General features: G+C 48.0%; 2 protein-coding genes across 2 annotated transcripts; both read right to left on the bottom strand.

Annotated features, from left to right (window-relative positions):
* Positions 1–1,227: 1,227 nt before the first annotated feature.
* On the bottom strand, positions 1,228–37,557 carry CABLES2 (Cdk5 and Abl enzyme substrate 2). The gene is made up of 9 exons (XM_029612027.1): positions 37,100–37,557; positions 12,927–13,019; positions 12,657–12,734; positions 10,024–10,132; positions 9,435–9,597; positions 9,022–9,125; positions 8,559–8,665; positions 7,660–7,864; positions 1,228–7,484 (listed from the first exon to the last, which is right to left on the bottom strand). The coding sequence occupies exons 1-9, from the start codon at positions 37,549–37,551 to the stop codon at positions 7,344–7,346; spliced, it is 1,452 nt and encodes a 483-aa protein (XP_029467887.1). The 5' UTR covers positions 37,552–37,557; the 3' UTR covers positions 1,228–7,343.
* A 21,227-nt stretch (positions 37,558–58,784) lies between these two features.
* Positions 58,785–115,231, bottom strand: RBBP8NL (RBBP8 N-terminal like). Its single transcript, XM_029613262.1, has 14 exons — positions 115,142–115,231; positions 100,061–100,196; positions 99,355–99,397; positions 98,686–98,781; positions 97,376–97,488; positions 90,455–90,527; positions 88,783–88,919; positions 87,139–87,230; positions 74,011–74,135; positions 71,529–72,375; positions 67,783–67,894; positions 66,591–66,652; positions 65,580–65,700; positions 58,785–59,218 (listed from the first exon to the last, which is right to left on the bottom strand). The coding sequence occupies exons 2-14, from the start codon at positions 100,119–100,121 to the stop codon at positions 59,085–59,087; spliced, it is 2,016 nt and encodes a 671-aa protein (XP_029469122.1). The 5' UTR covers positions 100,122–100,196; positions 115,142–115,231; the 3' UTR covers positions 58,785–59,084.
* Between the last annotated feature and the right edge of the window lie 6,665 nt (positions 115,232–121,896).

Here is a 121,896-nt window from a genome sequence, read left to right as displayed (position 1 = left end):
CAGGAATTCCCACTACACATTGTCTCGTGAGCCCCCCCCGTCAATTTGAGAGCTAATTCTACATAGGTAATCAACTCTTCAGGGAGGTGGGCAGGTGTTTAGTATGGCTAATTCATTCTGCTTTCTACAGAAAACACCACTTACGATAAAAGCAAACTTGCTTTTACCATTGATAAGCAAGGTTGAAATAGCCATGACATGTGGGAAGTCCCAAACAGAGGGTTGCAGCGGAGTGTTTACTGAAAAAGCACCCTGGACCCCCACCATGGAAAGTGGACTACCGGGTGTGAACAGGCTATGGAAAACTGCTTGTCTGAATTTACTATCACTCTTTTGAGAGATTGCCCAGACAGTAATGGAACGTAAAGGTATGCACTGACGGCCCTACTGCACTTTTCAGAGGTCTTCAAGTGGTTTGGCTCTTAGATGAGTCACTGGCTCTAACTTGATGAGCCTTGATGGTGGCTTTAATTTGTAGACTTGTTAGCTGATATCAGTGAGCAATAGTCTGCTAATCAGTAGGACAATATATGTTTGGCTACCGCTATGTCCAGTTTGTTAGGATGGTAAGAGACAAATAGTTGCAAAGTCTCATGAGGAGGCTGAGTCCTTATCTTGTAGTAAGTCAAAGCCCATTTACAGTCTAAGGTTTGAAGTGATTTTTTTGCCATCATGTGTGTGGTCACAGGGTGAACGGCAGCATGATGGCTTGATTTATATGGAGAGCTGACACAACCTTTGGTAGAAACTTCATGTGGGTGCAGAGGACTACTCTTATTGTAGTAGAATTACATATAAGGTGGATAACAAACTAGAGCCTGAAGTTCACCGACTCTTCTGGCTGAATTTGCTGCTAGAAGGAATATTGCTTTCCATGTTAGATACTTGAGAGAAGATGTTTCTAAAGGTTTAAAGGGTGCCAGGACCATGTTTAAATTCCATGGAATGGGAAGTTTTACAACTGGTGGTTTAGCATGCCACAAGCTTTTCATGAATTTGGATACTAACAGATGAATGAAGATAAGCTTACTCTCGATTTGAACATGGTAAGTAGCTACGGCACAGAGATGTACTCTTACTGATGAGGTGGCAAGACTGAAATCAGAAAGCAAGAGCAAGAAACTTAGTCAATGTTTTAGTATGCATGCAAATAGATCCAATCCATAGGGAGAACCTTTTCCTTATGCAACTGTAAGCTCTTCTAGTAGACGTTTTTCCAGCAGACACTTATTTCCTCAACTGCTTTGGGTAAGGTCTTCTTTTTTTTTTTTTTTTTTTTAATCGAGAGTTCAACATCCAAGTTGTCAAGTTGAGGAAGGTAAGGTTCAGATGAAATAGATTGCCCTTTTCTTTGGTTAAGAAGGGCATATCCAACCCAAGAGGTTATTGGAGGATGGCTAGAAAGTTGCATTAGATATATGAACCAGACTTGTCTGGGCCCCACTGGAGCTCAGAATCAGATAGGCCCAGTCTTTGAGCATGTTTTGCATTGCTCTGGCTATCAGTGGAATTGATGAAAAAGTGTACGTGAGATCTGCATTCCAATCTAGTAGAAATGTGTCCTGAGCTGATCTGAGTGAGCTAGGAAGAATGGAGTGAAAAAAACTTTCTAATTTTCTGTTTTGCCTCAATGCAAACAGGTCAATTACTGGAAATTCCAAAAGATTGATCAGTGTCAGCTGTTGATTGCTGAAGAGAACATTTCTGTGGTCGAAAAACTCTGCTGTTTTGGAGATATCTGGCAAATAGGTCGCCTGTAGAACAGCTTGATATTTGCATACCAATTCCCATATCCATCACTTCTTGGCACAGAGTCCCTTTGCTTGTTCACACAGAAAACAGCGACTTGATTGTCTGTTTGAATGAGAATGTTCCTTACTCGGAATAAAAGTCAAGACAGAGGACCTGATCACTTTCAATTTGAGGAGATTGATCTAAAAAAGTGTCTCTCGGAATGACCATTTTCCCTCCATTTAAAAAGGGGCTTGTGTGGATATCCCAACCCCTTCTGGAGGCATTTGTTGCCATCACTTGGTGAGGAGGTAGAGACAGTGGTCCTTCTGCAGGGAGGACCCAATTCCTGTGAGGGGTCCCCAAGCACCTGTGGAGTCATCAGGTGCCAACACTTCTTGGTGAGTGTGAAAATGCAAATGGTGCTCTTTCTTGAAGAATGAAGGGGTCCAACTGCCCATACAGATCCTGTTTCAATTCTTTCAAAACTCTAATTTGGTCATTAAGGGATGAGTTAGTCACTTTTGAGGCAATATGAGCATCGGTATATTAAAAGAATTTAAATAAATAAAATAAATATGCAAAGGCGGGTAGAGGAAGCAGAGAAAAATGGAAGCAATATCCCGACTTCTTGATATTGAGAACCTAGTGAACTTTAGTGATTTAGTGCAACTCCTCCAGGTAGCACTGTTTCTCCTTTCTATAGGAGAGGTTCGATACTGGGTATGTAAGGTAGCCAAAAGCTTGGTCCAGGATTGGGCTAGACTGGTTGTATGGCTTTTAGCTGCTTCTATGGAAGTAGTGGCCGAGTTCAGTAATGTTGGAATTGCTGGACGGGGGGGTGTCTGTGGAAGAACAATCTTTTAAAAGCATAAGACATACACTTTCCAGAAGACTGTTACTCCAGTCCTATAAATAGGCACTATACTACCATGTTGCTCCTTTAGTTGAGCAACTGTTACTCTGAATTTCAGACAGGGATGTCAAGCTAACTTGTTGTGGACATCGTTGAACAAGCTATTGATCTTTTACAGCATGCTCTGATGGAGGCTGATAAGGAGTAGGTTATAGTTTCAGAAATGGATGGATACAAAAAAGGTGGCATATACACCTCGCCATATCAGAGTAGGGCTGAGGGCATGTGATATCTTCTAGATTGGGTGGAAGAAAATGATACATGTATTCAGCCTAGAGTTTAGTAATGCCTTTTTACCAAAATTGTCCAGTAACCTTGGATCCTTCCCCAGCAGAATATCTGAGTAGCTCCCCGATTCTTGAATCTTTTAAAAAGCAGATTCCATTATCATGAATTTGTGGGATAGATCACTAATGGTAAACCCTGGGGATATTTGCATTCCGTATTCAAGGTCTAGTTTCCTTGCCACCAGGGAACAAGAAATAGGATCTTCTCATATTTATATCTGTAATTGCTGCAGGATACCACCTATCGGGATAAATGCACGCTTCATTGATATGTCTAGAATTTGGAGTCATCAAAAGACCTTTGTGCAAGAATTTTTGACTGCAGCACGGATAAGGGTCAGGAAAGGGTTTAGTCCATGCATCTGCAAGTCTGAAATATGGATGAAACCCTTCTAACCAAACGTAACGTAATTGGTCTGGGACTCCCACTAGTAGTCAGAAACTTAAACACGGAAGGTTGAAAAGTACCTTCTTCATTGCTAACAATTAACTCAGAGCTACAGGATTTGATACAGTCAGGCTGGGTCTGGGAAGAGTGCCTGCAAAGAGCAGAAGAGTTCTACCGAGTCTGTGTTGATTGTGCTTTGGAGCACAGTTTGTTGGACTTTCTTCACCATTCTGAGGTTGCCATCATACCAATGGTGCTTTGATAGTGCCCGATGCTGCTGAAACACCAGAGTTGCTTCATCTTTCAAATAGGGCTGGGGTGTTCCAGTGGCGCCTGAGCACTTGGCAGGATTAGTGGTGCCCAGAGCACAAAGCTTAAATCAGTGGAGTTGTGAATTTAGACTGGTGGTACCAGGGTCCTGAACTTACATTGGCAGCACAGAGATACTGAGCTTGCATCAGTAGCACCAGGGTACCAAGTTCACAGAGGTGATTTCGGCCTCAGCAGCACCCTGAGCCAAAAACTTACATCATTGGCACCTGGGCACTGAAACTGGTTCCATTGAACTTGCTCTGGCTGTTCCTGGACAGAGTTTGCAGTAGCACTGGGATGCCCAGACATTGAACTTGCATCAATGGCACTGCTTGTTGAATTGCTGGAGCACTGACCTCATGTTGCCTGCACTGGTGTCAGCTGTGTCTTGACAATTCTGGTAGATGTATTGATGACATAATTCATCATCTGTGACAGGCTGGATGAGTCAACAAGTTTGGAAAGTGTGGAGCCAGAGACCACTATTTTTTAGGAGCTCCAGAAATCTGTGCAGGGGAAGAGATTTGGGAATGCCAAGCAGAGCTCTCAGGCTTTGGTGCTTCATAATCCAGCATCATGTTCAACCGCAAACAAATGGGTTCTATCAACGGGGAAGACTAGAGAGAAGTCGATAACTGATGTGGTGCCATTACAAGCTGACAGAGCTTCTTCCTTTCTCATAGTTTCTTGGTAAAAACTTTCTTCAGAGAACATTTTTCTTTTTTTTGAAAGCACTGAAACTGCTGTTTGGTGCCTGCTAATGGAAGGATGGCAACTTGAAGAAACAACAAGAATTTCACAGAAGAAACATCGAAAGAGGTACATGTCTGTGCTGGTGCATGGAAGGAAAAAAAAAAAGCAAAACATTAGAGGGCTCACGAGGCTATGCCTGAGTGGGAATTCCTGCACATGCTCAGTAGAGAAAAAGCTCTACTAGCTGAGAGAGGGGTCCATTTGGTACTGCCAGATGATGTCATCCATATGTAATGGCTAACTCAGCCCTGCTTATTTATGGAAAATAGCCAGTATCCATCCACACAGACCTCAAAACAGGCTGTTTTAAAAGATAATCAAAATGTGCAAATTAACTATTCGTACTATTCCCTGAACTACTGTACTCATGGGCAGGACACAAGGCCCAAGGTGGGCAGGTTCAGGACACTTTGGATTTTCAGTAATGTTTGTGGCTTTCAAACCAAAAACTTCTCTCATGACAATGTGTCTGTTCAACCTGGCAACATCTGCTGTGGGGAACGTATGCTAGGCACTACCAGTTTGGCACCCTGGCACTAAAAGGTTCAAATCTTCACCGAAAGCAGGGAGAGGACTAAGAGAAAGTGTGGCATCTAAACACTGGGATACTAAAATTCCTATTTTACAAACCCTTACACAGCCTTCCCTACAATTATTGCTGGCTTTATGCTAAATTGAAGACTTAGAGGGCAGGCTCACATCTTGCATATATAGCTGCAGTAAAAAAGTTGAGAAAAAAAGGTTTACAACTCTTACTTCAGGTTCCTGCTGACCAAAATGTATGTGCTGCAATTTCTGTATTTAAGAAAAGGTTGCAGTGCCAAAGATACCTCCCTTTCTGGGTCCTCTGAAAGTGCTAAAGAGAGCAGGGAGCAGCTGCCAAGGACAGATGTCAGAATGCTACAGGAACTCCCAGCTGGAGGTTCCACAAACTGCACCTCTCCCTGCCTGCGAGGCCGTGTGCACGCATTGATTAGCTAAATAGAGGATGAAGGATATATAGGAACTGCATGGCAACCTTACTGACTAGGAGCTATCCAAACTAAAAATATATTTTACAAGTTAGACAGACAATCTCCCTTGGGGGTGAAGTTGCTTCCCAATGTCTCCTATGTCACCAAGTGGTATTTTTGCCTCACGATTGTGACCTTGCTGACAGATTAAACCAGTGGTGCTCAAACCAGTCTCTGGGTGCCCCCAGCCAGTTGGGCATCCTGAAAGGCCAACTGGCTAAGGAGGCCCCTGAGGCCCAGCTCGAGAACCCTTGGATTAAACAATGGGGCTCAATAGTTCTTTCACAAACTTCTTAGGCATACGGAAAAGGAGAAAGGTCAACAATAAAGTCATTTCGACGACAGAAAGCATTGTCAATGTACCAGCAACACACCAGTCCTGGACTGGATTTCAACTCAGCACATTGTACCTCCAATGTGAGTCGAGCGGCATGGGCCAGCCTCCTGCCCAGACAGATCACAGAGGAAGTCCACTCCTGGAAGCTCAAGTTTGGCTTTCCACCACACTATTGCTACATATAAAACCACCAGGCTAGTCTTAAATGTCTGAACCGTGGCAAAAGCTATACGGGGGGGGTACATATCGCAACATTTGCATAAACCTTGAATAGGACAGCACTAGCAATGTGCTGGATTATTGAACCTCTAACATAGAGAGCTGCTTTGGGTGTGCAAGAAATGCTATTGCATGTCAACCGTCACAGTGGCAACAAAGCTCAGAAGAACACAAGAGGTCACAAGTCAAAAAAATACTACGGACATCATACGTACAGGAACAACACATCTGTGGAAGAGAGCACAGAGAGGACTATAGAAAACGTGTACACATAACATATTACAAAAATGCCGCCTTTCCGACTAGGGCACAAATCAAGAATAAGCACGGCACCTGAACGCCATCCCTCTGGGTCAGGATAACGTGTGCCGGCCACTTTGCTGCAGGCTGTGGAGAGTCAGGACCCATCTCAAACCAACATAGTTACAATCCTTTTCCATAAAAAGCTTCGAGTTCTCTTGTTTGAAAAAAAAAAAAAATGCCAAATGATAGCAGTTTCTGATTGCTTAGCGGGAGACCCATGGCACAGATGTCTCGGATTGTTAGTGCACGTATCGGGGGAAGGTGCGATTCAATGCCGGACAGGTGGAAAGTTGAAAGAGAAACTATTTAAATTCAGAATTTCTATTTACACAGCATAACTTAACAACTTAAAAATACTGGTACCAGACCAGTCGGTTTTAGGCACATTTTTTTTTTTTTTTTTAACACACAAGTATGCATTTCAATGCATGTCAAAAAGACAACATATTTAGTACTGTTCTCAAGTATTTTGGAATGGAGGTCATTGGAAGTAATCTCTCGTTTCTTCGCAGAAGAAAAAAAAATCAAAGCTAACATTTAAAGGAAAGAAACCTTAATGCTGGTATACTCACTGCAGGGAGGACAGATCACCTCCAAAAACCACTGCGAGAACCTGGTACCACAGCAACTGCATGACGTATCGCTTGTGCTTTACTGTGCACACAGAAAGGAAAGCGAAGAACGAAAGCACTGACTTTATCTAGCTGGCGGCTTGTGCAATACAAGAGCTCCCCGACAGCAATATTCCAAGGAAAGGATTTATTTTTAAACCACAGGAACAAATTCTTGGGAGAGCTTTATGGTGCTTTTATAAGGCTTGTGAGGCTTCTTAGACCTGAACCGTCAGCCATTCTGAAAGCTTAGAATCCAACTCTACCTAACCTAGGCTCCCAGACACAGAAGCATCTCTGCAGCCCCTTCCTGAAGCCTGCCCGTTATTCTTAGGGATCTGCTCTGAAACCTCACTGCATTTGCACTGAATTCTTCATGGCACGAGGAGAGTTAATGACTGGTTCTGAATGGCCTGTTCGGCAGCTGCAGCGGTCTCTGACGTCGCCGTGGAGTTGCTGAAATCTTGCCATGGCTAGGTCTGTTGGGCGAGGCGCCTGTAATGAGGTAAAACTTGGTTTTCGGGAAGATAAAGGGCCAGTTCCAAAGCTACAAGCACTTTAAGTTCAAACCCAATCAGGTCTCGCCGGTTGAATCGGAACCTCTCTTCTAGCTTCTGTGTTTAAAAGAAAGGAAACAGAACCAATTACAACCGTGCCCCAAGGTAGCACTAGCAGGACGAGCAAACAATCTTTTTGACAAAACGAGAAAGGTAAACACAAGGACAGAACACCACACAGTCTTCACGGGGAAGGTCCCGCCCCTTTGGTGCCACGTCCAACGAAACTTACGTCAAGGAGATGCTTGACATCATGTTTCCTGAGGTCGCTGCTGATCTTAGCTGCTAACAGCACACAGGCTCCGGCACACAGCTTTCGGTTCTGCTTGTTGAGCTTGCCTTGAAGCACCAGCTTCTCAAAATACACGTAGGACATGGCCACGGTGACGGGTTCCAGACCACACTCCACTGCTACGTTCCGCATTTCTCTCTTTAAGCTGTTGGAGAGGGTGGAAAGTGAAAGGAAGCAAACAGACTGACACCTAGATAGCCTAAAACATTCAAGAGAATGCTCCTTTTTCTAACTGCAAGATTTTCATCTAAGCAGTTAAGGAAAAGTGAAAATCTCTGCAGTGGGATGTACGAAGTATTTCAAGCGATCTAAAATCTACATCAACATCTCAGTATAGCATCTTCTTAATATGGTTTCCAGTTGTCACGTTAATTTCAGTGGTTGACTGGGAAAGCCAAACCATGAATATGGCCTTGCTTTCCAACCAGTGGACAGGACACCACCTGTAACACTGGCCAATTTCTAACCACCAGATCAGTGTTTCCCACCCCTCTCCTGGAGGCACACCTATCCAGTTGGGCTTTTAGGATATTCATTATGAATATGCATGAGACAGATTTCCATACATTGGAGACCCAGTACATGCAAAGCTCTCACATGCATATTCATTGTGGCAATCCTGAAAACCTGACTAGCTAGGCGTACCTCCAGGAGAGCGGTGGGAAACACTGCCTTAGATTATTTTTTTTCAAAGTTACCTTCCCTGACTGGGAGTCAAATCTAGGCTGCACCTGGCAACAGCCCAGAACCCAAAGCACTAGAGCACTGGGCAAGTTGTGTGACTCGCAGTTCACGCCTCGCCTGCTTTGTAGGAAGCTTCCTGCAAGAAGCCCCTTTACCTTCTGATCTTGCTAAGGGTCAGCTTGATATGTGGGAGCTTCTCTTTAAACGTTTCATTCATGTCCTTCTTCAGATCAGACGGCTTGACATATTCTATCACCGTGGTCTGAGGAAAAAAAAATCGAGAGAGCTTTTACCTTCTATTACTTTTATCAGTTTCAAATGATACAGTGGAAAGTTACTTTGCCCCACAGAAACTTCACTAGGTATCTACCCTAAAGGAAGATAGTCTGGTAGACTCTCCATTGCCATTATAATTATGTGCATGAATAGCAAACGAAATCCTTACAGAAACGTTGCTGAAGCTCTAGGTTTTGGCTGAACGATGCACAATGAAACCACCAATCCGGAGCTTGGACGCTGCTATTTTAATCCCTCCAGACTCACAAAGATTGATGCATCGTCTCCGGATCCCCAGTTAACCGCATTTGCATGTGTTCCCGTGGTCGTTGCAGGTCTTACCATGTACGAGGCAAAGATCAGGACACGTTTGTGCTTGCCACAGGGCCACTGAGGATCATCTAAGAGATTTGGATTATACTCTATGGTCTCTCCGGCTTCACTTCCTGGAGACAAGAAAGAGGTTATAAGAAAGAGCTCTGGTGCTGAAGCAGCCACAAGCCAACCACTGAGGGAAATCTTCTACCACCGATACTGCTGATACAATCCAATTTTAAAAATTATTAAAAATGATTTCTACAATTACTGGTGCCCTGGTTTTTGCATTTGCCCATTGGGGAAAAAAGATGCCAACACAAATCAGGGTGTGAAGGGTTCCCTCCATAACACCAAAGAGCTCATGTGAGAAACGCAGCCACTGCCCGGGCTTTGCTTTGAAAACGCCAGTCTTCCGGAAGAAATGGTTGCTACTTTACCGAGTTCTGCTCCCGATGGCACAGCAGCTATTCTTGTGCCTCTGTGACTCCATTTCGACGAGTCCACACCACTGCATCGACTGTGCTGAGCAGAAACGGGATGATCATTTCTCGGGCACATCAGAGCGTTTGTCGGATATAGGAACCGCGAGTAGGAAACCACCTTGCAAAGAGTGAAAACCCAAAGGAAAAAATAAAGCTTTCACATTTCATTTAGGACTATTAAAACATCAAAAGATGCCAGTGCCATGGCTCAGCGGTACCTCTGCACACTGGGTTTGCTCCCTGGGCCGGCCAAGACTGGGGGGGGGTGCTGTGGAAGCAGCGTTCACCACCCCCTGGAAGATGAGGGCTGGAGTCTCGTCTGTCACTCAGTGGCGACACCATTAACTGAATCCGCAGCCCCTGGTCGAGGGACTATCACTGCGAAGGCCGATACGGAGGCTCACGGCACCGTAGCCCAACAGAAGCTTAGCTCGGACCATGTGGAAGCCCAGAGGAGCAGGAGGAAATGCCCATCCAGGGGTTCCCTCTACTTCTGCCTCAGTCTGGCAGTACCCAGTACGCAGCGCCCAGCCGTGCCACTTACTTCTCCATCAGCTCCAGGCTCCGCTCCCTCCAGCCCAAGCACCATCTCTGCCAGAGTGGGAACACCACCCGAAGGGTGACGCTGCTTCTGTCCCTCCACCTTGGAGTCACTGTGAATGCAATCGGGAGTGCACTTAATTACTGCAACTCAATCTCAAACCCATTCAACTATTTTCTGGAGAGAGATTTCCTGAAAAGTTAGACAATGGTGTAAGTTTAAAAAGTTTCCAGTGCTAAAGGATAAGGTTTTTTGTTTTTTTTAATTCCCAGTTTTCTTGCTGCGCCTCTGAATCAAGATACTGATCGTGCTTGGATGCCCACTAGATCCTCTGTAAGGCTTGTTTTTCTTGGTTTGCTTGTTTCAATAAAGAACAAAATTTTTTGGAATAAATCCAGGACTCCCCCCCTGCTGCTAGGAACAGATACGAGTGACTGCTGCCCCATCGAGGGTTCTAGAAATAGGAGGGCTATATATAAGCATGGGAGATTTAAAAAAAAAAAACAAACCACAAACAGAAAGCCAAAGCATCAGACTTCAAATCAGCACTGAAAAAGGAGCCCTTAAAATCAGAACGCACTGCCTCTTCGTGATCTGTCAGTGTACGCTCAAGCACGCTTCTTCTACCACTGTAGGGTCTGCAGCTCAAGCTCCACCCCCCCCCCCCCCCACTCACCTTAACCTGAAGAGCTACTTAGAAGTCCTTCAATCACTGTAAGCAGTAAATGAAGGGATGCACTACCAGTTCATGCGAGCATTCGCAGCCAGCTCTCCCGTGCCTTTGCTCCTTTCCCACAGTCTGAGAACGGGATGGCTGTCGTGCCTTTTTTTTTTTTTTTTATTATAAAAGCATGTTTGCATACAGTACGGTTTTTCCACCACTAAGCATCCTGCTCCTGCCTATTCCCTCGTGAATTATACTCTGAACACAACTGCCACTTTTACAGAAGTGGATTAAAAATAAATATTCCTGATCAGAACTATTATTTCAAGACCATGAGAAACTTTGATCCTGGGTCAGACGATGTTTGCTTGCTGCCTTACCCTGTGTTTTTTCTGCATGCACAGGGATCTCAAAAGCATGAACTACCAGCTTTTAACAAAGGAACGGCAGAAAATAAGATTAAGTTTTAAAATGACATATTCTGGCACTTTCAGCACAGTTTCGTGAATACCTACAAACAGAATAAAAGCATTTTTGGGGAATCCTGCCTGATTGGGCATCTGTGGCCTGCCTTGTTTGGAGGTGTGGGAGGGAGCACGGAGAATCAGCTGCGAGCTGGCGCTGTCATCTTAATCGCGCCGAAGGATCGTAGCAGCAGTGCCCTTCTATCCCCTCTCTTTCTGGGAAGGAAAAGGGGAAGGTTGTGATTGTGTGTGCGTGTGTGTGTGTGCGTGCGATTGTGTGTGTGTGTCCCCGGCGATGACATCAGCTCTGGTGAATGGGCCGATGGGACTCCCATATAATTCCTCTTGTAACGCCTCTGGTGAGTCTATCCCCCACCTAAACTGTCCCTATGACCATTGTTTGGAATCCCCGGGAAATGAGCTAGGGCCCTCAGGAGCTGAGGCACATGGCGACTCTGAGGAGAACATTGACCCTTCTGGAGGTTTCATGGAGCAGAGGGTCACTGTTCCACAACCTGTTCGATTGGCACAGACTCATTTTTCATTTGCCGCCTCAGAAGTTACACCAGACCCTACAGAAATCTCCTTACGGGATATTTGGAGACAGATATCATGCATGGAACAGTCTCGTGTCCAGCCTATTACACAGCTTTGTCAATTTCCATCTGCATCACCTCTGAAATGTATAGAACCGGACCAGAGCCTTCTACTGTTGCCCATGAAACTGCTATTCCTACCCTGCAGGCTAGAGCAGCTGCGGCAATCACAGATAATATGATGCAGAATAAATCAAGATCTAAAAACCTGTGCTTTACCAACCTTCCTAAAACTAGGATGCTATCTGGCTTAGAACTATTTCAGAGATATGCCATGGAAGTACTGCAGATGTGCCAGATCTGCAGAAGGATCCTCGGATTTATTTGCCCCGACAGATAGCTCTGAGATATCTCCGTTTCTGCCCAACCCTCAAGGTGTGATTTCATTTATTGTCTGACAAAGAATCCATTTTAAATTAAAAAATAATCTTGTGTGTGTGTGTAGAGGAGTCAGGTTTCCCCCATTTGCAGGGAAACTCAGGAAAGGAGGCGGCTTTTTCCTCCAAACAAGGGCCTTCTCCTTCCTGAAGTTTCTCTGCAAGCGGGGTGCGGTTTTTACAGAAAGAACAAATTCATTCTGGTTGACCCCACTCCTTTGGGAATCTTTCTATCAGGCTAGGACTCTCAGATCTACTCTTTTCCTAATTATTCCCCATCTTTCCTTGTTGTAAATGGGGACTTTTCTGAGCTTTACATGGGATTTGTTTTTTTGACTATTTAAATTGCCTTTTGTGCTCCACTGCCTGAATTATTTGATTGCCCTTCTATGTGATAAAATTCATAAATAAATGTTGCCAGTTGCACTGCGTGATGTGCATGCAAGGAAGTCAGAATTTTTACCTTTTTTTTTTAATTAAAAAAAAGTTTTGTGAATGCACTGATTCCAATATTCTTTACAAAAGTCATACTCACTTGATCTGCAGACTATCCCCATACGGCAGGATGGAAAAAGCTGCACATAACGATCTCTTAGCACATATTAGCACAATCCTAGAAGCAAGGAGAGAGAGAGAGAGAGAGGTTATGCCTTACACATGCCACTGCCAAGCAGACGTTCACCACAGTCCTTGGCTGCCCTAAGGATAAATTTTGGTTCAAGATTCTCGACTACAATTCAAACCACGATTAGCATTTATGGCTGAACCCCGACAGGGGTTTCCCTCTCACAGCTCGGACTGTTACCTGCTGTTCCTTGTGTCGTACTGCCGCATATTCTTAATGAAATGAATTTTCTTCAAACTTCTGTGTCTTGGAGAGCCAGAGAGATGTTTTGTTCTGAAATGAAAAATGTTTTACATATCATACAAACACCTTTACATAAATAACGAGTAACTGGAATTCCAGGAAACACGGCATTGTGTATATTAAAAGCAGCAACTGCGCCATGGAAATCGGAGCTGTGGCACTAGAAAAGGGGAGAACACATTTAAGTCACGGTGCACGAGCTACATGAAAAGGGCCACACAGGGATTACAGTTCTGCCAGAAAAGCAAACATATGTATGCAGTATAAAATCAAAACCTATTTAGTTTGCTAATTTTGCTGGTGAAAGCTGCATGGGCCCATATTTTATGGTGCACAGCTGTGAACTGTTGTGATCTGTTGTGCGCTGTGATCTGAGATTGGAATACAAGAATGTAGAAGCCCATGGGCTCAACTAATGGCATTCATCACCAAAAAGCTAACGGCTCCGCCGAGCGACTAACAACAGCGTCTGGATTAAACCAGAACTTTCTGCAGTAGCATCAGACCCAAGTGGGCCACTAGTGAAAACAGGAGGCTGGGCTCACCGGACCATTGTTCTGACCCAACATGTTCAAGTTCTTAACAAGAGAAATATCACTTAGGTAAGAAAGTCTGTCCATTGGATGCTCGCTTATTTTGACTTGTGAGGGCCTCTGTCACTCACGAGTAGTGGTGGAGATCCTTGGGGATCTGTACTTGGACTGGTGCTTTTTAATATATTTATAAATGATCTGGAAAGGAATACAACGAGTGAGGTGATCAAATTTGCAGATGACACAAAATTATTCAGAGTAGTTAAATCACAAGCAGATTGTGATAAATTGCAGGAAGACCTTGTGAGACTGGAAGATTGGGCATCCAAATGGCAGATGAAATTTAATGTGGATAAGTGCAAGGTGATGCATATAGGGAAAAATAACCCATGCTATAATTACACAATGTTGGGTTCCATATTAGGTGCTACAACCCAAGAAAGAGATCTAGGCGTCATAGTGGATAACACATTGAAATCATCAGCTCAGTGTGCTGTGGTGATCAATAAAGCAACCAATGTTAGGAATTATTAGGAAGGGAATGGTGAATAAAACGGAAAATGTCATAATGCCTCTGTATCGCTCCATGGTGAGACCCCACCTTGAGTAATGTACACAGTTCTGGTCACCGCATCTCAAAAAAAGATATAATTGTGATGGAGAAGGTACAGAGAAGAGCAACCAAAATGATAAAGGGGATGGAACAGCTTCCCTATGAGGAAAGACTAAAAAGGTTAGGGCTGTTCAGCTTGGAGAAGAGACGACTGAGGGGGGATATGATAGAGGTCTACAAAATCATGAAAGGACTTGAACAGGTTAATGTAAATCAATTAGAGGGGCACTCGATGAAGTTAGCAAGTAGCTCACTTAAAACAAATCAGAGAAAATTCTTTTCCACTCAGTGCATAGTTAAGCTCTGGAATTCATTGCTAGAGGATGTGATTACAGAAGTTAGTTTAACTGGGTTTTAAAAAAGGTTTGGATAAGTTCTAGAGGAAAAAAAATCCATAAACTGCTATTAATAAGCAACTGTAGCTTGTGATCTAACTAATGTTTGGGTACTTGCTAGGTACTTGCAACTTCAATTTGTCACTGTTGGAAACAGGATGCTGGGCTTGATGGACTCTTGGTCTGACCCAGTATGGCATATCTTATGTTCTTATAAACAAAATATGTCCGATATTGGACAATCAGAAGAGAAACTCCACACTGAACAACCCTGCTCTTCCCCAAAATAAAACTATAAAGTATGCTAACAGACGTCTGATGTGGCATAACTAGCAGACAAGATCTGGGTTGTCTGGGTTTATTGAGGCGAGAACACCATTCTCGCCTCAATAAACCAGCTCCTCACTGACATGCACCTAGCCCTCAATCCGCAAAAAACTGAGCTCCTCCTCGTCTCCTCTAGACATGCAGCCACACCCACTCTCTCCACCCTACATTCCCCCAACCTTCTCTCTGACACAAGAAACCTGGGTGTTATACTTGATAACCAACTAACCTTCAAACCATATATCAAATCTATCCTTAGCAGCTGCTATTTCAAACTACAAACCCTCAAAAAACTCAAACCCCTTCTCTACTTTTCCGATTTCCGTACAGTACTCCAATCCATAATTTTTTCAAAGATTGACTACTGTAATGCTCTCCTACTTGGACTCCCTTCTACCCACATCAAACCTCTACAACTCCTCCAAAACGCTACTGCTCGCATCCTCACCAATGTCAATAAGAGAGACCACATCACTCCCACCCTCATTGATCTCCACTGGCTTCCCATTCACTCACGAATTATTTACAAGACCCTCACCCTCATCCACAAAAGTATTACTAACGAACACTACAACTGGCTAAACCCACCATTCCTCCCTCGTACCTCCACAAGACCCACCCGTGCTTCCCTCCGTGGAACCCTTATCCCTCCCTCCATAAAATCCACTAGACTCATCTCCACCACCAATAGAGCCCTTTCCCTTGCAGGCCCCTCCCTCTGGAACTCTATGCCTCTTGACCTACGTACCGAAACCTCCACACCTACTTTCAAAAAGAAACTCAAAACCTGGCTTTTCCTCCAAGCATACCCCCTTTTCCTCATCAGCTCCACCAACTAACATGCTAGCCCAACCCTCATCTCTCTCCAACATCCCCCGTTCAGGTCCTACACCCAATACCCTCCCCTTCTAATGATTCATACAATTTTGTATATAACAAGTGTACATATTTCTCCCTCGAATCCCAATTCATATCTTATCCCCCTGTGTCTGTTTGCACCCTCCCCCTGCCCCCCCATTTGTCTCGACTACCCCCCTCCATCCCTCCCTTTAGTTATTTAGTTATTTATTCTGTTACTGCGTTTATGTTATACACCGTTCTCTGTAAAGGCTACGCCTATATATCTTTTGTTGTAAGTTACTTGTAAACCGGCACGATGTGCAAACGGTTGCCGGTATATAAAATTAAATAAATAAATAAATAAATAAATAAATATCTTTGATATCGTGCTTTGTTTACTGCTGTACACCGTTCTGGTAAGTCTTGTACTGGGTGAACAGCATTTAAGATAGAAACATAGAAACATAGAAATGACGGCAGAAGAAGACCGAATGGCCCATCCAGTCTGCCCAGCAAGCCTCACACATTTTTTCTCTCATTCTTATCTGTTACTCTTAGCTCCTTGTTCTATTCCCCTTCCACCCCCACCATTAATGTAGAGAGCAGTGATGGAGCTGCATGCAAGTGAAATATCTAGCTTGATTAGTTAGGGGTAGTAGGGGCAGTAACCGCCGCGATAAGCAAGCTACACCCATGCTTATTTGTTTTACCTAGACTATGTTGTACAGCTCTTGTTGGTTTTTTTTTTCTTCTCCCCTGCTGTAGAAGCAGAGAGCCATGCTGGATATGCCTTGAAAGTGAAGTATCAGGCACATTTGGTTGGGGTAGTAACCGCCGTAACAAGCCAGCTAATCCTCGCTTTGTGATTGCGAATCCTTTTTTTTCTTCACCCCTGTCGTTGAAGCTATGCAGGATATGCGTGAAGCATCAGTTTTTTGTTTTTGTTTCTTTTTTTTTTTTTCCCCTCTGCCGTTGAAGCAGAGAGCTATGCTGGAAATGCGTGATGTATCAGTCTTTCTCCCATGCCGATGCAGCAGAGAACCATGCTGGATATGCATGGAAAGTGAAGTATCAGGCACATTTGGTTTGGGGTAGTAACTGCCGTAACAAGCCAGCTACTCCCCGCGTTTTGAGTGCGAACCCTTTTTCTTCTCCTTTGCCGTTGTAGCAGAGAGCTCTGCTGGATGTGTGAAGTATCAGTTATTCTTCTCCCCTGTCATTGAAGCAGAGAGCTATGCTGTATATGCATTGAAAGTGAAGTATCAGGCATATTTGGTTTGGGGTAGTAACCGCCGTAACAAGCCAGCTACTCCCCTCTTTATGAGTGCAAATCCTTTTTTCCATTACCTCTTGCTGTTGAAGCTTAGAGCGATGTAGGAGTCACAGTAAGCATGTGTATGTTTATTTAATAAGGGTATTGTGTCAATAGCCATCATTCTGGCGAGTCACCCACTCTTCATTGGTGGCCTCTTGACTTTATGGATCCGCAGTGTTTATCCCACGCCCCTTTGAAGTCTTTCACAGTTCTGGTCTTCACCACTTCCTCCGGAAGGGCATTCCAGGCATCCACCACCCTCTCCGTGAAGAAATACTTCCTGACATTGGTTCTGAATCTTCCTCCCTGGAGCCTCAAATCGTGACCCCTGGTTCTGCTGATTATTTTCCTAAGGAAGAGGTTTGTCGTTGTTTTTGGATCATTAAAACCTTTCAAGTATCTGAAAGTCTGTATCATATCACCTCTGCTCCTCCTCTCCTCCAGGGTGTACATATTTAGATTCTTCAATCTCTCCTCGTACGTCATCCTATGAAGATCCTCCACCTTCCTGGTCGCCCTTCTCTGTACCGCTTCCATCTTGTCTTTGTCTTTTTGTAGATACGGTCTCCAGAACTGAACACAGTACTCCAGGTGAGGTCTCACCAAGGACCTGTACAAGGGAATAATCACTTCCCTTTTCTTACTTGATATTCCTCTCTCTATGCAGCCCAGCATTCTTCTGGCTTTTGCTATCGCCTTGTCGCATTGTTTCGCTGTCTTCACATCATTAGACACTATCACCCCAAGGTCCCTCTCCTGCTCCGTGCACATCAGCCTTTCCCCCCCCATCGAGTACAGTTCATTCGGATTTCCACTCCCCATATGCATGACTTTGCACTTCTTGGCAGATCTGGAAATACATACAAATTAAACAGCATAGAGGAATTAAGATCAGAGATCCTTTACCAGCAGCATCAGACTAGCACAATGTAGGGCACAGCGCTATAAGAGTGGCCCCCAACATGGAGAAGGAAGACCATCAAAGGCAGCCAGACACCTCCAAAGAGCACCAACTGCCTTCCAGATTACTTTCAAACCAAAGAAATGTCTTTAAAGCACAGAGAACCTCTTCCTTCCCTGACACACTGGTTTGTGCTAGAGTTTTGTATGTGCTCTCCATCGGAGCTCTGACACCCCTCAACACACTCACAGAAAAAGTTTGCTCCATTCACCACGGCTGATACCTAAGAGTCAAGGGTACAAACTGAACATTGTATTCAGTTTTTCATTTAACATTGCAATTAAGATACCAGTTTCACAATGGGCTGCAAACAAAACGATCTTTTATCCTAGGTTAACCTTAAAAGACAAAAGAAAGCTTCGGTCACCACCATGACCTAACACTTAGGAAAAGCTGCATGTCACAGCCGACTGTTTATTGCTGTTCCTTCACCTTGAGAAGTACGACCAGTGACTGTTCAGCTACTTTACAAGGCCTCATCAGCAGAGGACGCACAGGTCACGTACTCCCATGTTTCTGAGTCTGTCACAGATCTATGAGACTGTCTGCAATGTCCACACACAGCCTTGAGAAGTACGACCAGTGACTGTTCAGCTACTTTACAAGGCCTCATCAGCAGAGGACGCGCAGGTCACGTAATCCCACGTTTCTGGGGCTGTCACAGATCTATGAGACTGTCTGCAATGTCCGCACACAGCCTTGAGAAGTACGACCGGTGACTGTTCAGCTACTTTACAAGGCCTCATCAGCAGAGGACGCACAGGTCACGTACTCCCATGTTTCTGAATCTGTCACAGATCTATGAGACTGTCTGCAATGTCCACACACAGCCTTGAGAAGTACGACCGGTGACTGTTCAGCTACTTTACAAGGCCTCATCAGCAGAGGTGACGTGCAGGTCACGTACTCCCATGTTTCTGAGTCTGTCACAGATCTATGAGACTGTCTGCAATGTCCACACACAGCCTTGAGAAGTACGACCGGTGACTGTTCAGCTACTTTACAAGGCCTCATCAGCAGAGGTGACGTGCAGGTCACGTACTCCCATGTTTCTGGGTCTGTCACAGATCTATGAGACTGTCTGCAGTCCCCGCACACAGCCTTGAGAAGTACGACCAGTGACTGTTCAGCTACTTTACAAGGCCTCATCAGCAGAGGTGACGTGCAGGTCACGTACTCCCATGTTTCTGAGTCTGTCACAGATCTATGAGACTGTCTGCAATGTCCGCAGACAGCCTTGAGAAGTACGACCAGTGACTGTTCAGCTACTTTACAAGGCCTCATCAGCAGAGGACGCACAGGTCACGTACTCCCATGTTTCTGAGTCTGTCACAGATCTATGAGACTGTCTGCAATGTCCACACACAGCCTTGAGAAGTACGACCGGTGACTGTTCAGCTACTTTACAAGGCCTCATCAGCAGAGGTGACGTGCAGGTCACGTACTCCCACGTTCCTGGGGCTGTCACAGTCCCGCACACAGCCTTCAATGGAAGGGCCAGGCCTAGAGCATGAGCTTTACCTCTCTGGACCAGGAAGGCAGGCAGGCTCTGCTACCTACTCATCAGTTAAACAGGCCCCATCATGTGCTCTCTGCAGTCTGTAACCACTGAAGAGCATGGCAATAGGTCTAAGCAAATTATAGGTTTTATTCATTTTACGCTTTCCCACTCTGTGCTCAGAGTGTGTGACAGCATATTAAGCGTACACAGAACTCAATTTCAAAATAAAAAGTATGAAAAAGAGGATAAAACAAAAAAGCCAATCAGGCCCTAGTGTGAGGCTGAGGAGGATGAAGGGCAGAAACACTTTGTGTACACAAAGATGGACTTCATCACCTTCTCTTGCTTTCCCTGGTGGGCAGCACAGTGTTTTCTGATCCTAAGATATCTGCCTGCCTACCTGCCACCCCCAGCACCTAATTATTATTAGAGACAGAATGGGAAAATCGCCTTAGTAAATCCCGCCCTCAGGGATCCTCGTGCAATCACATCCCAAGGTTTTTCTCTCTTTCTTACTACTTAAGATCTGTGGTGCCTCAGCGACAGGGCGCTAGGGCTTCTATCCTGCCCTACAGGCAGATTGCACCACCACAGGGCAGGGCACAGTCTGGAAAACATATTCATGAATACAGACTCCGCTTTATCAAAGCTTTCTTCTCGAGCTGGAAGGCATCGATATTTCAGACCCTATTCTACCTCTTCCCTGTGACTGGTTTCTCACCAAGTACCTGAATGTGTAAGGCAAGTGGCAAAGCTTGCTGAAACGATCATTTAAGGAATCAGGGACTGCAGAGTGCAGAAATATTTAGTGTTCATAAAATAAAAAATCGGATGCTGATAGGTGCTTTCTAACAATCCTGCCATTCGTTAAACCCATGGGCAGCTTCTAGGCCTATTTAAGATGACTGCCAGTCAGAGTCGACTCTAAAAATAGTTTTAACAAAGGCCGAAAGACTTTTTTTTTTTTTTTTAAATAAGTTAGGACTGACTTAACTAGAGATATTTCATGACAAGAGACATGAGGTCCTCTGTTACTGTTACCCAGCAGGGTGAAGGCGTGGCACGTCACTACAGGACCTCTCTCATCACGGCTGCAACATCTACAAAAGTCAAGCCGCCAGGCCACCTTGCAGATAGATCCTGGGCTGCAGGGACTCCGGCTGGATTATCACATTTGGCCACCAGTTTTGCAAAGATAACTTCCTCATGCACTTTTCGGTGGACAGACTGGTACAAAGCACATGAAAAAGTGCCCTTTAGGCTCCATTCTCAGTCCTGCAGCCACTGCTCAAAGATGCTTTGCACAGCCGTGCAAACACTGTCAGCAAACAGTAGCTTCAGTCACTGCGGCGAAGCGAGTCACTAAAATGTAAGCGGCTCAGTATTAGGTAAGTTGTCTGGCTACTGTTAGCCGGATATTCAGAGAGATAAACGTCCCACCGAATCTCTCTTCAAGTGATGGTTGACCCTCTTGAGATTCAAGATGGGACGAAAGGAGCCCTCCTTCTTGGGCACAACAAAATAAATGGAATATTGCCCCATAAGTTCTTGAGATGTGGGTACCGGAACCACAGCCCTCAGTCTGAGGAGTCTTTGAAGCATGAACTCCACTACTTGCTTCTTCTGCAGCAATTGGCAAGGAAACACAATGAACACATCTCCAGGAATACTGTGAAATTCCAGTGCATACCCTTCGCATATCACCTCCAGGACCCACTAGATCGATGTGATCTCGACCCACCTCCGATAAAAAAAAAAAAAAGAGATAGATTTTCCCCTATTTCCTGTTCCGGAAGGTGGGTCGGCAAACCTTCATTGGGAAGCTCAGGAAGGTCTACCATCCGAGCCCGCTCCTCTCTTGGGCTGCCGGGAACAAAAAACTGAAACCTACCAAAAAGCCAAGCCCGCTTAAAGGTCGTCCCACTGTGGGGATGAAAACACCTGGAACCCTAGAAACGACCCCTCATACCAAACTGTTTTTTAACCTCCAGCAACCGAGGCACCGGAGACTCACCCCACTTACTCGCCAGTTTTTCCAACTTGCTCCCAAACAAGAGCGAGCCTTTAAAGGGCATCTTCGTAAGACTGGTTTTGGAAGCTGTGTCAGCTGACCAATTTCACAACCAGAGTTAACGCCTAACCGCTGTCACCGAAGCCACTCCTCTGGACGAGGTCCAGACCAAATCACAGCCTGAATCTGCTAAAAAGGCGGCAGCAGGTTCCATAACCGCTCTGGAATTTCCTCTAGACAACAACCTCCTGAGAGAGAAGCAGACAAGAACTCGTCACTAGGGTGCAACAGGAGACAATCTGTATATTCATTGCCACTGCCTCAAAGCCTTAAGAATAGCCTCAATCCTTCTATCATGTACATCCTTCAAGGCCGCTCCTCCCTCTACAGGGATAGTCATCTGCTTAGACACGGCACATACCAGTACATCCACTTTGGGAAAATGTAAACGCTCTCTCACAGCTGGATCCAGGGGAGTTTGATCTTGGCAGAACCCTAGTGAGTAATAAAATACTTTTTGTTGCTAAAATAAAAATGTAAAAAAAAATTTTTTTTGGACATCCATTTAATACATTTCCGTACCGGTTTTCATATATTTTAAGATCACTCAGATTCTCAAAAATATTTTTTCGAATAAAATACATTAATTAAAGCTAGTTTTACTTTTTCTGTGCAGGTCTCGTTATAATGTATCCCGATTATATTTCATTATATTAATCTTTTATGTTTGTTTTTTGTTGCTTTTTATATAAAGATTGTCTCCTTTTATTTAATGGCTTTAAATTAACTAATCTTACCATTTTTATATATTTTCTTGTTGGTCTAGTAATTTTTAAAAAGATCAGAAATCGCATCTAGCAAATTGATTCATACCGATATCTTAAAAAAAAAAAAAAAGTACAACATTTTGCCTCTCCATATTTTCGGTTTTCTCTGTTTTGTTTCATAAATACATATATATTTTCTTTTCTTTCTTTTTTGTTCTATACATTTTTAATGTGCATATTTATGTTTTTATATGGATATTCATGTATTTAAACGCATGAATATTTTATTTATCTATTTATTTTTGCAGTATTATTTATGTGATATCCTGTGGTCAATGTCTGTTTTCAATTTGGTATTATGTTATTTTAATTATATTTTTATGTTTGGTTATTTTTTAGCCCCTGACACAGCCGCTGTGCGAAACTCAGCCAGAGTTGGGCTCTGTTTAAATATAGGTGCAAATAAATATCTTCAAGCTAAGGCGACTGATCTGTCTTGCTTCTGTTTTATCCCCTTTAAAATTTGCCACTGATGCCTCCCATTCCAGATCAATCAATTCCTGGATGGCATCCATCATCGTGAAAAAAACAAAAGGCTTTACATAGGGAAACCAAAATAGGATTGTTCCTCGGCTCGGACATAGCATCCAGAACCAGGAACACCCGACTCAGGCCGAGTTTCGCAGCTCAACAGTCGCTGCGAGTAGAGACTGAATACATGATGGCGTTTTAGAAGTTATCTTTCAGCGTGGGTTCACAGTGACCTTTCCTTGATGATTTCACATCAGTTTAATTCACCTGAGATTCTTGATTGTTCAAGTCCCTGAGGCAGCGGCTGTTGAGCTGCGAAACTCGGCCTGAGTTGGGCATTTTTAATGAATTCATCTCTACTTTAATAAATATTTGGAAACGATCAAGGCATCTATTCTTTTTTGTTTACTTGATGGCCAATATAGATCGCCTACCTCTGTTTTCTGGGGCATTTCTCATCTTCCAGGGAATCAGAATCAACCTCATCATCAGTGCCATCCGGATTCCTGTCGGGAACACCCACAGGGGAGCTGAGGTGAGCCCCGGCGCTTAAGCATAAGGACTGGAAGAGGGAGGAACCACCGGCTGAGGGTCCGACCAGACAGAAATGGGGGAAGTGGAGGATGCGCCTGAAGAAAAGGTTGTAAGCCTTGAAAAAGTTCCACCCAAGAAAAAGCAACCAGGTCCAAACCAAGCCCAGAAGGAACTGGAGCTGGTCCCACAGAACTGCCCTTGCCAGCAGAGGAGCCAGTCAAGGGAGAACCAAGATCTGGCATCCCCCCAGTCAAGGCCGTGACCAACTCATCATCAGAATGGGAAGAGCCAGGCTTAGCAAAATCCGAGGAAGAGAACTCTCCCTGAGCATCTGAGCAGCGCCGACACAGGTTAGAAGCCCTAATATGACAGGCAATACAAATAGGAAGACCCTTAGGCTTCTTGCTTACCAGCATCATCGCTGCGATAAATGTGCATCAGAATAGCTCGTGCTCAAAATGAAATGCGCCCAAAAAATAAGACGCTTAGAACAAACATGGCAAGGTGCACGCCCAACCTGTGCACCAAGTTAAGCGCGTAAAAACGTTTGTGCACGTAAAAAACACACCCAAAAAACAAGCGCACAACGGCGCACAGAGCCAACACTATCGGCCTATAGAGGGCAGCAGAACACACACAAGAGCGTGCGAAAATGGCTGCTGCAGCCTGCCACACGGCGTGCAAGAAAAAAGCCTAAGAGAGGGGCCTAGCCCACGCCCACTGGGGGCTGCTCAACCTGCCAGGCTGCCCAGTTCCACAACCCCCCCAACGCGAGCGAGAATGAACATCCACACGGTGCACTGAGAATGGAGACCAGAGGAAATCCTGAAACCCCTCTGTCTCTGATTCAGGTAAACTTTTTTTTTAAACCTTACCTGAGCTCAGTGCTTACTGACTGAGTACAGAGACGGTGTCCGGCTGTGAGGGGAGAGAGCATCTGTCATCACCACCACGCTCGGCCTCCTGCACCAGCTGCCTTTCAGCTGAACTAGCAGCTAAGTCCTCGCGGGGAAACCCAGCTACTGGACCAAGGCAAACCTCTGAGGGACTACGGAAATCACCTTAGGAATTCTCAAGTGGGGGAGGGACCTTTAGGTATCACCACAGGAGAGCGGGGCTTCCTTTTCCTGAAATTAGAATTTCAAAATTCTCCTTTCAAAAAGCTCAAAGCAATCCCCACAGGGAGATGCACGTCCATCATCTGCTGGAGACGGAGAATACTGGCAAGCTGGGGTGTATATATACTGTGACGTTGGCTTGCTCCGTCTCCATCTGCTGGCAGGGGAGCATAACCACTGCTCCTGAGTCCATCTGTCTACACGCTAGGAAACTGGCTATATTCTATTGAATATATTTTCCCAGATTACTTTAGTCCAGCTCTTGGGTGCATCTAGGGTTAGGATCTCCTAATATTGGAGTTAGTTGGATAAGTTATTCTAACTCTGCCATACTCCAGAACGCACCCAACATGCTCCTTTCTTATGCTGCTGAATCTCTGCTGTAGAAAGACTTGTCCAACTAACTTGTAGCCAGATAAGTCCGTATGACAAGCTATCTGTCTAAATGGTTTTGAATAGTGACCTCAGAGGGCCCAGCCAAATGCACACTGCCGTCAAGACAGCGAACAATGAATTCCAGACAGAAGGCTCAGGCTGCTCAGATGACGATTCCTGCATGGCCTTGGATTAGTCTCGGAGCTTTAACTGTGTCCAGCTGTAAAGGGAAATGTGATAGATGGTCTCACATTAACATCGCCACTTGATTTAGCAACAACTGTAATGGTATTAGGACCGTACATGTAGATATGTCAGAATAATTAAAAACTGGGCTGAGAACATAAAGGCCAAGCTAAGCCTCAATAATTAACTTTTTTACATCTTTTTGGGCACAGAGCTGTCACATCCTGCAGTTTAATTAGGGGTTGAATCTCTGCCATGCAATTAACACAACCCTGTTCCTGCTGACTGGTTTATTTGACTGTTAAGTAGCTTATTTTTAAACCTCTTAACAGTCTAACTCCAGCTCCATATATTGCTGCTTCCTGTTAAACGTTTCTAGGCTGGGGGCGCTACAGTGTATTCACGAAGATGGATGCGTTTTGGTGGAGCTCTGAGAACCCTGGGGCCGTTTGCTTAATATCCTCCGCTAATACTGTAGCTGGTTGTGAGCACGAAGGGCCCAGGAGCTTTGGAAAAACAGGCAGGATTTACCGCAAAGCCTGGCAGAGGCGGCTCGATAGATCTGATCAAGATAATTATGTTGGAATATTGGTCAAACACAGCCCCCTCAAGAAGCGTTGGGTTGCTGTTTTGCCAAAATATTTTTCAAGGGATTACACTCACAGATCAGTGCCGTTCTTAGAATCTCTTTTACATGCACAGAGAAAGAAACGCTATAAAACGTTTAGCGAGGCCTACGATTAAAGTTTCTTGAGGAGGTCAAGGAGAGTTTGTAACCCCTTTTCAGGGAGAAATCACACGCTCAGTCTGTTTAGGATGATCTTTCCTTAAAGCGTTGTGGTTCAGAGGACTAAAACCCGTACAGCATGCCTGCTTGCATGTGTATGTGCCGCCAATTCAAACCGATGTGCCCGGGTACGTGAGAAGTAAGGATCAATCGCCCCGACGAATACAGCCATTAAAAAGAAATACATCAAGCAGAAACCTGTCAGTCCTCCAGAATGGGCCCGGGGACAGACAGATTGCGACACCGACCGGGTCCGTCGAGCAGCCAAAAAGGAAAAAAAAAAAAATGCTGCTGATACAACTCTCTCTCTGCTATCAGCAGGTAATCTGGGCAAACCAGGGGCGGAGCCAGAAACGAATTTTTGGGGGGGCCCAAGGTTAACATGGGTGGGCAGTAGACATACAGGTCTAGGCCCTACTAGTTGTACTCTTATCGATAAAGAATGCCTTAGATTGCACCTGACCATGGATTTCTAAGTAGTTTCATCATGAGTGATGCTTTTTAATTCTATTATTTCAAGCACTTACCAGCATTAATAATACCTTATTAATCTGTATTAATTTATTTTATACTTATAGAGGTTTATAAATACACTTCATGTAAAAAGTAACAATTTTAACAGAAACATCAGATCCAATTACATAATAAAACAAATTACAAATGTATTCTTTTATGAATCCCCTTTCCAAAAATGCAGAGAATATCATAACTACAATAAAACACCAATAATCATAATAATCATAAGAACTTAAGATATGCAACAGGTGCAGAACAGAACTAGGACATGCAAAAAAAATATATTCAATGCTGGCGCCACCTCCCTGACAGCAAAACAAACTCCCTCCTATGCCAAACACTTCGTGAAGTAAGACAAATCCCTACAAAAAGAACACCAACAGGCATCGTGAGATCAGCAAAGAGCCCATGACAGCTGCAAGCAGTTCAGGGCCGGCACACGAGGAGGAGCAGGCGAACGGGCTCTCTCCAGTCGGGTTTCTCTGTGGGATGGGAGACACCAGTGGCCTTCCCCTCTTTGGCCACTGCTTTGCTGGGTGTGCACAGCTGGTAGCGCTGGGCTTGCTGCGGGGGCCCTGCGATAGGGGTCTCTCTTCTCAGGCTGCTGGGCCAACGCTAAGTAGGTAGGCCTGAGCTCAAAGTGGGTGGGCCATGGCTCACTCACCCACTGCTACCCCACTGGAGCAAACACTATTACAGAAATAAAAGGGCCTTGCATGCAAGGCCAGGAAGCATTGACTTGGTCTGGGCACCACGGGACCAAAAATCTGTGTGTACAGACAGAGTCAGAAAAAGGCTGGCTAATAAATATGGCACTTGGCTTATTGCCAAGCTGTGCACACCGCAGTAATTACTGCAGAAAAAAAAAGACCTTATGGTAATAACTGCTGCTCTATGCAGGTTACCCCCATGTTTCTGTTTAGGGCAGTCGTTTCCCCGACCTGGGGTCAATAAGCTTTTGTTCTAACCGAATGGCTTTGATGCTAATCTACTATGCTACTGTTCAAACAGCAATGGTCCGGACGTCTTCTGCTGACAGCGTTACCGATGCACGCTCTTGCTGGGAGAAATATGAAGCTCCGTCAATATAAAAGTCTACATTTGGGAAGAGAATGTTCTTATTCTTAAGCAGTAAATACTCTCCATTGCCCGTCAGCAATCCCCGCGCTTGGGACCTAATTTATAGCACCAAGTAGATAAATCCATCCGTGTACACTTTTGCAGCGTTAAATGCTGCTTTTATTTACACATCATGAGAATAGATATTTAGACATTTCCAACTCACATAAAAGCCAGGTCAACTAACATGTCGATTCAAATATTTAAAATCTCTGCCTTATAGTTAATCATAGGTCACTAATTCGTGCTGTAACCCATAAGGGTCTGATACGAACCTCATTAAACTTGTAATCGCCGGTGCATCGCCACTGGATTATTTCTTCCTTTCTTTCAATCTAATTTATAATCCTCACGACGCCCACCGGGCCCAGCACTGGTCCGTGTTTCGGACTAATAAATCCTTCATCAGGGTTTACTGATCACAGAAATGTTTTCTCAGGACTTATTAGTCCAAATCACAGACCCGTGTCAGGCCCAGTGGGCGTCGTGAGGATTATAAATTAGAGTGAAAGAAAGGAAGAAGGAATCCAGTGACGATGCACCGGCGATTACAACTTTAATGAGGGTAGAAATAGACACTTATGGGTTTCGGCATGAATTAGGACATTTTATTTGCAGACATTTCTTTAAAAAAAAAAAAAAGATTGAAGAGACCTATGATTAAGTATAAGGCAGAGATTTTTATATGTGAAAAAATTTTTCGATGGCACCTAGTAAGATGGTGATAATCATTTTTATGACGCATATGGAACTGGGGATCCCTGGAATCCCTCCACTTTTTATAAAATCACAGGAAGTTCAGTGGTATTTTTATTCCAATATTTATACATGAATTACTGTTACAAATAAGCCATTTAGTTTTTCAGCATGGACAAGGCACAATTTTGAAATGAAAAAAAATTCCTTTATTGTAAGAAATGGTTTTTCTTTTCCAGGAATTAATGATGAAAACACACCACCACAAATGTAGGCTAATGTAACCCCAATATTTGGAAAGGGCTCCAGGGGGGATCCGGGAAACTACAGACCGGTTAGCCTGACTTCAGTGCCAGGAAAAATAGTGGAAAGTGTTCTAAACATAAAAATCACAGAACATATAGAAAGACATGGTTTAATGGAACAAAGTCAGCATGGCTTTACCCAGGGCAAGTCTTGCCTCACAAATCTGCTTCACTTTTTTGAAGGGGTTAATAAACATGTGGATAAAGGTGAACCGGTAGATGTAGTGTATTTGGATTTTCAGAAGGCGTTTGACAAAGTTCCTCATGAGAGGCTTGTTAGTGGTTAGTTGATCCACATCACTAACAAGCCGCAGCTAAGGACGGACATGCCATCAAATGTTTTTCAGCTTTAAGACTCTAACCAACAGCCCGATACTGTAAAACCGCAGGAGAGCGGACGAACGCCCGCTCTCCCGGCGCATGCACCGGCCCTTGGCCGGTGCGAGCGATCCAGTATGCAAATTAGGCGACACGGTGCAAATGAGGAAAAGGAGGGGCTAGGGACACTAGCGCGTCCCTAGCCCCTCCTTTTGGCTCGGAGCGGCGGCTGTCAGCGGGTTTGACAGCCGACGCTCAATTTTGCCGGCGTTGGTTCTCGAGCCCGCTGACAGCCACGGGCTCGGAAACTGGACGCCGGCAAAATTGAGCGTCCGGTTTTCGGCCCGACAGCCGCGGGCCGAATTCAAATTTTTATTTTTTTTACTTTTCGGGACCTCCGACTTAATATCGCTATGATATTAAGTTGGAGGGTGCACAGAAAAGCAGTTTTTACTGCTTTTCTGTGCACTTTCCTGGCGCCGGAAGAAATTAGCGCCAACCTTTGGGTCGGCGCTAATTTCTTAGAGTAAAATGTGCGGCTTGGCTGCACATTTTACTTACTGGATCCCGCGCGCATACCTAATAGGGCCATCAACATGCATTTGCATGTTGAGGGCGCTATTAGGTGCCGCGGGTGGGCCGCGTGTTTTCCTCCCCTTACTGAATAAGGGGTAAGGGAAAACACGCGTCCAGAGCAGGCTGACAGTGCGCTCCGACGGAGCACACTGTACTGTATCGACCTGCAAGTTATCTACCCGTTATCCCCATTTGTTGGTTCCAAGTTTTGATATCCCTGATCAATGTAATGCATCCTTGTGCAAATGGTTATTGTTAGAATGTAAACAGAGGTGATTTGTAACTTGTTTACAAGAATATCGGTATATAAAAGTGCCAAATAAATAAATAATAAATGAGAGGCTTCTAGGAAAAGTAAAAGTCATGGTATAGGTGGCGATGACCTTTCATGGATTACAAACTGTTTAAAAGACAGGAAACAGAGAGTAGGATTAAATGGGCAATTTTCTCAGTGGAAGGGAGTGGGCAGTGGAGTGCCTCAGGGATCTGTATTGGGACCTTTACTTTTCAATATATTTATAAATGATATGGAAAGAAATATGACGAGTGAGATAATCAAATTTGCAGATGACACAAAATTGTTCAGAGTAGTTAAATCACAAGCAGATTGTGATAAATTGCAGGAAGACCTTGTGAGACTGGAAAATTGGGCATCCAAATGGCAGATGAAATTTAAATGTGGATAAGTGCAAGGTGATGCATATAGGGAAAAATAACCCATGCTATAATTACACAATGTTGGGTTCCATATTAGGTGCTACAACCCAAGAAAGAGATCTAGGTGTCATAGTGGATAACACATTGAAATCGTCGGTGCAGTGTGCTGCTGCAGTTAAAAAAGCAAACAGAATGTTGGGAATTATTAGAAAGGGAATGGTGAATAAAACGGAAAATGTCATAATGCCTCTGTATCGCTCCATGGTGAGACCGCACCTTGAATACTGTGTACAATTCTGGTCGCCGCATCTCAAAAAAGATATAATTGCGATGGAGAAGGTACAGAGAAGGGCTACCAAAATGATAAAGGGGATGGAACAGCTCCCCTAGGAGGAAAGACTAAAGAGGTTAGGACTTTTCAGCTTGGAGAAGAGACGGCTGAGGGGGGATATGATAGAGGTCTTTAAGATCATGAGAGGTCTAGAACGGGTAAATGTGAATCTGTTATTTACTCTTTTGGATAATAGAAGGACTAGGGGGCACGCCATGAAGTCAGCATGTGGCACATTTAAAACAAATTCTTCTTCACTCAACGCACAATAAAGCTCTGGGATTTGTTGCCAGAGGATGTGGTTAGTGCAGTTAGTATAGCAGTGTTTAAAAAAGGTTTGGATAATTTCTTGGAGGAGAAGTCCATTACGGCTATTAATCAAGTTGACTTAGAAAATAGCCACTGCTATTAATTGCATCAGTAGCCTGGGATCTATCTAATGTTTGGGTACTTGCCAGGTACTTGTAGCCTGGATTGGCCTCTGTTGGAAACAGGATGCTGGGCTTGATGGACCCTTGGTCTGACCCATTATGGCATTTTCTTATGTTGTTAGATGTGAATGTGTGTACAAATCTTAAAATGGAAACACTATGACTCAGCAGTGCCTGAGCATGCTTTCTGAGAATAATGAAGAGCGTACGTTTTGCAGGACTCCTCCAAACTTATCATCACAATAGTAGGGAGCTAGCGGAGACCATCACAAGCTGAGTAGGTCATCCCCTTTGCTATTTTCTGCAGCCCATTCTGTCCCTGCAGACTGACCTTCCCTGGCACAGAGAACCGCTCTGTGCCCAGCACCAACAGCTCCCAAACTTATCATTCAGAAGCCATGCAAAAGCTTTGACAAAGCTATTACTCCAGTCCTAGCTCTGCTTCAGAAGGAAGAGCAAATATGTTTAATTTATTGTCCCCCTGGACTACTTGATCTTAATTGAACTGCTGACCATATCACTGAAACCAGATAAGTTATCCATTATTCTAGGTGACTTTAATATTCATATAGATGAGAAGCCGACTACCACAACATGTTTTACTTTTATAGAATCCCTATCTAGTCTAGGATACGATCATCTGATTTATGGACCCACTCATACATTGGACTTAATTCTGACAAACCTCAATAAATTAGAATCCCACGAAACCTCTATACTGCCAGTACCCTGGTCCGTTCACTTTTTGATAAATTGTAAGCTGCAAGGTAAAATAACCAACAATACAATGAACCATTCACAACAATCTATCACATACCGTCCTAAATATAACACCGAAAATCTCATGCTTGAACTTCAAAAGCATATTGTAAATATAGACCTGACTGCCATAAAGCTACTACTCTGCTGCTTAATATGTCCGAGTCAATTGCAGAACAAATGAATCCCTTGAAAACAAAAATATTAAAAAAACAATAGAAAGTCCCAGCCATGGTATAATGGTAACATTAAAAAAGCAAAGACACAATTAAGAAAACTCAAGAAAAAATAAAAATACACAAACGCTAGGTATATATAGATTGCAGCTCAATAAATATAAAAATCTCATTAACGAAACAAAAAAGGATTATTTTAAACAAAATCCATAGCTTTAATCACAACCCCAGAACTCTATTCACTTTAGTCAAGAGCTTAACAAAACCCCAATACAGAAATGAATCCTTTGAACGAGTCCAAATGTAATGAAATAGCTCAATTTTTTAAAGATAAAGTGGACAACCTTGTTAACTTGACCCCTAATATTCAAACTCAGGAAATTAAAATGATAACAAAAAGAAATACCTGAATGGTCCTTGGAAACTGAAGCCACAATCAAAAAATTAAATCCCGCCAACCACCCCTTAGACCCCATCACTACATCTGCGCTGAAACCGACTGCTCAATTAATCGCCCCAATAATAACACAACTTATCACTAAACAAAGGCTATGTTCCTGATACATTAAAAACTGCTATTATCAAGCCTATTCTAAAAAAAACAGTTTAGACCCAGATTTATTGAACTATAGACCAATATCAAACCTCCCGTTTTTATCAAAAATAACTGAAAAAGTAGTTCAGAAACAATTGGTCGAACATCTTGAACTCAATAACATACGTTATCCAAATCAATTTGGTTTTCGACAGCAGCTTAGCACAGAAACCTTGCTGATTTCACTCACCGATACCGTTCTGAAAGGTTTTGATACTGGTCAAAGATACATACTCTTACTACTTGACTTGTCCGCAGTGTTTAATACAGTGAACCATGACATCTTATTAATGAGACTGAAAGAAGTCGGTTTTACACATAACACAATCAATTGGTTTACTTCATTTCTTCAACACAGGTCATTCCAGCTTAAGATAGGCAATACGCTCTCTGATAAAATTGAGCCAAATACCGGTGCACCCCAAGGTTCCTCCTTGTCAGCAACTTTGTTCAACGTATACTTATTGCCAGTTTGTCATCTTCTGGCTGGCCTTAGTCTGAACTTTTACATTTACGCCGACAATATACAGATACTCGTCCCTATCACCAACACATTAGAACAAACTCTCAAACTAATCACTATATATTTGTCCACAATTAAACAACTTCTCGGCCATATGAAACTTGCATTAAATATGGAAAAAACTTAGATCATACTTTTGGATAGAAAACCAAAAAACAAACAATACATTAAATATGTCAAATAACATCAAACTAGAACTTGCAGAAACAGTCAGAGATCTAGGAATAACTATTGACTGTGAACTGAATTTTAAAAAGCATATTTCTTCAAAATTAAGAGAAGGTTATTACAAACTGCTAGTGCTCAGACGAGTAAAACCACTACTAGAATATAATGACTTCCGCTCAGTGCTACAGCTCTCATATTTTCCTCACTGGACTACTGCAATACTCTGCTATTAGGCCTCCCACAATCCACTTTAGGTCCACTCCAGGTGCTGCAGAACTCCGCAGCCAGAGTCCTAACCAATTGTAAGAAACGAGAGCATATTATACCAATATTGATAAAATGACACTGGCTCCCTATCACACAGAGAAAATGGTACAAAGCCTGTTGTATCCTTCACAAGGCAATCCACGGACAGAAAACGGAGTGGTTGAATTTCTCAATCCGCTTACATACTCCGCACAGATCACTGAGATCTGCTAACAAAGGCTTACTCCATGTCCCTTCAGTTAATACGGCACATCTGGCCCTGGTTCCAGAAAGAGTTATTTCTACTGCAGGACCGCGTCTCTGGAACACTATGCCCGTAGAGCTAAGACTAGAAACAGAGATAAAAACATTTTTTAAAGACCTAAAGACTTGGCTCTTTGAGCGAGCCTATTCGGACGATCTTAAGAAAGGTCATTAACAGAGAGTCCAGAAAATGTGTCCCCTCTTCCTTTTAAGCTACTGTAGCTTGTATTTTTAGACTAATAACGTATATACTTCACCATGTATTTTCCTGATTTATATCTTTGATGTAATTTATTCTTTGTAAACCGTTGTGATGTAAATTCGAATAACGGTATATAAAATCTTTTAAATAAAACACTCTTTACACATGATTTATGTACTACAACCCCAAAAGGCATAAATTAGCATGCATTTACAGAGATGGGCCCTTATTCTCAGAAAAGTACCCTCCACCCACCTCACTACATTCAAAAGAAGGGCCATCCTGGGTCAGACCAGGGTCCATGGAGCCCAGCATCCTGTCTCCGGCCATGGCCAGTCCAAGTCACAAGCACCCATCAGATCACAACTACAGGTACATGATGCTGGGGTCCCCGCTAGGAGTAACCACCCAGGAAAGAGACTTCTGAATGCTTGTGGACAATACCTTGAACTCTTCAGCTCAGTGGGTGGCAGTGGTCAAAAAGGCAAACAGAAAATTAGGAATTATTTGGAAAGGAACAGAGAACAAAACTGAGAAAATAATAATGCCCTTGTACAGATCTAGGGTGCGAACGCACTGACGATTGTAGGGAGTTCTGGTCACATCTCAAACAGGAGACTGCAGACAGAAAAGTGTAGAGAAGGGCGACAAAAATGATAAACGGGATGGAAAAGTTCCCTTACGGAGAACAGATCAGGGCTCTTTAACTTGCTAAAGAGACGACAGAGGATATGACTATAATTTATAAATCATGAGTGGGATGGAAGAGGGGAATAGAGAATGGTCATTTACCCTTTTGATTTAAAACAAATCGCAGGAAGTATTTTTTTCACTCAGCACAGAATCAAGCTATAGAACCTGCTACCAGAGGATGTGGTTAATTCATCCAACAGACAGGCCAATGCAATATCGGTGCGCGTTAAACGGGCCGCTCCCTTAACGCACTTCGATCCACCTCTCTGGGGCACTCGATTTAATATTTAAATCGGGTGCCGGGGTAAAAAAAGGAGGTGCTAGGGGAAATTGCCCACACCTAGCGCCTCCTCTGCAGCGGACGCCTGGGAGAGGTGGCTGTCAGCCTGTTAGGAAAACGGACGCTTAATTTTAGAGCGTCCCTTTTCCTAACCTGTGCACAGCCACAGGTTAGGAAAAGGGATGCTCGTTCAATGTCCCTTTTCTTAACCAGACTGCCAGGACTTTTTTTTTTTCAATTTTTCCCCAGACATTCTAATTTGTTTTAGTTTCTCCGACTTAATATCGCTAGGATATTAAATTGGAGGAAGTACAGAAAAGCAGTATCTTCCGCTTTTCTGTAGACTTTTTTGGCTCCGCCAAAATTAATGCTCGGGGCAGTCAATTTTGAGTAAAAATGAGCTCTTTGGGCACACTTTTTTTTTTGCATGGAGGGGAACAGATAATAGCCTCATCAACATGCATTTGCATGAGTGCTATTACCTACATGCGCAACTGGATGCACGTTTGGATGTGCTAACCCCGTTTTGCATAGGGGGTTAGGGGCGCGCTTCCAAAACATCCAATCACGGGTTGAGCCTTGCACTGCAGCCAGCGCATGGTACTGCATCAGCCTGATAATAGGGTTCAAAAGAGGATGGGACAAGACCCTGAAGGAAAAATCCATAGACAGTTATTATCCAGGTAGACTTGGTAAAGCCAGCGCTTATCCCTGGGAGTGAGATAAGAGAAAAAGATTAACTACTGTACTGGGCACTTGTAACCTGGATTGGCACTGTCAGAGACAGGATGATGGGCTCGTTGGGACCTTGGTCTGACCCAGTATGGCACTTAAGTCCATGAATAAATAAAAATAGATCTATAGAACATTTTGTGTCTCTAGTAGCACTTTAAAATTGATGCATACTAGTAGTAATGTTTAGCCTGCTGGTTCTGGTTAGAAAATTCTTTGCTCTTGAGTTCTATAGCTCCAACTTTTAACTCATATATTTGTATTATTTTAAGTGGCCATCTAGCTTTCATATTCTCCTTGGTAAGTATGTTGCAATGGAGGGTAAAGTGACTTGCCTAAGGTCACAAGGAGTGGCGGTGGGATTTGTACCCTGGCTTTCCCTGTTCATAGCCCTCTTGGCAGTGCTTTTCAGTGGATCTGTATTGCACTGCATACATCTGGCAGCATTACAGAATTGAGCAACAGTGGTAGTAGTGGTGGTGGTAATGTTTTACTGGAGCCGACAGTGGCTCCCCTCTTACCCTCAAGTAACAATGCGAAGGAAATGCACATGCTTTCCGTGAAGGCTGCTTCACTTCTCCTGGGGCTTAGAACCACGCACACTTTAGATGACAATCCCCAGATATGGCAAAAACCAGCCCGAGATGAGACAAGGGCACGGAGCACGTCAGGAGAGCACAACCCACAGACTTCCACAATGAGTGCAAGCAAATGTAACTCACGTTCAACCTCAGATAATGCAAAACCCAACAAGGCCTTAAGGTAGGCCCGCCCAGCCACCCAGCTCTGAAGAGGGATGGAAGAGGTGCCGGCGAGGAGGGGGGGGTGCCAGAGGGAGGAAAGGCCCCAGCAGAGCACACAGTTTGCCAACCATCAAATTTTCAAACACCTGGAAATGCTGTTTAATAGCTTTACTGATGGGGTTTTCACCATAAGAAAAACAAAAAAATCGGAGAACATAACAGCAGAAAGAGGCCCATCCAATCTGCAGAGATTGCTTCCTGCCACAGAGACCAGCTGATCCCTGGCTTTCCACTCAGTTCACCCTGCACTTGATCTGTTATTGTTCTTCATAAAATAAGGTAAAATAAGATCTGCCATACTGGGTCAGACTAAGGGTCCATCGAGCCCAGAATTCTGTTTCCAACAGTGGGCAATCCAAGTCACAAGTACCCGGCAAGTACCCAGACATTAAATAGATCCCATGCTACTAATGCCGGCAACAAGCAGCGGCTATTCCCTATTGATAGTTTATGGACTTCTCCGTCAGGAACTTATCCAAACTTTTTTTTTTTTTATCCTGCTATACTGCCTTAACCGGATCCTCTGACGAATTCCAGAGCTTAACTGTGCATTGAGTGAAAAAGTTTCTCTCCAATATATTTTAAATGAGCTACTTGCTAACTCCACGGAGTGCCCCTTGATCCTTGCATTATCCGAAAGGGTAAACAACCAATTCATATTTACCCGTTCAAGTCCCTTCGTGTTTTTGTAGACCTCTATCATATCCTGTCCTGGGAGGTTGTTGCACGCAGCCTCCACCTTCTTGCGAAGATGCTGCTCCTGGGTCTTCCCCCCTTGCAGCCTCCTAGCCTGCCCCCCAGTCCTCAAACTTCTTTACCCCCCCCCAAAAGATTACTTTTAGCAGCCCAGGGGCTACTGATTAAATCCTGGACTGAAGCCTCTGCAAGTGCCACCCAAAGCTGGAGCAGCCAGCAAAGCCCGGGCGCAGGGGCGGGAGCGGAGCTGCAGCTTTCCCCCAGTGTAAGGGGCGAGCCCCCCCACTCACCTCTGCTTGGGGAGCTCCAGGGTGAAGCTGCTGCTGCTGCACTGCGGCAGGAGGAAGCCCGGGCTGGGCGCCACCAAGGGCGGAGGCGGGGGCGTCTGGTACAGGCCGTTCAGCCAGGCCGCTTCTAGGCCCACTTCGTTCCTGAGCGCGCAGGCCCCGCCGGGCTCCTTGGCGAGCAGCAGCAGGGCCGGGGGCCCGTTGGGGGGGCCGGGAGAAAGGGGCCCTTTGTTATCCACCAGGGGAGGCCTCGGGGTCCCGCCCAGGGGCCGCCCGTCCAGGGAGATGTTGCTGAGGAAGGAGAGTGCGGCCTGCCTGCGCCGGGAGTCCCCGCGCCTCCGCTGCTGCTGCTGCTGCCCCCGGCCGCCATTGCTCGCCGATGCCCGCGGCCCGCAAGCAGCGGCGGCCATTCTCCGACTGAACGCCCAGCGTCGCGCACCGCCCAGCCCGCGCATCCATTGGTCCGAACTGCCGCGGACCGCCCAGCCCGCGCATCCATTGGTCCATACCGCGGAGCACCGCCCAATCCGCGCAGCCATTGGTCCATACCGCCGAGCACCGCCCAGCCCACGCAGCCATTGGTCCGAACCGCCGCGCACCGCCCAGCCCGCACAACCATTGGTCCGAACCGCCGCGCACCGCCCAGCCCGCGCATCCATTGGTCCATACCGCCGCGCACCGCCCCATTTCGCGCACTCATTGGTCCACAATGCCGCGCTCCGCCTAGTCTGCGTACTCATTGGCCCCTACTGCTGCGGCCCTCTCAGCCTATGCACTCATTGGTCCACACTGCAAGGCCACGCCCGCTTCACGCATACATTGGTTCACACTGCCATGGCTCGCCCAGCCCACGCACTGATTGGTCCACGCTGCTTTGGCAAGGTCTGATTGGACATAGGCTCGTCGGTCCTTTGTCCATGCTCTTGGTGTGCTTCCGGGTTTAGTGAAACTCGTGCTGGTGAAACTCCGCGTCCTTGCAGTGAGGCTTGCCCGGAGTTCGGTGCTAGCGTTCTCTGTTATCCTGTAGCGGGATCTGGGCTCAAGTCACAGCTCAGGTCTTCTGCTGCCTGTCCTATTCCTAGCGGCTGCAGTCGGGAGCCCTGATTGCAGGGTTCCAGGAGGGGCCCCGGGCTTTGGCCCTTGGCAGGACTGTAACTGCGATGACTGAACTAAAGCAAGTTGGGAGGGGAAGAATCCCCAGGTAGTTGCAAAGTCAGGGTGCCCACAGGAGCAGAAATAATCCGCTGTGTCAAACAAGAGCCCCCCCTCCCCCCGCTGCCCAAGAATGCCCAGGACTGGTCTGCTTTCGGTAAGGAGGCCACGGCTCTTCTGCTGGCCTGATGGAGCTTTTCCCCACAGCCCCGAATCAGGCTGCCCCCAAAGGTCTATAAAATAATGAGTGGAATGGGGAAGGGGTAAACATTACATCAGAGACATTAAGGTTAAAACACCGTCCTTAAGTTTTAACTTGTACACTCTATGGTAATATTATTTTACCGGCCTATCTTCCTTCCAGCTTGTTGCAAGCTTCCAAGTTCTCTCCCCTTGTTGATTGTAACTTTTTGACTTATTCCTACTTATTATCTTTCGTTTACGTGAATTTGTTACTCTTGTTTTTCCCTTTGTTAAATTGTAAACCGATCTGATATGGTAAATTTACTATGAAGGTTGGTATAAAAAACTGTTAAATAAATAAATACATCAATTATATTCTCTTTCGAAAAGTACAAAGACCAGGGGACCCACATTGAAGTTACGGGGAAATACATTATAAGAGAACATATCTTTTCACTCAAGGCATATCAGCTCTGGAATTCGTTGCCAGAGGATGTGGAGAAAGTATTATTATAGCTGCATTTAAAAAAAGGTATGGCCATGTTGGGGGACTTTAAAACTTTATTGCTGATGCAGTAATAATACCAGCACAAAACTGATAAAGATGATACTTTGAACTGGATTGTTGGAATCTTTGTGACTGCACCTGTATCTTTATAAAAAAAAAACAACACACTGGATTTAAATTATCTCCTTGCAGCTTTCTATTTACATTTACATTTGGGCATAGGGTTGCCATGACTGGACACTTAAGGACCGAAGGCACTGTTTATTCCCTCCCCCTCTTTTGCATAAATTTATGTATATTTCATATCATATAACTTGGAGTACATGTGCTATTAGGCCTATTGTAATATGCATTGGGTGTGGATTTGGCCCTCAGAAATTCATGAGTAAACTGAATTACTATTTCAATATAGTAAACTCGCATACCAAAACAGGACTAACTGCCATCATTCAAACAGTAACAACCCTACCTATGAAAAAGCAATACTGCAACTAGGCCCTATGGCAGAAATACACCTCCTATATGGAAAACAGACAAAGCCAGGCAACTACAGCCCTACACCAGAAAAGCAATTTAAAAAGTAAATAAACTAAACTAGAAGAATTGATCACACATGAACAACACAGACAGATCCTCACCAGATACAAAGAGACCATGAAGTATAAATAGAAATTTCCTAGCGTGTAGCAAATGGACTCAGGACCAATGGGTATAGTGTACTCCCAGACTGAAATCTGACAGAGTCAGATTTCAGTCTGACGTCAGCATTACATTTACCCCTGCAGGAAGCTCTGCTCTTCAGTATTTCTCCGACTCTACACATGCTTGCACAGCATTAGAAAATCCAAACTAAAGAAGAAAGAAAATTCCATCTTAACATCAGCAGACTTCTAGTCCGATACCTGGAAAAATCGGAATCCATACGAAAGACGGACCACCTATTCGTCCTTCACAGCAGGAAGAAACAAGGGGAAGCAGCCTCGCAGGCAACCATAGCCCGCTGGATCAAAGAAGTAATCAAGGCGGCCTATGTGAAGGCAGGCAAGCCTCCACCTCTACAAGTCAAGGCCCATTCCACAAGGGCCCAGGCAGTGTCCTGGGCGGAAACCAAGATGCTGTCACCCGCCAAGATCTGTCGGGTGGCGACGTAGTCCTCCATTCACACCTTCTTGAGGTTCTACCGCCTGGGTGTTCAGGCCCGGGAGGACACAGCATTCGCAAGGGCAGGACTAAGTGGGCCACGGGCAGCCTCCCACCCGGGTCAGGAGTAGCTTTTGTACATCCCATTGGTCCTGAGTCCATCTGCTACACGCTAGGAAATGGAGACATTACTTACCCGATAATTTCGTTTTCCTTAGTGTAGACAAATGGACTCAGCATCCCGCCCACGGCTGCCCCGAAATACGGAAACCTCGGGTGACAATCCCTGAGAGCAAGACAAGCACGGGTAGGCCAGACTTTACCCCTAGTTGCTGGGTGTCGGCGTTTCTCGGTTGAGTGCACTGGTGGTTTCCAGCTGAAAATCACGTCAACCGGTTCAAAATTAATCACGTTAAGTTAATCAAGGTATCCAAACACACATATATCCACAATTGCTTTTCGATTAGAATACTGACGAGCAGAGCTTCCTGCACAGGTATATGTAGTGCTGACGTCAGCACTCCGTCTCCAACTGCTATCAGGAGTACACTATACCCACTGGTCCTGAGTCCATCTGTCTACACTAAGGAAAACAAAATTATCAGGTAAGTAATTTTTCCATTGTACTGCAAAAACTGAAATGGAAACCAGAACAAGCCGAACTCTATGCGGTGTAACAATGAAAAAATAGAAACATCACCATTCCTCATAAAACATCAATCCATAAAATCAAGAAAAATAAATCAATCATAATAGTAAAATCATACTAACACAAAAAGAGTATTTCAAAACAACTGAAAAATAAAAATTCCAATAATGAAAAGTATATTTGTTAAAAAATCCTAAACACCAATAACATACTTCAAAATAGCAGGCATATCAATGGACACCAATAATTACAAATAATAATAATTAAAAATAATCCCCCATTCTCCATGCTTGGGAACTTTTTTTCAGTCATCCTGAGAATGTAATTGACCCTTGGTCTGACCCCAGTATGGCATGTTCTTAATGCTCACACCACTGAGCCTCACACTCATTCACATACATACTGACATATGCTCACTAACTCACATGCTGTCTCATACGCATGCATGCTGACACACACAAAATTTCATGCTGCTGACATATTCGGGCGGGGGAACCAGAGGGATGCTGGGCAGAGAGGGGTGAACAGAGGGGTGAACAGAGGGGAGCCAGAGCTGTTGGAAGGGGAAGACAGCTGTCCAGAGTGCACAGGTTCTGGAGGAGGGACAGTACCGATGTGCCTGTCCATGGGCTTGGCTCCAGGACCCCTGAAATCCTATGCGGCCACAGACTCTGGCCCGCTTATGTCACCCAAAGCTTTGCCCTAGCCAAACCCCCCAGACTCCTCAGGGCACCATCCCAAAACCTGAAATGGGGCGATTCTGGGGAGGCGAGAGAAGCATGGGATGCCGCAGGTCTAGGGTTGCCAACTGACTGATCTAGTTCTGGTTTTGTCCCATTGCATGCAAGACTTTCTAGTTATGATTGTGTCATTGATTTCCCTAATGGGGCAAAACCAAGACTGAATCAGCCTATTGGCAACACTAAGTCTGCAGACCCTGTAAAAATGTTACACCCCCCTCCCTCAAAAAAGAAAAAAAACCCAGCAACCACACAGCCTGCAGGGCAACATTTTATCCGCTAGGAAGAGGATGGAGCTGGAGAGGATGATGGTGGCAGGCTGAGGCAAGGGAAGGTGGAGCGGCAGGCAGCGCAGCGACAACCACCGCCAGAGACCGCCGGGGATAGTCTCTTACTCCTGGAAGGCCCGGGGGACTCTGGCCGCCAGTGGCAGCACGCGACCCTTCAGTCAGCAGGTGGACAGTGACAATCGTGGGCTGCAAGCAGCCCTGCCTGAGCCTCAGCGAGGGAAGAGCCAGGAGCGGAAGGACTGGACTGGGAGGGAGAGGGCCACCGCAGGAGCTCAGGGCAGAGATAACTGCAGCAGCAGCACTGGGCACGAGAAGCACGCGGTCAGGGCACGAGAAGCACGCGGTCAGGGCACGAGAAGCACGCTTCTTTATTTGCAGTTCTGCAGCTGTGTCGCCAGGCCCTGTTTAAACCAGCTGACTGGCGCTGCGCCTCCCCTCAATAGCACAAGGCTAGCTTGACTGGGCTTTAAAGCCGGTTTGTCCGGTTCAAAACCGGTCAGTTGGCCACCCTATACGGGCAAATTCCTGGAGGAAAAGTCCATAAACCATTAGTAAGGTGGAGTTGCAGAAATCCACTGCTTATTCTTGGAATCTCTCTACCTCTTGGGATCCTGCCAGGTACTTGTGACCTGGATTGGCCTCTGTTGGAAACAGGATACTGGGCCTGATGGACCCTCGGTCTGACCCAGCTTGGCATGTTCCTATGTAAAGCGACAAAACCAAAGGTCACTTCTTCAGGAGCATTTTACTGAAGACTGATGGGATGGGACCATGGTTTGCTTAGAGAAGGGGTGGGGGAAGAGATTGTTTGTGTTTTGATAGATGCTATTTATTTTTTGTTATTATATTTTGATCATTATTGCTGATTTGTTGTAAGCCGTCTCGGGTCGTTGGAAGAGGGCAATGTAAAAATATGAAACCCTAAGGAGCCAATTCTGCCTTTTCCTATCACAAAATACAAACACAGTGAATGTCAGAGAAAGACCATTTGGTCTTGCCCACCCATTCTGCCCAGTGGCCCCCTCACTACAGTGCTGTGGCTCCCGAAGCCAGGAGGAAGAAACAGGGATTAGCCAGGCTAATAATGGGAGATTTCAGCCTAGTATTGACTGGATATAGGTCACAGCAGGACCTGGGGAGGTTACGCTCCTAGACGCCATTGATGACTGCTTCATGCCACCCAGGAGGGGGGGAATATTTTAGATCTGGTACAAGGGGTAAAGGAGAGCGATCTGCTTGGCAGTACTGATCATAATGCAATCAAATTTGGCAGAACCACTAAAAGGAGGATCTCGGTAAAACTACTGCAGTAGCCTTTAACTTTACAAAGGGGAAACTATGATAAAATGAGGAAATTAAGAGAAAAGGGCAAGGAGGAGTGGTGAGGGTGAAAGTTTGTGCCAGGCGTGGAGATGGTTTAAAAATGACAGCTTGAAGGCCCGGGTGAGCTTTATTCCACGGATCTGCTGGGTACTGGTGAGCCAGCTTGGATGCTGGGTACATCTTCTTCTTCTCATGGCCTGCCTTTTACTCGTTCCTGCCCTTCCCACTGCCTCCTTCCAGCACGGCGGGAGGTTTCTCCCTCCTCGGCCGCCTGCAGCTTGCTCCTTATCCTTTTTGCTGTTAATTGCAGAACATACTCGAGCAGCCCTGCCCTCGTTTCTCTCTCAGACCAGAGAAGGGATTTAAGTGGCAGAAGGCGACTATTTTATGGTGGGGACACCGGCATGCTGGCGATGTTTGACCGCTCGGCTGCTTAGTGCTTCGCTTGAGGAAATATTTCCAGATAAACTGTGGTTATTGTGCCCTCCTAGGAATGATAGTCATTAATTCCCAAAATATTCCCACAGTCAGTTCCCACGCAAATAACTGCTGTGAAATCAGTGGTAGCTGCTTACTCAGGTTATTAGTAAAAACATTAAACCTGCCAAAGAAATCCAAGATTGCAGATTCCAAACCACTGTGAGGGGATTTTACCTTTCATAAGCAGTTGTTTGAGAGCTAGGTTATATGGCCTGGGTGTATTTATCTCTGATATAACTGGTAATGGGGGGCGTGTAACTCTCTGGGATCCAGGATTTCCTTCAGTAATGGGAATCCCCTGATAGCTCTGAATAGTCTGCAAGCACATTTCCCACGGACTGAGCTAAAGAGCTGTATGGCCACTGTAACCTCCATTTGTTTTTCCTGTTTTCTTAGGTTTTGTTGCTGATTATATTGCAAAATTATACTTTATTATATTTAGGTAATTTGTATCGTATTAGGATTATTTTCTTGATGTATATTGCTTTAGTGCTGTTCTTTTCGCTTTTTGTTTATTGCATTGACATTTTGTAATCTGCCTTGAGCTAGGGTATTCTGGGTAAAAGCGGAATGTAAATGCCCAGGGACATTAGATTAGATACTAACCTTAGAAAACAATGAAGGCGTTCCAATCGTCTTACGAAGTGGGATACCCCTGAGCAAACGTCGGTATTCCTGCGCCCAACAGCGGGTCCCAGGCGGGCTTTCTAGTGGGTTACGTGATGAGGTCCTGCTGGGGAAACTCAGCCAGAAAACGCAGGAGTAATGCAGCGGCCTGCAAAGGATTATGGGCATCATCCACACGTATTAAAGAGGCGCGGGAACACATTTTGATTTTGAAGTTGGTGCATTTTTTTGGCGAGTCCCGTGATTTCCTTCCGGTGCATGGAAATGATTGGTAAGCGTTGCCCACACGCATTCCGCAAGGCCAGCAGAAGCTTGTGACTTGGGATTCGCTGGCAGTGCGTGAATCTTCAATAGTTCATTAGAGTATCGTTTTTATTGCTCTCAATTGGTCTCCTCTGGTGGGAATTTCACGTTTGTGAAACGTCCTCTCCTGCTCATTCTGTTTCGTCCAGACCCGCTCCATAACCCAGAAAGCAGTTCTGTTTGATTTATTCATTTCCTTGGATTGTGGTTGCATCTTCCAGGAATATAGGAGGTGGTTTACAGTATAAATGACAGCATTCACTGGAAAGAAGCAACTCGACACATGCAGTTTAAGCACACCAATAAGGCAGGATAAATGCACAGCCCATATACATTAAAGAATGGGGCCAATATTAAATGGGGAGAGTCCTCGCTTTCTCCCTCCCTGCTAATAAAACAAGGAGAGCTACAAAAGTACAGATGCCCCCAACTCTCTGGGCGCAGTTGGCAGCGCTGGCTTTTCCAGCGAGATCATTTCTGTCTGCCAGCTTACTCCTGCACTGGGGATTTCCGGCCCAACTGGCTAGGGTGCTGCGATAAGAAAATCTCCCTTTCGGCTGCACACAGGCCATAGTTAATCTTTGCTAAGGGTTTTAGAGGTCAATAGACTAAACTGCATTAGCAGTGTTTATTGCGCTTCTTAATGGCCAGTGTTAATGAGATACAGATGTTAACACTTTTAACTACAGCTCCCCGTTTTAATAGCAGGGATGGTAACGTTCAAAGGGGTGCACATTGTCACAGCGCCCGCCCAGGGACGCGGCTGTTTTATAACACACCACGCACACACGCTCCTACGTTATAAAATAGCCTGGAGGCGCGTACGGGACGGGCACAGCCGCGCTCATCCTGGTCTGAGCTGTGTCAGTGGGGGGAATTTTTTTTTTTTTTTTTAATTTCATTTTTGTTGAAGTTTCAATTTCAAATACATTGAAAACATTGTTAAGAGAAAATAAGTGAAAATGCAAATAACTCAAATATATAAATCTGGAAATATGGTTAATTACATATTATAAGAATAGTAGGGGAACCGAATAACAAGTGGATTCACAAGAAAATATTGATAATAATAACAAGCTGTATCACCATGTCATGTAGCAGATATTTTCATAAACCAACACCTCACGGAGCAATTTAAGAGTGTGAGTCCAAGTATACGCGTAGCTGTTGTGAATCTGAAAAGATGTATTTATCATTCTGATATATCAGGATACATCGACAGGGAAATCTCAAATAGAATTTGGCGCCCCCTAGAGGGCAGCTCATTCTTCATTGATAGAGAAGATTTCCTTTTCTCCTGCCTCTTTTCTGTAATGTCAGGAAAGACTCTGATTTGATATCCATAAAAAAAAGCTGTTGTTGTTTCCTGTTGTTATCTCTGTCCAGAACCTGCATAAAAGTCACGAGCAAAGTTGCCCTTGCTTCAATCTTGGCTTCGTAAGATTTTTCCAGAAAGTCTGTGAGATTATCCAAAGCAATATTATCCTGTTCCTCTTGTTGCAGATTTATTTCCTTACCAGGGAGGTAATACATTTTGGAAATCTCAGGCAAATTATTTTCTGAAAAACCCCAAATATTGTTTAAATAACTTTTAAGGAGATCTTTTGGATTCGCCCATTTTGTTTTAGGAAATCTTAGATTATTTCTCCTTATCTCATTTTCCAGGAAATCCATCCTCGTCGTTGCCAAATTCTCGGATTTTATTAAATGAGATTGAACTTCTCTTATATCCTTAATTTCCATTTCAGCTTTATTTAAAGACTTTTCAACCATCTGTAACTCATTTTCCAGGTTATGTGTTGCCTCCATGTTGCGTTTTACAATGTTAGTTGAGTCATTGATCGCGGGATTCATCTTGGTAAGAACTTTCCAAATTTCAGCCAGGCTTATTTTGTCCGGCATTTCCAACGCTGTATTTAATACTACTTGTATCTCAGTCTCCTTACCTCTCGTCTCCATGAGGCCCTCCTTGCCCAAATCCACTCGCCGTGCTTCATCCTTGTTCTCCCTGGAGCCCAAGTCTAACGGGCTCTCTGAAGACGAGGGAAAATCCCCATCTCTTCTCTGGAAGTCACCAAGGCTTTCAGATGGTTGCGACCGCAGCGGTATTCTTTAATGTTCCATCCCCCCTTCGATCCGGGGCCTGTAGGACAAGAAGGGAACTGTTGGTGCGCCGGGGCTGAGGGACACTTCCTCGGCCTGGGCGTCCGACGGCCGCTCCCCGTCAGCAACGCCAGCGGCCTCGCCCTCCGGTGTCTGCTGCATGGTCCCGAAAAAACCTCCTCTCTCCGCGTTTGTCGCACGGAGGCATCAGGAGTCGAGGTAAGGATCTCGCGAATCCTTGCCTTTCTTTTCGCGAGGCATCAGAAAAATCGAGGTAACATACAACAAGGCAAGGATATCGGCAAAAGGAGCCGGGGAGCAGAGAGGATTCCGTGCTCCCGGTGCGGCAGCCATCTTGGTTCAGCCCCAGCGGGGGGATTTTATAACCGGTGCACGTCCAAGTCCTGACCAGTTTCGCCAGTTCGCCCAGTGTAGCACTGGGTCCTCCAAACCTCCCTGGTTTATTAGCTTGCAGTCCTCCCACCAGGCTCGGATCCTTTAAACCAGGGGTGGGCAAACCTTTCGGTGCTGGGGCCACATCCACAAGTTATCGACCCGCAACGAGGGCCGAGTGGGTGGTGCCCCTCAGAACTCGTCGTCGACACAACCGAACCCCCAGCCCTTGCTGCAGGCAGTTCAGTATCCGGCAGGCTTACGCCCAATCATTTGTAGCAGGCATCATTGTGGATCCTATCATCAAGACGTATTCCCGGCCAGCGGAACCCCTCACCTCGGTCACAAATGCAGAACTCAGCCAGACCCTCACCAAATAAGATGAAAGAGGCTCTAAAGTATAAACAGAAAAGTGCAGACAGAAGAATACATTGGAAATCACCGCAAGCCAGGCTCGTATGCAGCGCAATACTGCAGAAACAGAAACATCACAGTTCCTCATAAAACAAAGTCAAGAAATATAAATCACCGTTAACAGTGAGTAAGCCACACTGATAAAAAGAATATTTCCAAATACTTGAACATATACTGTAATAATTAAGAATAAGGATTAAAAAAAAAACCAAATGTTTCCCAGAAATGAAATATTTTAAAACAGCAGTCATGTCAAACCCCCAATAATTATAACTAATAAGGATAACAATTTCCCTCTCTCCATAAATATGAACTTTTGATTTCCAGTGACCTGAGATTAGATTACACCTACACTCACCCACCCTTCTACCTTCTCTTCTCATTCCCCTTTTCCACTTCCTCCTGCCCTTTCCCTCTCACTCACCTTTCAATTATTCACTCCTCCCTCCCCTCCCTCCCCTCTCAGTCCCTCACCATTCCACTTAATCCCCTCACTCCCATGCACCCTCTTCCTTCTGTCATTCACCCCTCGTTCCCTTTCCTCAGTCACTCTCCTTCCCCCTCACTCCCTTCCCTCTGTCACTCGCCCTCTCTCCCACTCGCTCCCCTCTCAGTCATGCGCGCTCCTTCCCACTCCTTTCCCTCTCACTCACTCCCCACTCTGTCACTTTCCCTCCTTTAAACTCCCTTCCCTCTCCCTCTCCCTCTCCATTCATTCCCCTGTCATGCTCCCTCCTTCCCACTCTCTCCCTGTTAGGAATTTGGGCTCTAGCAAGGTGACGTGAGGCGAACACCACCTCCAGGAGTGGCACGGGTCAGAAGGACTGGAGCAAGTGCGGGTGCTCCGGTGAGGCTGGGCCGAGTCTCAGGAGTGGACTGAGGTGCATAGAGGTAAGGGCGAACTTCGGGATCCCTGGAGTAAGAGTGGAGCCAGAGCACTGGAACCGGGTGTAGGTATGGGAGGAACCAGAACACGGGAACAGGTGGTACTGGAATAAAGATCAGGGGCAAGGAAGACAGACCAGGACAAGGACTACACTGAACGCAGAATGCCCGAAGGCAGCGAGGCAAGAGAAGCCCCATTCAGAAAGGCAGGGGCTAGAGCTGAGAAGAGGCCTAGCCTCATGGGAGAGACCTGGAAGTCTCAGGCTGGGCAAGGGATCTAGAAGGCCTGGTGAGGGCCGCTAGGCGAGGAGGGAACCAGAAGGCCCGCAGGGCACAGAGCAAGGCAAGAAACGGTTGCCTAGGGCTAGGCAGGGTTAAATACTGGAGTCTGGACCAGCCAGGGGAGAGCGCTCGTGGAGGACCTCTGGTGGTAAGGAGGCTGCACAGCAGCCAGAATCGTAACACTCTCTTCCCAGCTCAGTCACACACCCTCTCCCTCGCCTCATTCAGTCTCTTCCCTTCTCTCCCATGCTCACCCTCACCCCCTTCCCATCCCAACCCACCATGTGAGTCGCCCTTCCTGCCGGGTTTCTCTTCTTCCTGCTAGCTGGGTGCTGGAAGCTTCGGGCCCACCATGCTGCAGGGCCTCCTCTTGCTGGTGGGCAGTGGAAACCTCGCCAGCACATCACACCACGGTGCCATAGGGTCTGTTCTTGCTGGCGAGGGGTGGGAACCCCGCCAGGGCCCGACGTTCCGCGGGCTGCATGTAATGCTAATTTTGAATAGGTCAGTGGGCCGGAAGAAAGCTGATAATGAGTCGGATCTGGCCCGCGGGCTGGAGTTTGCCCACGCCTGCTTTAAACCCCTCAGAAATAGCTGGGCGGGTTTTTTTTATTTTGTTACACCTCCCTGGGCACCCCAGGACGCTCACACTGCACCCCTTTTTGAACTGGATTGAGATACTCGTATCGGGAGATGCACGCGCATGTAGGTGGCTTTTAACATCTTCCGGACTTGGCGTGCGCCCAGCTTTTAATATTTACCTTTTACTTTTTTAGTGTGCTTGCTAATACTTGATGAGCTGTCTTGCATAACATTTGCATCTCTCGATCTCATTAGCAGAGATTATGCGTTAACACTACGGCAAGCCATCAGTAAGGCAGACGTGTGATGGGGTTAACACGCCTTTGTAGGCTGGCCTCCTACGCACTGCTCGCTCTGGCACACAGCCAGGTCTCCCCTTAGATGCGCTAGACGAAGACTTAGAGCTGGCGGCAGGGGCTTCCGTGCAGGAGCATTCAGGGCTCTGCTTGATGACTGCTGGGCAGTGCAGGAATCTCAGGCCCCAGGCTGGGGGGTGGGGAGAGAGCCTGGAGAACACAGGGAAGATGAAGGGAGAGGCTCCCCCCTCCTGTTTTCCTTCTCTTTCTGTCATGCAGAGAAGCGGATGGGAGGGTGAGAGGTGAGAGCCTCTCTTCTCCGGTGGGGATTTTATTCTCTGGATTGGCCAACGGATTAATGTGGCCGAAGAATCTTTCAGCAAATGACATCCTGGTACAGAGACAACATTTAAATTTACTGTAGACCCCACCTTGGGGCCGATGCAATACAGTGCGGTCAGCCGAGCGCACTGTATAACCCGCAGTCAGACGCGGGTTAAATAGGCGCTAATCCACTCCCTAATGCAATAGGGGGATTAGCGCCTATTTAATGTGCGTCCAACGCGGAGTGAATGAGTTAGCGCTCATCACATGCAAATGCACGTTAATGAGCCTATTACTCATTCACTCCAAATGCAAAAAAATAAATGTGCGTCTCAGAGGCACGTTTATCGCTCGGGTATTACCACCTGCCTGGAGCAGGCGTTAATACCCGAGCGCACTGAAAAAAAAAGAGTACAGAAAAGCAGAAATAATGGTATAAACCTCTCTGTAATTTACAGGACCAATTCTTTACACTATATTGATTTATGGTTTGATGGAGACTGTATTTTTATTTCTTTTGCCTATTGGAAAAATGTTTATTTTTATAAACCGGTGTTCGATTTTACATAATCACATGGGTTTACATTCCAACCAAAAGAGCGCAGGAAACCGAGCGTTTTCCTTTGTCAATACATTGAAACAATAATAAAACATGGAAACTGTTAACAAGGGAAATAAAGTTGAATTTGAAAACTAGTTCTCCATGTATTACTATTTTGCAAAATTTAGTTTTTGTAAATTGAAAAAATGATAAAGAATTAAAAAAAAACAAGCAACCCTCTGCCGGCGGCTTTGAAGACCGACGCCGATAAACTCGCAAGCGACGCCAGCGCCTCCTTGCTAGCGCCACCCCCCTAATTTGTTTATTGCATGGCGCCGCCCCCCCCTTGCGGGCGCCATGCACGCGTTAAGAAAGCGGGCGCTGAAACGTCAGCGCCCGCTTTCCGCGTTTAATATTGCATCGGCCCCCTCGTGAGCAGCTGAAGTTTGTCTCTTGTGCCGGGATGTCGTTTGCAACGTCTGCCGGCTCGGACCCGGAGACCCCCACCCCCCCACCCACCTCACTGCAGCAAACACCGAGGCCCTAGGTCAGGACAGATGTGCAAGGCCGAACATTTCTAGCGCAGTGGAGCTGCAGCCCACAAAGATTTACCCTGCGCCCCGCTCTGTACTCCCAGCACTGCTGCCAGCTCCCCTGAAAGAGCTTTATCCTTGGCACTCAGCTGCCAGAACGATCTCAGAAATATGTTAATAAACTGCTTGGACTTTCAGAAATAAAAAGCAACCGTCAAACAGTCAGACAAAAGGCTCCTTCTCTGCTGTTGTTTTCCCGAGATGATTAATCTCTTCCTGGTACTGAACACGAGCCTTTGGCAGTGGAAACGCTTTGCATTAAACGAGGGCAGCCCACGTGGTCCTGTTCTTTGTAAATTCACTCTGATGAAAGTTCTCTGCAACAGAAATGTATTTTGTTTTTGTTTTTTTTAAATGTTCATTATGATTATTTAAAAATGAATTGAAAAGGGCTAAACTTTTAGGCTGGGATGCCATCGGAGCCTGTCTGCTGCCCCTCATCAGGAACCCATCTCGTATCCAGAAACAGGACAAGGGCCTGACCTTGAAGGTGTGACCTCTACAGCAGTGCCGCCTGGTGTCCTGCCGGCTGCCTTCCATACCCTTTATAAATCCTCACATCTGGCGTGCTAACGGAGAACTTTTTTTTTTTTTTTGGTAATGACTTTTTATTTGAGATTCGTAATAATACAGTAAAATACAAATGATAATAACGTCTCCCGTTTCCCCGCCATTGCTTACATCCATCTAGATGAGGAAAACTCGCAAACCAACATTTATTTATTTAGGTGTTTTATATGCCGTCGTTCCAGAGTAAGATCACAACGGTTTACAAAATCAGCATTCATTTTCTTGGTTGGCAATCGCATCCTGTGCCAGCATTCGTAATTGAGGTCGACAGAACAGCAGTTATATGTTCTTGTTCATAATCGTACATATTCTTGGTTAATCTGACAGTGGATTTATAGTCTTCATATTCATATAGTTTCAAAGTCGGGATTACAACAAAAGCAGATTCCAGTTCCTCTACCTATACACCTTTCATCAGTCATTACTTATTGCTCACCTCACTACCATTGTCTCTTGTGTTGACAATGAGGTTTTCAGTACATTGGTATTTTATGTTAAATCGTAAGCTTCTCTAAAGAGCTACGTTTTCCGTTCTCGCTTGAAACTCTATCTGTAACCTGACGTAAAGGCTCGGAAGAGAGTTCCACAGCTTGGGGCCTGCTCCGGGAAACATTTGATCCCTTATTTACGTTAGGTGTGTGTTCTGAGTTGTGGGCATCTTTAGAAGTCCTTTGTTTTGTGATCTTAGGCTTCTCTGTGGTGTGTAGTGTTGAAGTGTCACTCCTAGTAAGCATGGGTCTGTATTGTTGATGATATTGAAAATTAGGGTCAATACTTTATAATGAATCCTGGATTGTACAGGAAGCCAGTGAGGGAGTGATGTGGTCAGATTTCCTTGTCCCTGGTCATAGTCCGGCAGAGCTGTTTTGGAGTGATTGTAGTGGTTTTAGCAAGCTTGATGGCAAGCCTAGTAGTAGGGAGTTGCATAATCTAAGTTTGAGAATATTAGTGTTTGTAGAACAGTGCAGAATTAGAGGTTTCAGTCAGAGTAATGTTCTCAGCTTTGAGGATCCTGTTTTTATTAATTTGTGTAAACGCTTTTTCATAGCGAAGTTCTCATTGATCTGTATTCCTAGGTCCCGTACTTGATCTGAGGGAGCGATATTAATAATTCCTAGGTCTAGACTTGGTGCTTTGATTATCATTGCAGCTCTTCTTAACCACACAATTTCTGTTATTTTGGGTTTAGTTAGTTTCAGTTGCAATAGTTTTTGTTGAGCGGTTTTTCCTGAATCCGAATTGGTTTGGGTATAGTATATTGTTGTCTTCTAGGTGGTTCTCTAACTGAGATAACACTGCTTTTTCTATGACTTTAGCGATGAAAGGTAGGTTGGATATTGGTCGGTGATTGTCCCAATCGTCTGTTCTGCCAGTTTTATGTTTTAGTGTTGGTTTGGTTACAGCTTGTTTTGCTTTATCGGGAACCAATCCTTCTGCTAGCAAGTGATTTATTATAGCTGTGAATATCGGCGTTATTACGCTGTTTACTGTTTTCAGGGCACTTGCAGGGATAGGGTCCAGTGGGTGGGTGGCAGGCTTCATTTTAGTGATTTGGTTTATTTCAAATTTCGATACAAGGTCAAATGAGTTCCATTTCACTCGATGGTATTTTCTTCAGGCGCTATTGTTGATGAGTTGGGGGAGAATTGTGGTTTTAGATTGTTAATTTTGTTTGGCAGCGATTTGGCATATTTATTGCATGAGTTCTTTGAAAACTCATAGTTATTGGAGGCGGAGGAAGATGGGTCCTTGATTCGAAGTGTAGTTTGGATTTAAACATTACCCCATGAATTTGTTTTGCCTAGTACTCTTTTTTTTGCTTTATTGATTTGTTCATGATACTTTGTTAATAGGGATTTGTATTTTTCTAGTGAAACCGTAGATTAGCATTTCCATCATTGCTTTTCAGCTTTTCTCAGGTTCTTAGCTCCTTGTTGTACCGAGGTTTCTTTTGTTTAGTTGTGTTGCCTTCATTTTGGAACGTTTTTTTTCTGGCTTGGGCATAGGGTGTTGCTATTTCACTGATGATTTTATCGCAGGAATCAAAGGATCAGGAGTCATCATTGCGTTCAAATTCATTTCTTTTCTTTTTAATTGTTTCTTCAAGTATTTCCAGTTCTATCTTTTTTCTGTAGGTGAAGGATTGACTGTTATTTGCCTTTGTTTGTTGTGTGGTGAGGAGAATTAACTTCTGCTTTTATTAGCTTGTGATCAGTCCAGGGCAATATTTTGTGAGATTTATTTTATTTATTTATTTCGGATTTTATATACCGGCATTCGAGACCGCAGTCACATCATGCTGGTTCACATAAAACAGGGGTGCATAGTAAAACATTAACTAGAACAATGGTGCGGAAAAGGCAGTTACATGTAACAGGGTGACTAGAACTTGGCGAAGAAGGAAGAGAAAGGACAGGTTATTAATTCAAAAAAGGCTAACGATAGTAGATGGAGATGAGGGATGACGTTGAGGTGTTAACGTTGAGGGACGTTGAGGGATGACGTTGAGGTGTTGAGATAGGTCCACGCTGTATAATGTATTTTCCTTATAATCAAAGTAGGAAAACGAGAACCTTCATCTGATGTCTGATAGAAGTGTCTTTAAGACGGGTTCCCAGAGTTTTTTTTTTTATATAGTTCTTTAGATTTCCGTGTTCTCAGATCCTCTGAAACCATTGTCAACACATGAGCACGCCACATCTCAACATCCGTCACGCTTTCACGACATCGCACCTCTTAGCTATAAGACTAGCTTTGGTTGGTAGCGTTTTATGCGCTCTTCTCAAGAAGAGACCATCTGAAGCGTCCCAAGAGAGCAAATGCACAATTTCTAGGTTTTGTTCTATTGGTCGTATTTGCCAAGTCCCGAATTTCATCTCCCCAGAATCTCAGTAGCACCAAGCAATCCCACAAACAATGAACCAAAGTTGCTTGGGAAGACCTGCAGTTTTTATCTTTTATTATACCCATCCACTGAGCTCCTACTGGAGAGATAATTACTCTGTGTAACTCTAAATTGTAATTCCCTCAATAGCGCATTATCCGTCATTTTATGTATTAAAATATTTCACTCTCTCATTCATTTATCATCTGCTGAACTGCTGCTAAATGATTGAAAATTGTATTCAAATTATGAAGGAATTTGTAGAATTGTGATAGCGAATTTCTCTGTTTCTGGCACAACTTAATGAAGACTTTAAAATCAGAAGAAAGAGGACAGCACTGCCTTGTCCCTTGATATAAGTAAACATTTTCTGATAAGCAGCCATTTACATTAAGGCGAGTGCTGGGATTAGTGTTATAGAAGATTAATATAGACAAATACTTTGCCTTGTAAACCAAACTTGGGCCTAGATTCATCATTCCGCTATAAATAATGTCCAAAACATTATCGCCCGCAGCAGTGCCGCCACCTCATTAGCCTTAACCCCGCCCCAACTCCTCCCTAACTCCACCCCTTCCCCTCATTTACATTTTACCACTGTGATAACCCTGATGGTGTCACCCTTAAACCACTTCCTCTTTCATTTCTGAACTTCCTGCTCAGTTAAGTGCGTTTCCTGTAACAGTGCCTTGCTGCATCCAGGCCTCTTTAGTTAACAATATTTTCTCCCTTTTTATAGGCCTCACTCCTCGTAGCCGTTTTGTTGTTTAGAAAGCACCTTCTGCAGGAGCCGCTCCTGCCAGTCTGAGCTGCAGCTCTTCCATTTGTCGTAGTCTTTGTGTTTCTGCTGCTCCCCAGCCTATCTCCCTCTTTTCTTATGGTTCGTATGGATGCAGCCATTCCCTCCCTCCCCCCCCCAATGAGTTGGAGAGCCCAGTTGATGCGTTTGGGTGCCACCCCTCCAGAAGTATAATAATATTTTCTTTTCTCATAGACAAAAAAATGTTTTCTGCCTGTAAGCATTCATGTAAGAGTTTACCATTCATATCTGATGCCTGAGCTTCATATTTTATCAGCCATGTCAACAGTGTAAATCACAGATATCTCATATTTACCTTTACCATTGTGCTTATAGTGCAGGAAGAAAAGCGTTTCCCCTTCCATGTCCCAGTTACAATTAATGTTTAGTGAACCTTTAACAAATCTAAAACTTATGCACTTGTCTGTATCACTCGGACAGCATTCCCCTTCATTTCCAAATAAAAGACGGAGGAGTCTTAAAGTTTTAATTTCCACCAAGGATCGCATGGAAGTCCCATGGAAACGAGGGCATTGAGAATTACTTCCCGATGCAGAGAGACTGCATCAGGCTAGCGCAACCTTCTCTAGCCCTGGAAACTTAACACCTGGGTCAAGGATGGACTTAGATTTCCAGTGCTATACAAAAAATAAATTTAAAAGGGAAAAAAATGTCCTGGCAGGTGAGTGGCAATCCCGAATCTGTTATAAAGTATTAACGTTAATTTTCAAAATCATCCACTCACGTAACACCGGCCTGATAGGCGCGACTCTACAACCATACACACCCCAGCGAGCACTGAGATCTCAAAGCGATCGCCTACTGACTGTGCCTATAATAAGGAGTATGCATCTGCCACAAGTAAGAGATCGTGGGGTTTCCGTAGCGGGCCCAAAGCTTTGGAACTCCCTACCCGAAACGTTACGTTTGATACCTGAAATAAAGAGATTTCAATGTGAGCTGAAAACATGGCTATTCAAAAATGCACAGAACCTAACCTAAAACATCAGCATGCACAGAGCTACAATAACAGGAACGACAAACGATAATTATTTAAGAATGAGTAATAAACTAAGAGAAGGCAAGTAGCATAAGACAACTACTGACCTCGATGTTAAATTATAATTCCTGAACTAATAGCCTTACGCCTTAGAACATCTCAGTAGATTCATATTAATCCTGCTCCGTTGATGTTTAGTATGAATGTTACTTTTGTAAACCGTTGTGATCTTATTTGGAACAACGGTATATAAAATGTATAAGTCAATAAATAAATACTGACGTATCTGTCTATCTGGCAGCAGAAAGCAGCTGCCAGATAGCTGGATAAGAACTAAGTAGCAGTGACCCGCACCAGATAGATGGATAAGTCGGTATTTATCTGACTCTGTGGCGGGTGGCAGCTCCCCCCTCCCTATGTTAAAATGTGCGTTAGGCCTGTACCAAATGCACATGTTACAGTTTTTAATGCATTTATAACTCCCGATGCATTGGCACATCATTAGCTTATTGCATTAGGAGCAAAAATAAATTAACCAGAGCATTAAAAACGAGCGCTGGAAACCAACACACGGTTTTGTAACACTCAGGATTATTGCATCGGCCCCTCCGCGTCTGCACTCACTCACCGCATCACGTGATCTATCAACGGGGAATATTTAAACTCTCTTTGCATGCTAATGCCAGTTCCATTTTCTGGGCGTGTGTGTGTGTGTGTAAGGAATGCCTACTGAATATGATGATTGCCAAAGCTACAAGATAGGGCAAGAAGTCACCATGGATCCTAGACGAGGTTCATAAACCTCATGATACAAATATTTCATTAGGGATATCCTGAAAACCCAAGTGGATTGCTGTCTGCAAGGGCTGAATGAAACTGTGGTAATACAATTAGAGAGAGGTTTGACTGGATTACAGTCTTCGGGGCTTGTTTACTTGAAAACAGGTGATTCACAGTAAGCTGTACAGTGAGTGAGCTGACTGATTAGGGAATGCACGCTTTTCAGATTGCAGACTCCATGCATTTTTGTATCTGCTCTGCCCTCCCAGACTGATCTCGGATCCCCCTCCTTCCTGGTCCAGTCACCAACTGAATCTCAGGCTCTGAATCTGCAGCCTCTCGGATTCCAGCCATGGATTTCTACTGTTGCTGAGCGGAGGGAATTATTCTGATATCAAATCACTTCTGCTGACCTGCTGAGGCAGTATTCAGTGAGATTTTAGTAACTTTCAATAGCGATCATGGGGAAACTCTGCTGTTCGGCACTGAGGCCGGTGGAGGCATGTGACTTGAGTGAGAGATTGGCTCTCTGCCGACCAGGATCTCATGACTGTCCTAAACGAATGAGCACAATCTGTCAAAAATCTGCTACCACTGGTCTAGCATTCACCCTCTTCCCCAAGATACAAGCTTCTGAATAACATTAACTTCTTATTATTTTAATCTAATAGTAAACAACGCATTCTTCCTTTTCCGAGAAAAATACATTTGAACTTGAAAATCTGCTACCAGTTCTTATGAGATTAAAACCATTTCATCAGCATATCCTCTACAGAAATGGCACTGGGCCCAAGTGAACCTCACTTGGGTTTATTTAAGACAGCAGGAAACCATCATAAAACATTTATTCTGTAGGCCTACTTTTTCTCCACAAGGTGGCAGAAACAACCTAAACTAAAAAAACCCCAGGCCCTAGGCTCGCTTGACATCTTACACACTGATCATCCAATCCAAGAATGAATCATGATTTTTTATTGTTAAATGACAAGTGCACTTTTATTTAAAAATGCAACTGCTTGTACCAAAAAAAAAAAAAAAGAAGAAGCTGGCAGTGCTGGCATTGTGTTTTAAGCTTTCACAATCTCCAGAATCCTCATTCCTTACCCCGCATCGTATGAGCCTCTCCCAGGCTGAAATGCAAAGACATAAAGGTGGCTTTGGTTTTTATTGTAAAAAGAAAAAAAGTCCCTTAGCCACTCGGTGTCCTCTGGAAATGTCGCCTCAGACGTGACCCCTTTATCAGCACCTCATTGGCATATTGCTGGGGCTCCCGGGAGTCTGCCCAACGTGCATGAACTCAAAATCCTCCTGCAGGAATGAACTGGTTTGCATTAGGGATACGGACAGAAAGAAAACAGTGTTTTGTTTTCTCATTTCGTTTAGTTGAAACAAAACGAACATAAAACGGAAAGAAAAAGAAATAGGAAAAAAACCCCCCTAAAAACCAAAATAAACGGTTTCTGTCAATTTCCGCCACAATTAAAAAACCACCAACAACCACCCAGGCCTCCCCCATCCCCCGTGCATGGAGTCCCGGCGGCCCTGCTCCGCCAGGTCTCGGTTTCAGGACGGTGCCGGCCAGCTCCCTGGTGCGACTGGGCCCTGGCGGGGCGGAAGCCACCGCAGATTGCGCCTGCCCCGCGGGAAGGGGGTGAAGTTAAAAAAAAAAAATCATGGCTGCTCTTACGTTTTCTGCCACTGACTTTCCAAAATGAAAGTCAATGAAAAAAAAAAAATGTGCCAGTGTTTCTTTTCTTCTCAGTTTTTTGTTTTCAAATTAAATGAAAGACACGTTTTTGGTCATGTTTTTCATTTTGTTTGAAAATGAATGCACATCCCTTGTTCAATAAACTAAGTAAGCTCTGTATTTCAAATGAAGGATCATGACTATATATACACACACACGTACATGTACAGGTAGACAGTGAATAGGTTGATTCACACTACACATGTTGGAACATCTGCTCGTTCTGGAGGTTGATAGGCTCCGTTCACGCTGCTCAGATTCCTCCTTGTCTCGGGGCTTCCCAGGGGCTGGAACCGTAGCTCTGGATCTGCTCCTGCTCTGGGGATCGTATTAGTTCAGGCTAGAGGCGCGGCCAGACTGCAGGTGTGGACAGTGGGGAGTGGGCTCTCCCTGCTTCCTTTTATGTCTCGCCCTGCACGTCCTCACTGGAGGAGCTGCTGTAACTGCTTTCTTTCTCACCTCCTAGGGCCTCTTCCATCTGGGACTGAACACCTTTAGCTTTCTTGCTTCCTTTTACATTGGGCTTTGTGTGTCCTGTGAACAGGAAACAGGTTGTAAGAATCGATATATTGGGTGCACCTGAAACAACTTGATGATCTTCGTGCAAGGAGTCGGCATTGATTCGTGCACCCGAGACGGGTCATGGTACTTGGTAGTACTGCTTTGGCGGTGACACCTAGTGGTCAGTTATGGAACCACGCTGAGAAAAGCTCTGTAGGAGCCCTGGTCCGCTCGTCCATCTACAGAAGGTGTGCTGTGATGCTCAGATTTCTTTTATTTTGGGATGAACCAGAAGAAAAGAGGGAAATATACGTAAGTTTAATCTCAGGTGAGAACTGGATGGGAAGGCAAAAAACAGTAAAGTCCCTCTACGCCACAGGGCTCTGCTAAAAATGGCTTTATGATTGGTTGCTGGGGGGTCTTACACATCCAGAACTCACCCGGGACAACATGTTATTTCTGTTTGAATCGAGCCTGGGACAAAATAAAAAAGAACTTTGACTGAACTGGGCCTTATATGATCAATGACCTTCAATTTGAAATCTCCACTTCAGCTACAGCTGAGACAATTTACCTAGGGTGCATGTGTGTGTGTGTGTGTGTGTGTGTGTGTGTGTGTGTGTGTGTGTGTGTGTTTTTCCTTCAGAAAAAAACTAATTTATTACATCAGGTGTCAAACTTTATTTTAAGCTTCAGCAAATACAAATGGAGCAAATGGGAACAACTACTACCTGTGAAATCATTCACCTCTTCAAGGACCCGAATGACAACTTTAACCTGTTACAATCAGTCACCCAGGTTCTTCAGGGAGCTTTTTTATCTGAGCAAATGCAAAATTAGGGCAAACAGATCCTTTATTAAAGGGGGCCAGAGCTTAGCTCACTGCTTGGGTCCTGCCAGGCCTTATCAAGAAAAAGTTTCAGCTTATTCACCTGTAGGAAATCCTTATACAACCCTGCCCATTGTTACTCCATGGACAAACAAGACGTCTAGCTGAGAGCACTGCTCTAATCTCACAAGGCCCTCCCGCCAATCGCCACCTATTAGCACTGCCTAAGCAAACAGCAGGGCACCTGCATTTATCAGCTTAGCTGTTACAAATTTCTCTTTAAGAGCACTTGGTTGCCAAGTTAACCATTAGCCAAGCGCTAGGCCCTTCTGCTGATATGTACAGTGCAGCGTGACTTATCGCAGGCAACCAAGACTCAAGTGTATCACCTTCAACAAATATTTGTGGAATGGGACATTCCTTTGCTGGCTGTGAACACCCCGCGTCTGGGTAGGGGGGGCAGTTCCTTTCTGGTTTTAACATCACTCTTTTTCAGACTGAAGAGGGCTCTTGGTGACCGTCCCATCAAGAGAGATGTTTGGTAAGGAGGGGGAAAGTTAACTGCGGGCCCACCCCGAGGAGACACGTTCGTACGGTTCGGCTTCTAAACCCCATCCTAAAGGCATTCTGCAATTCCTAGCTGTTTGTTCAGGGGATGGCAAAAGCAGCAGGACAGCAGGCAGCTTGGTGATGATTGCTCTGGTGGCGGAGGTTCCTCTCTGCGTTCCCGGGTGAGAATTTCATAAAGGCATCAGGAGGGATGGAAGGGATTCGGAGAACGGCTACCAAAATAATTCCAGGTTTGCAACACAGAGCGCCCAAGGAGAGAAAGGAGGAAGTGCGCATGCTCGGGAAACGTTCAGATCCTGGACAGGGCTTCAAGAAAGTACAGGAAGGTGGAGCTTTCCACACAGAAGGGGAATTCAAGGACTTGTGCTCCTGAGCTGAAGTTGTAGGGCTCAGAGGAAACCTGAAAAAAAAATCCCTTCTTTGCTACCTGGAAGAGCTGGGGCCAGATGTTGCATGCAGTGCTACGGGCGGGGGTGTGGCGTGCATGGGGGGGGGGCGTACCTGGCAGCTCTCCGGATTTCATCCCGAGGATCCGGGAATTTCCTCAGGGGGAACACTAGGAGGGAGAGTCTGGCGCTGGGACTCGCTCAGCTGAAGGTGCACAAGTCAGGCAGCGGTGACTTATGGGGGGGGGGGGGGGGGGGAGGGGGGGGCTGGAGCAAAGAGCGCTAGGGACAGGGCCCAGGTGGAGGGGAGGAAAGGAGAAAGTGGGGATTAGAGGTGCGATGGTGACAAAGAGAAAGCCGATGCCCATTTCTCGCTCCGCCCTGCCCTGCTGATCAACAGCGACCTCAGGATGAGCGCAACTCAAAGCATCTCAGGAAGGGGGGATGTCAGACCGTGAGCAAGCTTGGGGGCAGATGTTCAGGCCGGTCCAGCAAAGCGCGCTCAGCCGAGTGCACTGTTTAACCCGCAGTCCACAGCCCCTTATTCTATAAGGGGATACGCGCGGAGAAACTAATAGCACTCATCACGTGCAAATGCGTATTCATGAGGCTATTAGCTATTCTCCTTCAATCCAAAATAAAACCTGTGCACCCGACCCACACATTCTTTACCCTCGGACATTAACGCCTGCCTAGAGCAAACGTGAATTTCCCAGCATCCCAAAAAAGTGTACAGAAAAGCAGAAAAGAAAAATTGCTTTTCTATACATCCTCTGAGTGAATAACGAGGGCGATATTAGGTTGGAGGATAAAAAAGACCCCCCAAAGTGTGCCGGCAGTCAGGTTAGGGAAAGGGGGATGCCGGTAAAACCTGAGCGTGCGTTTCCCTGACCCGCTGGCAGCCCCCTTGCCGAGGAGGCGCTGGGCGTGCACACTCGTTCCCAGCGCCTCCGTGGCAGCGCGACCCCCTCATTTAAACATTCGAGGCGCCGGGCGCGTGTTGGGAAAGCGGGCGCCCGGCGCCGAGTGACCGTTTTCCCGACAGCGCTTTATTGGATCGGGCCGACTCTGTGCGGTATCACGGGCAGGGGGGTGCGTGAGTGTGTGGAGGGAAGGGTATGGGGGGGGGGGTAGCAGAATGTAAACATGCTGGGACAGACATTGCTTGCAGTGGTAAGGAGGGGGCTGTGGGTGCGCATATGTGCGTGAATGTGGAGGGGGTAACAGGTGGTTTTTTGGGGGGTACCAGCAGTTTCCTGATGCCCATTTGTGCTGTCGGCTCAGTCAGACCCGGCCTTTATTGTGCTCCGGTGGCGTGAGCCTTCATTCCCACGCAGGGAGTTTCCCCCCTGTTTCACAGCCCACCTAAGTCCAGCCGTCGCAGCAGCAGTCCGTGGCCCAGGGGCAACAAAGCCTGGCTCCCTTCCCAGCCTGACTGATGTGGACCTAACATTAGGTGTTACCGGCCACAATGGCGGAGTCTTGAAAGCAGAGGTAATGGCTTAACAGGGAAGAATCAACATCGATTTAGCAAAGGGAAGGCTGGACTTGGATTTTTTTGAGGCGTAAATAAAGCTGTAGACGACGCTGAGCCCGTTGACAGAGGGTATTTGGATTTTCTGAAGGCATCTGAGGGACTTCTCAGGAGATTAGTAAGACATGGGAAAGGAGGCAGAGTCCTGCTGTGGATTGGACAAGGCTATTGGTGGAGTTCCCCAGGGACCGGGACTGGGACCTGTGCGATTTAGCAGATTCTGAAAAAGGGAACAATGAGTGAGGTGACCGATGTTTCAAATGACACAAAATTATTCAAGGCAAGGGAATGCAGAAGGCGCTTGTGCGAGAGTAAGGGACTGGACAACGGAATGGCAGACGAAAGTTAATAGGGAAAAGAGCAAAGTGATGCACGAAGGGAACAAGAACCCCAGCTACAGGTACATAATGCAAGGATCTGTAGTGGGAGTCACCGCCCGGGACGAGGGCCTTGGACTCCTTGTGGACAACAAGTTGAGGTTCTCGGTTCAGCGGGTGATGGTCCTCAAAGAAAGCAAACAATCTTAGGAATGGAGAATAAAACAGAAAATATCATCTTGCCTTGCAGTGAGCCCTGGTGCGACTGCACCTTGAGTACCGGGTGCAGTCTCAGGAAGGACATAGCGGCACTGCAGAAGAGGGACGACAAAAAGGATCTCCTATGAGGAGAGGCTACGCAGGCTGGGGATCTTCAGCTTGGAAAAGAGACGGCTGAGAGGGGACAGGATAGAGGTTTATACAATCCTGAGTGGGGAGGAACGGGTAAATAAAGGGGGGTTACTTACCCTTTCAAATAAAACTAAAACAAGGGGACAGTCCACAACCAGCAGATTTAAAACAAATCGTAAAAAAATATTTTATATTCAGCGCACGATCAAGCTGTGGGATCTGTTGCCAGAGGACGTGGTCGAGGCGACGAGCACAGCGGGGTTTAAAAGAGCTTTGGACAAGTTCCTGGAGGACAAGTCCAGAACACATTCTTAGTCACATTCTTAGTCTAAAGGAAGCCACTGCTATTACAGAAATAGATTGACTTTTTGGGATCTATCGGGTATTTCTGACCTGGATTGGCCACTGTTGGAGACAGGATGCTGGACTCGATGGACCTTGGTCTGGCCCAACATGGCATGTTCTTATGTTCTCCTCCCCCCAGAGGCTGTGAACACTGCTCCCACACATCTCCATCCTCGGCTATCCCAATGAGCATATTAGGTGCTACCACCCAAGAAAGAGATCTAGGTGTCATAGTGGATAACACATTGAAATCGTCGGCTCAGTGTGCTGCGGCAGTCAAAAAAGCAAACAGAATGTTAGGAATTATTAGGAAGGGAATGGTGAATAAAACGGAAAATGTCATAATGCCTCTGTATCACTCCATGGTGAGACTGCACCTTGAATACTGTGTGCAATTCTGGTCGCCGCATCTCAAAAAAGATATAATTGCGATGGAGAAGGTACAGAGAAGGGCAACCAAAATGATAAGGGGAATGGAACAACTCCCCTATGAGGAAAGACTAAAGAGGTTAGGACTTTTCAGCTTGGAGAAGAGACGGCTGAGAGGGGATATGATAGAGGTGTTTAAAATCATGAGAGGTCTTGAACGGGTAAATGTGAATCGGTTATTTACTCTTTCAGATAATAGAAAGACTAGGGGGCACTCCATGAAGTTAGCATGTGGCACATTTAAAACTAATCGGAGAAAATAATTTTTAACTGAATGCACAATTAAATTCTGGAATTTGTTGCCAGAGGATGTGGTTAGTGCAGTTAGTGTAGCTGGGTTTAAAAAGGTTTAGATAAGTTCTTGGAGGAGAAGTCCATTACCTGCTATTAATTAAGATGACTTAGAGAATAGCCACTGCCATTAGCAATGGTAACATGGAATAGACTTAGTTTTTGGGTACTTGCCAGGTTCTTATGGCCTGGATTGACCACTGTTGGAAACAGGATGCTGGGCTTGATGGACCCTTGGTCTGACCCAGTATGGCATGTTCTTATGGTCTTTTGTTCAATCAAATCTAGGTCCCTGCACTGGGCTGGCAGAGGGGAGCAACATGTAAAAGAAATAAGGTAGGAAGCTTGAGTCATAGGGAACTTTAAATGCCAAAGAGGGGAGAATCCAAGCTGATGTGCAAAGATTGGCAGTACAGCTGCGTTACCCTTCCACGAATGCTGGGATAATCTGCATGGAGTGACCAAGGTTACAGTCCTAGCATCAGCGGTACAGCTGCCCCAGGCTTCCCAGAAGACTGGAGTGACTGTCCTGCATACGGAAGCCATGGGTGTAACCCGAGCATGTGGTGAGTGGACGTTCTGGATAATAATCTCATTGGCATTAGTGTCCACTTGCATTATTACAAAACTTAGTGGTAGGATACAGGCAAGGGCCTGGGTGTTAGATTAAGTCTGGGACTATTCAGAACCATAGAGGAACATGACAAGGCCTGCACTGTCACAGAATGTAAACGTGCTTGGGACACTAATATAAAGAAGCAGTGAGAAGAAGGTTGAGAGGGTGGGTAAAATACATTTTGGAGGATAGCTGGTGTTCATTTTATACACTCATTTCTACCTAAAGTGAGAGGATAGCATCAGGGCTGATTGAATGGACCAATCGGTCCCCATCTGCTGTCATCTACCACATTACTATGTGAAACAGTTCTAAGAATATTTAACCCCATCTCTAAGCATTCTGGGAAGTGTAGTCCAGTTTGTTGGTGGAACAATCAGGATGTGTCATGGCATACTTTACGGCCCAAAGCAATATAATCTTTTGCAGGTCCTCATCCTGTGTCCAGACCCTCCCCCCCCCCTGGAAGCAGCTGCCCTGCACTCTCCTCTGCCAGAGCCCTGGGATCTTCCAGTGACCCGTCCAGATGTGCAGCGCCTGCAGCTTCTCAGCCACACCTTTGATTTGGCATTTGCGATATTGCCTAGGACGGCGGTTCCCCCAACCCGTCGGGTTTTCAGAGGACTCACCATGGATCTGCGTAAGACAAATTAGCACAGTAGTGGGGTCTCCAGTGTAACGCAAGCATCTCATGCGTATATTCATTTGGGAAGCCCTGCTCCATACCTTTTGCCCAGTGCTCGGCTCCCCTTTTCCTTCTCTTACGGCGAGCTTTGTCCTTAATGCAGAAATACTCCCTTTCTTGCACCTGACTCTGCTGCGTCCTCTCTGTTTCGGGGCCAGTCGCCTGCATGGAAGGAAAGCAGCGGTTAGCAGCGATGGGTGATGCTTCACCCCACCCCCCGTGCACGCAGGGTCGTGTCAGCCTTTCTCCTTCCTCTCGCCCATACAGGGAGGTAGCCACGGTGAATGTAAGGGTTTGTATCCGGGATAAAGCCACAATGGACCGTGGAGCCACGAGCAAACCCGCTGTGAACCCATCAGTCCGGCAGGCTGAGCTGCAAACTAGGCTACGATGGTCCCAGAAGGAGAAACCGGAGAAGGGTTTGTGCACGGCCAGGAAGGGCGTGCGGGCAATTACAGCCAAGCAAAGGCTGCTTTCACTTTTCTACAGTATTAGGCAATACTTTCCCAATTATATTTACCACTGTTAATCGTCAAAGGCACTTTCATAATGAATTAAACTTTCCTAAAAAAAAAAAAAATCTGACAAAATGAGATAATCATTGTAAAACGTTTGAAACACTTCGACGTGTAGTTTTGGTAACTGCTCTTAAGGATTTAGGGGGGAAAGTTAGCAGTGCCTATGCTGGTAGTTAACACGATATGGAAAGATTTCAAGGCAATGTCACTGCTGAAAACTGGCTGGAGACGCACAGGGTCACTTCCTCAGCCTCCGGATTATCCCCAGCCCATGGGCCTCTGCTCCTCTATCCAACTAACCAAGCCATGTGACCGACGTTCCCTTATCCTCTGAGAATCTAATTAATAGCAATTGAATTCTTTTGCAAAGTGGTGCCAGACGACTTCGCCTGACGAACTGCGGCTGGCTTCCTGTGGCTGTAATTTGCATATCTCTGCTGCTGCTGCTGCAGCCGCAGGACGGCACGGCCATCCTGACAATATCCTTTCAAGGTCACAGCCTACTGCAAGAATAAACAACAGAGGAAAGCAAACCTCACTATCAGATGCATCCGGCTCATCCGAGTCCCTTTTCGTGGATTTATCTTCATCCTCGTCTAATGAAAAAAAGAGGTTCACAGATGCTTAAGCATTTCTTCCCGGGTAACCGCTAGCAGCCAACGAGCACAAACAATATTAATTCCCATGACAGAGGGGCGAGCTAGAGATATAATTATAGCCTCAAAGACAGTAACATTGATTTGGGCCAACTCTTTGCTCCAGTACCTGAATGCTCTGAAGTGCCTGACCAGTCACAAAACATTAAACATGAAATTGCTGTCCTTTCTTTCTGTTTGGCCGTTTGCAAGCCCTGCCCTGCACGGACCCACGTTTGCATCTACAGATGGACTTTGAGGAAAGGTAGGGCCGGGCAGAAAAGCTGCGAGGCGCTGCATCTGGCTGTGGCCGCGTGCAAGGTTCTGGTGCCATGCACCACCTTCCTCGCCTCCCCTGGGGATGGCCGCCGCACGGGCCCGGAGACCTGGACGTGGACGGTGAGCTGGGCCTTGCGGAGCCCTGAATCTGCCCTAACCGTGCATCTTCAGCTGAGACGTCCAGCGTGGAGGAGCCGGCAACAGCTCAAGAAAACCTTGGATTAGAGAGCAGGCCGCCCTGCCGATGAAACCCACCAAACCAGTGTGGAGCCCCCATCTGATTCAGTTCTCCCAGAGGAAATGCAATTGCCATGCCAATAAAGCAGCAGGTAGAGCGGGGAAGGAAGGCCCGAGCAGTGCCTCTGACTGAAGGCGCCTGTTGCCTGCAGGCCTTTGCAGCCAGCTGGATGGTAGAAGGGCAGGGTACGTTCACTTCTAGGAGGAAGCAGTGGCATGCCAGCTCTGCTAACATCTGCACGCTCGTGTTAAGGCAGCGGAGACCTTGCCTCTCCTACAAACTGGCATGATAAGGGACGTACAGTATATCTGGCCCCCCCTTTCTCTGTCTATGGGGAAATCTTTAGTAAGTCAGGTTCATAGGAGGAATTCTGCATGCCACAGAGCACAAGACAGGAGCAATGAATGTGGCCCAAACTCGCCATGGGGAAAAATTTGCAGGAGAGCCCCCTCTGGTACCTCAGTGCTCTAGCACTAAGCCCCTCGCGTCTGCACCCCCTGTTTGAAGCCAGCCTGCAGGCTCAGCTCCCCTGAAGCCCCAGATCCATCCACGTTACCCGTTCTCATTACTTTACCGGGATCTTTCATGTCTTGCTTCTGTCTGTGGCTGGAATACAAGAGTTGGCTTCCCGGTTCAACGTCGGGGCTAGACTCAGAGCTGTCTCCTTGGGGTGAGAGCCTCGCTTCCTAGCAGGAAAACAATGATTGTTTTAGAAAGAATGAATGCCCACGACGTACTGGACTAAGTTAGAGCTCTTTCTGCTCTGTGTGCGGAAGAAATGGATTTACAGTGGAAAGATTGTCTTGCTGCTCCTCCAGCAACAAATTCCAGCTTTTTCTGGGTACAAATGCTTTTTATCTTCCTGCCAAGGCTCTTGGTAAGAGCTGGGTTAGTCAACACTCACTATTCGGTTTTAATTTGGCAATAGGCCTGCTGACAAACTCCATGTCATAAGGAGCAGGCAAGCCAGTTCTGGTTTTTCCCCATTGCATGGTGGATTTGTGGTTTCAATTTTTCTAAGAAAGTCAAGACTTTGAGTCCATAGATTCATGCACTGCATGGACTACAAACCCACAGACACAAATACTGCACTGCAGAATGATGAGCCCATAGATACGTACACACTACATGCATGGATGACGAGGCCATAGACTTCCACACTGCATGCAAGACTATGAGCCCATAGACACACCTACTGCATGCAGGACTATGAGCCCATAAACATATGCATTGCATGGACTACAAGCCCATACACCCATGTATGGGCTTGCAGGATGACAAACCCACAGACACAAATACTGCACTGCAGAATGATAAGCCCATAGTATTGTCGAAAAATACCCTGACTACTTATGCCTACTTCTTAATCAATCTTTGGACTCTGGTAAGTTCCCTGACTCATTAAAACAAACTTCAATATTGCCTATTTTAAAGAACAAAAAACTTCCATTTATGGATTTTTCTAACTTGAGACCTATCGCCACCTTATGCTCATTAGCAAAAATTTTGGAATCGGTAGTCTTATACCAGCTAAAAGATTATTTATCCGAGCATGACATACTCCATCCGAGTCAGCATGGGTTCAGGAAGGGGCATTCCACTGAGACCTTACTACTATCCTCTTTTGACACCTTCCTGAGAGGTTTCGATTCTTATACGGATTATGTAGTCATTTTATTAGATATCTCAGCAGCATTTGATACGCTGGACCATAAATTATTATTATCTGCTCTACAACTTATAGGTATCAAATCGACAGTTTTGAGCTGGTTCAGAAGCTTTCTCTCAAACCGCATCTGCCAAATTAATTTAGGCACCTTTTCTTCCCAAAAATATGCCCAATCAACCGGTGTTCCTCAGGGTTCCTCGTTGTCTCCAATATTGTTCAATATTTATCTTTTACCTTTGTGCCAAATTCTATCTGCACTGAATGTTCAGTTCAAACTTTATGCTGACGATATTCAGCTATTTGTTCCGTATAAGTCATCCTGGGCAGATACTTTTTCTCTGATCCAACTTTATATCAGTACAATTGCGCAATGGATGGCTCATAACCGTCTAAAGCTCAATAAAAAGAAAACAGAGCTTCTGTGTTTAAGCTTTATATCCAACCCTACCAACGCCCCACCAACTTGCTTAACCATAGGTACTGAAACCATACAGGTTACTAAATTAGCACGTAACCTCGGTGTATGGGTAGATACTAACTTATCACTAAAGCAACACATTTCAAAAGTGGTTAAAACTTCATTTTTCAAATTGCATGTTCTGAAAAGATTGCGGCCCCTTTTATTTTCTCATGATTATCGCTCAGTGCTTCAAGCACTGATTCTGTCTGGTCTAGACTATTGTAACGGCTTATATTTGGGATTGCCTGATTCTACTATTAAGCCTTTACAATTGATACTGAACTCGGCAGCTAGACTTCTTACCGGTACTCCATTAAAACATCACATCTCACCTATTCTGCACAAATTACACTGGCTTCCAGTTAAATATAGAATTCGTTATAAAATCATCATGTTAATCCATTCTCTGTTGAACAATAGTGACTCCACTTGGATGTGTTTCACTTTACATATCTATAAACCACAGAGAGAACTAAGATCTACAGGAAAAAATTTATTGGAAATTCCCTCAGTGAAGAATGCGGCATTGAGTATAACAAGAAATAGAGCTTTCTCGGTTGCTGGCCCCATTCTGTGGAATGCATTGCCTGACTCGCTTAGGCTAATAAGCAGCCGGAAGGAATTTAAGAAGGCTTTAAAAACCTATTTCTTTCAAGAGGCTTTTAAAGATTTAGAAACATCTTAGCTAAGTAAATAAGACTAAATAAGTTTGTATTATATTATATTACTTTACTTATTCTTACTTTAAAATTTTTAATGTAATTGGCCATTCTCTGTTTAGTCATCATTATTTTTATTGATTACCTAAAATGTTGTATTTTTATTCATACCTATTTTACTGTTTTAAGTTTTATTTAGTATTAATTTTTAACCTTTTAACTGTTAAGGTTATTTACTGCTGTAAACCGTTTTGGTCAGTAAGCCTTACTGGAAAACGGTATATAAATTTGTTTAAATAAATAAATAAATAAATACTGCATGCATGGATGACGAGGTCATAGACTTCCACACTGCATGCAGGACTATGAGCTCATAAACACATGCATTGCATGGACTACAAGCCCATACACCCATGCACTGTATGCAGGATGACAAACCCATAGACACACACAGAGAATGGACTACAAGTCCATAGACACACACACACTGCAAGCATGGACTATGAGTCCATAGACACACACACACTGCATGCATGGACTATGAGTCCATGCATGCACACACACTGCATGCATGGACTATGAGCCTATAGACTCATGAATTGCAGCAGGACCATAAACTAATAGACACACACAGTGAATGGACTACGAGTCCATAGATTCACACACACTGCATGCATGGACTATGAGTCCATAGACACATTCACTGCTTGTATGAACTACGAGCCTATAGACTCATAAATTGTATGCAGGACAAACCAATAGACACACACAGTGAATGGACTACGAGTTCATAGACACATGCACAGCATGTAGGATGATGTGCCTATAGACACACACACTGCATGCATGGACTTTCTGGTTCTTATGCTCCTAAGACTAGATGTTCCTGCATGCAATAGGATAAAACCTGTCCTGCAAAAACTGAGCTAGTGGATACTCCTTAGATCTGGTGACTTTTTCAGTAACTTTGTTCCTGTACTAAATATTTGGGCGGGAGTTCTTGAGGCCGGCCTTTATTCATTGGCAGAAGGTGATTAGCCGATGCAGCCTGCTCCTGTGAATGTCTTCATATAAGCTCACAGGTCAGCCCTCCAGTGGGCTTAAAGGTGAAAGTGGAATGCTGCAGGTGCATTTGCTTTCAGCTCAAACCTTCTTATTAAGTTTCCTTCCTCTAAGAGATACGACACTCTCCTCTCACACATGACAACACCTGAAAACTCTTAAAGAGGCAGAAACTGAGGCTGAACAAGGGAGAAGCCATTGTTGTCCCCTGGTATGCACTGGAGATATGGGGCTGGTGCTGGAGAGCAAGCAGGGCATCTGCTGGAGGCCCTGGTGGAGCTGAGCTCTAGGGCACCACTTAGCACCGACAGTTTCTGACCTGGGCTCCAGTGGGTCTTACGCCAGGCTCTGCTTCTAGGAGGGGAAGTGGACAAGGGGTGGACATACATGGCTAAGTGAGATTTCCTTCCTAACAAGGGAACGAGTCGGTGACCTGGCCTTGCTGATCCCAATATAAATTCCGTACTCACCAGAGATGGAGCGAAGTCCTCTCCATCCGGCGCTGCTGCGAGCTGGTGCGTCTCACCGTCCCCGTCGAAGGGGCTGCCAGCGTGCACCTGGCTGAGCCCAAGAAGGCATTTTTCAGGCCCTCCTCTCTGCAGTGCGTTGGCTCCTGTGCCGTCCTGTGGCGAGGCCGAGCCTTCTCTGGCAGGCGGACCCGGGCTGAAGGGTTTGTGCTGCCTTGCGGAACAGAGAGCCTCTCTCATCCTTCCGGAGTCAGACAGGTCCAAGGGCTTATCCGGCAGGTGGCTGCTGCTAGCCCCTTGCTTCTCACCCGGCGCAGGTAATTTGGCGCTGGTGAAAACTGAGCATCTTTCTTCCCGGTCTTCTGACCACCTTCTCTCCCTTCTGTTCTCACTGGCCCACGAGGCCTGTGGCAGGGTCCGGCCCGCCTCTTCCTGGCACGCCTGGTGCGCAGTTTGATTCGGAAGGGCCTCGGCTCTGGCCCTCTGCCTTTCCTGGTGCTGCTGCTGCTGCCTTGCCAGGAAGTACTGGAGCTTCTCTCGCTGCTCAGCCACTGCGCACCTCCGCCAGTAGCTCTGCTCGTTGGGGTGCGTCACAGCTCGCTGCCGCTCCAGCACTGCCGCGGGCTCTTCCCGCTCACTCTGGGACCTTCTCCTCACCGCCTCCAGCTCTCTGGCCTTTGGCACGTGCCCCAGGAGCCCATCTGCAGGGACGCCGGGACTCTGCAGGCCCAACATGCCATGGGAAAAGCGCTGGGTCCACAGGCAGAGCTGTTCCTCCCTGCTCCCCTGCTTTAGAGTCTCAAGGCCAGATGCTTGCTCGCAGAAATGTGGGCTGTTGCCTCTTAACGGTCTGGAAGAAAGGGAGACAGGAGTTAGATCGTTCGAGGCTTCCATGATAGTGAACTACAGCACATCACGGCTTTTCAGCCAAGGAGAGACTGTGTCAGTGGTGAAGGTGACTGAATAAAGAGGGATAGGCCAATTGCCAACAACTGCCTAGGAACTGGCAGGCCACTGCAGTAAAGTGCGCTCAGCCGAGCACATATTTTTACCTGCTCTGGAACGTTCAGTTTCTGTGCGCAAAGAACTTATTGCAAGGAATTTTGTACACGGAACATGTGCGTTCCTAAACGGGAGCACCGCCTAGCGCCCCTGCATGGAAATCCCATGCAAATGAGGACATTAACTAGCACTGCCGACGCAGAGAGAGCGGTGCGCTGCAATAACCCTGGTTTCCCTAATGCCGGAAACTTAACTTCGGGCCGATACAGCAAAAACGCACAGGAGAGCGGGCAAATGCCCGCTCTCCTGTGCGCGTGATACAGTGTCTTAATTTATTGAAATTAGGCCCGGCGGTAAAAAGAGGCACTAGGGACACGAGCGCGTCCCTAGAGCCTCTTTTTTGACAGAAGCGGCGGCTGTCAGCGGGTTTGACAGCCGCCGCTCAATTTTGCCGGTGTCGGTTCTCAAACCCGCTGACAGCCGCGGGCCCATTTAAAATATTTTTTAAAAATTTTTTACTTTTTTAAACTTTCGGGACCTTCGACTTAATATCGCCATGATATTAAGTCGGAGGGTGCACAGGAAAGCAGTTTTTACTGCTTTTCTGTGCACTTTCCCAGTGCCCGGAGAAATTAGCGCCTACCTTTGGGTAGGCGCTAATTTCTGAAAGCAAAATGTGTGGCTTGGCTGCCCATTTTACTTACTGAATAGCGCGGGAATACCTCATAGGGCCATCGACATGCATTTGCATGTTGAGGGAGCTATTAGGTTTGGGGGGGGGTTGGACGCGCATTTTGGACGCGCTATTACCCCTTACTGAATAAGGGGTAAAGCCTAGCGCGTCCAAAACACGCATCCAAATGCTGGCTATGTACTGTATCCACTACAAATGTACTGTATCGGCCCGAGTGATCAGAGATGGAGTTAAATTTCCAGTGCTGCTGCACTGGCACTTACAACCCTTAAAACCACTTTTAAACAACGAGAAAAGAAAAACTGGGGATTTATCAGTTTAACCACTGCCACTAAGCCAGATAAATAGTCTTTCCTCCCGGCTCCATATCAGACCCTTCTCTGTTTCAGTGATACCAACCCCCTCCTTTCCCTGTTAGAAGGTGCGTTCAGTCTGGCCAAACGCACATTTTACAGTTAATGTGATTTTTTAAACTCCCAATACATTTGCATAGCATATAAAAGAAAATTCATTTATGCGTTAGAAATGTGCCATGACATGCAGGACACAGGGGTCCATATTCAACCACTGAGTGGCTCGTTAAGGTAGCCGGATACACTTCTCTGGCTAACTTAACCGGGATATTCAGTATATCTGGCTAACTTTAGATCTACCCCTACAGCGCAGCTAACCTAACTGGCTAACTCTAAATGGCTTTTGGATATCGTCCCCTGTTGTTTCTTAACGCTCAGATTATTGCATCAGCCTGCGACAAAGCAAGAGAGCTCGGATCTGGGCTGCAGAACGCACCTAGCGTGGTTGGACTGAGCGTGCATTGCCGACGGTGCAGAGATCCTCTCGGACAGGCAGGATTTGGAGCCGGGTCTCACCACTGCGATGGTCCCGTGGAGCTGGTTGGCGATCCTCTGTGGGTTCTAAACACAGACAGAAAATTGTGGCTGCTTTTCTTATTATGACAAAATCTGCCCCCGCCTTCCTGGAAGATCTTTCTGACCTCCGCTCTTCCTCCTTTGTACTTATAGCCTCTAACGAATGCAGAAATCAAGAAATGCTTGCAAGGAAGGGAAAGTAAAGCTGGAGATCCTGAGGGAGTCTGCAGTGCTGCAAGAGGAAACAAACAGGGCCTTATCCACCCTACCTTCATCCAGATTCCGCCTCAGCATTCCTTCTGCTTATATTTTACTTTTACAGTAATTCAAAGAAAACCAAAAAGAAAGCATGACAATCTATAAGGAGGATACACCGTAAGGAAAGATGAAGGAAAGCAGAATTGCAAGAAACACATCCACAGTCAGTACCAGAACCACTGAAGCCCGTAAAGAGGGAAGCAAGCCCCGAGTATAATCTGTTTATTTAAAAGGTATTTAACATTTCTTTCTTTTCTTTTCAATTACTTTTGTGTCTTGATCTATACGGACAACGGGCCAACCACCTCGGAATTAGTGAAGCAGCCCCTGAAGAAGCCTCGTTCGTGAAACCGCGGCTGCTGTTGGGCTTTCCATTAACTTGAATTGAGTCTCTTGATCTTTATTTAGTTTTATTTGCTTGAAAAACACTTAAAAAACTGATGATTGCTTGAACAGCTTGATTCTTCTGAGCCTTTGGTGAACGAATGATGAGACAGGGCGGTCCCTACACAATACGACACACAGACCGGTTTGCTGACACCTTGGGCTCTCTGCTTTTTCCATTGTTTTTTGTAGTCATTTTCTCCAAGGTTATCTGCAGAACCTTGGATTTTGATTCTGGTCGCACCTTCCCAATTTGTTTGTGTGATTTTTTTTCTCTGGGACTTTAAGGGCTCTTTTGTTTGTTGTGATCTTAGAAATGTTTAACATAGCTTTATCCTTATCAGTAAATAATAGGAGGTCCATATTCAGACACCTTCCGGCTAACTTTGGAGGCAGCCACACTATTGAACATAGCCAGCTAACGTTAGGCCAGCCCTTTGACCCAACCAAACTTAGCCGACTAACCCAACTCCTCCCAGTTATGACCCCAGAACACTCCTGACACATCCAGCTGAATCCTAGCTGCCTAACTTAGTAACCAGATATATGCCCAAATATTCATTTGCTTTTGAATATGGGCCTCTAAGTGTTCAGTGAAGGATACGGGTTCTGGGATCTCTGTAATTCCTTTCAGGTAACTTTTAAATTAATTTAGCCCTGAAATATTTGCCTCAAGGGAGAAATTTGTAAAATATAATCTCCATTTGTGGAGGGTAGCGGGTATGTGAGCCCTTCCTGCCGTGGCATAGTTGATGCAGCTTCCAGGGCGAATCCCTAAGGCCAATGCCAGCAGCTGGCAAACGCGCCCTGCGGCGGGACAGTCTGGAGCTTCACCTGTGCCAGCTGCTTCCCCCCACAAGTTGAGCGTGGGTAGCTAGACAGACGTGGAGGTGCTCCACAGAGGAGGCCAGCGCCTCTAAGAAGCGCTGCTGTTCCTGGATCTTCAGAGCCAGGCCTGGAATGACCTGGAGGGCGGGTGGCTCCGCCGAGTCCGTGGCCTTGGCAACCTGTTGTGCTGGTGGTGGACCCTTGGCTCGAGGTGGGGGTTGACGCTACCCTTAGGGCAAGCCTCACGGGTCCCCACCGTCGGGAGGTGGAGCAGAGCAGGAGACGGAGGCCGACTGGAGTTTCGCCAATACCAGCCCTCGTTCCCCACAGGTTGAGCCCTTGGGTGCCAGGACTTGCTGGTCTTAGGCGGGGCCTCCGTCAGACGATTCCCGGTGGATGTTGTAGCAGGTAGCCAGGGACCAGCAGAGGTATCGAAGGGATCGAGGCAGGTCCGGACAAGGCAGGGATCCACAGACCCAGGCGCCAAGGATGGGCCAGAAGCAAGAATAGGTGACGCCCGGGAAGCAGAAGGCCGAAGCCTGACAAAGCCAAGTCCAAGGAGATACCAGAGGCAAGGTCAGGAACAGGCTGGAGTCGGGGCAGGCAGCAGAGCTAGATGAGGTACAGCGAGGAAGAGTCAAGGACGGGAATCAGTCCTGAACGTAGTCCAACAAAGCAAGGGTCAAAGCCAGTATACAGTCCTGAGCATAGGTCAAACGAAGCAGGGGTCAAAGCCGGTAATCAGTCCTGAGCGTAGTTCCACCGAAGCGAGGGTCAAAGCCGGTAATCAGTCCTGAGCGTAGTTCCAACGAAGCGAGGGTCAAAGCCGGTAATCAGTCCTGAGCGTAGTTCCAACGAAGCGAGGGTCAAAGCCGGTAATCAGTCCTGAGCGTAGTTCCAACGAAGCGAGGGTCAAAGCCGGTAATCAGTCCTGAGCGTAGTTCCAACGAAGTGAGGGTCAAAGCCGGTAATCAGTCCTGAGCGTAGTTCCAACGAAGCGAGGGTCAAAGCTGGTAATCAGTCCTGAGCGTAGTTCCAACGAAGCAAGGGTCAAAGCCAGTAATCAGACCAAGGCAAGGCTAGGTAGGAACCAGGAATGGAGTCAGGAGCTGGGACCAGGAACAAAGTCAGGAACAGGAACCAGGAATGGTCAGGAACAAGGAGGAGCAACGAGCACATGACAAGCGTGGAGACCTGTTGCCAAGGCAAGCAATGAGTGGCGGGCCCTGCCTTAAGTAGCAGGGCCCAGTGATGTCATCATCCGGGGCCGCAGGTAAGATTCCTGCCACGGCCCATTTAAAAGTAGAAGAGGCGCGTGCACGCGCCTAGGAGGAATCAAGCCGCTGGATGACAGCATCTCCCTGCGGCACACATGGGGAGACCTGCTGGGAACTGGAGGAGCCCGCAGAGGAACAGGGAGAGACTGAGGAGGCAGCGGGGGTGCGGGAGTGCAGGCAGCTGGCCACCACTGCCAGAGAGGACGGGCCAGGTCGGGAGCCGGGCGCTGAAGGTGAGTAGGCTCGGTCGCGGGCCGGCCACGACTGGGACACGCAACATCGTAGGAACGATGAGGCGGCAGAACCTCCGCTTGCTGTTTGCTAAAAGCATCTACGAATTCAGAATATTGGGATGGCAAACCTGGAAGCTCCAAACCACAAGCAGCACAAGAGAAACTTTGGCAAGGCATTGCTCATGATAATTCGGACCCCATCTGGTGATCTGCAATGTGGTCCAATCGATGTGGGGCTGATGTAGCATGAACCACGGCAGATTCAAGATAACTGCATTGACCGCCTTGGATGACACTGATCTGCCTCCCCTTGCAGGATCCCTGTTTGCATGGAGAAGGTACAGAGAAGGGCGACCAAAATGATAAGGGGAATGGAACAACTCCCCTATGAGGAAAGACTAAAGAGGTTAGGACTTTTCAGCTTGGAGAAGAGACGACTGAGGGGGGATATGATAGAGGTGTTTAAAATCATGAGAGGTCTAGAACGGGTAGATGTGAATCGGTTATTTACTCTTTCGGATAGTAGAAAGATTAGGGGGCACTCCATGAAGTTAGCATGGGGCACATTTAAAACTAATCAGAGAAAGTTCTTTTTTACTCAGCGCACAATTAAACTCTGGAATTTGTTGCCAGCGAATGTGGTTAGTGCAGTTAGTATAGCTGTGTTCAAAAAAGGATTGGATAAGTTCTTGGAGGAGAAGTCCATTACCTGCTATTAAGTTCATTTAGAGAATAGCCACTGCCATTAGCAATGGTTACATGGAATAGACTTAGTTTTTGGGTACTTGCCAGGTTCCTATGGCCTGGATTGGCCACTGTTGGAAACAGGATGCTGGGCTTGATGGACCCTTGGTCTGACCCAGTATGGCATTTTCTTATGTTCTTATGTCAGTGGTACTGTGGCTCTAGTGACATGGCCAGGTAAAGGTTCTCCATAAATGGAGGAGATCGCGAGGAGGCTATCTAAGGAAACCGTCGGTATGCAGTAGTGTTAGACTGGACCTCGTGGATGAAGCTGCCCCCAGCACCGATATTCAGAAAAACTAAAGCATCGGCATCAATGTCCCCAAGGGAAAAACAAACTGGTATTAACAGTTGTGGAGAGGTGTAAGGATGACCCAGGGTGACCTCTCCCACCAGGCCTAGGTCCCTGAGTTTTCTTGGCTTGTCCGAGTAGTGCCTTGTGAAATGCCCAGATGCAGAACAGAATAAACACACGCTCAGGTTACAGCATCTCTGCTTCTCTCCACCTGCACGGCTTCCACAGATGCAGGTCCCAGATCTGAAGGACAGCGAGGTGTTACAGGACACTGGAAATTCGGGGCAAGGCAAAGAGGGTGGTGAGCCGAGCTCCTGAAACCTCAGGTCTAGGTGTACGGCGAGGGTAATCAGGGCCTTCCAAGGGATCCGGCAGGTCCCGGGCAGGCAGCTCGTCTTTAATATGCTCCAAGAGTCCTTGTTAGAAAATCGCAACCAAGCTGTCACTGCCCCACCAAAATTCAGAGGCCAGAGTGCAGAAGTGCACTGCGGTACTCTCCCACAGACCTGAAGCTTTGCCTAATCTGTAGGAGTTCAGAGCCCTGGAAGCTGTGCGACCAAGCTCATCGAATTGTTGCCTTAATTCTTGCAGAAAGTGCATCAGATCCATCCCTTTCCCAAAGGGGTGAGGTCCAAGCCAGCACGGTGCTACCCAGCAAAGAGAGAATATAGGCCACATTGACCTATATTCTGTCTTGAATTGCAGGCACCCAGATACAAAGGTGCCTGCAATTCAAATAGCATCCGGCATTGATTGAGAAAGCCTCTATATAAGAAAATTATTACTTACCTGCTAATTTTCGTTCCTGTAGTACCATGGATCAGTCCAGACAGTGGGTTATGTCCCCAATCCAGCAGATGGAGTCAGCACAAGCTTTGAGGGGGCGTTACCATATATACTACTACCCCCTCTGCAGGAGTTCATTATCGAATATATCAAAGCCCGAGTAGAAACCCCCGAAGGATCAAGTTTGTGGAAACAGATAATTAAAACAATTGTAACCACAACAAATAACTGCAAACATCCTATCAACTTGTAGGGAGTTGTGAAAAACAGCAAAAAGGAAACGACTGTGAAGACACAGAGCACTGTGAACAGGAAATAGCGCAGAGCTGAGCAGGACCAAGAACCCAAAACGTGGTGGGCGTCTGGACTGATCCATGGTACTACAGGAACGAAAATTAGCAGGTAAGTAATAATTTTCTTTTCCCTGTACGTACCTGGATCAGTCCAGACAGTGGGATGTACCCAAGCTTCCCTAAATCGGGTGGGGTCCTGCGAGGCCTGCTCGGAGAACCTGCTCGCCAAAGTGTCCAGAGACCGAAGAGGCGAGGTGCAGACGATAGTGCCTCGAGAATGTGTGTAACGATTTCCAGGTGGCTGCTCGACAAATTTCTTGCGAGGATACCGAGCGAGACTCCGCCCAGGAAGCCGCCTGAGAACGTGTAGAATGCGCTACGATTCCGGGTGGGGGAGTCCAACCCGCCCCAATGTAGGAAGCAGCAATGCCGGCCTTCAGCCATCTGGCAATGGTAGCCTTCGAGGCCTGAGTCCCCTTCTTAGGTCCGGACCAGAGTACGAAGAGATGGTCAGAGATCCGGAACTCATTTGTAGCCTCCAGATAGAGGCGCAGAGTGCGCTTGACATCCAAGAGACGGAGCGTCTTCGGCTCTGAGGAAGAGAAGGACGGCAACTCCACCGTCTGGTTCACATGGAATGCAGAAACCACCTTCGGAAGGAAGGAGGGAACGGTGCGAAGCGAAACTCCAGAGTCGGAAAAACGGAGATAAGGCTCTCTACACGACAGAGCCTGCAGCTCCGAGATGCGTCGAGCAGAACAGATGGCCACAAGAAATACAGTCTTGAGAGTGAGATCCTTTATCGTTGCGCTGCGCAGCGGCTCGAACGGTGGTCCCGACAGGGAGCGAAGCACAAGGTTAAGACTCCAGGAGGGACAAGGGTCCCGCAATGGAGGACGCATATGCTTGACACCCTTGAGAAAACGAGCAATGTCAGGGTGCTGTAGAAGAGAGCCCCCATCGCTCAACAGCGAACCAAGGGCGGCCACCTGAACCCATAGTGAATTATAGGCGAGCCCTTTTTCCACTCCTGCCTGTAGAAACTGAAGGATCTGAGGTACAGAATCCTTAGCGGGTCTCGTGGCCTGGCTGGTACACCACAGCTCGAACACCTTCCAGACCCGAACATAGGCCGCCGACGTCGATGTTTTTCGTGCCCGCAATAGCGTGGATACTACCGCCTCCGGGTAGCCCCGATGCCGGAGGCGGCGCCTCTCAAAAGCCAGGCCGCAAGACAGAAGAGTTCTGCCTGCTCGAAAAATACCGGGCCCTGATGTAGGAGCTGGGGGAGGTGCCCCAGCCTGATTGGCCCGTCGATCACCAGCTGTAGAAGGTCTGCAAACCAGGGTCGCCTGGGCCATTCCGGAGCGACGAAGACCACGGTCCCCTGATGGCTTTCTATTCTGCGGAGCATCCTGCCCACCAGAGGCCACGGTGGAAAGCGTAGAGCAGAAGATGTGGGGGCCACGGAAGGACCAGGGCATCCACTCCCTCCGCGCCGCGCTCTCTCCGGCGACTGAAGAAGCGTGGAGCCTTGGTGTTGAGAGCAGACGCCATCAGATCCAGGTGGGGGGGCCCCCACCGATGGACGATAAGTTGCATCGCTTTGTCGGAGAGAGACCACTCTCCTGGATCCAGCAGTTGACGACTGAGGAAGTCCGCCTGGACGTTGTCCACCCCGGCGATGTGCGAGGCCGCTAGCCGGACGAGATGACGCTCCGCCCATTGCATCAGTAGCGCCGCCTTGAGCGCTACCTGCGGGCTGCGCGTAAGGAACATGCCTCCTTGTCGGTTGATGTAGGCCACGGTGGTAGCGTTGTCCGATAGAATTCTGACTTCCCGGTTCCGAAGAAGCAGGAGGAAATGTCGCAGAGCTAGCCGGACCGCCCTGGTTTCCAGACGGTTGATTGACCACTTCGCCTCCACCGCGGACCATGTCCCCTGCGTGGCGCTTCGATCGCATACTGCACCCCAGCCTGCTAGACTGGCATCGGTAGTCACCACCACCCAATTTGGCAGATCGAGGGACATGCCCCGGGCCAGGTTCGGCGGATCCAACCACCAGTCCAGACTGTCCCTGGCATTCTGCGGGAGCGGGAGAATCATCTGGTAGTCCTGTGATACTGGTTTCCACCGGGAGAGGAGCGCCCACTGTAAGGTCCTGAGGTGCGCGAAAGCCCAAGGTACAAGGTCGATGGTGGACCCCATCACTCCCAGGAGTTGTAGGTAGTCCCAGGAGGTGGGCTCTGGTAATGCAGAGAACCGTCGTGTGTGATCCCGCAAGGATTGAGCCTTGTCGTGGCGCAGAAAAACTTTACCCAGTAGGGTGTCGAAGGTCGCCCCCAAGAAATCCAAGCGTTGCAAGGGAGTGAGGGAGCTCTTGGAGAAGTTCACTACCCATCCCAGGGAATGTAGAAACCGTACTACTCGAGTCACCGCTGAGCGTCCATGATCGAATGACTTCGCCCGGATGAGCCAATCGTCCAGATAAGGATGAACCAGGATGCCTTCCTTCCGGAGGGCTGCAGCCACGACTATCATGATCTTGGTGAAGGTGCGCGGCGCCGTCGCCAATCCGAACGGGAGAGCCGTGAACTGAAAATGCTGGTCCAGGATTTTGAAACGAAGGAAACGGTGGTGGTCCGGGCAGATGGGAATGTGCAGGTAGGCCTCCGTTAAGTCCAGGGAGGCGAGAAACTCCCCCCGATGTACCGCCGCAATCACTGATCGGAGCGTTTCCATGCGGAACCAAACGACTCGAAGGGATTTGTTGACTTCCTTGAGGTCCAGTATAGGCCGGAAGGAACCGTCCTTCTTTGGCACGACGAAATAGATGGAATAGTGGCCCGAGCCCACCTCTCCGAAGGGCACGGGCGCAATAGCGCCTATCTCCCGGAGTCTGTCCAGAGTCAGCTGCACCGCCCTTCTTTTGAGGTCCGAGCCACAGGGAGAAAAGATGAACCTTCCCTGCGGAGGGCGGACAAATTCCAATGTGTAGCCGTGTTTTATGGTATCCAGGACCCACTGGTCCGAGGTGATCCGTGCCCACTCCGCGTAGAAAAACGTTAGCCGGCCCCCAATCCTGAGGACAGAGGAGTGGGCGAGACTGGCATCATTGTGAAGACTTGTTAGAGGGGTTCCCGGGTCCGGGAGTAGTGCGTGTGGGCCGACTCCCGCGAAAGGAGCGCGACCAGGGCTGAGACCTGGGGGCGGATGGCCGGGCGGCCGCCTGTCTGTATCCCCTGTAGCGCCGCTGCGCTCTGGCTCTGGTCCGAGAAGAAGAAAACGCTCTGGATGGACGAAACCTATCCTCCGGCAGCCGATGAACAGCGTTCTCCCCCAGGGACTTGATGATCTGATCCAAATCCTCTCCGAAGAGGAACTTGCCCCTGAAGGGGAGAGAGCCCAGACTGGACTTCGAGGACGTATCTGCCGCCCAGTTGCGTAGCCATAGTAGTCGGCGTGCCGCCACTACTGATACCATGGATCTTGCGAGGACCCGAAAAAGATCGTACGAGGCGTCCGCCCCATACGCCACCGCGGCCTCCAGCCGATCCGCCTGGGCAGCCTCATCGGCCGGCAGATTCTGAGACGTGAGGAGTTGTTGTACCCAAAGGAGACTAGCCCGCTGGGCAAGCGAACTGCACATCACCGCCCGCATGCCAAGCGCGGAGACCTCGAAGACCCGCTTAAGGAAAACCTCCAACTTACGATCCTGTGTGTCTCGCAATGCCGCACCTCCCGTTACTGGGATAGTCGTCCTCTTCGTGACCGCCGACACTGCGGAGTCCACCTTTGGGACCTTGATGAGGTCCAGAAAATCTTCAGGGAGCGGGTACAGCTTTTCCATCGCCCGGCTGCTCCTCAGGGAGGCCTCCGGGGTGTCCCATTCCCTGGTGAGAAGTTGTAAAAACGAGTCATGGATAGGAAAAGCTCGGGCCCTCGGCCGAAGCGCCGCCAGGACTGGATCTCCCTTCTTTGAGGAGGTGACGACAGCGGGAGCCACTGGAGCAGGCTGGTCCGGTGGAGGGTCCATATCTAATTCCTGAATGATCTGCGGGATGAGGTCGTCCAGTTCTTCCCTCTGGAAGAGGCGTAGGGTACGCGGATCATCCCCTTCTTGCGTGCCGTCCCCTTGGCCCCCGTCCGGGAGGTCAGGTCCCTGTCCCGCTGGGTCGGGCACCGCCCCCACTGCTGCTGGCGCCGAACGGACCCGAGTAGGAGGACGGGAGGCCCCCGCTCCCGAAGGGTCGGGGGGGGCCGGCGCCGAGGGCGACATCCGTGGGATCTTAGGGGGGGGGGGTCCCACAGGTGTGTCCAGCCCCTGTAGATAAGCGGTATGCACGAGCAGGATAAACTCCGGAGAGAATCCCGGCCTGCCCGGGTGCGTTTCGAGGGGCGGCGTGGTTCCTGCTCCCTGGCTCTGGGTGCTTGGCTCCTGCACCAGAATCGGGGGGGCGCCCCCGCTTGTAGGGTCTTCCCGAGAGACGTTCTCCCTCGTGTCCTGCGCCTCCGGGCGCTCAGAATGTAAGCTGGCCCCCGTTCCCGCCAAAAATCGCGGAGTGGCCGGCCCGCGCCGCCCGGGCAAAAAAGAAAATTCAGTAAGGGACTGTGAGGTAATTTCCCCCCCGGGAAGGCATAGTGCACAGATGCCCTCCCGGGAAATCCGGGACCCCGGGTTGCCGCAGGCCGCACAGCGCGACGGCCGCGGCATCGGGATCGCCGGGGGAGAGATGAAAAACGGCGGCAAAAAAGAGCAAAAGCCTCGGGGGGGGGGGGGGGGGGGGGGGGGCCACGCGCACGAAAGCACCGCTGCGGGGGGGCCCGGGCAGCCCGCACTGCCCGCTGTCCGCAATTTCAGGAGGGTGCCGCGGGGGGGGCCTTCCCGGCCACACAACCCGCCCCAGAAGTCTTTCCCAAGCGCGGCAGCAGCCCACGAGGAGCTGCAAAATGGCCGCGGGTGAGTGAAGAAAAACGAAGAGGCCGGCACCAGCGGCTTTCGCGGGCACCAGGAGCTGTGCTGTGAAGAAAAACTACAGAGGAAGAAAAACTTACTTACCCCTGCTGCAACGACAAAGAAAACAGCAAGGCCGCAGAGAAGAGACAGGAGAGACAAGCCACTCCCCAAAAGGTGAAAGGACCCTGCTTTACTTTTTTTTTTTTTAAAACTTTATACAAGACTTGATACAAACTTGATCCATGAGAAAAAGGCAGCAAAATAATCAAGCAAAAGAAGTGAGAAAGAAGGAAAAGGAGGAGAAGCCTGATTCCCCTACTCGCATCTGCTGGAGTCAGAAGATACTGAACTCCTGCAGAGGGGGTAGTGGTATATAGGGTGACGCCCCCTCGAAGTTTGTGCTGACTCCATCTGCTGGATTGGGGACATAACCCACTGTCTGGACTGGTCCAGGTACGTACAGGGAATTAAGTAGATAGAGCATGGGAGTAGCAGGCGGCAAGACGGGGGTTGGACCCGGAGCCAGGGCAGGCCGGACGGCAATGCCATGAAGATGTCCGGCCGCAGCATTAATCTAACCCTGCTGCTGCTGCTGCTGGAGCTGGTGATGGCGGAAGCAAGAGGTGAGTGCGCCGAGCTCATGGCCTCAGCGATCTGTGGAAGGGAGCGGGTATGTGAGCCCTTGCTGCTGCGGCGTGGTTTACACGGACTCGAGGGCAAACCCCTCCCCCCCCCCCAAGGCCCACGCCAGCAGCTGGCAAAATGCACCTATAGTTGGACGGTCTGGAGCTTCACCTTTACCAGCCGCCTCCCCCGCAGGTTGAGCCCTCAGGCACTGGCGGCCGGCAGGACTTGGGCGGATCTCTAGGGTGGTGAAGGTAATGGAATTGCAAGAGCTCACCGGGCCCGAGGCAGGCAGCAGACCAGCGGCGTCAGAGATGGGCCAAGGTCGGGGGCAGGCAGCTGGCAAGAGTGGTCAGGCCCAGGCAAGGGGGGGGTCAAGATCTGAAGAGTCAGGCCAAGGGTGGACAAAGACACACCGAAGGCGCCGGACAAGACAAACAGGAGGAGGCGAGGCTGGAAGGCAAGGCTGGGACCAGGAGCGCGGGGGGAACAGGAGGGCCAGGCAACACGCACCGCGAGACAGAAGGCCCCACTGCTGAGGCAAAGCGCTACTGCGGGGCCCTTGCTTAAATAGGCTGACGCCGTTGGTGGGCGCCGCTCAGTGTTTCTCCGCCTTGGGGCCTTTATTGTATGTGCACACGTTTTGCACGTGCACCTAAGGGAAGGCCCGCAGCCCGGCTGCCTCAGCGGCGTGCGACGCCGGCGGCGTTTCGCTGCGACAGGAGCCAGCGTGGCTCGGCGATGGAGGTGAACGCGGCGGCTCACGGGGGCCCTCCTGTGAACCCACAAACGCTAACACCATTTTGCACCCAACGCGCGTTTCCCCGTTTCTTCTCGCCCTTCCACCTGAGCTCTGGAAGAGGGGGACCTGCGCGAGTGACCCCCACCGCTCGTTCGCCGCAAGGGATCACAATCTGCAAGCGCTCCAGTTCCCACCAGCACCAACGTGGAAGTGAGCCCACAACACTGCACAGTGTAAGGACTTAGAACAACAGGGCAAACTGCAAGAAATGTCCTTTTTTGTTGCTAAAAAAGAAGAAAAACGAATGCAATTTCATTGTTTTTTTTCTTTTCTTTTTGTTTCAGGAAGTCACCAGCCTAGGGCTCCTTCCTCCCATTGAGGAAAATCTCTCCAGCGCTGCAAAAATTGAAATCCCCTCCTCCCTCCCTCCCTCCACACATACACTTTTGGGATGTTCCTTCCCCTTCCCTCTCTCGGAGCCCCTGTACCCCGTCTGCGGATCTGTAGATATCCAAATGGGGAAGCAGCAGCTCTCAGCCCTCCTGCCCTGCTGAGTCTGTTCTTAAAATTGGCACCAGTGACCCTGAGGCTGGCACCATGTTCTTGTCATAATATAGAAACATAGAAATGATGGCAGAAAAAGACCAATCGGCCCATCCAGTCTGCCCAGCAAGCTCCCACCCTTATTTTCCCATACTTATCTGTTTCACCGACCACCAAGTTCAGGGCCCTTGTTGGTAACTGTTTGATTCGAATTTCCTGCCACCCCCTGCCGTTGATGCAGAGAGTAATGTTGGAGCTGCACCAAAGGTGAAGCATAAGACTTAATGGTTAAGGGTTGTAACCGCCGCATCAAGCAAGTTACCCCGATGCTTATTTACCCAGACTGCACAGATCAATGCCTTGTTGGATGTTGTCTGAATATAAATCCTCTTTTCCACATTTCCCCCTACTATTGAAGCAGGGATAAATGTATACATGGCACTCAAACCAATACCGGCAGGGTCCTCTTGGACTCTCTGCTGTCCTGAAAATTTGGTGTAGATAGGATATCAAAACACCGAAATTAAAGGTCTCAGTGAGATGCACGCTCACACACACACACACACACACAGGCTCTCACTCACTCTCATACACACACACACATACACAGGCTCTCACTCACTCTTATACACACACACACATACACAGGCTTTCACTCACTCTCACACACAACACAGAGGCTCTCACTTGTGTACACACACACACACAGAGGCTCTCACTCACTCACTCTCACACACACACAGGCTCTCACTCACACTCACACACACACATACACAGGCTCTCACTCACACACACACAGGCTCTCACTCACTCACACACACAAACACAGGCTCTCACTCACTCTCACACACACACAAACACACACACTGATTTCATAAACCTCCTTCCCTTTGGGAATTAGGCTAACATTGCTCCATGTAATATTTCATTAATAATATATAGGAGAGAGGGCACTTATTGCAGGCCCTAGAGGCTCTAATAGTAGGCACATACCTAAGTCAGATGGAATAATTGCAGTTCTAATCTGTATCTAGCTCTTGGTGCTAGTGAGTAAGACGAACGGACAAATGAAACCAGCTCTTACCGTGGGAACAAATTCAAACATGCACATGTCCTGCATGGTTCTGACTGGAGAGTTTACAGCAGCTGCAGAACTTTCTGGGCCAAATGACTTTTCTGAAAGGCAAAAACCAACAGTGCCTGGTCATTCCCTACAGCGAGCGCCCTGCGTCCGGCCGATGCAATATTGGCGCCCGGAAAAATGACGCTCACGACTGTGCGCCCGATCTCCTAATGCACGGGAAGCCCTATGCAATAGGCAAACGCACTGCGGCAGGAAAAAGGAGGCGTTAAGGGAAATGGTGCACCCCTAGCGCCTCCTCGGCAGCGGACGCCCAGGAGAGGTGGCGGTCAGCGGGTTAGGAAAACGCGCGCTCAGTTTCTCGAGCGTCCGGTAATTGAGGTTTTCCTAACCTGACCGCCGGCGCACTTTCTATTTATTTATTAATTTATTCCTAACTCCTCCGATTTAAAAATCGCCACAATATTAAGTCGGAGGAGCCACAGAAAAGCTTTTCTGTCAACTTTAGGGGCTCCTCAGAACTTAACGCCTGCTCCGGGGCAGGCGTTAAGTTCTGAGGGTAAAAACTTATTTTTTTTTTTTTGTCAATCGGGAGGTAATAGGTAATGGCCACGTCGACATTAATTTACACGTCCTGAGCGCCGTTAGCTTTGGGGGTTTGGAGATGCGTTTTGGATGTGCTGATCCCCGTATTGGATCGGGGGGGGGTTACGTGTCCAATCCCGTGTTAAGCTACGCGCAGCGGCTAGCGCCCGGTACTGCATCGGTCCCTGTGTGTGTGTGTGTGTGTGTGTGTGTGTGTACCGTATCGCACGGCCTGTGTGCCCTTCCTCTGCTGGCGCACTGCCAGCCGCTGCCTGCATTTACGCCGGCGCCTTGAGCAGAATCTGCAGCCGATGCCAGCAGGAGCCCAGGCTCTCGGGATATATGGGCCCACGCAGGACTCCGGTTGGAAAGCTCACATTTTACCTAATTTTGGGGAGCCTCGTTAAAATCTCTCTCACGGTAAATTCTGCGCGGCCTCGGTGACCTTTGTGTGTGAAGAGGCAGATCCAGCAGGATGGGGGACTACGGAGCAGCTCGTCAGGAGCAGGTATGGGATGGCAGGCGGAGAGGGCAGCTGGGGTGCAGCACAGCTCTTCAATCGCCGTTTCGGTCAGGAGTCGATGGCCGCCGGGTTTTTTTTTTTTCTCGTCAGTCCTTGAGGTTCTGAGTTCCCGCCTCTTTAAGTGAAAAGCGTCTCTTTCTAATGTTTGCGCCGAGAGCTGAACAACGCGGGCCTGAGCGTCCTTGAGGAGCGCGGTCTCAGGAGAGAGGGAGGGGGGGACCGGCAGGGACAGTCTGCAGAGGCTCGGGTCGTGATGTCACAGTTACAGACGTCAACCACACGCACCCCCCCCCCCCCGCAGCCATGGCCTTCCCCCCCTGGGTTCACTTGAGTTTTCCCAACGAAAGACGCCCTCCTACCACCTGAGAAAGAAAAAGGCCACGGATCTACTGCCTTATTCCCTCAACATCCAGGCGGACGCTGCTCCTCTCCTCCCCCTCAGAGAGGTCAGAAATCCCCCCCCCTCCCCCCCCGAAATCTCCCGGAGCCAGGCAGGCCGCAGAGACGTAAATGCGGGGTGGTGCTCGCCTCCTCCTTACCTTCTCCCGCCGGTGGGAAGGGGGCGACCTCGCTCTCTTTCCCAGGCGGCCTCTCCAGGCTCTTTCTCCCGCCGAGCGGGCCGGGAAGATCCGGGCTGAAGCCCCGGCCGGGCGACAGGACTCCTGGATGCTGCGTTCTGGCACAGCGGGAAAAGAGAGAGAGCTCAGTCAACACCTGAAGGCGTCAGCGGGGGGGGGGGGGGGGGGGGACGGGACGGGGACGGCGGAAGCGCTAGCGCCGTGCCGGCTACCGAGGGCCTGGACTTTGCGTGGTATTTTACAGACTGAACTCTGACCCTACAGCTGCGCCCGGCGGGTTCCTACAGAAAGATGAAATTCATGCGGGCCGATAGGGTACAGCCGTGGCGGAGGGGGGGGGGGGGGGGAACCAACGCTCGGTGCTGCGAGCCCACCTGTGCTGGGCGCGCAATGCAATATTTAAATGCGGCGTCGCGCTGAAAGGAGGCGCTAGGGAGAACTGTGCGCGGCCCCAGCGCAGGAGGCTGGGCACGATATTATTAAGTACCGCAATGTTAAGTCGCAGGAACTGTAAATATGTTTCATATGCTAAGTTCTTAAGTGCACATGCCTCCTTAGCATTGTTTATAAGTTCTCTTGCATATCTAATCCTATCTAGAATGCAAAATTGTTGTAACTCTGCTCGTTGACTTTTCTTTTGTACTCTTGTATATTATCCAGTTAGCCCTTTTTCCTCGTTCATTGTAATTTCCTTTCTTAGTTACTTGTAAACCGACATGATGTGTCCTACGAATGCCGGTACGAAAAAAAAAGTGTTAAATAAAAATAAATAAATAGGAACCAAAAATGTTTAAAAAAAAAAAAAGGGGGTAATATTTCTTTGATTCCTCCGGCTTCGTAGCTCCACGATATTAAGTCAGAGGATACACAGAAAAGCAGCATTTTCTGCTTTTCTGTGCACGTTCTTGGGCCGCTCAGAAATGAATGCCTGCTCTCTGGGCTGGCGTTAATTCCTGAGCGTACAAATGTGCAGGTCGGGCACGCATTTTTTTTTTTTTTTTATTTGGGGCTAATAGCCTCATCAACATACATGTGCACGTGATGAGCGCTATTAGTTTCGGATGGGGGGGGGGGGGGGTTTGATGCGCGTTTTGGACGTGCCAAACCCCTTAAGTTATGAGGGAGCGTGGACGCGTGTCCGACCGCGTGTTGAACAGTGCGCTCAGCTGAGCACGCTTTACTGGATCGGCCTGTTGGAGAGTTAGAAAGGGACTTTCCAGGTCAGCCCCACCTCCCGTTCTCTTGCCTTCCTAAAGTGTCTTTCTACAACTCAAAAGGCACTTTGGGGCTGGTTCGGTCTCCTGCTAGGGCTGGGGGGAGGGAGGAGGTGTAGGGAACTCCTTGGTCGGAGCCGTGCTGCTGCTTATGTGTCAGAACGAGAAGATCTGGCAAGGGAAACTGAGCGCACGCTTACGGAGAAACCGGAGCGAAAAAAATATCGCGCTGTGGGGCTCAGAGGTTATTTAACGCATCCCTAGCAGCTGGCGGCCCCGGGAAGGAACCTCGGGTGCAGCCGAACCCGTGTGGCAGGGCCAGGGAGCAGTGTGGGTGGATGGGCGCCCGCAGCGCCTGCCCGGCCCAGTGACAAGGAGCGGGACGCTCTCTGCACCGCCCGGCAGGTGCGGATACTCACTCCAGGTTCCTTAGCTTCCTCAGCTCTTCTCTAAGGGACGCATTTTCCTCTTTCAGGGCCTTTAGCTCATTAGCTGAAAAAAAAAAATTTAAAAATTTAAAAAAACACCACTAAGAAACGAGCTCTCGGTGCGAACATAAGCAGCGGCGCCGCATGCAGCGTGGAAGAGCAGCCGGCTACAAAGGAGGGTTCGGACCCCACTGCCACTCCTTCTGACCCTGGGCAGCTCACTTCACCCTCCATTGCCTCAGGTACAGACCTGGATTGTGAGCCCCCTGGGGAGAGAGGAACATCTAACAGTACCTGAATGTAAGCCGCTTTGAAACGCCAAAAAGTGGAATATAAAATCTGTTTGGCCGATGGTTAGCAGCGTCCTGGGGGGATACGTTAAGACATTCACCCAAACACTGAACTGGGGTGGTTTAGTTCACTGAAAATCTACAAATCAGTCATTAAAACGCGCTTTCAGGTGGAATTTCAGAGGAGAAAGATAATTTTATAAAATAAAATCTTTTCTGATTAAACCCAACTGAGTGCATCCATTGGACAGCCCTGCATGTACCTAATACCTACTTTCTAAATGCCATCAACATAACCGACAGTACTTGCTGTAGCCTGTATTTTGTATGAACAGTGAGACCTCATATATTGTGGCGGGTTCACTGTGTGAACGCCCCGAGCGCCACTTTCAAGGTCGTGCGGTGATAATTTTTCTGAATACACCGTAAACAAAGTTCAAATCATCGGTCTCTCTGTTAAGGTTTGCATTAAGGTAATGACAGCTTGTGTCAGTTTACTACAATATAAGGCAGTGAAAAACTCATCATAGCGTGTCACTTATCGTAGCGTATTGTAGCGGAGTATGCAGTAGGGATATGGAACACTGACACTGGCCCGACACGGCTCGTGTTTCTGTCAAAAGCTTCCTCAGGGGCCGCACTATGCCACTACTGAAAAATAAAAAACAGGGTAATCAATTCCTTGCAAAACAGCATTTCAAATCAAATCGCTAACTGCTTAATACCTACGATTCCCAGACACTGCCGCTTGGCTCTGCTACTAGGCTGCAGCTTTTCTCGGGCAGCCGGATCCGCCATTTTACTCATTGGATTTATACCTACCGCAATGGGCGGAAACAATTAATTGTGACGTCACAGTGATTAACTTGAAGCGGATAGAATAACTAGAAGAGCGATGTCCATTCCACAGACATTAACTTATCCCTATCAATTAAAAAGCAGAATAAAAATACAAACAAAAAACAAACTTTGAAATGTTTGTATGCTAATGCCAGAAGTCTAAGAAGTAAGATGGGAGAATTAGAAGGTATAGCAGTGAATGATGACCTAGACTTAATTGGCATCTCAGAGACATGGTGGAAAGAGGATAACCAATGGGACAGTGCTATACCGGGGTACAAATTATATCGCAATGACAGAGAGGAGCAGTCGGGAGGAGGTGTGGCGCTTTATGTCCAGGATGGCATAGAGTCCAACAGGATAAACATCCTGCATGAGACTAAATACAAAATTGAATCTTTATGGGTAGAAATCCCTTGTGTATCAGGGAAGACTACAGTGATAGGGGTATACTACCGTCCACCTGGTCAAGATGGTGAGATGGACAGTGAAATGCTAAGAGAAATTAGGGAAGCTAACCAAATTGGTAGTGCAGTAATAATGGGAGACTTCAATTACCCCAATATAGACTGGGTAAATGTATCATCGGGTCACGCTAGAGAGATAACGTTCCTGGATGGAATAAATGATAGCTTTATGGAGCAATTGGTTCAGGAACCGACGAGAGAGGGAGCATTTTAGATCTAATTCTCAGTGGAGCACAGGACTTGGTGAGAGAGGTAACGGTGGTGGGGCCGCTTGGCAATAGTGATCATAATATGATCAAATTTGATTTAATGACTGGAAAAGGAACAGTGTGCAAATCCAAGGCTCTCGTGCTAAACTTTCAAAAGGGAAACTTTGATAAAATGAGAAAAATTGTTAGAAAAAATCTGAAAGGAGCAGCTACAAAAGTAAAAAACTGTCCAAGAGGCGTGGTCATTGTTAAAAAATACCATTCTAGAAGCACAGTCCAGATGTATTCCACAAATTAAGAAAGGTGGAAAAAAGGCAAAACGATTACCGGCATGGTTAAAAGGGGAGGTGAAAGAAGCTATTTTAGCCAAAAGATCTTCATTCAAAAATTGGAAGAAGGATCCAACAGAAGAAAATAGGATAAAGCATAAACATTGGCAAGTTAAATGTAAGACATTGATAAGACAGGCTAAGAGAGAATTTGAAAAGAAGTTGGCTGTAGAGGCAAAAACTCACAGTAAAAACTTTTTTAAATATATCCGAAGCAGAAAGCCTGTGAGGGAGTCAGTTGGACCGTTAGATGATCGAGGGGTTTAAAGGGGCACTTAGAGAAGATAAGGCCATCGCGGAAAGATTAAATGATTTCTTTGCTTCGGTGTTTACTGAAGAGGATGTTGGGGAGGTACCCGTAATGGAGAAGGTTTTCATGGGTAATGATTCAGATGGACTGAATCAAATCACGGTGAACCTAGAAGATGTGGTAGGCCTGATTGACAAACTGAAGAGTAGTAAATCACCTTGTCCCGGATGGTATACACCCCAGAGTTCTGAAGGAACTAAAAAATGAAATTTCAGACCTATTAGTAAAAATTTGTAACTTATCATTAAAATCATCCATTGTACCTGAAGACTGGAGGATAGCAAATGTAACCCCAATATTTAAAAAGGGCTCCAGGGGCGATCTGGGAAACTACAGACCGGTTAGCCTGACTTCAGTGCCAGGAAAAATAGTGGAAAGTGTTCTAAACATCAAAATCACAGAACATATAGAAAGACATGGTTTAATGGAACAAAGTCAGCATGGCTTTACCCAGGGCAAGTCTTGCCTCACAAATCTGCTTCACTTTTTTGAAGGAGTTAATAAACATGTGGATAAAGGTGAACCGGTAGATATAGTATACTTGGATTTTCAGAAGGCGTTTGACAAAGTTCCTCATGAGATGCTTCTAGGAAAGTAAAAAGTCATGGGATAGGTGGCGAGGTCCTTTCGTGGATTGCAAACTGGCTAAAAGGCAGGAAACAGAGAGTAGGATTAAATGGGCAATTTTCTCAGTGGAAGGGAGTGGACAGTGGAGTGCCTCAGGGATCTGTATTGGGACCCTTACTGTTCAATATATTTATAAATGATCTGGAAAGAAATACGACGAGTGAGATAATCAAATTTGCAGATGACACAAAATTGTTCAGAGTAGTTAAATCACAAGCAGATTGTGATAAATTCCAGGAAGACCTTGTGAGACTGGAAAATTGGGCATCCAAATGGCAGATGAAATTTAATGTGGATAAGTGCAAGGTGATGCATATAGGGAAAAATAACCCATGCTATAATTACACGATGTTGGGTTCCATATTAGGTGCTACAACCCAAGAAAGAGATCTAGGTGTCATAGTGGATAACACATTGAAATCGTCGGTTCAGTGTGCTGCGGCAGTCAAAATAGCAAACAGAATGTTGGGAATTATTAGAAAAGGAATGATGAATAAAACGGAAAATGTCATAATGCCTCTGTATCGCTCCATGGTGAGACCGCACCTTGAATACTGTGTACAATTCTGGTCGCCGCATCTCAAAAAAGATATAATTGCGATGGAGAAGGTACAGAGAAGGGCTACCAAAATGATAAGGGGAATGGAACAACTCCCCTATGAGGAAAGACTAAAGAGGTTAGGACTTTTCAGCTTGGAGAAGAGACGACTGAGGGGGGATATGATAGAGGTGTTTAAAATCATGAGAGGTCTAGAACGGGTAGATGTGAATCGGTTATTTACTCTTTCGGATAGTAGAAAGACTAGGGGACACTCCATGAAGTTAGCATGGGGCACATTTAAAACTAATCGGAGAAAGTTCTTTTTTACTCAATGCACAATTAAACTCTGGAATTTGTTGCCAGAGAATGTGGTTCATGCAGTTAGTATAGCTGTGTTTAAAAAAGGATTGGATAAGTTCTTGGAGGAGAAGTCCATTACCTGCTATTAAGTTCACTTAGAGAATAGCCACTGCCATTAGCAATGGTTACATGGAATAGACTTAGTTTTTGGGTACTTGCCAGGTTCTTATGGCCTGGATTGGCCACCGTTGGAAACAGGATGCTGGGCTTGATGGACCCTTGGTCTGACCCAGTATGGCATTTTCTTATGTTCTTATGTAAGGCCATTGGGGGATGTAGATGCTAAAGTAAAAATCCACCATTGCTCACGTACATTCAAAATTTGATTCATGTCGCCTCCACGAATATTGGGTACAAGGATAGTCCATCGAAGTTGGTCAAACGTATGTCCAGATGAAGTGCAGTGAGTCACCATGGGTGCCTCCATGAATCAAATTTTGAATGTACGTGAACAATGGTGTATTTTTACTTTAGCATCTACATCCCCCAATGGCCTTAACGATTCTGTGGAATGGACATCGCTCTTCTAGTTATTCTATCCGCTTCAAGTTAATCACTGTGACGTCACAATTAATTGTTTCCGCCCATTGCGGTAGGTATAAATCCAATGAGTAAAATGGCGGATCCGGCTGCTCGAGAAAAGCTGCAGCCTAGTAGCAGAGCCAAGCGGCAGTGTCTGGGAATCGTAGGTATTAAGCAGTTAGCGATTTGATTTGAAATGCTGTTTTGCAAGGAATTGATTACCCTGTTTTTTATTTTTCAGTAGTGGCATAGTGCGGCCCCTGAGGAAGCTTTTGACAGAAACACGAGCCATGTCGGGCTAGTGCCAGTGTTCCATATCCCTACTGCATACTCCGCTACAATACGTTATGATAAGAGTTTTTCACTGCCTTATATTGTAGTAAACTGACACAAGCTGTCATTACCTTAATGCAAACCTTAACAGAGAGACCGATGATTTGAACTTTGTTTACGGTGTATTCAGAAAAATTATCATCGCACAACCTTGAAAGTGGTGCTCAGGGCGTTCACACGGTGAACCCGCCACAATATATGAGGTCTCACTGTTCATACAAAATACAGGCTACAGCAAGTACTGTCGGTTATGTTGATGGCATTTAGAAAGTTGATATTATAAGATTCCATCACTTGTTTTGTACAGTTTTGATTTTTTACGTGTACCTAATACCTAACATTACCCACTGCTAAGACATTCAGACCTTCTAAGGCTGTGCGGCTTCTCAGCCTCTTTGGGTCTGGAGGGCTCTGGAGAAAGTGGAATTTAGATGGAATCTCATGTACCTGTTTATAAATCATTAATTTAACCAAAGCAGTGTACAAAATAGATAGCCCTATCATCAACCCAGCATAAAAAAACTCCATTGATACCAAACACTACAGCCAAGCACACAGCACCATAAAAGCACCAACACAACCAAGACACCAAGCACCCAAGACACCAAGACACCAAGACACCAAGCACCAAGCACCCAAGACACCAAGACACCAAGCACCAAGACACCAAGACACCAAGACACCAAGCACCAAGACACCAAGCACCAAGACACCAAGACACCAAGCACCAAGACACCAAGACACCAAGCACCAAGACACCAAGCACCAAGACACCAAGACACCAAGCACCAAGACACCAAGCACCCAAGACACCAAGACACCAAGCACCAAGACACCAAGCACCCAAGACACCAAGCACCAAGACACCAAGACACCAAGCACCCAAGACACCAAGACACCAAGCACCCAAGACACCAAGCACCAAGACACCAAGCACCAAGACACCAAGACACCAAGACACCAAGCACCAAGACACCAAGCACCCAAGACACCAAGCACCCAAGACACCAAGACACCAAGCACCCAAGACACCAAGCACCCAAGACACATTCATCCATACACTGAATGAATGGGGAGAAATCCTGCTGCTGCTGCTTGCCTTTGCTATCTCACTAGGGATTTCTTCCTGTTTTATAACAGCCCATGAGCCAGAATGAGCAGCAAACAAAATATATTGCCCTGTCTGAAAGGTGAGAAATAGCAAAAATGGCACAATCGGAGCACAAGTGAACAAGCAAATGCAATATCCCTTTACTGCCTAATCACCGTTTCCCGAAGCTTCGTCAAAGACAGAGGAGAAGCAGCAGAGCAAAAGCTAAGCAACTTACCCCGGGAGACAAATGCCTCTGCGTACCAAAGCAATGCTTGGAGGTCAGGAACAAACAGCATCCAGACGAGCAGAAAGAGAGGACGAAATATGAAAAAAAAAAAAACCCCCGCAAACATCAAAGCAGCAGCAGCTCGGCCTCTCCTAATTCTCGTCCTGTCAGATCACAACCAAGGATTCAACCAAGCAGAGGCCTCACCCAGCTTCCAGGGGGGGTCCTGTGCAGGGTGGAGGGATGGGAGTGAGGGGCCCAGGCCGGCAGGATCAGCACTGGCAGAGTTTGCTGGGGGGGGGGGGGGGGGGGTGGTTAAGCAATTGCCCGTGCACAGGGCTGTACTGCACCCTCTCAGTGGAGGCGCGAGGCCTCTTATTAACCTGTTCCCCTCCCCACCCCCCCATACCAGAAGTGCCGCTCAGATTCCTGGGTCTCACATCCAAGGAAGGTTGCAAGGGGCGTCGGTCGTCATTAGACCCAAATCTGCACCCGCAGACTCTCTGTGAGCGGCAGCCCCAGAAACAGAGAGCAGGGCACAAATGAAATGGGGAGCAGAGAGCTTTTCTACCCTCACCCCCGTGCTTCAGGGGACGGCGTAAGTCGGGAGAGCAGGCATTTAAAGCGTCTGGTTAGTTGGACCCAACTGAATGAAGCTGAAGGGACGCAGCCGGCATGGGGGGGCTGACGGCCACGCGGCAGCAGGAAATCCCCGCCTTGCACTGCCAGAGCCCTGAGACAGACCTGAAGGCGCAGGACACCTACTGAGGGAGGAGAGAAGCTGCAGGCTCTGGAGGTGGGAGCCCTCGAACTCCTTCTGCTTTTTCTTGGCCAGATCCTGGGTGACGGTGCACCTGTCGCAGAGACCCGCCCGCAGCCTGCACAAAGAGACACAAAAAAACCAAAACAACAAACCCAGCCTTGAACAGAAAGCAGCAGCACCGGAGAACTCACACCCTCCCCAGCTGAGGAGGGAATCCTGCATCCTCCAAAGTCAGAGAGCCGGAGCTGGGCCACCTGCAAACCTGTAACGCTGGCAGCACAGAGATGGGAGGTGAAAGGGCCCGGCCTGACTGGACCACTGGCCACCTCTGCTTCCCTGAAACTTGTAGTTTGAGGGCTGAACATGCAAGCAGCGGTTACATTCATTTCCCGCACTAGTCTGAGAGGCTTGTTAGCCAAGCTCCATTTATGAGTAGGAAACCAGCCCTCGGCAGGCACTTCCTTGTGGGTTTCCACTCCTGTTAACCTTTTGCGTGCATTGTTTGAGTGCCTCTCGATTCAAGAGCTCACTGACTGCCTAATCAGGACATCTTCCGAGAAGAGAGGTCACTATTTCTATCGCAGACGCTAAGGAAAAAGCAATTGGAAATCCATCAGCACGAGCTCATGACATTCCCTGGAGCAGCTCCTGGACGCTCCTCTCCTGAATGCTTCCACAAGGAGCTTCTGGTGCAAGGATAACGGGGAGCTAGAAGCCTGGGGAGAAATCTGCTCTAGAACCATGCTCTACCCACCCTCGTGTGCATGTCAGCCTCTTTTATTTGTCATGTCTTTCGTAAATCTGCTCTCAGGGTTCGGTACTTTTCGTACCCCAGGGCTTCCCCCAGACCTGTCCTGGTGACCCTACAGCCCTTTGGGTTTTCAGGATATCCAGATGCAGCTCATGCATATTCGTTGTGGATATCCTGAAAACCCCGAAGGGCTGTAGGGTCCCCATGCAGCTTCATAAGTAAAGAAATAAAGAAACAAAAAACAGAGATTGTAATAGCATTAAACACTGTGGAAATGGGAAGGGAGCGGAAGATAGTGCATGGGCATTAGAGGTAACGTCCCTCTACTCCAGCACCATGAGAACACTGGGTCTAGCAATGAGCCCGTCATGCCCCGATTCCTGTTTCCAACAATGGCTAAAGCACCATCGCAAGTACCTGGCAGGACCCTAAATTGTAGCTCGATCCCACGCTGCTAATGCCCAGGAATAAGCAGCGGCTTTCCCCAAATCCACCTGGTTAGGAATGGTCTATGCCCTTCTCCTCCAGGAGCTACGCTGAGGGACGGAAAGCTGCGGTTACCTGTTCTCCAAGGCCTTGATGTTTTCATTCAGGGCTTTCTGCTGTTCCCGCAGCAGGTGGTTTTTGGCAAACAGCTCCTCGATCCTGCGCGTGTCTCTGGGGTTTGGGGAAAGAGCAGAGAGCGGCATCATTAAGTCCCCTTGCTGCCTTCCCCGGGGCATGAGCTGGATTGATCTTTCCAGAGTGCCCAGTCGGATTGCATCTGATAGGAAAGGGCAGAGCGAAAAAAAAAGCCAGATCTTTTCCTGCCCAGTTAAAGAAGCTGTGCCGGTAACTTCTAATAATCAGGGGTAAAAGCAGAGGAAGCGGATGTAGAGGGAATGGATTGGTTCCACAGGGAATATATAAACCAAGGGACGTTCATGTAATTCAAGGCCATCCCAAATAAATGGCCTGGTCACGCTGCTCTTTCAGGTTCGTTTCCTTATCCCACTCGCACATTCACCCCAGGGAGCACATTTTCCCTAAGGAAGGTCAAACACAAGCTGTGGGGGAACTCTTAACTGCATGCAAGACGAGGACGTGATCTGCAGCAGCAGAAAAGGGAGCAAAAAAAGAAAGCTGCACCAGCTGTGCCCACGTGCGATCATCGGGGCAATGTTCCCCCTCCCTCCGCCCATCCACGCCGGAATAAGCAGCGCCGGAAGGCCACGGTGCAGGTGGACTCACCGACACTTCTCCATCGTCAATTCCGTCAACTTTGTTTGCAATCCTGTAATAAATAAGAACGGCTCAGGACTTCGGGTTGATGGGCAGAGGGCCTGGCACAGGTTTATTTCTTATTAAAGGAGCACGTGACCTGGTTTCCCACTTCTCAGGACCCAGTGCTAAGCACAAAAACCGGCTCCTCGCCCACAACACAGAACCGTTTTCCTCCCGTGGACACAGAACGGGGGGAGAGCCTTAAGTGAATAAGGCCCCAGGTGGGGGGGGGGGGGGGGAAAATCCTTTGGTATCTCAGACCCTTGGCCTGCTTGGACCCTGCTCCAGCCTCCACTGCCCCCCTGCCCCAGACATGCCCTGATTCCTGGTCTGTGGTGCAATACTCGGGGGATACTCCAGCGCACAGGTTGAGGATACGAGTAATCCCACAAAATGAGGAAGGAGAAACACTTTGCCAGGGTAGGAGACCACCCCCCTTTTTGTTCTTCTCAGTGCGTCTGGGGCAATGCAAGGAGCAGCAGCTTCCCGACAGGGCACGTCCCAGCTCCTCTCTTCCCTTTTGGCCCAGGGAACCTCTCGGCAGCGCTCCTGCTCCATGCAAACTCCTCGTGGATTTGCTGCTGCCAGTTGTGTTACCTGCAAAACTGGGGTCGGGATGAGAGAAGGAACCTGCTGGGCCGTTGCATTGCCCGTCGAACGACGCATTCCTTACCCAGCACCTCTTTCTCGTGGATCTCTTTCACTTTGCTCAAGACGTCACTGAAATTTTCCATCTCGCCGTTGCTGAGAAGTAGAAGGTGTACGAGAGCTCCTCCTGCGGCTCTGGGTCCTGTTCATTGGCTTCCTACCTAGGCCGGAAAGTACAAGAAGAATTGGAAGGGACATGCACTTGGAGTTTGCAGTTAGGTTCTTCCCAAGCTGACGCTGAGATAAGGCCAGAAATAATCCAGATTGTTCCATCTCAGTGACTGTAAAGGAGCGAGGGGAATAAACCGGCATCTCCGGGGGGCACTGCTGGATTTTACATCCTCCTGGGATTCATGGCTCCAAGAAGCTTTGGATGGGATCTAGAAGGAACTTTCTAGATAAAACAGGAGAAATGCAGATGGATGGCAGGCGGTAGAAGCGTCACTGTAAGCGAATCTTATCACCTGTAATTAGGGCGTGCATGGGAAAAACATTTTTGGTTTTCATTTTATTTTTAATTTGTTCTTTGTTTTGTTTGATGCTTATTTTGTTTTTGTTTTTTTTCGTTTTAGAAACAAAATAAACACCAAAGCGAAAAGAAAAGAAAAATAAAAAACGAAAGGAAAGGAAAGGAAGAGCCCTTCCCCTACAGTAAGCCCCCTCCTAATTCTGACCTTTAAAAATGACCCCTCCCCCCCGGGCGTTCCCCACATTCCCTTCTGCCACCCTGGATGCCTTTTGTGGGTTCTCTGAAGTTGAACTGGGACGGCAGCGATCCCCAGTCACTGCCTCCCAGCTGCAAGGCAGACTCAAAGGCCCTGCCTGTGTGTTTCACTTTTTAAATGCCCTGGGGATTTCGTTTCTGAAATGAAAGGAAATTTAAAAAAAAAAAAAAACCTCCCCAGATTATGGTGTTTTTTTGTTTGTTTCTTTGTTTGTTTCAACTTCTAAGACCATGAAAGAAAATTAGATGTTTTTCATTTGGTTAGAAAGGGAAAGCACATCCCTGCCCAGAATCTCACAGGAGATTTGGAGGGAGGCAGCAACAGGGAAAGGAAGATGAGAATAAAGCGAAACGAATGGGGGTCAGGAAACGGAGAGCGCAGCAACCCCCGAAGGTTCAGGGACGCAGCCGAGCCCGAGGAGCCATGAGGAGGAGGCCAGCAGAGGGCATCCGGCGAGTCAGGTCCCCCAGGGCCGTGTGCAGCCAGGAGCAAATGCAAACCTTAACAAGGCACCTGCTCACCTGAAATGCACGGAAAACCGCGTGCCGACTGATAGAAATGAATCCGAGTTTGGAGGGAGATGCAGGAATGCTGCTGGCACCACAGAGCTGTTTGCTTTTGTAGATAACTCGGGAGATAACGCTCTTTATATAATAAGATCTTCCCCTTTCTGGCCAGCAGTTCCCTCCTGCTCCTTGCTGCTTTCAGCCCAGTTAGATGCAGGGTAGGATTCTGTGCTTTGAGCCTTCATTCACCCCTACCCCGGGGGAAGGGGCGGGGGGGCTCTATTTTTATAACCCTCTCCCAACTGGACACCGTCACTGTGGTGAGGGTCTTCGGCCAGGGGCCAGAAACCGTGGCTCCTTCTGGAACCCGGCTAATGCAGACCCAAAATCTGGCCTCTAGGGGTCACTGTTGCCTGATAACTGAGACTCCAGCTTTCCACCCCCACCCCCTCCCAGGGGCTGTGAATGCCCTGCCCTGGGTGGCCCCCTGGGGCAGAGTCCTGGTCCGGGAATCAAATCCAAGTCTCCCGCATGGGAGTGCCGGGGAGGCGTGCCACTGAGTCCCCTGGCCAGCTCCGGCCAGAAATGGCTCATGTCCCAGTGCACACGACTGTCCTGCAGCTCCTGCTGAAGTCTCTGGCACTCCCGGGCATGTTCCTGTCAGCACGCGTCTGCCCAGCCACGGAGCGGGACCCGTGGGGGTAACTTTCTGCTTTCTCTTATTTGCAGAAACTTTTTTTTTTTTTAAAAACAAGTCTGCAGCCGGGGGCTTGCGCCATGTCAGGGGCCCGGGACTCGCCACGTCACGCACTGAACTGCAGAAAGGGGAAGCAGGAGAGCTTTCTGCTCCAGTTCTCCTTTTGCACGTTTCACAGCTGAGCCTCCCCCCCCATCAGATCACTTTTCCTGCTGGTATCACAGCTGCACCATGAATCCAGCTTTCTCCTCTGCACCGCAGAAAGGGAAGGTCTTGGCCACGCTCCCGTAAGAGGGGGCGACTGATCGACACCACGGGACAACGTCTTCCACAGATTAAAAGGAATAACTTCAAACGTAGCCCTTTGCAGTGTCACGTCAGGTTCCCCGAGGCGGTGAGCGCTGCGGAAGGGTGGGGATGTCTGCAGGGAGAGGCCGGCATGATGTCAGACCGGGCCACCCCACTCCCGTCCCGCCAAGCCAGTCCTGGGAACTTGTTACGTATTCCTGAAAGTGCTCAGGAGCTCCAGCCCTCCTGCACCTGCTCTGCGACCTCCCTGGCAAGTGCAGGGCAATGGAATAAGCGTCCCGGAGCTTTCATTCCCCTAGGACAAGCAGGATGTTAGCCCTCACACATGCATGACATCGTCTGATGGAGCCCGGCACGGAAAACCTTTGTCAAAGTTTCCAGCTTTGACCAGCGCACTGAGCATGCCCAGAATGCCACTAGCGGCGCGCCCACGCAAGGTCCCCCTTCAGTCTCTTCTTTTCCGCGGTGCAGTTGCCTCGCGGTCGTGGAACTCGCCACTTTTTTTTTTGTTTTCTCGAATAAGTTTCGGGTTCCTGCCGTTTTTCCTTTTCAGGTCCCCCTTCGCAGTCGGTGCCTTCTCGGTTGGGTAGGTTTTTCTGTTACCTTTTTCCCAGTTTTGCGGAGGATTCCCGACTTTCGCCTCGCGGTGACTACCGGTCATCAACCTCACACCAAGCATGTTTATGGCATCGACCGGCTTTCATCGGTGCCCCCAGTGCCCGCGGACCATGTCCATCACGGATCCGCATGAGGTTTGAATCCTCTGCCTGGGGGTCTCGCATGACGTCCGTGGATGCCATCTGTGTGATCAGAAGACCCCTATAGGGCATCATGCACACTTCAATAAGATGGAGAAACGTTTCGGGGCCCCAAAGTCTGCACCTTCTACCCCTGCGTCTGTCCTATCAATGCCGAGAGGTCACGGGGAGCCTTTGGACATGCTTCCCCTGGCTGTGCCTCTCGCTAGAACCTCCAAGGATTGAGGGGACAGCTATAGATCCTCGATGGTCTCACTGCTCTCCCGGACACCGGGATTTACCGCTTCTTCAGCACCAGAGAAAGACCGGACTGATTACCGAATCCCGCAAGCATCACCACCGGTCGCCATCGACACAAGGCACCAGTTCTGAGGTGGCATTGAAGTGACGCCGGCCATCGGAGGCTCCATTCTCCAATGCCCCTGGTAGATATTGGCGTTCCCCACCAACTCCGGTGCTGGGCACCGTGCCACTCAGAGACCCGAGTAAGAGCCGGTGATGCCTTGTCCCCTTCCATCAGTCCTGTTCACTCTGGACTTTCAGGAGGAGTTGGACCGCAGGGTGCAGTTCGCGGTGCTTAAGGCACTCCAGAGCATTGAGCTGCTGGTGCCACCAGCCCCTATACCAGTGCCCGAGCCTCCGCCCTTGGTGCTGGCACCCCTGCTGATGCATCTGGACATCCTCCTGGGCGCCCTTCTGATGCAGCCGGTGCCCAAGGGACCCTCGGTTCCCCAATGGCCACCAATGCCCCCCCACCGGAGCGATCCCAATTCTCGGGTCCTCCGAGGAGGAAGATACCGGTTTTCCCAGACCACGGTTCCCCGAGACCTTACTGGGTCCCTCCAGCCTAACACGGCCTCCGGTCCCCCCAATGCCAGGGGAACTGGCAATGCCCTCAAGGCCTCCAAAACCATCAGAGTCCAGGGTTGATACCCCTCACGGACCTCGCCCAAGGCATGCTGGTCCCAGTGAGGAGGAAGGGCCTTACGACCCTTGGGGTGATGACTCCACGGACTCGTCCTCGGAGTATTTGGATGACCCCCTCTTGGAGCCCTCTTCGCCGGAGGAATGACGTCGGTCTCCCCCCGAAGGTTTGTCAGAGCCATGGCTAAAGCCATTCCCTTTCAACTGCTGACGGATGAGGATGCGCGACATAAGAAGCTGGAAGTGCTCCAGTTTGTCGATGCTCCTAAGGAGATCATGGCAGTTCCTATGCACGATATTTTTAAGGACCTCCTCCTCCGCATTTGGGAGCACCCCAACTCTATCTCCCCCGTCAACAGGAAGGCTGATGCCACCTACTTGGTGTAGCAGGCCGTGGGGATTGAAAAGCGACATCCCCTCCCACCAGTCGGTGGTCGTGGTGTCCCCTTTGAAAAAGGCCCGGCAGACCCAATGCCCCATGCCTCCGCCATGTAGCCCAGCAGGATAATAGGTGAAAGGGCTTCCTGCTGCTGTTGAAGGTGGAACGCACCTCATGTTTTCCCGGGTGTGAACATAGGGAGCTCAATGCCCTGGGCAGAAAAGTCTTCCAGGGAGTCGTGCTGGTGGCCCACATTGCCGCCTACCAGCTTTATATAACCGCAATCTCTGGAAACGGGTCCAGGACTTTGCCGAGGGCCCTACTTCAACAGCAGCAGGAAGCCCTTTCGCCCATTATCCTGCTGGGTCTTGAAGCGGGAAAACATGAGGTGTGTTCCACCTACAATGCTTTCGAGACAGCGGCCCGCATAGCGGCAGTGGGCATCGGCGCCAGGAGAATGACTTGGCTCAGAGCGCTTCTGTCCTCTGGCCGAAGGTCCAGGACAGGATAACCGATCTCCCCTGCACAGGTGAAAACCTCTTTGGGTCAAGGTCCAGGATGCGGTAGCGCAATTGAAGGACCATCATGATACTCTTCAACAGCTATCAGCTAGCGCCTCTAAAGGCCCAGCCTTGGCCAGGAAATCCTCCAGGCCAGGATCCCGGAAGCCCTTTTACCGACAGAGGAAATACTAACCTCTGACCTCCCGGGCTTGTACTCCACGCACTGGTTCCAGGGGCCATCCTCACCAGCAGTGAGCACCTAGGCCACAGCCAGTGCCCCAGCAAGCCCCGGCCACGGGCTTTTGACTGGCGGTGAGGGAGCGAAAGTCAGTTGACCGTACCCCTGACATTGGATCCCCCAGTCGGAGGCAGGCTCATGAGCTTCGCCCATCGCTGGGAAGAGATGATGTCAGACCATTGGGTCCTTTCTATCATCTGTCAGGGGTACCGTCTAAATTTCAGCTGGCTCCAGAGGCCTCTCCCTCATATCCATCGTGGGATTCGTCTGCCCAATTGGTCATTCTTCAGACAGAACTCTCCACCCACCTTGCATCAGGCGCAGTGGAACTGGTCCCTCGCCATCAGTCTCATCTCTGCCCGTCTCCTCAGCTGGACTTCATAGGTGCCAGGTTGGACATGGTGCAGGCAAAAACTTTTTTGCCTCGAGACCGGGCGATCACACTTGCCTCACTGGCTACCATTGTCCGGAACAGCCGGAGGGTGCCAGGTTGCCTGCTGGGCTACATGGCGGCCTCCATCCATGTGAACCCTCTAGCTTGCCTCTGCATGAGGAGAGCTCAAAGGATTTTATGGTCCCAGTGGCAGCAGGCTTCCCAGGACCTTGAGGCGCTCGCTGCAGTCATGGACCCTCTAAGAGTGTCCCTATCCTGGTGGGAAGATCTTTCCAACCTGGAACAAGGGCTTCCCTTCCAACTCTCTCCGCCTCAGGTGATTCTCACCACGATGCTTCCCCTCAAGGCTGGGGAGCCCATGTGAACGTTATCCACACGCAGGGTCTTTGGACTGCCTGCAAAGCTCGCTTCCAGATAAACTTCCTGGAGCTTCGAGCTATTCAGTACGCTCTATGGGTGTTCAGAGACCTGTTGTCGTCCAAGGCATCCTGATTCGGATGGATAACCAAGTTGCAATGTGGTATATCATCAAGCAGGGCGGCACGGGTTCGTTCCTCCTCTGCCACAAGGTGGTCCAGGAGTGGACCTGGGCTCTTTCACAGGGAATGTCTCTGCGAGCGACCTACCAGCTGGGCCATCTCAATATGCTAGCGGATTGTTTGAGCCGCTCCTTCCAGCCACACGAATGGTTCCTCAACCCTAAGGTGACGGCCGAGCTGTTTCGCCAATGGGGTACACCAGATGTGGATCTCTTCGCCTCTCCACACAACCACAAGGTGAGCAGGTATTGCTCCCTAATATTGGGGGACAGCCATCCGGCCTGCGATGCCTTCTCCCTCCACTGAGGGATGGGCCTGTTGTACGTGTACCCCCCTCTACTGTTCCTCCTGAGGACTCTGCTGAAGCTTGAGCAGGACAGAGAGACCATGATACTCATGGCACCTTCTTGTCCCTGACAGGACTGGTTCCCGCTTCTGCAGGTGCTGTCGGTGTGGGCGCCCATCCGGCTGGGGATGACGCCCGATCTCCTCTCGCAGAATCAGGGCACCCTACACCATCTGAACCTCCGGGCAGTAGAACTTCATGGCTTGGATGTTGAGCACGTAGTCCTCCAGCCGTTGGAACTCTCGGACTGTGTCTCCCAGGTCTTGGTGGCATCTTGAAAGCCCTCCACCAGGAAGCCCTACAGCTTGAAGTGGAAAAGGTTTTCTATCTGGTGTGAGCGCCATGATTTAGACTCTTTCTCATGCCCCCTCCACCGGCTGTTGAACTACCTGTGGCATCTGTCCGAGTCTGGGCTCCAGACTAACTCAATCAGAGTGCACCTCAGCTTCATCAGCGTGTACCATCGAGGTGTTGCTGGCATGCCTATTTCCTTCCAACCTTTAGTGGGCCGTTTCATGCGGGACCTCCTCCAGCTGAAGCCCCCTCTTCGGCCTCCGGTTGTGGCGCGGGACCTCAATGTTGTTCTGAGCCGCTGCAGTCCTGCGACCTGAAGTTCCTCACCTGGAACTGTGCGGGCTGTGGCGATGTCGCTGGCGCACTTGTGTGCAGTCCCCATCGTTGAGGTCTGCCGGGCTGCAACCTGCGGTTCGCTTCACACGTTTGCGCCTTGTGATTGTTTGGATAAAGACGGGCGTCAGGACAGTGCCTTTGGTCAATCCGTCCTGCGCAGCCTGCTCCAGGCGTGAACCCATCTCTTAGTGCCTTGTGGTAACCAGACAGACTCCTGCTGATCCACAGCGCTTCGGTTGTTGTTGTGCCAGTTGGCACCTTGTTCGGTAGCTGTTGGCCTCTCCTGTTAGCAGGGGCGTTCTGGAGCTTGGTATTCACCCACATGTGAGGACTACCTCCCTGCTTGTCCTAGGAGAAAGCGCAGTTGCTTACCTGTAACAGGTGTTCTCCTAGGACAGCAGGAGTCCCTCCCACCTCCCCACGGAGTTGGGTTCTCCCTCCGGTTTGTTGTTTTATTTTTCGCTCGTACTTTTTCTCTGTGTTACGAGATTGAAGGGGGATCTCGCGTGGACGCGCAGATAGTGGCAGGCTGGGAATGCTCAGTGTGCCGGTCAAAGCTTCTAGAAAGTTTTGACAAATGTTTTCCGTACCGGGCTCCATCAGAGGATTTTGTAACTCTCTCCCTATTGAATTGCGGCAATCCACATCCTTAAAAGATTTTAGAGTTCTTCTAAAAACATTCTTGTTTAGGATTGGGTACTTTTAATTTTAATTTTTAGTTTGAAGTGTATTTTTTGTATTTTATTATCATTTATATTATTACTTCATATTTTATTGTGTTTTTATACGTGATTTTTTTATGCGTGTTACTGTTGTAAATCGCCTGGACCACTGGTACGTTCGGCAATTCATAAATCTAATAAATGTAAATATCACCCACATGTGAGGACCAATATCCTGCTGTCCTAGGAGAGCACCTGTTACAGGTAAGCAACAGCGCCTTCCAGTGTCTCTGAAGGCTCCAGCTCTGTGTGTTAATCCAGCACCTGAAAGTTGCAGTCCTGCAGTTCAGGGCATGTGATGGGCAGCTGAACTAACTGCTGTGTCTAAATGAGGTCTGCTTGTTTCATCCGCTCCTCAGCTGCCTCTGGTCATGCAGTGAGCACTCAGGAAGGATGGAGCTAAGCTGCTAACCCAGCGGTGGCAAATTCCAGCCCTCAAGAACAACAAATAGGCCTGGTCTTCAAGCTCTCCACAATGAATATGCATGAGGTAGATTTGCATACGATAGGAGTGCATGCAAATCTATCTCATGCATGTTCATTGTGGATATTCTGAAAACCAGGCCCGTTTGCTGCTCTTGAGGACAAAGTTGGTCACCCCTGCTCTAACGAGCCAGAGGACTATTGTCCACGAGGGAGCAGGGCTGCCACTCCCTTCCCTAGGCTAATCAATGGCCTTGCATGTGGAGAAACAGATCTCAGTCTTGACTGAAAAACAAATCACTTTTATTGGTTATGTCCCAGAAAAAAAATGCATCCAGTGCAATTGATTGCAACAGGACTGTCCTTACTCCGGCCACAAATGTGCCTGAGAGGTCAGTGGGGCACTTGATAATTTCAGCACTCGCATTCCCATTTTCTCAAACGGAAAAGCAGCTGAACCAATGCCGGCATATCGCACCCCATGTCCTCCTGGTGAACACATTTTGTTCAGCTTCTTCCATCTGCTCTGGAGTTAGTGCAGTGTAACCCCCCCCCCCCCCCCCGATAGATCTAGGCTGCCCCCCTCCAACCTGGTGTACACGTGGTACCCATCTCTCCAGGTGCCCCCCTGTGCTCTGCCAGCATCGTATGACTGCTGTAGTGAGCACACACCATGTGCTGGCTCTGACAGTGCTGGTGCAATATCTCCAGGTCCGTCCCCTCCCGCATCACGAGACTGTCAGACCTGCCCCGTGCGGCCTAAGATCTGCTGGACCTGATGGAGGGGGGAGATCAGACCACCCTTCTTTTATGTGGGTGGGCAGTGCATTATGTCCAGGTCAGAGATTCCCTTCCAAAGTCCTGAATTTTCATCTCGGATGGGGCTGGAGAGACATTACATTACAGCTGAGCTCGGGTTTTCAGCTCAGAATACGTTCGCTGCAGCTGCACAACTTTCCGACCGACTAGTTGTAACTCGTTCAGTCACATTCTCTTCCTGCACAGATTCTGAACCAGAAAAATGCAGTCCTGATCCCGAAGATGCTTATTAACTTTTAATCAAAGGTTTCTTCAATAATTTAAAAACAGAAACCACTCTTTGATGTATCAAAGTGTGATACGAACAGCCTGGGGACATTAAGTTTCATCAGTGTGTGTGTAAAGCTGTTGTGTAGTGAGCTTAAGGTTAGAATGGCACCAAAAGCACTGATAGGAACTGATTTACCAAAGGAGTGCACACTGCATCGATAACACTGATAGGAACTGATTTACCAAAGGAGTGCACACTGCACTGATAACAGTGAGAGGTGCTGATTTACCAAAGGAGTGCACACTGCAGTGATAACACTGAGAGGAACTGATTTATCACAGGGGGCACACTGCACTGATAACAGTGAGAGGCAATGATTTACCAAAGGAGCACACACTGCAGTGATAACACTGAGAGGAACTGATTTATCACAGGGGGCACACTGCACTGATAACAGTGAGAGGCGCTGATTTACCAAGGGAATGCACACTGCACTGATAACACTGAGAGGCGCTGATTTACCAAAGGAGTGCACATTGCACTGACAACACTGAGAGGAACTGATTTATCACAGGGGGGCATACTGCACTGATAACACTGAGAGGCACTGATTTACCAAAGGAGCTCAAACTGCAGTGATAACACTGAGAGGAACTGATTTACCAAAGGAGTGCACACTGCATCGATAACACTGATAGGAACTGATTTACCAAAGGAGTGCACACTGCACTGATAACAGTGAGAGGCACTGATTTACCAAAGGAGTGCACACTGCAGTGATAACACTGAGAGGCGCTGATTTACCAAAGGAGAGCACACTGCAGTGATAACACTGAGAGGAGCTGATTTACCAAAGGAGTGCACACTGCACTGATAACAGTGAGAGGAACTTATTTTCCAAAGGAGTGCACACTGCAGTGATAACACTGAGAGGAGCTGATTTACCAAAGGAGTGCACACTGCACTGATAACAGTGAGAGGAACTTATTTTCCAAAGGAGTGCACACTGCAGTGATAACACTGAGAGGAGCTGATTCACCAAATGAGAGCACACTGCACTGATAATTACTAAAGAAGCGCATACTGCAGTGATAACACTGCGAAGCTGATTTACCAAAGAAGCACACACTTTACTGGTAACACTGAGAGGCACTGCTATAATCTGGCATGATTGTACATAGTGCCTACCCCCCACTCTCTTCCCCTCCCTCCCCTCCCCATTTTTCCCTGTGCCTTGATTTGATTGCACCATTCTGTAGCATTGTATATTTCCCCCATTCCCCATCCCCCTGCCCCCTAGACCCCTTATTTTTTGACTGCATAATGTTCAGTGTTGTACGTAGTGCTTTTTGAGTGTATAATTTACAATGATGTATATAACACTTATCGGATGGTTCATTCATCTCTGTACCTTGTTCCCCGCCAGGTACTGTTCCTATATTATTTCCATCTGTCCTTTTTTCACCCCTTCCCTCGTTCCTTCCTACTTCCTAGCTGCTCCCCTCCCCCTCCCTGTTTTTTGTATTTTCCTCCTTTAGTTATATGTAAACCAGCATGATGTACCCACGAATGTCGGTATAAAAAGCTAATAAAGAAATAAATTTACGAATGGAGCGCCTAATGCAGTGATAACACTGCGAGGAGCTGATTTACCAAAGGAGCACACACTGCACTGATAACACTGCGAGGAGCTGATTTACCAAAGGAGAGCATACTGCAGTGATAACACTAAGAGGCAGTGGTTTAGCAAAGGAGTGCATACTGCAGTGATAACACTGAGAGGAGCTGATTTCCCAAAGGAGCACATACTGCAGTGATAACACTGAAAGGAGCTGATTTCCCAAAGGAGTGAACACTGCAGTGATAACACTCAGAAGCACTGATTTACCAAAAAAGTGCATACTGCATTGACAACATTGAGAGGCACTGATTTACCAAATCAGTGCATACTGCAGTGATAATACTGAGAGACACTGATTTACTAAGGTGTTCACATTGTACTGATAACACCAAGAGGAGCGGATTTACCAATGGAGTGATAACACTTAGAAGCACTGATTTATCAAAGAAATGCACAGTGCACTGATAACACTTAGAGGAACTGATTTACTAAAGCAGCACATAGTGCAGTGATAACACTGAGAGGCACTGATTTACCAAAGGAGCGCACACTGCACTGATAACACTGAGAGAAGCAGATTTACCAAAGGAGTACACACTGCACTGATAACACTGAGAAGCACTGATTTACCAAAGGAGTACACACTGCACTGATAACACTGAGAAGCACTGATTTACCAAAGGAGCACATACTGCAGTGATAACACTGAGAAGCACTGGTTTATGAAAGGAGCGCGTACTGGAGTGATAACACTGAGAGGCAGTGGTTTACCAAAGGAGTGCATACTGCAGTGATAACTGAGAGGAGCTAATTTACTAAAGGAGCACATACTGCAGTGATAACACTGAAAGGAGCTGATTTACCAAAGGAGTGCACACTGCAGTGATAACACTGAAAGGAGCTGATTTACCAAAGGAGTGCATACTGCAGTGATAAGAATGAGTACAGCTGATTGACCAAAGGAGTGCTCACTGCACTGATAACACTGAGAGGCACTGATTTACCAAAGGAGCGCACACTGCAGTGATAAAACTGAGACACACTGGTTTACCAAAGTAGTGCATACTGCAGTGATAACACTGAGAAGCACTGGTTTACCAAAGGAGCACATACTGGAGTGAAAACACTGAGAGGCAGTGGTTTACCAAAGGAGCACATACTGGAGTGATAACAGTGAGAGGCACTGGTTTAGCATTGGAACGCACACTGCATTGATAACACTGAGAGGCACTGTTTTACCAAAGGAGCACATACTGCAGTGATAACACTGAAAGGAGCTGATTTAACAAAGGAGTGCACACTGCAGTGATAACACTCAGAGGCACTGATTTACCAAAGGAGTGCACACTGCACTGATAACACTGAGAGAAGCTGATTTGCCAAAGGAGTTCACACTGCAGTGATAACGGTGAGAGGAGATGGTTTCACAGTTTGTCAGCTTTCAGAGGCGCACTTACATCATTCACACTGGATTTAAATGGAGGAGCCCTCATTTGAGCCTACAGTTTTACACAGATTTGTGTGTAAATAACTTGTGGTGAAGTCTGCGTGGAAAAAGCCAAGTCCGCAGGTGACTCTGTGAGCACAGCCAGTGCACCTTGCTCTATGGGGCTGAGTGACTGTGCAGTGCACTGCCATGCGGAGGGCCGCGCTCCCAGGTCTCTGGGGGGGGGGCACAGAGCCATGGTCCCCATGCAGTGGTGACACCTGTTGGCTGGATGCAGAAGGAGAGCGGTCACTGCTGTGCCTGAGCTGGAAGGGGGCAGAATCCCAGGGATCCCGGCACCGCAGCCCAACACCAGCTGCTTCCGGTTGAGTTGGAAGCCCAATAGCAGCAGGAGGAGACTGCAATGCAGTCTGAGGCGTAAAACCGGGAACTGCATCGGGCTGCCCTGAAAAAAAAAAGGAACAAACACGTGCGGGACTTGGAGCACCCAAGGCTTTTCTTGTGAGCAGAAAACTCCATGTCACACGGGACAGCCGGAGCCAGTCCTGGTCTTACCCCTCGCCCAGTGCAAGCAGGCCTGGCCCAGGCTGTCCCGTGCCACATGGGCTCCTCCAGGCAGGGCTCTGAGAACCGGTCCTCGGCTCCTTAGAAATCCCTTTTCTGTCCGAAAAAAAAAAAAAAAAGGCGTGTGTTATCAATGCTTGAAAAAAAAAAAAAAAATGGGAAAGCCGCCAAAACAATTACTCTCACGACTGGGGAGGATTAAAAAAAAACCAAAAACGTTTAAATGCAAATCATGCGGCAGCTCCATTAGAATATTATTGCCTGGATGCGGATAACCTGCTGATTGTGCTATCAACAGCATAAAAAGTGAAACCCGGAGGCAGGAACTCCGGTCCTGGATTGCAACAGGCAGGTCTGGGTTCAGGGCAGCCACCACATACATTTGGAAATAAAACCTCCCGCATATTTATTGTGGATAAGCCTGCTCCTGGTCTGAACCAAGCCACATCCCATGCTGCCTCAAAAAAACTGCGTATGGACACGAGAAATGCCCAGATAAAATCTACAGCAGGTGCCTTGGACTTTGACTTGGCCTGCAGCCCGCTCTGTGACCTTCAGCGGGCACTGGTCAGAAAGCAGCTGTGCGTCCTGCTGGCACCCACCGGGCTGCCTGGTCGCACTCGGGGCTGCAGATTCAGAAGCGGACATGGGAATCTGACGCAGCCCGATTTTTCTCCTTATTAGAGCGTGCAGGGAATTCCGTACAGTGCTGTGTACACCTGGTGGTGCTGCAGGAGTGTTTAAGAGCGGCGGTGGTAGTAGCCTATGCTCGGGAGCTGGGGGTCTAGTGGAACAGGGCAAGACTGCAGCGCTGTGGCCCGGGGCAGTGCCTGGCGTTTCTCTTCTCTTTGGTTTTTCACGGAGAAGATTTCCAAGCCCTGGACTGCCGGCAGGGCCCGTGCTCGCTGTTTTGCTGCCCCTGTGCGAACAGTTACTGTGCTGCCCCCCCCCCGAATCATTCCCTCTGCCCTGGACCCATGAAAGAAAGCGCAGCTCCCTCCAGCAATCGATAGTTTTAAAAACTCTGGAAGCTTCACTGCAGTCCGGGTAACAGGAGCCTGCAGCCAGGCCCCTGCACCCCGGAGGTGGCTGCACGTGAATCCAAATTAATATCGTTAGTATTTCACACCTCCCCGGCACTTTCGCTAAGCTGACATGGGAGTTTTAAGACATGAAGTTGATTTGCTTGAGGGATATTGATGAGGTCAACCATCTTTTTAATAGTGAGATGGACGGAAGGATGCAACAGAGGGTACAGCACAGGTCCGCTTCCTGAGAAATGGACTCTGGGCTCCGTTTTTAAGGTCTGAAGGTCTGAGATGGTGCCAACTGGTCAGATTTCCCCGTGCTCCCAGTTACGGTCAGGAGCAGTGAAGACGGGCCAAGCAGGACAGCGTGGCATGAAATTGTACACAGCCTGGTCCCCCAGAGCCCACAGACGGGTCCAGTTTTCGTGCTGTCGCATGCACGTTTCCTTGTGGATACCCAGAAAACAAGATCTGTCTGCAGCTCTGGAGGACCAAGGCTGGTCAGTCCTGTGCTGGTACAATGTAAAGCAGTGCTGCTCAATCTGCTCCTCAGGCCCCAGCCCTCCCACCCTCCGTGCCTCTAATGCATGCACTTAATAGTCCCCTCTTCCTGACGCACATGCAGAGAGGAGTCCATGCACAAATAAATATGCAAATCTATTCCACGCGTGTTTATCGGGGATACCCTGACAACCCGGCCCTGGAGGATTGCACTCAGGACAGGGCCTGGTCTGGGAGTTCTTAGGAGGGAGATCTGGGGTGAGGAGCTCAGGGGCGCCATGGCCTGGGGTCTCACTGAATTGCATTAAGAGTCGGGAGAGCTGTCAGGAGTGCAACGTGGGCCTTCCTGGTGAATTAGAAGTCGTGCTGGAGAGGGCGACTCAGCAGATCCCTATCCCAGGGTCAGGCTGCCATATTGATAAAAAACAAAAAGAGCGCAGACGTGCGGCAGAGGAAGGCAGTCACAGCACAGCAAGCAGGTGGCTGTACACCTGGCACTGGCGGCAGGGCCTGCACCGAGAAGCACGAAGCGAATCTGCTAAAAACATTCCGGGTTTTTTGTTTGTTTTTTTTTTTTGTAAGGAGCAGGGTTAGGGCGAGCCGAGCCCGGCTGCTTCTCCGGCAGGCACCGCGCACAGCCAGCCCCGCTTCCAAGCCAGTTCCATCCGCGCAGGAGAACAATCTCTCTCCCCCCGGACACCGTTTCTTTCGCCGGGAAGGCGAAAGGGTCAGGGGTCACCTGCTGAGCCGGGCTTTAGCCAGCCGGCCGGCCGGTGGGGCACAAGGTAAAAGGCGCACAAGCAACAGAGCGTGGCTACTCACGGGGTTTTCCGTCGCCTCTCATTCAATGACGGCGTTTAGCCAGGACTCAGGAGGGGAAGCAGTGAACAGTCTGGGAACCTGCACACACAATAAGGCATCATTTTTTATTTTTTTTTTTTCCTTTGCCAAACCAGCTAGGCCGGTTTAAGTTTCTTCAACCCAGAAGCAGAAATGTGTCGAACTCTGAGCGAAGCTGCCAAACCAGTTCAGCTGTGTTACAGCAAAGTGGTAAAACAGGTAAGGCACCAGCTCCAGCAGAAGCGCTGCCGCTCTGCTCAGCTCAGCTCAGCTCCGCTAGAGTTTGCCTTTCGCACCAGAGGCCTCTATTCAAAGGAAGCTGCGCTCCTAATTTACAGGCCAAAGCAGCGAGCTGCGCAGCGCACAGGTTTACTCCCGGCTGCGCGCGCGAACCGGGCGAGCAAACACGGCCTCCGATGCAGCGAGGTGATTGGGGGGGGCCTCCGTAACGCGCGTCCTAACCAACCCGTGTGGATAGCGCCCCATGTGCAGGAAAGCGCAGCCAAAGGTCGGGGCGCCCATCGCATATTTTTTTAAGCTGGAAAATGAACTCCAGCTCTGGAGGTGGAGACAGGTTTACCTCGCAGTCAAGAGCTCACGAGAAACATTAAAAACCGTGGTCCTCTGGGCTGCGATAAACGAGCCCCTGTAGGGTAGGGCTGCTCAGAGAGATTTAGTTATTTGGGGTTAGAACAAAAATAAAAAAATGTATATAGGGGTTAGTGGAGCGGAGCATGATGGACACCTTAAAAGCCGTGGGTGATCCCCTTACTTTTGGTAAACAGCGGGCATTGCAGATTTCTGTAACTTCATGTAAGCGATGCAGTTTTGCTAGGAAGGCACAATTTAGACGTCCCTGTGACCGATGCAAGAAACGTTTCAGCTCCAGAAATTCACGTTTCTCCCTGGCGCGCCCGTTCTGTACGCTGCTTCGATTTAATTCTCATTAGATTATCGCACAGGGCGCCGGGGATGTGGATCGTGCGGGTGCCTGTTAAAGCAAACATTTGCCTAGATCGGGTGACCAACCCCAGTGCTGAAGAGCCACACACAGGCCGGGTTTTCAGGATATCCCTAATGCATGTGCAGAAGCCACCTCTGGCTTAGATTTAGGCCTGAAAATCTGTGCTAAGGACCTAACTTTCCTCCCCCACCCTAACTCTGCCGACTTTTTATCTGAATTTAGGGACTCAGCCCTAGTAAACTTTCAAAAGGACCAATCTGGGAACCTAACACCCACTCAGGCCGATACAGTACAGAGCGTTCCGGTGGAGCGCACTGTTAACCGGCATTTGGACGCGCGTTTTCGACGCGCTAGCTTTACCTCTTATTCAGTAAGGGGTCGAAAACGCGCGGCCAACCCCCCCCGAAACTAATAGCGCCCGCAACTGGTCAGCGAGATTGCTGACCAGTACCAGCCGCAGCGAACACATCTCTCCCATCCTCAGGAACCTACACTGGTTACCAGTTAATTTCAGAATTCTATACAAATCAATCACCGTAATTCATAAAACCATCCATCATCATCTTCAACTCGACCTGGAAATCCCATTCAAACTCCACTCCTCTAACAGACCAACTAGAGATACTCTCAAAGGCACCCTGAAATTTCCCCCTACTAAAGCTTCACGCCTCTCGATGACCAAAGACAGAGCTTTTTCGATAGCTGGCCCATCTATCTGGAATAGCATCCCTTCAAGCCTCAGAGTGGAGCCTTGCCTGTTAACTTTTAGAAAAAGACTTAAAACCTGGCTCTTTCACCAAGCCTTCACCGACCCACCAGACAATCACTAGTTGTCCTTCACGCTTACCCGTTATGATGATTATACTCACGAATGGACTCTGACTCTCCCAGGTTAAAGCACCATTAAGCTTTAACCCGTACGCCCTATGGCATCACTTCATATTTATTTCCTGCCTTATCTTCTTTCCAGCTTGTTGCAAGCTTCCAAGTTCTCTTCCCTGTTGATTGTAATTTTTGACTCATTCCTACTTACTGTTTATCTTTCGTTTACTTGAATAGTTACCCCAGTTTTTTATTCTTGTTAATTGTAAACCGATCCGATATGGTTATTTACTATGAAGGTCGGTATATAAAACTGTTAAATAAATAAATAAATAAATAAATAAACATGCAAATGCATGTTGCGGGCGCTATTAGTGATTCCCGCGCGATTCACTAAGTAAAATGTGCAGCCAAGCCGCACGTTTTACTTTAAGAAATTAGCGCCTACCCAAAGGCTGGCGCTAATTTCTGCCGGCGCCAGGGAAGTGCACAGAAAAGCAGTAAAAACTGCTTTTCTGTACACTCTCTGACTTCATATCATGGCAATATTAAGTCGGAGGCCCCAAAATGAAAAATAAATAAATAAATAAAAAATCGGCCGGTGGTCCGCGGGTCAGAAGATGGACGCTCAATTATTCCGGCGTCCGTTTTCCAAACCTGTGGCTGTCAGCGGGCTCGAGAACCGACGCTGGTAAAATTGAGCGTCGGCTGTCAAACCCACTGACAGCCGCCACTCCTGTCAAAAAGGAGGCGCTAGGGACGCGCTAGTGTCCCTAGCGCCTCTTTTTACCGCGGGCCCTCATTTGCATGCGGGCCGATACTAAATCGCGCGCACAGGAGAGCGGCCTGTGCGCGCGTCGGGAGAGTGGGCGCTCGCCGGCTCTCCCGCGCTTCTTTCTGTATCGGCCCGAAAGTTAGACTCCAAAACCCTTTTTCCTCTCTCTCCATAGTAGAATCTGTGCTTCTGTTTCCCCACAGCGCTGCCGGGGCATGGAAGCAGGAGCAGAACTGTTAAAACAGCGGCAGTGGCTGCCTCTTTACTCCCGTTTGTAATGGGATTTGGTGAGCCATGTGCTGCCCCATGTATACAGTATATATACTCCCACTCCCACACGCAAACTCACACTTACACACTCACGTGCATAAACACACACACACACACACACACTCTTGCACTCACATACATGCAAACTCACATGCACACACTCACACTCATGGACACACTCCTATGCAAACTCACATGCACACTCACAAATTCACATGCACTTCACACACACACACTCTCGCATTCACACACACACATACACACTCATACTCATATGCAAACTCACAGGCATATACTCTCCTAGTCACATGCACACACTCATACATTCACACTCTTACACACTCACACTCATGAAAACTCAGACACACTATTCATATGCACACACTCACATTCACATGCTCTCACACATGTGCAAACACACACAGTCTGACACTCACACATGGACACACTCACTCTCACATGCAAACTCACACTCACATTTGCACTCACATGAAAACTCACACTCATGCACACACTCACATGCATGTACACAAGTGCAAACTCATACACTCGCACTCTCACATTCACACACACACACACTCATACACACATACATACTCCCATGCTCATATTCACATACTCGCACGCACACACACACACACACACACACACACTGACAATTTCACCACACACAATATAATTCAAAGGCGCATATGTGCTCTATACAGAGTGTTGAAGGTCATTTCTGAATACTTTTTCCACTGAGCTGCCATTCTCTGGAGACAACATAGGAGGAAATTACAGTTGGGAAGCTTTTGATTTAATTAATCCTCTTTCAACAGGGAGAGTTGTTTTACTGAGGGCTTTGTCAGTTGGAGACTGAAAGGATTAGGGCACCACCGTGTTCATTAACAACATAAGAGCCTAAGAAGTGCTGTGGTGGGTCAGTCCAAGGTCCATCGAGCCCAGCATCCTGTCTCCGACAGTGGTCAGTCCGGGTCACAAGCACCCGGCAGATCTCATTCCTGTTGCTCACTGCCAGGGACTGCAGTGGCTTCCTTTAGTCTGCCTGGCTAAGAATGTGTTATGGACTTTTCCTCCAGGAACTTGTCCAAACCTCTTTTAAACCCCGCTGTGCTCGTCGCCTCGACCACGTCCTCTGGCAACAGATCCCACAGCTTGATCGTGCGCTGAGTAAAAAGTAATTTCTATGATTTGTTTTAAATTTGCTGTTTGTTAATTTGATGGAGTATTCCCTTGTTTTAGTTTTACTTAAAAGGGTAAATAACCCCCCTTTATTTACCTGTTCCTCCCCACTCATGATTTTATAAACTTCTATCCTGTCCCCTCTCAGCCGTCTCTTTTCTAACCTGAAGATCCCCTGCCTGCGTAGCCTCTCCTTATAGGAGAGATCTTCCCTCCCCTTTATCACTTCTGTCACCCTCTTCTGCAGCTTTTCTAGTTCTGCTACGTCCTTCCTGAGATGCAGCGACCAGAGCTGCACTCGAGGTGCAGCCACACCATTGCTCGATATAGAGACGAGAGGACATGTTACGTTTCACTCTCCATTCCTAACTTTCTATTTGGTTTTTTTTTTACTTGCTGCTGCACACTGAGCTGAGGATTTCAATATAACGTCCCACATCGTGTGCCAGTAATTGGGTTTATTTTTCCCCTATGTGCATCGCTTGGCAGAACTGCGCAATCCACTGCTGTTTTAACAGTTCTGAATCACTTTGAACCATTTTGTCATTAGGAGACAGAGAGCAAGCTGGATTAAAAGGGTTTTTTTTCCTGTTTTTGGTCCATAGCGCTAGGCAGACCGGCACCACGCTGACGGCCGAGGGCTATGATGTTCTGTCCTGCCGTGCGGAAATCCCTGGAGGGGTCAATCGCGACCTTGAAGGTCTCCATTTAAGGTGAACCTTCGGGGGGGGGGGGGGGGGGGTCACCAGAGATGAAGCCAGGTTTCGATACCGTAAACAGCAGCCTCTGCAGATCAAGGCCGCGGCCTGGAGTCTTGAATGAGTCGGGTGTAAATAACGGGGATTGTCCTTCTTGGCTTCCATGACCCGGCACCATGACCGGGGAACCCCGCGTGAAGATCCTCAGCAAGGTCCGAGGGCGGGCAGAAATGACCATCTGGGCACCCGCACGTTGGGGGGGACTGGAAACTGAAAGCCTCGTTATCTTCCAAGCTTTGGTCCCCGGACCCTCCCTGGCCTCTCACTCTCAGCCAGTGCTCGGTGACCGCTCTCACCCGGGGGCTTCTGCAGGGCCTGAGCTCCTTCCGCACCCACAGGCCCGGGCTGCTGGAGAATGGTAAAAGGGCCTTCCTGTATTTACTGAAGGATTTCTCTCCTCTTCTGTTGTTATGGCGAGCACCTTGGAGTGCGGCCTAAGTAAGCTTGACACAGGAAATAAACGACAGTGATCGGCTCAGACGGCCTGGCGATGTTTCTCTGGGTTATGGAGGGGGTGTGGCTGCTGGAAGGTGGTACCAAGTGTTCCCTGCAGGAGAGACAGAAGGAAACATCCCTGTGGGGGATCAGCCGAGCAGTCCTCACTGGCTGGAGGCAACTTAAACTTTATTCTTCCATTCAACCAGCAAACGCAGCGATAGACTCTCAGTGCCTGCCTCCCTCCGGCAGTGTAGTCTTACAGTTACCTTCCTGCAGAGCTGCGTGCAGGAGCCTCCCGATCCCAGCTCGGCCCACGCTCCTGTCCTGCCTCAGCAGGGTCCCGCTCCCCCCTTCATCCGGCCTCCCACCAGCTGGGCTTCGGGGCCGGGGGCTCTCGGGTCAAGCTCACCCTCACACTTTGCCCCAGACGGTGCTATTACCGCCAGCCACTGCGCCCTTTGCCCACTGGTTCACCTCAGTCCTTTTACTGAGTCCCCGGCCAGACTCCTTGCACTTTGCTTGGGAGTTCCCGTGGTGACTTCTTTTTCACTTGCTGCAAAACAAACTCACCCCCCCTTCAGGCTCCCACGCTCCTTCAAGTGTTGCCTCAGAATTTTCTGACCGACCTGAGCTGTGGCCACCTGCAGCCCCTCCCTCTGGGCTCTCTGCAGCGCCTCCCTCTGGGCTCTTCTGCAGCTCCTCTCGCTAGATCCTCTGCAGCCCCTCCCTCTGGGCTCTTCTGCAGCTCCTCTCGCTAGATCCTCTGCAGCCCCTCCCTCTGGGCTCTCTGCAGCGCCTCCCACTGGCTCTTCTGCAGCTCCTCTCGCTAGATCCTCTGCAGCCCCTCCCTCTGGGCTCTCTGCAGCTCCTCTCGCTAGATCCTCTGCAGCCCCTCCCTCTGGGCTCTTCTGCAGCGCCTCCCTCTGGGCTCTTCTGCAGCTCCTCTCGCTAGATCCTCTGCAGCCCCTCCCTCTGGGCTCTTCTGCAGCGCCTCCCTCTGGGCTCTTCTGCAGCTCCTCTCGCTAGATCCTCTGCAGCCCCTCCCTCTGGGCTCTTCTGCAGCGCCTCCCTCTGGGCTCTTCTGCAGCTCCTCTCGCTAGATCCTCTGCAGCCCCTCCCTCTGGGCTCTTCTGCAATGCCTCTCGCTAGATCCTCTGCAGCGTCTTCCTTAGGACAATCAGTGATGCCTCCAGCAGGCAATTCTGTACTGCCCCCTTCTGGCCAGGCTGTAAAGCTCAGACTCAGTCACTACAGGTTCACTCATCTGATATTCATCCTGCTTGTGATTTATTTCATGTTTGGGTACTTGCCAGGTACTTGTAGCCTGGATTGGCCACTGTTGGAAACAGGATGCTGGGCTTGATGGACCCTTGTTCTGACCCAGTATGGCAATTTCTTATGTTCTTATGTTCTAGCAACTCAGGGTCTATTCTGGCTTCATCCGCTTTGCTGCTTTCAGCTCCTACTGAAGTGGGGCTGCAGTCCTGTGACTCCCTCAGCTGCTGGGCACCTTCTCCTTCCCATT

The sequence above is a fragment of the Rhinatrema bivittatum genome, chromosome 8 (assembly GCF_901001135.1).
Source record: "Rhinatrema bivittatum chromosome 8, aRhiBiv1.1, whole genome shotgun sequence".
Classification (NCBI taxonomy): domain Eukaryota; kingdom Metazoa; phylum Chordata; class Amphibia; order Gymnophiona; family Rhinatrematidae; genus Rhinatrema; species Rhinatrema bivittatum.
This window is presented reverse-complemented; position numbering and strand designations above follow the sequence as displayed.

Bases quoted from the DNA above. Each gene is read 5' to 3' on its own strand.
- RBBP8NL (XM_029613262.1), bottom strand. From the start codon at position 100,121: ATGGAAAATTTCAGTGACGTCTTGAGCAAAGTGAAAGAGATCCACGAG. The intron at 90,528-97,375 runs GTAGGTGTCCTG...TTTTTTTTTCAG, and splicing joins GCAGCTTCTCTCCTCCCTCA to CTAATGAGCTAAAGGCCCTG. The intron at 59,219-65,579 runs GTATGGAGCAGG...TCCTGTTCACAG, and splicing joins AGCCGAGCACTGGGCAAAAG to GACACACAAAGCCCAATGTA.
- CABLES2 (XM_029612027.1), bottom strand. From the start codon at position 37,551: ATGCGCGGGCTGGGCGGTGCGCGACGCTGGGCGTTCAGTCGGAGAATG. The intron at 12,735-12,926 runs GTAACAGTCCGA...CCTTGCTTCTAG, and splicing joins TACGACACAAGGAACAGCAG to GATTGTGCTAATATGTGCTA. The intron at 8,666-9,021 runs GTAAGACCTGCA...TTTTTTCCTCAG, and splicing joins TGATCTTTGCCTCGTACATG to ACCACGGTGATAGAATATGT.